Source organism: Cryptomeria japonica, chromosome 3 (assembly GCF_030272615.1).
Source record: "Cryptomeria japonica chromosome 3, Sugi_1.0, whole genome shotgun sequence".
In the NCBI taxonomy this organism is placed as follows: Eukaryota; Viridiplantae; Streptophyta; class Pinopsida; order Cupressales; family Cupressaceae; genus Cryptomeria; species Cryptomeria japonica.
The window spans coordinates 473912528-474056706 of NC_081407.1; the positions used below are offsets into that span (position 1 = coordinate 473912528).

The 144179-nt window shown below is 36.3% G+C and overlaps 1 protein-coding gene across 3 annotated transcripts; it reads right to left on the reverse strand.

Moving 5' to 3' along the window:
* Window positions 1-25170: 25170 nt before the first annotated feature.
* On the reverse strand, window positions 25171-111262 carry LOC131029581 (uncharacterized). Of its 3 annotated transcripts, XM_057960108.2 has the most exons (8): window positions 110837-111262; window positions 84040-84128; window positions 76947-77046; window positions 76739-76859; window positions 41270-41391; window positions 40996-41117; window positions 33138-33297; window positions 25171-25654 (listed from the first exon to the last, which is right to left on the reverse strand). In XM_057960108.2, exons 2-8 carry the CDS (start codon window positions 84050-84052, stop codon window positions 25507-25509), a joined length of 786 nt encoding a protein of 261 aa, XP_057816091.2. In that variant the 5' UTR covers window positions 84053-84128; window positions 110837-111262; the 3' UTR covers window positions 25171-25506. The 3 variants fall into 3 exon arrangements, with proteins under 3 accessions (XP_057816091.2, XP_057816090.1, XP_057816088.2); XM_057960107.2 differs by lacking the exon at window positions 84040-84128 and having other exon boundaries at window positions 25171-25650; XM_057960105.2 differs by lacking the exon at window positions 84040-84128.
* Window positions 111263-144179: the final 32917 nt, after the last annotated feature.

Sequence of the window (144179 nt, forward strand, 5' to 3'; positions counted from 1 at the left end):
TTCTCTCCAATTTCTTGGGGTTAAGCATTATAATATCATAAAATCATGCTCCCGAAATTTCAAGAAAAATGTCGGGGACTGTGTTGCACTTGCACATGGTCCGACCAAATTTTCACCAAATTTCTAGGGTTGTTAGATATGATGATATTTGAGCGAATCCCAAGTTACAGCTGATTTTGAGATGTTTTGATATGTGAAATCAAGCCTTAAAGGTCAAAATAAGACATAATTAGGGTTTATGATTTAATGATTTATTGGAGGAATAAAATAAAAAGGGGCACACTTAGGGTAAAGGACCCAAATTTATAATGTGGGGAGTGATGAAATATGACTTTAGATTTAATTAAATTTATTAATTAAATGCTTAAAGGGAAATTACAATGCAAGATGCAAACACACTAAGGCGGGTGCTAAACTAAGTGTGGAATTGTACCACCTAGCAAGGGTGTACAATTTACGACGTTACAGTTTCAAAAGTAATGTCCTCTCCCAATGAATGCCAAGTAGCTACACAAGTTTTTTTAGTGGCAAAAACCACAAATCAAGCATCAATTTTAAAAATCAAATGCAACAAAATAAAATTAAAAAATAAACTAAATTATTTATTTTCAAAGAAAATCCATGCCAAAAATAAGAAAACCATATTTTTTGACAAAAAGCCACCAACAAAATATATATATACCTTTGGACTGAGCAACTACAACAATATTAAAATTGCAATAAATTTCACAAATCTTAATGAAATTTAAAACCATAAAATATTTCGGGAAGCTCAAACTGAGATCTTCAAAACTTAGAAATCATTTTACAAAATATTTCATATTAAATTTGTTGTTAATGAAAAATAGTATATCTTCTAAAACACCAACAACAATATTAAAAAATATTAGCAAATTTGTTTTTTTGATGTTGTCTGCGATGCCATCTATGGTGTTGCCATCTGCAAATGGTGCATTGTAGTTTGCGGCTATAGATGGGGTTTTGTCGCCTTCTACGGATGATCAGGGTGTGATGGTGACTGCTTCTGCCACTAGGGTTGGATCTAGTGCGAAGGTGAATGCTTCTACCACTAGGGTTGGTTCTGGTCTGACGGTGTTTGTCGTTGCTAGCTCTAGTGGATAGATTAGGGTTTCGAGGGCTCATTTTCAGCAAGGGTTGAAGAGACCGAATGTTGATAAAGGGTTTATACTTGTTTCAAATTCCATCTCCATTAAGCTGAAAGCGAAGACGGAAGAGGAAATTTATTACAATGTTTCTATTTTTTTGCACACAAGGAGTTATCTGTCAGTTTAGGGTTTTTTGGCCTATCCTCCCTCACCTACACTCCTGGATCTCAAAACATTGGTAGCCACTCATTACTGGTAAAGTTCATGTTTACCCCATGGCTAAAGGATTTTTCATTACAAAATTTGGGAATGCTCAGGACAGAAATATAATATTATGTGATCATTATTTTAGTTGGGAGGACAAATTTATGTAATGATTAAACCTTGGCACTCAAATTTCAATCCTTCTTCTAAAACTTTTAACAAGATCCCAATTTGGGTTCGGCTTCCTAATCTTCCCCTTCATTTTTGGGTTGATCCTCTTTTAGAGGAAGTGGGTGAAGCCCTTGGTGTTTTTTTGATGGTGGATGATGAATCTTTTGATATTCTTCACTCCACCTTTGCCCGTATTCTGGTTGAAATGGATGTTTCAAAAGGGCTGCCTGCTAAGAGATATCTCAAATCTTCTAAAGTTTGTTGGGTTCAATCTTTAGACTATGAAGGGATACCTTTTCAGTGTAGAAGATGTTTTAAAACAAGTCATGCAGATGCACAATGTGTATTAGAGAAAAAGATAATGTCAACTTCGTGGTGGAAAGGGGCTTTCGAATAACATTATACGGTTGAGAAAAAATCTAAGCAACAGAGAAGTTTTTCTCAAGTGGTTGCGATGGAATCACATGGATTTTTGGCTTCCCCTCCGAATGCCATAAATGGTGGGAACGTTGATGTGGAATCCTCTCTGGTTTTCACAAATGGAGGGAACGTTGATGTTGTGTTGGTTGTTCATGTTGATTCCCCAATTAAGAGTAGGAATGGACCTTAGGCTGCAAAGTCTTGTGATAACATTCCAACTATCAAATCTGGCAACTCTTCTGACATTGTTATGTCTGTAAAGAGGAATATTGATGATGAAATGGTGGATGCTCTTTCTACTAGAAATCATTCTAAGAATGAAGGTGGATTTTCCCTGGCTTGGCATAGCAAGGCAGCGCAGGTGGAAGAGGGTTGGATTACTGTTAAGGGTAAGAAAGCTAAGCTTTCTAAACCCTCTTTTGACATGACTCTATGTTCCCACAAGAGTAGTGCTAAGTGTAAATCTTGATGGTTTTAGGTTGGGAGAGCCTTGGATGCAGTTTTTTTGGTCTTTCTCTGGTGTTGTTTTAGGTTGTGGGAGCCTACTTTTGAAAAACCCATGTATTTGGTTTTGAGAGTTTCAAATCCCTGGTTGTCTGGTTATTTCATGTTCCTTCTTTATGACAACTATTTGTTTGAGGGTCGATTATGTCTCTACCCCATTGATGTACTATTGAATATGTTTTATATGGGGTTGTTTAGTTGTAGTGATCTATTTTGGCTTAATGTCTTGTTAAGTCCAAACTGATATTTTTTTGTAAAGGGTTTCAGGTCCCTTCGAAACCTATTTTGCTTTAATAAAAAATAACAATATTAAAACTACAATAATGTTCTTGAATCTTAACAACATTTAAAACTGTAAAATGTTTTTGGAAGATTAGATTGAGATCTTCAAATTCCAAAAACCATGTAACAAAATATGTCATGTAGAATTTGTTGTTAATGAAAGAGCAATATGTCTTTTATAAGAAAAATCACAAAAAACCTACAAAATTCACTGTCAAAATAGATCAAATACAACATATTATAATGTAAATGTATTGAAAGTCTCATATGCATTATGAAAATTGTCAAATGAATTGAATTTTGGATCAAATACGTTATTTTGACTTGAAGTATGTTGAAATAAAAGTCTCACAAAAACGTTAAATTCTAGGGACATAAGGCCCATCAGGCATGGATGAATGTGAGACTAGAATTTGAATGTATGTAAACTATAAATGGATCAACCATAAAACCTCAACTCTACCAAATATTCTAATCTAGACAATAAAGCATGTAAAATAAATGCATGAAATCAAATGAATACAAAGCATACCTTCACACATTCATCTTGATTATCTATATTTCTCTTTGTAGCTTTCTCTTACTAGAGTAGTGTTGCTCTTAGATTTGTATGTAGCACTATTCACAATATTTAAGCACGAAAGCTCAAATATTGTGCTAGTAAGCTCAAGGCCTAGCCTTCGAACCTGGCTCTGATACCACATATAAAGACCCACTTAACTTAACCCAAAATTTTCAAGTGATTTATTTATTTATTGTGTTCAATTCAATTGCATACTCAAGTACATCTATCCTAGTGGGATAGGCATCTATCCAACCGGGATAGGCATCTAACCATACGGGTTAGGCATATGTTGATACGAGACTAGGCATCTAACCATATGAGTTAGGCATCTAACCATATGGCTTAGGAATCTAACCATACGGCTTAGGCATCTGTCCATATGGGATAGGGGGTTTCATCTATCCAATTTGAGATAGGCATCTACCCAAATGGAGTAGGCATCTATTCATAAGAATAGAAAATGCTCTAGCTAGAGACTTTAGACTCATCAGGAGCATCTAGGTCTTGAGTCACTCTCTAAAGACTACGCTCCTTTACTAGGAGTGCACAAAGGTCATCGTCCTTAGGAGAATTAAAAAAAAAAAAGCTTGAGTTCAGCCTCAGAATTTGGCCTAAATCCTCAAGAAGTCAAGCGAATCCATACGATATTCCTTCTGAGGATGCATTGAAATACTTTTTAATCTTCCAATTATTGTTTCTATACCCTTTGATTGAGGAACTTAAGGAGATTCCAAAACCATGTCCAACTCACCCTTAACCAAATCCTAATCCCCATCCTCGTTGGCCTAAGTACTAGGGACAACTTCGTCCCTAAACTGCCTACATACTCGTTTCAGCACAAGATCAAGGTGTAAATTATGTAGTTCTCGTTTCTAACTATGGTTTAATGTAAATTGTTTTGTGGGTACGCAACCCTTTCTAGGGTCAATGTCCCAGACAGTTTCTCTGCAGTTGCTACCCATGATGGTAGCTCTATAGCAAAAAGGCTCAAGGTGGCCTTCTGCTTGTGGCCTAAAACAACTAGGTCCTATTTCCTATCATGTGTGTCACCCTTGACCCTTTTATTAGGTCCCGGAGACAACTGAGAGGGGGGGGGGGGGGGGGGTGAATCAGTTGTCAAATACATTCAAACCAAAACAACTTAACCAACTTAATGCTTAATACCGGTAAACCAGTTTAACATGTCGGTAGACAGTTTTAACAGTTAATTGTTATACCGGTAAGGATTAGTGCATGAAACATAAAGACAAATTCATCCACAACACATAACACCAATATTTGTACGTGGAAACCCTGTAATGGGAAAAACCACGGTGGGAAACCTTACCCACAATCAGATGATACTACTGTAGATAGTAAGTGTACATAAATGGGGTATGCACATGCAGAAAGGCCAAGCGCTTAGAGCTCATTGCTCAATCACAAAATGAGAGTCACACTGACTATAGTTGGATGGTTAAATCCAATAAGAATGTACTGCACAAAATAGCATCTTCATATGCTGGATTCAATACTGGTGTAGTTCTGATTGTCTTCACAAAAACCCTTCTTCAATCTTCAAATGATGTCTGCGTGTATAGCTCTGTTTATTCTCGCATATACCTTCACACAATCTTTTTTCGCATTCTACATCTGATCTTACATTTATACCATAACCTAAGACCAATTTTAGTAGGTCGGCTCTACAAGATATTACAATAAAACATTTTACAAACAATACAATATCCGATGCAATAACGGATTGAACATGTCGACTTAATGCATTTACAACAATAATTAATCATCTCCATAGCGTGCCATGCTGATCTGGAAAAGATAAATCTACCGGTGTAACCCTGGACCTATTTGCCAGTAACAAAAAATATGTGAATGCTAATGTACCAATAAACAAAACTCCAAAACAAAGTGTTCACACAATGTCTTCGACATAACCAAGTGTTTTCCCTATCATTCCAAGTGTCGGTGATCATTATATCTTGTCGCTGTACCAGATACCGGTGACTGTGCATGAGTCACTTGCTTGCTGGTGAATGTTGCTGATTCTCCAAAGTGCTAGAGTTTTAGCAGGTGTTGACATCAATGACAAAACCATACCAAAATACCAAAAATCTCCCCCTTTGGCATTGATGGCAACACAAGATGGAAAAACCATCAAAGTGCCAAAACAGAAATGCCAAATACCAAAAACCAACTGTAGCATAGGAATCTGGAAATCATCAAAGCAAATAGATATTAAACTAGCTCAATCACGAAATCTCAAATGCAATGATTAATCCTAAACACACTCAATAAAGACATGAAAGCAAAACATTCAAGATTAAAAGCTAAGCAAACCAAATGCAGATCTGAATATCTCCTTCATGCGGCTCCATTGTTCTTCTTTCTTCTCCAAATAGCCTTTATTTGTGGATCTCACCTTCAAGTGCATAAACCTAATGTGAAAGCAAGATTGACATTGGCACAAGAGTACTCAAAGCGTGATTGATTCGACAAAGTGATTATTAGATCAGGATTGAAGAAATTCATCCAATTTATAGATAAATTGGAGAAAAGACAAGATTAGCATGAAATTGATATTTAGGCAATTGATTTCAAAATTGGCACAATTGAGTGGAAAGAAGAAGGTTATGACACCTTCTATGTCATGAATTATGACATATTGCCAATGCAAAGTTTAGAGGACTAGAGGCTTATGACATCTTGCTATGTCAAAAGTATGACACATGAGAAATTCATGCTTCCACCGAAGCACAAAAATAGGGAGAACTAGAGAGAAATTAATTAGGTGGAAATTGAAATTAGGAAATTGAAAAATGAGGAAATTAGAAAATTAGAAATGAAGAAATTAGGAATTTAGTGAATTAATTAATAATTTCTCATTTATTAATAATTCACAAAGAGGGAATTTTAGGAAATTAGGTAAATCAATTAATAATTTGTCATTTATTAATTAATTCACAAAAAGAGGAATAGTTAACCAATTAAATTAAACATTTAATTGTGACACGAAGACCTAGGATAAATTAATAAATTATTTAACCTAGAGGAAGAAAATGGAGAGAAAATGACAAACAAGGTTAAATGAATAAATCATAAAACCCTAGAAGATAAATTAGAAATGCAAGGACGACAATTAGGTCTTGATATAAAATTGATTTGATGTTGATTCGATCATGATTTTGAATTGATAAATGATTTGATTGATAAATGCACCAATTTACGAGGAATAATGACAAATTGATCCAAATTAACACGATTGAGAAGGACGACGATCGATGACAAATTGATCGCAAAATGACAAGATTGAAAATGATAACGCAAAATGACAACATTGAAAATGATAACGATCGATGACAAATCGATCGCAAAATGACAAGATTGACAAGAGGACAAAACCCTAATTAGGATTGACGATGTCCAAAATGATGACAAATTAGCACGCACATTAATGCGACAGGATAAGATTGACCAAAATCATGACTGAAGATTGTTGTCGACAAGACCAAATTCGAAAGCGAGACAACTGAAGAATGCAGAAGAAGGACTCGATGCTCGGAAATGATAAAGACCAAATGCGTGACATAGGAGAAATGTTAATGCGACGCAAAAACCCTAAAATAAGGCAATGCGTAAATGTTAAAATACGATTCTGCAAGCGTTGACCATTTTTAGGTGTCTACACCAACAATCTCCAAAAAGAGATCATAACCAGAATTCAAAATACAGATACAGAGAGTAATAATCTCTCCCAAACAACAATCTCTCCCCCTGGGAGCAACATGTGTTTTCCTTGTGTTTTTCAAAGTTTTTCCATACTAATCTCTCCCCCTTTGACATAAAATGCCAAAGTTACAATAAAACCAAGCTCATATACAATATACCAATCAATTCAATATACCAATTACTCCCCCTTAGAAGTAGCTTCCCATCAAAGCCGGAAAAAAGATTTCTCTATTAATTATGTCGGTTGATGACAATCATCAACTGTCTAAGTCTCTACCAGTGGTGGTATGACTCCAAGCTGATCTCTGAGATATTCAAAAGTCTCCTTAGGCAAAGGTTTAGTGAAAATATCTGCAATCTGCTCTTTAGTATTCACATAAACTAGTTTTATCTCCTTTGCTTCAACATTTTCCCTTAGAAAATTTAGTTTAATAGAAATATGTTTGGTTTTAGAATGTAATAACGGATTCTTAGATATATCAATTGTTGCAGTGTTATCACAATAGATAGTAATAGGTTCCTTGCATTTTACCTTTATGTCTTTCAACATTTGCTTAAGCCATAGTACCTGTGTACAGTTAGTTGTTGCTGCAACATATTCTGATTTTGCTGTTGATAAAGATGTACAACTTTGTTTCTTACTCAACCAAGAAACTAATCTGTTTCCAAGAAAGAATGCTCAGCCGGTGGTGCTTTTTCTATCATCCACATCTCTTGCCCAATTTGCATCTATGTATGCACATAACTCAAAGTTTTCATCTCTGGGGTACCATAATCCAAGATTTATAGTGCCTTGTAAGTACCGGAAAATCCTTTTTACTGCTGATTCATGATTTTCTCTAGGATTACTTTGAAATCTTGAAACAATACATACTGCATTCATAATATCAGGTCTGATTTGTGTCAAATACAGTAAACCTCCTATCATAGATTTGTATCTAGTTGGATTAACATGTGTAGATTCATCCCTTAGTGATAATTTGTCATTTGTTGTCATAGGTGTGCTTACCGGTTTAGAGTTCTCCATCCCAAATTTCTTTAGTAACTCTTTTAAGTATTTGGATTGACTCAAGAATATACCTTTATCAGTCTATGAAATCTGCAATCCTAAAAAGAATTTTATTTCTCCAATCATAGACATTTCAAATTCTTGTTGCATTTTAATAGAAAATTCTTTACATAATCCATCTTCTCCTCCAAAGATTATATCATCAACAAATACTTCTATAATCAAGATATCATCATTAGTTACTTTATAATATAAATTGATGTCTGCATTTCCTTTAGTAAAACCAATCTTTAAAAGATACTTATCCAATCTTGCATACCAAGCTCTTGGAGCTTGTTTCAATCCATACAAAGCTTTTCTTAACCTGCAAACCATATCATTGTCATCTGTCAAAGAAAATCCATCAGGTTGTTCAATGTACACTTCCTCTTCAAGATCTCCATTTAAAAATGTATATTTAATATCCATTTGATAAACTTTGTAATTCTTGTGTGCTGCAAAAGCCAAAAATAATCTGACTGCCTCAATTCTAGCTACCGGTGCAAAGGTTTTATTGTAATCAACTCCTTCCTTCTGAGAATATCCCTTACACACTAGTCTTGCTTTATTTTTTACAACCTTACCATCTTCATTAAGTTTGTTTCTAAAAACCCATTTGGTTCCAATTACATTTTTATCTTTAGACCGGGGAACTAATGTCCAAGTGTTGTTTTTCTCAATTTGTTCTAATTCTTCTTCCATAGCTTTAATCCAAAATTTATCTTCACATGCCTCATTAACAGATGATGGTTCAATTTGAGAAATAAGACATACCTCTTCATTTTCCAATCTTCCTCTTGTCATAACTCCTTTAAACTTGTTTCCAATTATCTAATCTTCAGAATGATTCAGTCTTACATACTGGGGTGTCTTTATTTGTTGTTGTTCCTCAGTTATTGTGGAATCCTCAGATGATACCGGGGTAACTGGATCTTCATTCTGTATCGGTGGATTTAGAGTAGATTCATTTGTCAAAAATTTTGTTGCCGGTTCAGAGTCTATATACCTTGAAGTTCCTCTGAATTGTTCATCAATCTTTACATTTGTACTTTCAACAATTTTCTGCAATCTTTTGTTAAAATATCTATATGCCTTGCTCTTAGATGAATAACCAAGAAATATTCCTTCATCACTTCTAGGATCAAATTTTCCAATATACTCATCTCTTCTGATATAACATTTACTTCCAAAAATTCTGAAATATTTAAGAGTAGGAGTATTACCAAACCATAGTTCATGAGGGGTCTTACCGGTTTCACCTTTGATGTGAATTTTGTTGAATGTATAGACCGATGTACTGACTGCCTCTCTCCAATATATATGTGGTAGGTTTGCTTCTGATAACATACTTCTTGTTGCATCCAAGATAGTTATGTTTTTCCTTTCAACAACTCCATTATGTTGTGGTGTCCGAGGTGCTGATAGTTGTCTTCTGATTCCATTCACTTCACAGAATGTATTAAATTCCTTAGATGTAAATTCACCTCCTTTATTAGATCTTAAACATTTGATTTTCTTACCGGTTTCATTTTCAACCATTGCTTTGAATAGTTTGAACTTTCCAAGTGCTTCAGATTTTTCTCTGAGAAAAGTAACCCAACACATTCTAGAATAGTCATCAATGATTAGCATGAAATATCTATCACCTTGTAAGCTTTTAGTTCTGGCTGGACCACATAAATCAGTGTGAATCAAATCAAGAGCATTATTGGATTTTTCTGGAATACTTTTGAAACTAGATCTAACTTGTTTTCCAAATTAACATTCCTTACATACTGTATTTTGAGGTTTGACAATTTTAGGTAAATCTCTAACCGTCTTAGTAGTACTAATCTTCACCATGCAATCAAAGTTTACATGACAGAGTCTCTTATGCCATAACCAACTTTCATCAATATGAGCAATCAAGCATGTTTTTTCACTGTTATTCAAATGAAAGATATTACCTCTAGTCTGATTACCAATTGCAATTTCTAAACTAGTTCTATTTATGATTTTGCATTTTCCATTTTTGAATTGTAACTGAAATCCTTTCTCAACTAATTGACCAACACTCAAAATATTATGCTTTAATCCTTCAACATAGTAAACATTGTCAGTGTTATGCTTACCATCAAGAGATATTGTACCCTTACCTTTGATCAAACAAGCTTTGTCATCTCCAAATCTCACTAAGCCTCCATTGTATTCTTGAAAGTTCAAGAATTTACCTTTGTCTCCTGTCATATGATGTGAGCATCTTGAATCAATGATCCATTCATCCTTTACTTCAACTTTAGCTGCCAAAGCTTGTTCTATCGGTTGAGCAGTAGGTGCCAGTTGATCTTCTGTTATAGCAACAAAAACTCATCCATTGTTTGTTGGATCCTCATCAGAATCATCAGTCACACCTTCATCAGCAATGTAACAAGATTTGTCTTTATTCTTCTTAAATCTGTATCTCTGATATTCAGGGTTAGGCTTGTATGTTCTTCTAGCTTCTTCTCTTAGTCTAGCATGTCTATCAGGGCATCTTGAAGCCATATGACCAATCTTATTGCAGTTAAAACATTTAAAGGGTGCTTTACCTTCATACTTACTTCCAACTAGACCTTTAGGCATTTTCCTTGCAAATAGTGCTTCAAGTTCTTCAAGTTCTTCATTTTCTTTCCTGCTTTCTTCAAGTTCTCTTGCATAAAAGGCTTTCCAATCAGATTTGTCAAATGATGGAGCAGATGATGTTGATGTTTTAAAGGCCAAATATGTCTTTATAGTAGCAACAGGACCAAATTCTTCAATTTCAAAAGCTGAAAGTTTCTCAATTAATGTATCCCTAGTCACTGATGTATTAGGCATTGTTCTTAACTCATTTATAGCAGTGACTTTCATTTTATATGCCGGTGGCAATCCTCTTAAAACTTTTGAAACAATTTCATCCTCACTTAAGGTTCCTCCACAACATTTAATACCCAAAACAATCTCATTTACTCTTTCCATAAAAGCAGAAATCCTTTCATCTTCTTCCATTTTCAGATGTTCATACCTGACCTGGAAGCTTTCAAGTTTTGCAATTTTGACTGTGGAATCTCCTTCATTTAGTGTTTCCAAATGATCCCAAATAGCTTTAGCAGTAGACCTATCTGATAGTCCCATGATTTTTTTGATCTGATAATGCGCTCAAAAGTGTTTCTCTTGCTTTGCAATCATTTTCCTCATCTTTAGTCAAGTTGGGTGGAGTGGGCTGACTCTGAGTAGGAGCAGTATAACCATTCCTTGTAACATCCCAGATGTCTTTTCCAATGCAATTTAGATGTGTCTCCATTCTGATCTTCCATATGCCATAGTTGGTTCCATCAAGTTTAGGATTGTCCTTCCTGAAATAGTTAGTAGACATTGGATCTCCTCAAGTTGTTAAACTTCTGCAAAAGAGGACTAAGCTCTGATACCAATTGTTAGGTCCCGGAGACAACTAAGAGGGGGGGGGGGGGGGGGTGAATTAGTTGTCAAATAAATTCAAACCAAAACAACTTAACCAACTTAATGCTTAATACTGGTAAACCAATTTAACATGTCGATAGACAGTTTTAACAGTTAATTGTTATACCGGTAAGGATTAGTGCATGAAACATAAAGACAAAGTCATCCACAACACATAACACCAATATTTGTACATGGAAACCCTGTAAGGGGAAAAACCACGGTGGGAAATCTTACACACAATCAGATGATACTACTGCAGATAGTAAGTGTACATAAATGGGGTCTGCACATGCAGAAAGGCCAAGCGCCTAGAGCTCACTGCTCAATCACAAAATGAGAGTCACACTGACTAGAGTTGGATGGTTAAATCCAATAAGAATGTACTGCACAAAATAGCATCTTCATATGCTGGCTTCAGTATTGGTGTAGTTCTGATTGTCTTCACAAAAACCCTTCTTCAATCTTCAAATGATGTATGCGTGTATAGCTCTGCTTATTCTCGCATATACCTTCACACAATCCTTTTTCGCATTCCACATCTGATCTTACAAATAAGATCTTACATTTATACCATAACCTAAGACCAATTTTAGTAGGTCGGCTCTACAAGATATTACAATAAAATATTTTTCAAACAATACAATATCCGATGCAATAACGGATTGAACATGTCAGCTTAATGTATTTACAACAATAATTAATCATCTCCATAGCGTGCCATGCTGATTTGGAAAAGATAAACCTGTCGGTGTAACCCTGGACCTATTTGCCAGTAACAGCAAATATGTGAATGCTAATGTACCAATAAACAAAACTCCAAAACAAAGTGTTCACACAATTTCTTCGACATAAGCAAGTGTTTTCCATATCATTCCAAGTGTCGGTGATCATTATATCTTGTCGGTGTACCAGATACCGGTGACTATGCATGAGTCACTTGCTTGCCGGTGAATGTTGCTGATTCTCCAAAGTGCTAGAGTTTTAGTAGGTGTTGACATCAATGTCAAAACCATACCAAAATACCAACACCTTTATTATCCGCTAAAATTCACCAAGATAAATAAATTCCAAAACATCACACACAACCAAACCCTAATGGAGTTTTCTAAGGTTTAACTGAGCAAATGTAAATTCATTTAAAATTTATCTTTTTAGATTATCGATCCAAAGGGGATTACTCGCCCATTGGATTTTAACTTCCAAATGACCCTTATTTCTGCCCAGCGGTTTATAGGGAGGATGCCACATATGTCGTTGTTGTAGCTTTATTAGGCATTAAGTGCAGTAGTTCAACATGACAACATTGCCTGTAAGTGTGACCCAGAGGCACCATAGATACCGAACGCTGCTAAGTATTTGGTTTCAATTCCTCTTGTTTAGTTGTTTAACTAGGAATTCAACTATAAATTCATGAATCTTAAGTAAAGCAATATACTAATACAACTATGAAAATGAAATATATTGTTGCTCGAATTTTTAACTAAGAATTTAATTTTACATAATTGAAAGGAACATTTACTTGAGAATGAAAATAAACAAATCAATTCCTTGAAGGAAAACTGTGATATTATTTAGAACTTTAAAACTTGAACTAAATACATGAAAGTAGTAATTGCTTTGAAAAAAGAAACTAATATAATGATAAAGCTTGTAAAAGAAATTAAATATTTAATTGTTCGAAAGGAAGACTATCTAATCATCAGCCTGAAAAGGAATCTAGTCATTTCCAACACTTGATTTTCTTGATAATAACACTAATTATTTGTAAGTACCATTTTCTTAAATGAAAAATAAAACAATAATAGAACTTGAAAATGAATCAAACTATAGTTATACTAAATTGATCGCTTGCAATTAAAAAAATAAAACTTGAAAGTAAAACCCATAGTACTATTTTCTTCAAAAGGGAATTGAGTCTAAGGACACCAATTGCACCAAGAATGAATCTTTAGTAGTAAATCTAATACTTGTAAAATGCTAAATATTTTGAAATAAAAACTATAGTTGTAGAGTACTAGTTCCTTGAAATAAAATCTATTTAATACTAAAATTGAAATGAATCTAATTACCTCTAAAGAACACTACTTATTTGAGACAAGACTTTAAGACAAGCCTAACAAGGAATTATGCTAAGGGAAACCAACTATTAATAATCTACTACCTTTGAAAAATTATTACTAAATACTTGAAGGTTTATTTGAATTTTATAGATACTATTTTCTTTAAATGAATCAACTACTTGAGATTAGTTCAACTAAGCTTGAATTACTCAAGAGATTTAGTTAATTCCAATAATAACTTATTTCTTAGAGAGATAAATATAATTTTTTCTAATAGAATTTTCCAATCCTTTTAAGTAAATTAAACTAGTCTAATAATAACTTAATTACTATTGTGAATAGTATATGACTAAAAGAATTTAACAATAAAAAGCTTATGAAAATAGATGATCTCCTTCCTTTTATTTGTCACACGTCCTTAAAACACTTCCAAATAGAATGAATAGATCAATATTATTTGTTTGAAGAATAAAATTCATTCCCAAAGTAATTGCCTAATAGTTTGAAATATATGAATAGTTTATCTAATTATCTTGGATGGAAAATAATTAAAATTTGATGAATCTAAATACTCAAATACACTTTTGGAAGGACAATAATATTTTTTTTTAGAAATGAATCTAGTGTTAAAATGAAATTATTAATACTAATTGCTTAAAGGGGAAAATTAACTACTATTGAATCAAAAGATCAGGTGTATGAAATTGATGATAAGTGTTTGAAATCAAAATTAAAATAATTAAAATACTTTAGACTAAATAAAACTAATTTTCAAAGCGAAGCTCAATTATGCATGGATATAGTCTAATTTCTTAGATCATTTTAAGAATAAGCATACCGAACAAATAAAATAAACTAATTTTCTTATGGAATAATTAAGCATTTATCTAATCATCATAGTGATAAATTAATTATAAGAAGAGCCTAAGAAGTTAATATCATAAATTCCATTATATTATTTATTTGATTGACTATTTATGTTTAAAATTATTTACTTGGAGTATAACATCTATCCCCAATATTTACTTATTAACATTATTTTAAATATAAATTAATTGGATCAATCTATCTTTTCAAGTTGTTGTATGTAACATAATTAATCCAATAGAATTCGTCTTCCACCTTCAAAGTTTTCAATGAAAATAAAATCAATACTTCATCTTTGATAAATTTTATTTATTTATTTTAAAGATAATCCTTTAAACTTTATAAAATCACTCATGCATAATAGTTTTCTCATTTAACTTTGTTAAATATTAAAATCATAAAATAAATGACAATTTAATATTTACCCAAGTAAATCTAAACAATCCTCCCTTAGTTTTCCAAATGTAATGAATTCAAATAATCCTCTTAAAATGTTAAAAAAAATTAATTAAAATTATATGCTCGCAACTTAGTTGAGACACCTTAATCTCCAACAAAGAATATATAGTATAGCTAAAGGGGTCCATAACAACGTGTTTATGATTAGTATTGATATTTTAAGAAATTCTATGAGTGTGTCGTGAAATTTCTTTGGCCACATTCAGGCTTGGAATTTGACGGTCACCCCTGCCCGTCATATGATTTTTTTATGACGATTTAGTCACTCTAATGCCTTTCGTTTTACGTTTTAAAAAAAATGTTAAGTGTCAATTTTTTTTTAAAAAAATTGAATAGTTTAATATAAATTATTTAAGCTTCACAGAATTGAAGTTCTAGTAAAATTCAATTGTCCTGAAAAGAAATAATTTCATACAAGAAAAATGTAATAATTTAAAAAACAATGATAAATTAGTAATGCACTAAAAAAATCTTAAATTTACTTGTAAGTTTCTAAATTCACACCCAAAAATCTTGTTTATTATAAAAATAGTAACTATTTTAGTTTTTTTATTAAAATATTTAAAAAAATTAGAAATGATTATATCTTATCATTTCAATTATTAGAAGTTTATATATTGATATTTAAGACAATCTTATAAAAAATATTAAAAAACAAAGTTTCTAAATTTATATAAGAAAAAACATACTAAAAATTCATATAAAAATAATATAAAATTAGAAACAATTATATCTTAATCCTGCCATTTTAAAATATTCTAAATAAATTCATAAAATAATATATATCAATATATATTACCTATTATAATTTTTTACGGCTTATTAATAATTTGAAGTGTCATATATACAGTTTTTTGAAAAAATAACATGTCGATACATACGGTCCACTAATTTTATTAGTTGTAATATACGATCTAAAAGTGCAAAAACGGCCATATAGCCTGTCAAATTCCTGCTCTGGCCACATTTATTGGTTTGATTGTATCCTTCATCATAAAAGTCAAATATGTTTGAATTACAATGGATCCTTAAAGTAGATCAAATGTATGTATTGACATAATTGCCCAATGGAGTAGGCACCGTTCTTGGTGATGAGATGTGAAAAAACTTTCAAACATTTAATTTACATGTATATCTCTCTTGGCTATCCATAATAGCATAGGAGCATGCTTTTATGAACTCATAAAGCGAATCATACCAATTGATATATGACAATAAAAATAATATATTATTTTTTCATACCAATGTGTCTATGGCCTACACATGCATATGTAAAGCATAAGTGGTTTTACATACAGGACCAAAAACATTATTATGAATTAAAACTTTTTTTGATAATGCATCTCCTGCTCATCCCTTGTACTGGGACTATGATTTCCCCTATAGATGTTGTTGGGGCCGCCTCCTCAACTGCTCCCACTACAGATGTTATGCTAGTGCTGCGCAGTCTGGTTTTGGTCCCGCTCAGCCCCAACACATATTTTGACCTCTCTCCTGCTCCAAATCCTCTCCCATCATTATTTGTGGTGAGGAAGTTGTTGAAAACAAAGCTTTCTTCTAAAAATGTGGACTAGTTTATCGTTTTCCCTCTCTTTGGCCTACTCTTCCAGACCTTCAGAGGTAGGTTCTATCTTCTTGGAAGCCTTTCATTTCAAGTAAGATTAAAAATTTTCCCTGTCCAAAAAGTTTTTTCATTGTTGAGTTTGTTTCATTCGAGGATCGAAATGTTGTGCTAGGACTTCCTTGGTCTTAGGGAGAGCGTTAGCTTTCCATCAAACCCTGGACTCCTTTTAATCCCCTCGTTGAGCTTCCATGTGTGTTCGTTTTAGGTCAAATTACCTAATCTTCCTCTCTAGTTTTGGGAGGATTCCCATTATGAGCACATCGATAACTCTATTGGTCATTTTTTGAAGGTTTATTGAAGGTTTATGATTCCACTGCTCACTTGGGATACCTCGCATTTTCTCACATTATCGTTGATATTGACATCTCCAAACCTCTTCATGGGGAAGTGGTTTTGATGGTTGGGGATAGGCCTTGGACGCAACCACTGGATTATGGGGGTCTCCCCCTTCATTTTCATTGAACTGCTTCGCTACTGGTCATCTAGCTTTAGACTGCTCTTTGGCATGTCAAAAAGGTACTGCTACTTGGTGGAAGGATGCTAAGGAAGATCACTTAACTATTGAGGGTTCCTTTGCAGTAGATTCTGTGCAAGTTACTATTGAGCACCATGATCTGGCTTTAACCCTTCCATGCGTAGTTGTTCCTTCAGTGATTCTTGATATTTTTTTGGAGCCTCCTTCTATTCCTAGTCCCTCTCTTGTTGCACAAGTTACTTCCTCCACCTATCATCTCCTTCGATGGTTGCTAATTTGCCTTGTACTCTTTTTGCCCCCACTCTAGTTGTTGTTGATCCTCCAATTGCGGAATCACCTATCATTTCCCTTGGTATCGCGGGGTTGGATGATAGTATTGCTTGAACGATTGTTCACTGAAGGAGGAAAGGTCCTTCTCCTTCTTCCCTTCCTTTTTCGAGGTCAATGAAAGAGATTTTTATTGTTAAAGGTTGTGACCATTTTTTCTATTGGTTTCGAACTTCGGATAAAAGCCCCCCACCCCCCCCCCCCCCCCCCCTCTCTCTCTCTCTCTCTTCTTCTTCTTCCTTTCAATCTCACCTCTCATGAGATTCACTCCTTTCAAATCAGCCAATTTGTAGCTCCAATCAAAAGCCTCTCTTTAAAAAAAAGCATATGTGTTGTTTTGGTTTTTAGTCATCTCACTACTTGTGAGATCCCTCTATTATGCTTGGTTGGTTGTTATGTATGTGTTCGGGCTCTATCCCAATTTGCTTCATCAAAACATTATTATGAATTAAAATCCAAAATCCATATAGATCAAGTAAACTAAACATCATTTTCCATTACATTTTACAATGTTCATTAAAGTCAATATAAAGAGAAATTGTACTCTACAAGTTCCTAAACCTTTTTCATCAATGCATAACATTCTCAATTAGAATCTTGTCACTCTTTAAGGTATGTGCATACTTAGGAACCCATGCTTTAGGTTTGGATGCTACATGGATTGATGCGACAGGTCTAGATGCTATAGGTACCATTAAAAGTTTACACTATATGTAGGTACTTACACTAAGGTGAAATAGACTTCTTCGTCTTCATCATCCATTTCCATGTCTGAAGAAAATAGCTAGCTCACAAAGCTATTGAATCCATTTAAATTCTCTTCAATGGAGTCCCCATCACTTATTTTTGTAGAGTGAAGCTTAGTTTGTAGAAAAAATGTATTTACCAAGGATATAACATGGTAATTATTTTTCCAACTACTTCTAAAGGTTCTCCATGGTGGCCTCTCTAGATATTTAGGAGTGCATCAAATATGCTAAACAATTTTCAAGCAAGCATCTAACTAAGTTCAAATCTAGCAAAACCTATAGTTCATCCTTCATAGATGCAAGCTTATCTCTAAACCATAGATTATTATCTATGAGGAGATCCTCCATTTTGAGTTTCTATAGCTAAAAATTTATGTCACTAAATATGTCCATCTCCAACTATAATATTCTCACCATCTTGACTTAAATAAGGTCACTCCTATGCAAAACTCACACTCAAACCAATATTAATATAAAAGGATCATTTTTCCTAACCAAGGTTCAATGAGTATGTAAATGAGTATCCACTCCTTTATTTGATCATCAATTATTAGTGAGAGAGGGTGCATAGATTGAAGATTTGTGTGTATGCTCTCAAATGTGTGGTTTATACTCTAAAGTGGGGATAATAAGAAGGAAAGAACTAGTGTGGTGGATCATAGCGAGGTGTTGTGAAATACTAAGTGCTTAGTTAATATATAAACTCATAAGAATTCATCACATGCATATAATAGCCAAAATAAACCCTCATATGTTCATTTTATAGGTTTGTGGTACATTGATATTTTAGTACACATCCATCTCTTACTTATATCCTTTTTGCATACAATCTACCTAATTTGCTTCTATCTCTCTTATGCATTTTACCTCATATATTTCTCTCTTATTCGTGCACGGCCTTTCCCTCTCTACCTGTATGCTTATTTATTCTCTTCTCTACTCTATATAGATATTGTTACATCTAGGGATGTGTCCCTTTTTTTTATCATGAACCTTGGGTTTGTTCTATTGCAAGTTAGCTACAGTGACACATTTATCTTATGGTGGCTTTATCCTTGGCAGTTTAGTTTTGTTGAAGGTGTGTTCCTTTGTGTGTGCGCAATGTATATATACACACACATATATATACATATATATGTATGTGTGTGTGTATTTATTTGTATGTATGTATGTATGTATGTATGTATGCACACACGCACACATACATATACCTATTATTTTCTAGCGTATTCCACATATCTTTACTGTTATTTTCATTTTTTGCTTTTTTAATTATTTTCAATTATTTAGCTTGCATTGTTATTTATTCTTTTCTTTAATTCTTTATTCTTTTGGGTTTTTCTGTTTTAATTCCCAGTTGCTTGTTTTTATTTATTTTAGTGTAAATGCAATCACATTATTTAATATCATTTTGTTGTATTTTATCATTTATCCTTGTGCCTTTTTTTTCTTGTATTTCTTTGTTAATATTCTTCTTCATATGTTCTTTTGCTTTCTGCCTTTCATTATTATTATTTTTCTATTTGCTATTTGCTTGTGCAATATAATTAATGCATTTTCGTTATTCATTGAAATTTTCGTATTCCTTGTTTTGGACCATAATTTTTAATATCTTTCATCTTTTGTCTTTATTAATTAGCAATTATTCCTCAAGGTTCATTTATATTTCTCCTATTTTGTCTTATCATATTGCATATCTTCTATGCATTATTTGTTTGCACATAATTAGTTTACTCTAGCGGCAAAAAACATTCCTTTTGGTTCTTTACTAATCTATCTTTCCTCTTTTTTGGCCTTATGTTATTATTTTTTGGTTTCTCATCCTTCTTGTTCCATGTGCTTCTTCGCATCTCTTTTCCCCTTCAAATATCACCTTGAGTGAGTCTAAGCTTGCAATTTACTTTTATACATCTATTGACACTCTCTTACAAGCAAAGAGTGTGATCTAAAACGTTGATGCAAAAAAGACACACACAATCAAATCTAGAAGCAGCTAAGTGATTAACTAATGGATTGTGGAAATTTGATAAAATTAATATTATATATACTCTTACACCTCTTACATAAAATTAGATATTTTTATGTGACATCATATTACAAATTACATGTGACAAAGTGATTTCAAATGAAATGCCCTTTTCCATATTAGATAAATAATATAAAATATATAATAAATATAAATATTAATAATTGCAATGTGTATGCAAACAAGCTCCTCATAATGATACCATTACAATTATTATTTCCTATGTTCATTTCCTCCATAAATGAGGATGACAACCTCATTAAGAGTGACAACCAAACAAAAATTAATGCTCAATAATTGAGGGCAAACTATAGTGCTCAGTTGTTTCTTGATGGAGGGTTTCTTCCACCACCACAATGGTCCTTTGCTCATCATTCTTTATATAGTTTCTTTCTTCATGATGCAAATTCAAGAGTGTAGGTCTTCTACCCCAAGTGCTATGGGTACTAACAGTTCCTAAGGACTTGGGAGTTGGGTTGCCATTTTGTCTGTATCTCTCCAAAACCTACTAAACCTTTAATCCTCTTTTTTATCCCCCAAAACATCAAAAGCCTCCATGACCTAGTTAAGAAGGGGTGGTCTTCCAAGCATCTCTCTATCTCTAGTATGTAATTCAAATATTTCTCCTTCAGATCTCTTGTTACATTCCGATGATGGATTACAAAGAGTGAACTGAAATATTGGCACAAAAAAATTGCACATAGTTGAATCCAAAAACTACACTCATTCAATATAGATTGTGAAAAAATAATGTCTTTGATAATCCAAAGTATTCCTATTCTCATTGTTAGATTCCTATTCGCATGGATTCCTTTATTAGCTCCTTAATGTTATGTTGAGCATCAACCTGGATTTTACCGCCACCTTGATTCTAGAACTTTTCTCTACTTGAATAGTCGATTGTGATTTTGAATTCTCACTCGACAACCCTTCTCAATTCTTTCCCGACCACTTCTCCTTTAGAAGTTCCTATGATTTCTACCAAGAAAGCTTCCCTTTACCTTCTTTTAAGACTCCTTTAGCTCTCCTTAGTTGTATGGCCTGCATTTTGTAGTTCTAATTTTTTAGTGACATTTTAGGAGTACTAAAATTATTAACCCTATGCTCAATTTTCCTACACTTATAGCATCTAACTGGTAGACTCGCGTCCTCGATTTCTTGCTTCCATGTACTGGGGCTAAATTAAAGCACACTATGAATGATGTGTTTTACCAAATTAATTCTAATGCATGTATGAGTATGGGAGAGTTATTAGTTCCTAGAAGAATTATCTATATTGATATGCAATCCAAAGATTATACAATTGTTTAAAGATCTCTTTCTCCCCTGGTTATGGAGGTAGATTGTTAAGCAAATCCATGTTGGAACCCCTGATATCACCTCATCTTTTGGATTAAAGCGAAGATCAAGTATGCATGCATAGACCAAAGTTTCAAGAGAAAAGGAAAACCTGTCATGGAAAACTACATCCCTAACTTCTGCCAATTGAAATAAAATCAATATTTAGATTGGAAATAAAGTTAACAGCAAGGACAAACAATGCAATTATCATCCGTCCATTGTTTTAATCTCAATTATCTACTGTCCTACACTAAAAATAGAATGATCTAATGGTCATTGATTCCTCCATCTAGGGTTTGATTCGAGATATGGATGGATACAATTATATTTGTAAATGTAAGTGGCAAATCTCTAATAAAAGCTCTCATGAATTTTATAATATGGGTAAGCTTCAAATTGTGAAAGTTGGTGATTTCATGATCTTTTTAGCAACAAACAATGCTAACCCTATAATTATATAGCTAAATTTAAAAAAATATTGACAAGAATTTAAAAAAACTAGAAGAATGATGTGACAGCAAAATTTAAAAATGCAGTAGGAAACACTTTCAACACCATCCCAAAACACCCCCTTAAATTTAAAATCTTAAAAAACAAGGCCTCTTATTTTCTTACACAAGATTCTAAATTATCTTGGATCACAATTTAATTATTTATTTATTTCTGCAGATCCTAAAAATTCGGTTAGTTTATGGAAGAATTATTTTTTCAAAGTCTGTGGGTAAATCACTAAACGTTGGGTGGCAACTATTAGATGGACCAAACAAATCCCAACAGTTTGCCCAATCATGTTAAAATGTGTATAGATTTTTTTAATGGATGAAAGAGGACAGATTTAAACCTAGCACTTAGACTCATACAGTTATTTGGCTGTTACGTTATGCAACTACTTCCTATCACTTTTACTTTGATGCAGTACTTTAGCCTCCTCACTTTCAATTCTACGCATTCCATCTCCATCTCCTTGCGATTTTGCTTCACAACTACCATCTTCAAACTGAGAACTTGTCTCACTGGTTGTGAGAAACCTTTTTCGCATGTCACTCATAAATTATGAGATTTTCATAATTTATAATTTAGTTTTTTAATTAAAATATATATATATATATATATATATATATATATATATATATATATATTACATTACAAATATAATGTTCACTTTATTAAAAACTATAGATGAAATGGCTCCTATGAACGCTCTCATGACCGTGAACTCTCAAGCTCTGGAGATTTCAAACTTGACCGCTGTTTGCAACGGCTCGACTGCGGGCCTGGGTGTGGACTCTTCCACTCATGCTGCTGGGTTGGAGTGCGATGCTCCCCTAATGGGTGCTGAGGCCCTTAGACGCCCCCCTCTTGCTGTGACTGGCAGTTTGACTGGTGTTGGGGGTTCTGCTGCTATTGTTGTGGACGTCCCCAAGCTTGCTCCTGGACGTAGCACAGCTCGTGTGGCTAGAGCTGCTGCTCATAAGGGTCCCCGTCCTCTTCTCTGTGCCAAGACTTCCCCTGTTGTGGTCTATGGCCTGGAGGTTACGGAAAATGTTGAGTTCTACCAACACTGCGCTTTGGTATATAGATTTACTGGGTTTTGGCCTTCTCTTCCGGAACTTCATCGCTGGGTGAGTGATTCCTAGAAACCTCTTGTTGCTCATGGCATTGAACTTTTTCCTTGTGCTAAAGGCTTTTTCGTTGCCTCCTTTACTTCTACTCTTGATCGTGATTTGATTTTGAGTAAATTGTGGATTTGGGGAGATCACTCTCTTTCTCTTAAGCCCTGGACAACTTCTTTCAACCCCCTTACTGAATCTCTTACTATTCGTCCAATTTGGATCTGCCTTCCTAATCTTCCCCTCCATTTCTGGGAGCCTTCTTGCTTCGAGGCCATTGGTAACTCCATTGGCAGTTTTCTAAAAGTTGATGATGTCACAACTTCTATGGGTCATTCAACCTTTGCCCGTTTGTTAGTTGATATTGACATTTCTCTGCCCCTCCCTAGGGATGTGGTTCTCATGGTTGGGGATAGGCCTTGGACCCAATCGTTGGATTTTGAGGGCCTCCCCTTTCGCTATCGAAGATGCTTCTCAATGGGTCATTTAGCTTCAGACCATTCCCTCTCCCATCGTAGAGGTGCTGCTGCTTGGTGGAAGGATGCTACTGAAGATCACTTGACAATTAATGAATCTGAATCTGCTTTTGTTGACTCCTCTTTAGAGGATGATTTCTCCTCCCGTGACGAGGTGCCCCTTACTGCTGATGATGTCTTTGCTGATATTTGTGCTGTCGTGGAGGCTCCTACTTCTATTGATCCTGCTCCACAACTTCTCTCTTCTCCTGGCGATTCTGCTCTTGTTACTGTTCGTCAACAACAGTCTGCTTACAATTCTGCTCCTGTTGTTGTTCGTCAACAACAATCTGTTGTTGTGTTGCAGCAGCAGTCTGGCAGTGTTGCCTGGACAGTTGTTTGACGCAAGCGGAAGGGAAGATCTGCCTCCCTTTCCCAACCCCCCCTTTGTCAATTTTTGGGTGTTTCCCCCCACTCTTGAATTTGGGTTGGGTTGTTGCAAGTTTGACGAGTTTTTTTGGCCTGTCTAAATCTGTTTGTTTGGGGTTTGTTCCCCTATTTGGTCTGTTTGCCGCCTTTGTGCTGTTATTTTTTCTCATAGCCTCTTGGCTTTGTAAAGGGTTAGCGCCCTAGTTAACACTGTTTAATTTTTTGATAGCCTTTTGGCCATGTAAAGGGTCGGCGCCCTTGTTAACGCTGCTTTTTTGATAAAAAACAGTGATCTTTTATAATAACGATAGAAAACAAAGATCAAATATATATATATTTGCCATCATCCATAGAAATTTTGATATTCTACCCAAACATTTACCTATATAAGAATGTAGTATTTTAACTTTAAAAATCTTATATACCTTTAAAAAAACCATTACAAAGGAAACTGCTGTCTATTCTGAATCAACTGTTGATAGGCAAAGAAACCATTACAGATTTATTATGTATTTGCTATTGTACTTATAAATTTGCATATTCATGCGAATGGTGTTGGGCCCATTTTGAAAGAATTAATTAATTTAACTACATGTTCAACTTATTTTTAATCTTTATCCATTTTCAATTATGTCTTTACATTTCCATACATTTGAACTTAATGTCATTTGTAGTCTACTAATCTTGATCTGATTATCATTCCAGATTTCCATGCATCTATTCCAGATCCTGAGATCAGTGTTTCCTTGTCCTAGGTCAATCACACGGTGCTTAGGTTCGATCCCAATCTGCTCAAAATTGATCCCAAAATTCAATTTCTCAAATTTAAAATTGTCAACTCTCAACCTTCCCTACAAGTTGTTGGAAGCCAACTTAGAATGTGTTTGTGCAACTATTTATAGTTATACAATTAATTCACATACGAAACCATATAAGAATCAAGGAATACATTTAGTAATAACAAGGAACATATGAGTTACAAAGAGCAATAATTTTACAAAGACTTCAATTTAGAGCATAAAAAGAATTGATTGCATCAAAACTGCATACAGGTCACTTTAACAGTAGTATGTTGTTTTCAACATTCACCCAAGACCACGCAGTCAGTCCAACAAAGGTTGACTTTAATTACACAATTGAAATCTTTTTCTTTTTGAAAGAAAAAAAATTTACGTAGTTAGTAATTATAGTGAACATCTCACCAACATTACACTCCACCACCACTCCAGAGTAATACTTCACAAAAAATTAACATTAGCCCATCTATACGTTCAAAAATTATAAATTTACGAGCATGCCCTTTATAGACATTTATATGAAGTTGAACGATACTCTTCTTGTTTTTTATACAGAAAATAAACAAATAAAATTCTGATCATTCTCTGTATCTTGAGGATTATTAATAGAATATCATTAAAATGAAAGAACGGTGTTTATGAAATTGGAGCACAGTAAAATCTGGAAAGAAGGGCTCATATGGAGCAAAAAGGCAACACACTTTGAAAAATGCATTTTAGGAGAGTGCATAACAATGGCCTCCCCATGATTAGCAGAAACTTGTTTACTTGCTGAACCAAACACAATGGAATAGCCAACAAACTTTCATACAGAGATTGCTTCACTACAACTAGAATTAGTATCTGCTTCTGTCGTTAATCTTGAATACTTCCACTTAAACCATCCTTGTCCATCTTCTCCACGAACCAAAACCATCTTCAAAGATACCTTCCATGTCTCAAATAAACTCTGTCTACATGATTAACATAAAGATCAACATAGTGAATCTTATTCACGTAATACTTTGACTTCAAATTAAAAAATAAGCATTAACTAATCTATGCTTCTCTAAACAGTTATATAATCCTCATTAAGATTCACATTAAAAAGCTGAAATTACAACTGTATTTGTGCCAATGGCTTCAAGTGGGTTTCAAAAATGTTTTTCTTTAGTGTTTCAAGAGCTACAAACTATAACCGGAGAGAACGCCTAAACAAACCAGATGTGAAAAATAAATAATAACAATAATGTCTTAAAAGCATCAAGCATAAAACCATACTACCATGAAAATAAACGTCTTCAGAAGAAGGATTCAACTAAATAAAATTATTGCCAATAATTGTATATTTTACAATATTTTCAATTTAGGTAAAATAATTGAGCTCATATTTTCTTTGCAAATTGTACCAATGAGCACATTGGTTTGTTGGGATTAGCAAATTGGCAGAAACGACACTAAAACATTCCCTTGACCTCAGTTTCCTATGGTACAGTATTGTCCAATTTGCACGGCTTTTGGTGAATATTTCTGATACTGGATGTTCAAATGCAGTATAATCTAAATACAAATACTAGAAATAACAGCTGTGCATCAAAATTGATTCCTTCTCATGATTGGGACATTAGGTTGAAAATGATGGCTCTTTCTACCGACTCCTCTGCAAATCCTAAATCTGCTGGTAACATGGTGCAGACTCTAGGGATTTTATTATGGATGATTCAGTCAATCTTGCTGCCACCCACTCTGCTGTGCATGCAGTTGTGGTATTGGAGCCAGCTGCCCCCTATCTGTTTCCAGTGCCTGCTATTCCTTGCAAGCTGGGCCCCAATACAGATATGTGTGGTGCATCAGATGCTGTTTCACCTAGGGGGGTTTACCTAGCGTGTACTAGGGTATGTATTGCTCCATTGGATGCTCCTAAGTCTCTCTCAAAGCTACATACGAAGGTGCACAATTCCTAGATGAAACATTTAAATCTAGGGTGCATCAGATGCTGTTTCACCTAGGGGGGGCTTGCCTAGCGAGCACTAGGGTGTGTATTGCTCCATTGGATGCTCCTAAGTCTCTCTCAATGCTACATACTAAGGTGCAGAAGTCCTCGATGAAACATTTAAATCTAGTTCCATGCTCTAGCAACCATCCAATTCTTATGCTTGGCAACATTATCTTGAAGGAGGAGGTAAAATATTCAAAACTGGGTCTGATATGTAAGTTTAATTACTTTATGGCCAAGCAGACGTTGCATGCTTGAATTTATTAAACCTAGCTATCTAAGCTTAAGGGTTTGATAGAAATTTATCCCAATGCACAAAGACTTTTTTCTTTTATGCAAATTGTGTGAAGATCGATCCTTTATATTGTAAAATGACCCATGGTTCTAGGACAAAGAAAAGTTACTGGTAAAGCCTTGGTTCCCTACCTTAACCCTGTTAAGTTATCATTTCTGTTCTACCTATTTGAATGCAGTCTCCATACCTCCTACTACAGTTCTCAGTTGACGCTTGATTTCGTGGTATTGGAAAGTTGTTAAGCAAATTTTTGACATTATGGTCATTTTTGCATTGCTCATTGTTAATTTTGGACTGCGTGTTCAGCTTGAAATTGTTAAGTTTTGATCAGATTCCGGAGTTCTGGGGTTGAAGAACAAGGAACTTCGGAACCTGAGGGTTCCGGGGTTCCTGGGTAGAGGGACAAGGAACTTGGGAACCTGGAGGTTTCGGAGTTCCGGGGGTACCTTCAGAGACCTGGGTCACTGAAGTTGGGAAGACTTAGGAACTTCGTTCTGACAAGACAACACTTCACACTTCATAATTCCATTGCTTTTCTCCTTGATCAACTGGGCAGTGCTGGTCTATGGAACATATCTCTGATCGGTTCTCATTGATGGACCAAGGGTGTCATAAAAATGACAACAGATACCATAATCCATAATTAATTTTACCTTTTAGATATTTGAAAATTCTTTTGACTGCATTAAGATGAGAAATTTTGGGCACAGAATGAAACAACGCAAACATACATATGGCTTGCATAATATCAGGGCCTCGGGCCTTCATGCTGTAAGGTACAATAGGCTACCTATCATGGACAGATGCTTTTCAACTTTCTCCTTAAAATAATTAATTAACGCACATTAATAAAGTGACTTTTAATATTTTCTTTTTAATTTCACTTAAGTCACTTTATTCAATTGATTAAAATAAAGCTATCCATAAGATTTACTTTATTGGACAACTTTAATTAATTAATTTAATTTCTTCCCTAATATCCCAAAATAGCCTACGAGAACTAAATTGGCTAAACGGACCATCTCCGACTACTCCTTGGAAGGGGACATTACATGGAATAGACCAATTTTTGTTCTCTACTTTTGTCCGCAAGAGGCCAAAGTCATCAGAGGGAAAATTTGAACAAGTTTTCTTCATTCACTGCTAAAAGAAAGTAATAGGTGTGCTGATTTTCTTGCCAATGCTAGAATAGACCAGTTTTTGTTCTCTACTTTGGGGAGTGAGAGGCCAAATTCATGGGAGGGATTTCTCCAAATAGTTAATTTTGTGTGCCCTATGTTAACAGACACCCTACTTCCTATTTTGAATTTCCTTGAGAATTTTTTTACTTCCCATGAGAGAAATATTGAAAGATGATTACAATCTTTCCTAAGGTGGTTTGTTGTAGAGGATACATGGCAACGTTTGAGCTTGTGTGCAGAGACAAAACTAAGGCAAATGCATTTTCACTACTTCAGTTCTATGCATGTTAAAGGTTTTATTTGAGGAAGCAAAAGAGCTCGATGTTTGTTGATACACAAAATTGCTACCACTAAAAGAACTTTGAGATCAATCATATGTTTAGCCAAATGCCAAGTTATTTATATCACATTAATATAAACTATATTAGCTTTCCTATCAAAATAAGGAATTCCTTAGGTGTTGGTCTATCTTGGTCCACTAATGGTATATGCAAGGTGCTCATCACGAATATCATCAAGTTTTGAATCCTAAAGGAAACACCAAGAGAAAACAAAGAGTAAAGTTAAAAGAAATACCTAAGTTGCCAAATCAGGTACGGGAACGGAAACAGGTACGTGTGTATGAAACACTGGTGCAGCAGAAATTTTGTTGGGGGTTGGGTATGTTTTGGGTACATTCATACATATTTTTCTGTGTGTGTGTATGTATGTATATGTGCATATACATACATACGTACATATATAGCTAAAAAATAGAAGTTTAGAATGTCATATACCAATACATACCATTTCAATTTCAAATTTTGAAACACAACATAGTAATTTAAATTCAGTTATCAATATCAAAAAGATCAAACTAGAATCTCATGATAGATAAAATCCGACTTCACTAATCAGCACTGTAGGTCTTAAGAATATCAAAAAGATTAAACTAGAATCATTAAACATTTTGGCATCTAGAAACACAAACCCTGGACGCACCCACAAGAGATTCGTTTTAAAATCTGATTCCATACATTTCATAACCGGAATAACCCAAAAAATCCCACAATTCAGCAACTTAGAGAAATACTATGGTAGCCAATGCGAGGCACAAACAAGAAGGATCAGGCTAAGGAAAATCTTCTTCAACTCACAGAATCAAAATCATATATGGGGATCATCTTCCAAGCATAAAGTGGTTGCTTTATATATGTATGTATGTATGTATATATGGGGATCATATATATATATATATATATATATAAATTCATTATTGCTCCATATAATAGATAATTATATTTATTTATTATTCATCTATTTTTATCACTTAAATTAGTAACTTGTATTTATGAATCATAATGCATACCCCAATTAATGCAGATTGCAATTTATAATAATTCTGATCCTTGATCGATCTGCTCTTCCAGCTCTAATCGATCTCTTCCTTTTTTTTTCAGTTTATTTTCTTAATACCTTTTCATTTTCTTTTTCCCCCTCCAGTTCCATGCTGGGAACGTCTCTTTATAGTATTCTACAATCAATGTAAAGACATGATCCTTCCAAAGGTCACACATATTTAGGGAGACGTGTCTGTTGTTAGCAGTGATTGGTAAAGGAACAGTCAGCAGGGATAGCGATTTGTCTTTATTAATGACTAAGGTCAAACACACCCCTTCCCTTGTCACATTTGTTAATGCTAACCACTTATAATTTCTAACCAATCAGATAATATATATTTTAATTAAATAAATAACAAGTGTCATTGATCAAATGTAATTAAATATTATTAACAACTTGATTAAATAGGTAACTAAATATTATTATTAATCAACACATTATTGCTATCAAAAACATATCAAACTGAAACAGAGACATGACACAGTCCCAAGTATTGTAATCATTTGAGAAAGAATCTAATTAATAAGATCTGTATCAACTTTGTATGACATGTTGGAATCCATGAAACAGCTTTGAATGTTTTGTAATAGTTAAATGTCTTCATGCATTCTTCTTCTAAGCGTTGTTATTTTCGTGTTATGTTTAGTCCAAGGTCAAATTGGTCATTGATATAACCCCAAAGATCTATATTTTAATCTTTGGATTAGTGCTATTATTTACATTTAGCTGTCACAAATGGAGGCACCTTGTTGGCGGGATAAGAGTTATTCAAAGTCTCATGCTCTAGCCTCTGAGATTAAAAATTGATAGGTCAACTTAGTAATTTTATCTTTTTTCAAAACCCAAAGAACAAATTGTACAATGTTTATATTCAGATACTTGTTTTTCTTTTCGATTTAAGAGTAGAACAAATTAGAAAGCCTCCCCTACAAATTTGAAGACAGGTTTTCCCATCCATTGCTATATTTTGTGTTGTCATGCAAGTAATGAATTAAAACACCAATAATACTTTTATTTGGCAATTTCCTGAAGGTGCTATTCTACTCTCTCAGCAAAAGATTATTTCCAACAGAAATCAAGGGAAGGAAGCAGCATTGAGGAAAAGTAAGAGACTCTAAGTATAAGGTGGTGCAGGAGCACCCAAAGACACAAATGGAGACACAAATGAAGCCTAAAAGAGCCTAATATCACCCATGAGGTGAAAATGATCATTTGTAATAGGTTGATAGGTTTGTGAGTCAATAAGACCCAATTGATGCAAGGCATTGTCATGGTTGCATTTTATAAGCCACCATGGATAAATGACCATGTGGTTCAGTAGGAGTCTAGGCATGAGTCAAGCAAATACAAATAAATATTGGTCTTAGAAACATCAGACCAATCCTTGGAATAGGTCGAATACAAAGTGCAAGTTGACAACTTTTGTTGTCATTGCAAAATGTTGTAAAAAGGGATAACTAATCCTCCAACAGTTCCAAAGTTTGAAAAGTGGTTGGAAACCGTTAGGGAGGCTATATTATCCCCACTTGGATCGATTACAAGGTTGTTGTTGGTGTAGTTGTTGAAGTTGTTGAAATTGATGATGTTTTGGAGTTTGGAGCAATACAATATATTTGGAGTTTTCTGAAATTATGCGTTTTTGCTGTTCATTTCTGACCAGTACGGATTGGTGGATGCCTGAAACTAATTGGATGAGTTAGGGAAGTCTCTTACCTTTCATTTGAATCAAGTTTGAGGTTTTGTAACAATCGGGTTGTAGAGATCCATCAAAATCTAACTAGACTGGTCACAAACCCTGCCGACACCTAGGGTTTCACCATAAAGATGCCCTTAATCTGACATTTTCACCAGAGGACCAAACAACCTGTGGGAAAATGTTAGAGGGGCCATTGTAGATTTTGGTGTTGGTTTGCAGGGAGGCTCCAAGCCCGAAGAAATTGAATTGACCCTAGGTGGGCATCTCTATGTGACCGCCTAAACTGAAGAAGTGGAAATCACTTGCAATAGAAAATGGGATCAAGTCCTGAAACCTTGGATTTGGTGGTTTGACACCTTACCCCACCTTGCAGAAGTGTTGGTTTAGTCGGGGGACTAATTACAAGGGGTACTTGCTTTGTAAATTAGGCCTAATTGGTTTAATTAGGTCTGGAAGGACAATAAGGGCATAGACCTTTCAACTTGTGGTTAGAGTCTAAGCCTTTGGGGACTTGTGTAACTTGATAAAGGGTATCTGAATCTACCCTTAGTTTGTCTTGTCCTTTGGAATTTGGTTAAGTTGTGTTTGGAGAACTCAACTGGTAGGGCTACTAAGCTACCGGTAGGGCTACTCGATAAATAGGACACTTGTGAGACAAGTATCCCCTAACACATTTGATAGTCAGATCTTATGGGTGTTTTGTGTTGGTTGGACCACCAATAGACAAAAGCCAATAGGTTTCCATCCCACCGGTACCAGAAGATTGTCTGCCATTCACACAAGGGTAGAGTGTTTTCATCCTACCGGTACCGGAAGATACTAAACCGGTGTGGATCCAGTCACACAAATTGTTGTGTGAGTTGAGTATTTGGTAGGTGTGTTGTTTACACCTTGAGCAAACAAAAGAACTTGTTTTGGACATAGTAGTTGTGGGTGAGAGAAGGTTTTCACCTAGTTTGTTGCCTGGCTCTGCATCATAAGGGAAAGATCTAAGATAGGGACCTGAATAAATTTTTTGTCATTTCTAATCTGGGCATGCTGAAATTTGTTAACAGGATTTTGGGGCAAGAAGGAATTGCAAACACAAAACTCACTAGGTTCCATGCCACTGTTGCAGTCGATTTTCAAGATAAAATAAAGGCAGTGGATGCAAACCCGGATGCTTTGGAAGGAATTTTCCAAACAGAGCTTCCCACAATAGAATGTGTGCAAGTTGATCATAGCTCAAACAAGGAGGGGATACCATGCAGCAAGAAGAGACTCCTGTAACAAGCCTAGAAGAAAAAACCCAGGAGCTACACAAGGGAAATAAAGGCACTTTTGAGAAGAAAGAATAGATGGCAACTTACTCTAAGGACTTGGACTTTGTGAGGACAGGCTGCATGTAATCCACATGGAGGGGTGATTAGGGCTCTCCAACATTTTGCCTTCTCTGTCCTGGGAAGGCTTGGTGGTCCAATTCAGGACTTCAACTGCACAAGGAAAACTGAAGAAAAATGTGAAATCAAAGAGGAAGGCAGTTGTCCTTAAGTAACTCAGTTTGCGGAGGAGGATATGCTCACTTCTGGAAGTAGCAGGCTTGGGAAGGCTCCAACTGGATTGGACTGATCAGGGGCTGGTTGTATTATTTCCTTTTCATCTAGGTGTGAATTGGTGTGGAGTGGCAGTGTATAATGGTTTTGTCTGTTTCTTAGGGTGGATGGGCTTCAAGCTATTGCTCTAGGGTGACAGGGTGTTGTATATTTCTTTTAGTATAGCTAGACGGTGATGACCACCAGCAAATTCTGGCGTTTTTTATCTCTAGCATTGCATTAAAATGATTATATTTTACAAGTGAAGGCCCTAATAGAACCCTTGACAATTAAAAAAAAAAAACTTATGAAAGAGGATTAGCTCAGAAATGTGTTACCTCTCAATTTGAACAGTCCTGCGAGACAACATGATTGTAAGGAAAACAGGAACCATAGCAGCACACAAATGCTTCAATGTATGGCCACTTATGATATAATGAGTCAGCTTGTAAATTGGCTTGTCTTCTGCCTCTTCAATTTTAGCCAAGAGATAAAATCCTATAAAATAACAAACAGATATTTACAAAAACAAAATAAATTATTAGAACTTGTCTGCAAAAGAGGGCATATGAGGAAGTACATATGAAATTCTCAGATAGAAATTATAAAATAGAAACAAAAAAAATTTATCTTTGAAATTAAGCAGACTCTTTATGCATTCTATATGGAAAAGCGAAATCAGTCAGACATATCTTTGGGAAATGTACACATGCAAGAACTTTTAGAGCTTGGCTTACAGACCTAAGTCAATTATTTATTCATCACCTCACTCTCTTGCCAAGGTCCTCTTGTAAGGGACACTAGGATGATCAGAGATACGTGCAAAACTTTTATATCACACTATAGCTTCTACCATTGATTCCCTCTAAGTCAATGCAAGGCAGCTTTTCATGAGGATAGTTCCTAGCTAGGCATATGGGAGGCTGTTCAAGTAGGATTTACTTATTCTTGTAAAAGAAAAACTTATTTTCTTTAGTAAAGATGTTGATTGTTCCACACGGCACAGGCTAAGATATTAAATTTTCTAGTTTTTATTGTAATTCTATTGGTAAGCTGATTGTTCCACACGGAACAGGCTAAGATTGGTAAATTTTCTAGGGTGCATAGTGTGTGAGAAAATCTTCAAAGCTAAATGTGCATTCTGATGAAAGAATGTTACTAGATGCATGCCAAAAACAGGTGAAACTGAATTCCCCTATGCAACTATAACAGTTTCCAAGTAATGAAATGTGCTTTCATTAAGAAGCTGATCACAAACCTCAATCGAAAAATATACGACCTAAAGGCACTTGAAAAAAGCTACTTAAAAAGGGATGAACATGTAATGTCCCCACTCTGAAATAGAATTTAATAATAAATAATAATAATAATAAAAATATAAAAGAATATAGTTAAATATAATTAAAATCTAATTAAGCTAATGAATGGTCAAAAGGCCTGAAAGGAAAAGTTGTGACTCCTTCAAAAATGAGATACAAATGGGACAAGAGAACCTCATTTGAGAAGGGGGATAATTTGGGAATCAGAAGTGCAGATCTGATTGTTAAAAGGGTATGTCCCTTTCAAAGGGCAGAAATAATGAAGAGTTACACTTTTTCAAAGGGTGCTAATGGTGAAAGGGTGTGTCTCTTGCCAAAGGGCATACGTGATGAAGAGGTGTGACCTCTCCCTCACATTGAGAGATATAAAGGAATCAAAAGCATCTAATGACATCACCATCGATCAGATAAGATAGAAGAGCAGTTAATAAGAACTGGCTCTCAAGCATCGATCAAGTTTAAATTGCAATCTGCCATCAGACCACAGCCTGGTACGCTGAATCTATTTTATAATTAGAACAATTAATTATTACAATTTCATAAAGTTAATAATTAAAGATGAAAGGCCAATCTAGAGCAGAATTATGTTTATCTTTATATTCATATGTTATAAGCATTAATAATTAGAATAATATAGAAAACTGCATTTATTAATGAATTCATTCAATATATATATATATATATGCAAATATGCAAATGGACTAAGATAGTAAATTCATATAAATAAATGATTAGAATATGTTCATAACATTTACATTAATAATTGTTATATGGTAGCCCAATCTTTAATCTTTCCTATTGCCCCTAAGAAGGATTGAATGTGAAAATGTTAGAGAGGCAGTGTAATGTCCCCACTTTGAAATAGAATTTAATAATAAATAATAATAATTAGCCTAATCTCAAATCTTTCCTATTGCCCCTAAGAAGGATTGAATGTGGGAATTGTTAGGGAAAGGCGGTATTAATACCTCTCAAGGTAAATAAGACCTGCGGTGGAATGGATATGTGCTACATCATACAAAGACAATGGATAAGGCCTGTGGTTAAATGGGCATGTGCTACATCATACTAAAGTAATGGATAAGGCTTGCGGTGGAATGGGCATATGTTACATCATACAAAGGCACTACTTGTGGAGGATAGTTTTTTGGCGCCCTAACAAAGATACTTCAGAATCTCCACTAAGATTGATCATTAGGATTGATTAGGGATTAGAGCTGGCTATGTTGATTATCCCTTGTATGATGTATGCTAGTTGCTCCCTAGAGCTAACAAATACATAATAGAATATCAAAGAATGATGAGATGTGTTTAATTATTGGAAAATAGGATATCTCCTAATAGCCTATTTTCCAATAATTAAACACACCTCATCAACAAGCAATGGTTCCATAATCGAACCAACAATTTTGTTACCTACTGAGATGATTTCATTAATCCTCCACAATGAAATTTCTGAAATGTCATTTTCATTTTTGCCCCTACAATTACAAAACCACTTCACTATCAAGACAAATGGTTTTGTCACACTTGAATGAATATATAAAATTTGTGACATTCCACCTTCCTAATCAACTTGTAAAGCCAAATCCCACATTCCCCATCTTGTACCACCTCCCTTTCAACCACTAGCATCACAAAAATCCTGCATTTTTTGCAAGTCCCCACATATTCTTGAAGCTAATCTTGAAATTTCAAGATCTTCATCCAACACACCTACCATTAAAGGTAGTCTCCAACTACATCCTTTTCTCCTTATCCACATAGTTTATATTGTACCTAGCTGCTCATCCATGGGACTACTCTGCACTCAACCTAGATTAGCACCAAAGTGGAAGACACAATACAAGGATACTTGGGTACTCATTCAAACAAAATAGATATCAGTTTTGAAACAATCTCAGGTACATCTGCAAGCATTCATCTTGTGAGTTGGATAGTAATGGAATTCTAGTTTATTGTGATTTATCAATTAAGTTTGTTAGATTTTCATTTAAACTATGTTTTAGATTAGAATATTTCTTCAAATCAGCATTTGTCCATGTGCTTAAAATTAGTGAGTTTAGTTAAGTTTTGGGGGAATTTTAAATTAGTTTTCTGTTAGATTTAAATTACATTCTATCTATTTTGTCTCTTTTGGTTTCAGGTCAAGAACCTCCAAGTTTTTCCACAAGCTTGGATTCTCTAGGAGACCAAATTTATTAAGGATGTACCATTGTCCCTCTATTTAAGTCCACAATTGTAAATGCCAGGCTTGATGAGCACACAATTATACTGAGAGGGGGGCCTGAATCAGTATAACAACAATCTTTTACTTTTTCAATGTTATACCATAAGCATATTAATTTCACAATATCATGCAACAATTTCACAAGGATAATACAAGATTTATGTGGAAACCTTACGGGAGAAAACCAAGGCAAAATATTGCTTATATAAACTTGTCTTACAAACTTTGTAGGAACCAACCCACAGGAGACACCAATCTCTCATTTAGGAAATTTCACCCCTTCAAGATGTTGCTTCTTCAACAAATGATGGATATCTTGATCTTTCTTCCTTTTATTCACTCCACAATTTCTCATAAATCATAATATACTTGTACGATCAGACATGCTTGGATGATATTTTTTAATACATAATCTCTCCTTATTTCTTCCATCCATATGTCTTATACTCACAAATTCTTTATCATTTGAATGATCTCTATCTTTATTTACTCCTCACTTGCTCACTTTGAGTGTTTGACTGATTTTCCTTTTTAATCCTCCATACTTCATTCCCTTAAAAATCTGCATTTACCGTTCTTTAAATCTGCATATACATATTCTTACAAATCTGCATTAACTCTTTTGATGATCTTCTTTTTATCTTCTCATTTGCAGATATGCAGGTGTTGAGTATGATATATATTTGTATTCCTTTCACACACCTTCTTATTTATCTTCACACATTACTCGTCACTATTCTTTGTTGTGTATATAAGATATTCCGTTTTTTATTCTCTACTCCCTAATCATTTTTCAATGTATTCTTTATATCCCCATATTTAGATGATGGGACACATCTCTTTGAAAAGAGATATCCTTTTGAAATGGACATGTCCTTTGATTACAATCTTGCCTTAATTTACATACCAGTCGCTGCCATTTAATGCTTGATTACTATCTATCAATCGCTGCCTTTAGAAACATATATGACCGCTGCCTTTTGACTATTATTACTAACTTTTAATCACTGTCTCTTTTAGTCTTATTCCATTTTTGTATCATATGCTTTTGTCTTATAAAATTGCAGCCTTTTTTTTGTCTTATTCTATTTTTGTCTTATATAATTGCAGCCTCACCAAAACATCGCTGCTTACTATAATCATATAAATACTTCTTATTTTATTTCCATAAGACTTAGATCAACCAGCATGATGTGTTCAACACACTTCTTAACAACGCCTTTTCCTGCATCTCATCCTTGATCTCTGTCTTCAGAGATGATGTCATTTGTTTATATCAAGTAAAATCATTCACTACTTGATCAACACTTCCAAAGTTCTGCAGAGCAGCCAGATGAACTCCTTTGACTTCTCAATTTCTTATCTGTGTTCTTTGTCATCTGTCCTCTCCTTTTTCACATTTGTCTTCTCATCAATTTCCTCATATCATCCAATCATTAATTTCCCTTTGACATCAATGACTATATTTCTAACAAGGCTCCATCTGAGAATAATGGACTAACCACAGTGCATAAATCAACCTCAAACTTGCCGCCCCTGCACATTGGGAGCTCTGAAATACTCAGGGATCATCTCATTGCTCTCAAACATGTCATCCACAACACAAATACATATTTTGATTCATCTTGGGTTCATATATGAGCTTCCACACTCTATCTTTGCTGCCCTGTTTTGGACAGCAGTCATTGTAGTATTACCAGTACCTTTGAGTGCTCAAAAATCATCTTCATGCATTTTAAAACATTAAGCATATAAACAAGCATCAAAGCTTTCAAATCAATGGCTTATTATAGCTTGTCAATTTGTTGCCCATGGCATATACAAAATCCAATCAGCACATTTGAATACTATTTAAATGTTTATGACATTAACACTGGCAGATATCACAAACATTGTTACCAAAAACATTTAAAACTTGCTGTCCACAGCCCAAGCAAGTCTATTTATATTGTTCCCAATTTGAAAACTGCTCGTTGATCATTCAAAGTTTCAAACAAACCAAAGAACTAATTAAATCACAATCAGGCATTTAAGTTAATTTTGTTTTGCATGATTCATTGTGTTTTCATTTAGACAGCAGCTTGCACATATTTTCCAATGAAATAAAAAGTACTATTTTGCTTAAACTTCATTGGAAAATCAGAATTCAATGGTTTAGCTGTACAGTAGCTTACATAGCATTAATAAACAAGATTTTGTTTGCATGCCTGCATTTGTTAAACATCCATAAGGGGCACAATCATACTAGGTGAATATTATACTATTGAATTTGCATTCATTTGAGCTGCATTTATATAGGCCACTTACACATCATCAAACCAAAAATACAAAAAAATTAAAAGATTCCAAAAAGAATAAAAACATCCATATAGCATACCCCATCATGATCTCGCACATCAATGTGCTCTGGAGCCTCAATGACCACAATTCAGAACTCCAAGAAGAGGCGATTTTCTGCCTCTTAATTCATCCCAATCTTCTTTAGTTTCTCATTTAAGTTGAGGGATTCCCTGCTAAGAAAATAATAGAGCCAGAACTTACAAACGATTATCTGTCTCCACCCATCTGATGACGATCTCCTCGTGTTCCTAATTGAAGTTGAGGGATTTTCCATCAAACCTCAACCATTAGTTTTTGATGAGCACTTTCCACAAATGCTTCCCATTATTACACACAATTATTCCTCTAGAAGTCTATGAACAAGCTCCCTTTAAAGGAACTTTCCACATTAACATTCTTGTTATCCAAAGAAGAGTCTCGGCATCGGCATCGACATCATTAGTTTATCCTTAGATCCTCTTCTTCCATGGAGGGTTTCCTTTGACTACATAGGCTTGTTGCAGCCATTTAATGTTCCTGCTGAACCTAATAATCCATAAAGCATACCAGATTAGACTTCTCTGCCAAGCTAACTAGTCTTGAGCATACAAGATTCATCCCTAAGATTTTCTTGTGAAATCTTTAGTGGTGATCCTAGAATATCTAATTTTGATCCTTAGTTCTATCTGATATTCAGAGGCTTGTTATGGCACAACCCAAGGAGTCACACGGTTTTTGAAGTTCCCTAAAAGATATTTTGCTTATGCACAGTCACATGATCATATGTCTCTATCCCACTTCATGATATCTGATTGATGTCGTAATAATGCAATTTCCATGGCATTTATAACATTGAGTGCACAAATGAAAATCAAAACTTAATCCTGACATTCGCTAGGGTGAAAAACTGTTGAGTTTCACTCATAGAGGGAACAAGGGATCTTCCATCAAGACATGAAAATGTAAAGAATCAATTTGAATTATTGCAAAGAAGAAACAAGAATAACTCTTCATTAATGCGACCCTCTGAATTAAAAGCAAGTTATATAATTAAATTCTACTTAAGTCTCTTATAACAAAGAAATGTTTGTTTTATTTTGAATTTTTGGGTGTTCACAATCTTTCATTACTCAGTAAGAATCATAAGGTCAATGGAAGATAAACGATTGGTGCCCTAGTGGCCTCTTAGGAGCAGGGTATTGCTGAAATTGCTGAGTTGTCACTGAAGAATCCCTCCTTGGCCTTTCTACTTCTTGTCTAGAGGCTGGATATTGTTGGTGACAAACAGACTTTGATTATTGCTACCAAAAGGCTCTATGAGACAACTTGTGCTAAATTTTAGTCTCCCCACAAATTATTTAACTTTTTCCAGTGTGCTATTGGACTCAAATAATGGTGTCCTGTCTCAAAGTCTTCCTTTGGCAACATAGTCACACCAATGATGGTTGTATAATGCATCTTGTTTTGATGTTGTAGAAAATGGAGTTCTTCTCTCCCATTCCCCTAAAGGTTTGTTGAGACAGACACACTTACCAAGCAATTTTTCCCAGCTTGTGGTTAACCTTCACAAAACAAAGGCTATGATTTTCAATAGTTCTATGGATGCTCAGTCCACGATCTAGTTTCCCTATAGAGGAAACCATATCAATATCATGACAGAAAATACTTGCCTGCAAGTTCAAATTACTGGTCTATCTTAGTAGCACCTATATGAAGGATATGACTTAAGTCTGTCTTGAAGAGCTGTGCTTTCAGATACATTTCTGAAATATCCATTAGGGATGTGCCACGTACATACAATCATTAAATGTAAAACTTTACGGGTTAGCAGCTTGGGACCCTGATTTGCAGTCTGTGAACTGGACACATGATAAGAAGGTTCAATAAAGCATGCTTACCATATTATCAATTAAACAGACAGGTCCATAATGGATTGTCCAAGCCAAGATTGTTTCCCTGCCTGTGTCTGAAATATATTGACTCCAGAATGAAATATCTTACATTGTTCTATAAATTCATTATAGTGATTGGAGTTGATTATGCAAAGATTGAATTGCCTCTTATCTTGAGAAGAAATTAACAAATAAGGATTACACTAGTGAGTGACAAATGAACCACTTGGTATTCCATTTGGTGCAAGACAGGCTACAGATGGATTACCATTAAGGGTATAAATTATCATAAGAAATGCTCTTACACACACATTCTTTCTTCCTCATCAAAGCATTTGCTGAGAGACTACAGTTCAAAGCTATCTCAAAGAGAAACATAGTCTGAAGTATACAATTGCTCAATCTAGAAGAGAAACCTTTAGTCTAGACCATATACCTGCTGCCCATAACCAGTATACAGAGTGAGTATACTTTGGAGGAAGTAAAATAGTCATCGCTGGAATTGCAATACATGGAGCAAATTGGACCAGAGCATAGGGACGGAGATCATCAAAATACCTGCAGCATTAAGAAGTGAGGATTAATTAAAATCTTCAAAATATTCAATAACCAGACATCATTACATTTGATATGAACCATCTAAGGAAAACATTACTGATGAACAGAAAACAATAGAAGAAAATGCATTACATGAAGAAACAAATGCTTACCTCCAATATGCAATGCTGACGATACCAATCATAAGGAGAGGAAATAGGGATATTGTTCCAGCCCTTTCGTCCCACCTCTCAATGATGAAGACAGACATGATTGAAGTGAACGCAATAGTCATCTGAATCAATATACAAAGCAAAAGAAAAATATAGAACCTGTCCAAATTGCATTTGCCTCTTGAAATCTTACATGGAGTTCCATGAACATATGAGAAAAATCTACTTGGTATGCTAGGCAATATAATAAAATTTTCTAACGATGAAGTATGCAAGTGCAAATTGTATGAAGTATCATAACCATGATGAGATTTTCACTTAAAAATTGGCAAAGAAATTAATTGGATGAACAAAGAGCACTGAATTGAACATAATCATATCCATTGCATCAGCATGATGCAGAAGAACACAGAAAGGCATATGCAATTCACTAATTAATAAATTATATTTCTCAACGGGCCATAAAACAAGAATTTTATGACAAGGATCAAAACAGACAACCATTCACAACCTAAGGCCAGCAAGTCACGTAAATGGACCACCCCAGGACATCACATCACTATTGACATATTCCTTTTATAAATTTCAGGTGATTCTGCTGATAACTTTTTAATTTTTTTGTTTTTCCAACTATGCTAATTTTTTTGTTTTCTTTTTTAAGCAATATTTAGATAAATAGTCCCTAATTCAATCTGTTATTGCTATGCATGAATCATTCACAAAATCATACCAGAAACATTGTTTAAATATTAATCAATAAAATTTAGATATCAAAGGAGAAACCTATTTGCAATTCTGATATGTCCAAGACTCCTTCGTTCTGCTGCAGCTGCTTTTGAAGTGGTGGCCAGATAATTTTGAAACTTATACCCTTTCTCCTTGCTGAGTGAGCCTTCCTCTTTCCATGTCACTATTCTGTCAGCAGCATTCAGATCCAACCGTCTTTAGCTTCCATTTACTCCTTTCTACATTCTGTGCTGGCCTTGTGGTGGCAAATGGGCCCACAGGGATGTGGCAGAGAAAACACAAACCAAAAATGTTTTACAAGCTGCAATTTCTTGGAGGATCTCCCTTAGCCCTTTACAGGTGGCAATGGCCACTTAATTCCCAAATAACTTCAAATAGTGAGTGCGGATAAGTTTGAGGTAGTACGCTTGCCTAAAAACACATTAAATAATTTCTAAATCATCTAACATCTCCTGAATCTTCATGCCCTCTTCCTCAAAGACACAAATACCTCTTTTTGTCTTTTTCAGATGTCAAATGGCTACGTTTGGATACAGAAGGGAGCCACATCGTTCTTTGACCTCACAACAATTTTATTTCGACTCCCCAATTTCTTCCTCCCTATTGGTGGCTACCATTCAGTATGAGCATTCACACATTCTTGATTACTGATTTGAATTTGAATGCCCAGCTGTAATAGCCTGTAATTCCCCATAAGCCTAAATTTGACCCCTAAATGAAGCCAACAAAGAACCGAAAGGTTTTTGTCTTCCAGTTCTTGGATAATCCAAGACGGTTTTTGTCCTTCAAGGAAAGAAGCTAAACCAAAGCTCTGCACAAGGAATTCTAGAAATTAAAAATGATAGAATGAATCCTTTTTCCAATTATTCACCTCTCTTTATTCTTTTCCATCCAACCCTAAAAGTATTCACCTTTTCCCTCGAAACTTAAAAAAATTGCCTTTTTAAATAATTAAATATAAGTTGTCTTTTAATTTTCCACTTTTCGGCAACTTACATTTAACCATTAATAATTTAATTATTTTCTGCACGACCACCAAATTTATGGAAAACATTAAAGAGCCCAAACATGAATTCCAACCACACTCACTGACACTTAAAGTGCATAAGAAGTCAATCTGGATGAAGATTGGTGCTCTCCAAAGATGATGGACTTCTCCAAGAACTATAGAGTGCTCTCGGAATGTCAGATCCGTACATGGAAAGTACCATTGTACTTATTTTAGCTCCCGTAACTATCTACAACTACCAGACTACCTTCCCAATAAAGCTAGCATTCTTCAAGAAAATTGGAATTTCCAAAAATGTTGGAATGGACTGGAAAAGGGACATTACAATTATCCAATGCCTCGGGTTTCTTTCCGTACCCATCATGTTATGCTTATAATCTGGACATCATCACTATCCATAGCATAGACAACAGGTCAAGTTTCTATCTCCCAAAAGGGAGAGCATTGGACCAACAAAACAGGGCTTGGCCAACGGAAGAGCACTCAATTGGAAACTCCCATTGTTAATCACAGTAGCTGCATGAATAAAAGCAGATATGCAATCCTATCCATTGCTAGGAAAACTATGTACCAAGTGGTAAAGAAAAGAGGATCATTACACCCAATTTACAAATAATTTCTTGTTGTGGTTCACAGTTTACACAAATCTCCACTCACCAGCAAGTTATGGCACAAGCAGAAAAATATTCATGTGGACAACATTAAAAAAACAATCTTGAAATTGAAACCTTGAAATAATATAACCATCAGTAGATCCTACCATGCAGCACAACCTTGTTAGCAAGGGTCTTTCATTACCTCTCAATTCATGAAAATAATGAAGGGTGTAGCCAATAAATATAGTCTGAATTTTTTAAGGGCATATATCATGTTGCACATCTCCCTCACCTCCCTCTATGTGGTGGTGTAACTATACTCTACCTAGGATAAGTTATATCAGGAAATACAGATTTGTATGGGTGATGTTTCACTTGAGTAGTTGTGCCAGCACACCACCAGTTGTTACTGAAGCGTCTATATGCATATCAAAAATTAAGATTGGCATGCATCATTCATCCATAACATTGAATGACTACCGTTGTGGCCCTCCAAAATGAAAAAGATTTGTTTTCTTCAACAATTACAATGGTGAAACAATCTTGGCATATAGTCGTTCATAAACTTGTGATAGTTCATAAAGTCGTTCATAAACTTGTGATAGTTCCCTGTTAAATTCTTCCTCAGTTTCAAGGCCAACATTGTCAGGGGATGCAAACAGTAAGCAGGTCAGGTGAACTGCAGTCTAACAGTTGCCTAGAGGTATGCAACGAAAGCACGAGAAGAAAGCAAAAACAGTGAAGAATCAGGGAAATGTGTCAATATATTATTGCAGAACAAATGTACATCCTATGTGATCCGTAAAATATCAGTTGACTTCAACGGAGGAATGGAACACAACTTAGACGACACATGAAGTAGGTTTTAGGCCTCAAAAGTTGGAAATTTGGAGAGAAATCAAGTATTTTGAGCTAATCTGTGAAACTGCAAGCTTCGGATAAGTGGGAACTTCATAATTGTTAGGACACTTTCATCCAAGAAGTGGCAATTTTGTATTCTTTAGTCAGATTCATCAAAAAGAAGCAGCTTTGTGACTGTTGAAAAAAAGTGGCATTTTCACATGACAGAAATGCATCTAGTGGTGGGTGTTTTCTTTGGCAGTGTAAACATTGCAACAGAGAGATTATATGAGCTGATATTTTAGAGTGAAAGCTTACTTATGCTCCTTTGTTAGGGGCCAAATAAGAAAGGGTTGCCACATGATCTAATAATGCCTTATTGAGGATGTCAACATGAGGATGCTGACATGAGATGTAACAAATCAAAGAGTATTGCACATCCTCCTGCCAAGAAAAGCTTGAAGAAACCTCCTAGTGGATTCACACAACCAGCTGGCCCACATCCTTTCATGCCAATGCCACCATCTTCTAACAAGAGAATGTTTCAGTTTCACGAAAAAGAGGCCCATTGAACAAGGCCTTCAAAAATGAAATTAGAGAGGTTGCAGATCAGAGCATTGTTACGACAATGGGCTTCCTTTCAACATTGTTAGATTACCTTATTGGTGGTAGATGGTGAATACCCTTTGCAATACACCTCCTAATTAAGTTAGTCCTGATATGAAAAGTTGTGAACCGCATCATTGAGAGTGATCAAGGATACATGGCCCAAAACAAGTTTGTCTATCATTTTTGATGGATGGAAAGATTTCAAAAATAGACCATTAATCAATGTTACAGCACTGTCCCCTAAAGAGGCAATGTTTTTGAAAGCAGTGGACAGTGAGGGGCAAGTAAATGATGCAAGTTTCATTGCTGATATCCTCATAGAATCCATTGACATGGTGAGCCCTGAAAATGTTGTCCAAGTCATAACAAACAACACTAAAAATTGTAGGGCAGCTCAATCCATAGTGGAGGCTACATATAGTCACATTTTTTGGACACCATGTGCAATCCACTCAATTTAATATTGCAAAAGTTTGGTACACAAATTGTATGGGTCAAACAAGTCTACACAAAGGCCAAGGAGATTCAAATGATTGTGACTAATCATCATATGACACAAGCCATATTCAGGACCTTCTCCAACTTGGAGTTGTTGAAGGTGATTCAAGTTTTATTTTTCAATTTTTTTTTTTTTTTTTTTTATTGTTGATATGTGACATGTATTTTTTTACACTGTGTTAGGTTGCCAAAACACGATTTGCATCTCACACAATTGTCTTAAGACGACTTGTGAACATGCATGAGGCCTTGATTTCTATGGTTATCAACAACTTATGGAGGGTATGGAGGCAATCAAGCACAAAAAGAGCGCAAAAAGTAAAAGCATTGATCCTAGATGATGAGTGATGAGCTTGTGTAGAATATGTTTTGAATTTCACTGAACCCATCATGAACATTATTAGGTATGTTGATACTAATCGCCCATGTTTGGGTGAAATTTATGATGGCATGGACTCTATGGTGGAGAAAATAAAACCAATAATAGAGGCCATGGAACATGACCCAATAAAAACATTTTTCAAAACTGTGCAACAAATAATCACTGACCGTTGGAACAAGATAACCACCCCCTTACATCTATTAGCATGTGCTCTGTCACTTAAGTATTATAGCAAAGAGGTACCATATAGAGATGGGGAGGTTGTTGTTGGCTATAAGGTTGCATTTAGAAAGATATATATAGATGATAAAATTCAAAAAATTATCTTGAGCAAATTTGCCTAATTCATATCTTCGAAAAATCATGATGTTTCCGCTTTTCATGACAAATATGGGATAAGTGTTGATGAGTGGTAGTATCTACATGGTCAAGAGATCCATTTTCTTGCAGCCTCTTGCAAATTAAATTCTCTTCCAAGTATGTATCTTTTTATTTTTTATTTTTATCATTTTTCATTCGATGCTATCATGCTATATATTATATTGAAATATTTTTATTTCATAATTTAAGTTTTAAATTTTTATTCTTGAATTATAAAATTAAATACTAAAAGTTGCATGCAAACTCAACAAGTTGCAAGTTCTTTTTCAGCTGGGTAGAATTGGAGTACATACTCCTCCATCCACTCAGTCAAGCGCAACTGTTTGGGTGCAACCAAAGAAGAGAATTTGGTCTATGTAATGTCCCCAAACTGGAATCAGAGTGTCTATACAAGGAAACAACATTTCCAACAGTAATATGATATGATCTCACATTAGCAATAATAGTTTAAGAAATAATCAGCAATTACTTCAGTTAGTGAGCAAACAAATTACAATAAGCATTATGATTAGCCAACTATTCTATAACCAATCATTGCCTCGTTCAGTAGGAAAATCGAAAGGGTGCCAGTAAACTGTTGAACCTAACTAAGCCAAAGAGCGCATCACATCCAAATCATGTTCATTTGCATCACATCCCACAAGAGGTAGGAATGTCCAACTATTACCAATTCCATCCCTTGGGGTAATTAATTCATCACTTGGCCCACAAGAGGCAGGAATGTCCAGCCAAGACCAAATCCATCTCTTGGGGTAATCAATTCATCACTTGGCCCACAAGAGGTAGGAACATCCAACCAAGACCAGATTTATCTCTCGAGGTAATCACTACATCACTTGGCCCACAAGAGGCGAGAACATCCAACTAGAAACAGATCCATCCCTTGGGATAATCAATTCATCGATTGCCCACAAGAGGTAGGAACGTCCAACTAGTTCCAGTCCATCTCTTGGGGTAATCAATTCATCACTTAACCCACAAGAAGCGGGAACGTCCCACCAGGACCTGATACATCTCTAGGGCTGGTACTTAGTTTGGGGGAGCCAATAAACCGGACTCCCTAACTTACTTCCTCCAACTTATATTTGATTATTAAGTGATCATTGAATGCTTGGAATGATCTCTCCTTTATACTTTATTGGTGAAAAAGTCACCCTCTTTCATAGGGTTTGAAGCACCACCTTTCATAAAAATTGAGTCATCACTTTGCATTGATGCCTTTTGAGAATAATATATTATTCTCTAAACTCAATTGAACCTTCTTCCCTTTATATCTTCCAATGTTAAGAAGAAGTCACACCTCTTCATCATGTATGCCCTTTGGCAAGAGACACAACCTTTCACAATTTCTCCCCTTTGAAAAAGACACAACCTTTCACCATTAGCACCCTTTGAAAGAGTCACAACCCCTCATCAATTCTTCTCATTCCTTTCTTCTTCCATTAATCCTTCCTTAGTTCCCAAGCTCCTCCTTTCTTTCTTTTTCCTTCTCCCCTTCCAAATGAAGTTCTCTTCTCCATTTTATAACTCATGTTTGAGGGAGTCACAACTTTTCAAACATAATAATTTACAACCCTTCACTCTAAAAACAGTAGAAACAGGGTACAAATACATGTATAGGACAACCCTTCATAATTTCTGCCCTTTGACAAAGACACAACCTTTCACCATTAGCACCCTTTGAAAGAGTCACAACCCCTCATCAATTCTTCTCATTCCTTTCTTCTTCCATTAATCCTTCCTTAGTTCCCAAGCTCCTCCTTTCTTTCTTTTTCCTTCTCCCCTTCCAAATGAAGTTCTCTTCTCCATTTTATAACTCATGTTTGAGGGAGTCACAACTTTTCATTTCATACCTTTTGACCATTCATTAAACTTAATTAAATTTTTATTATATTTCAAGTTAATTCTTTTATATTTTAGTTTAAGTTTTATTTATATTCTCTTATATTTTAATTTTATTATTATTATATATTATTAAATCATATTTCAAAAAGGGGACACTATAGTCTGCCCTGCCCAAGATTGCTTGTCCTCAAGCAATGATCATGGAATTTTCAAAATGATTCCCAATATGAAATGGCTTTGGAAACACACTTGGAAGAAACATGTTGGAAACACATCAGGTTTAAACCAGACATGGAGCATACACATAAAAACATGAAGCATACACAAATATATGCAAACAAGAAGCATACACACAAATACACGTATCGTCATGTCCACCAATCTCTCATATTGGCTTGCCATTGTAGATTAGTCATTGAAATATTTTTGGACTGAATTAATAGATCCCTTCTCATTAACTAGAATGCATCCATTGATTTATCTTTACCCTACAAGCTGGCAAGATCAAGGCTCTAATACCACTTGTAATGTCCCAAAACTAGAATCAACCTATTTATACAAGGAAACAACATTTCCAACAATAATATGATATAGTGATCTCAAATTAGCATCAATAGTTTACAAAATAATGAACAAGTACTTTAGTTAGTGAGCAGACAGATTACAAGAATCATTATGATTAGCTAACTATTCTATAACCAATCATTGCCTCATTCGGTAAGAAAATTGGAAGGGCGCTAGTAAACTGCCCAACCCAACTAAGCTCGAGAACCATCACATCCAAATTATGTCTATTTACATCACATCCCACAAGAGGTAGGAACATCCAACTATGACTAGTTCAATCCCTTGGGGTAATTAATTCATCACTTGGCCCACAAGAGGCAGGAATGTCCAACCAGGACCAGATCCATCTCTTGGGGTAATCAATTCATCACTTGACCCACAAGAGGCAAGAACGTCCAACCAGGACCAAATCCATCTCTTGGGGTAATCAATTCATCACTTGGCCCACAAGCGGCAAGAACGTCCAACCAAGAACAGATCCATCTCTTGGGGTAATCAATTCATCAATTGGCCCACAAGAGGCAGGAATGTCCAACTAGGACCATATCCATCTCTTTGGGTAATATATTCATCACTTAGCCCACAAGAGGCAAGAACGTCCAATCAGGACCAAATCCATCTCTTGGGATGGTATACTTAGTTCGGGGAAGCCAGTAAACCGCATCTCCCAAACTTACTTCCTCCAACTTATATTTAAATGATAAGTAATCATTGAATGCTTAAAATGATCTCTTCTTTATACATTATTGGTGAAAAAGTCACCATCTTTCATAAGGTTTGGCAAGAGACACAACCTTCAACAATTTCTCCCCTTCTAAATAGTACAACCCTTCATAATTTCTGCCCTTTGAAAGAGACAAATTTTCACCATTAGCACCCTTTGAACGAGTCACAACCTTCATCAATTCTTCTCATTCCTTTCTTCTTCCATTAATCCTTCCTTAGTTCCCATGCTCCCTTCTTTCTTTCTTTCTCCTTCTCCCTTTTATATCTCATGTTTGAGGGAGTCACGACTTTTCATTTCATACCTTTTGACCATTCATTAAACTTAATTATATTTTAATTTAAGTTTTATTTATATTCTCTTATATTGTAATTTTTTTATTATTATTATATATTATTAAATCCTATTTCAAAAAGGGAACATTATAATCTACATAAACTCCAACTTTTGTCTATTGTCACATAAGAAACCTGAAAACAATGAGGGTGTAACAAAGAATTCGGATCTATCTCTTAAGTGTGCTGATTTAGATGCCACATTGGCACAGCTTGCCCAAGGCTCTATAGATGAGACAGCTCTTGCACTTGACACAACTAGTGGGAGAGGTAATCTAATGAATTGTGGTTCAAATGAAGTTGAACCAAATGTTCACCTTGATGGATTTGATGAAGAAGAATATGAATAGTAAATATCGATTGTAATTTGAATTTTCATTGTGTAATGACATTTTGAGACTTGAATATTATCATTTTTGCAAATCATGAATATGATATTATGCAGCATTTAAAATTTTTATTTATTCGCAATTACAGATTTATGAGTATCACTCTTCTTATAATTCATAATTTTGAAGTGTGAACATATATATATACCCATACCCATACTTGTACCCAAGGAAAAAAAATCTATATAGTCATACCCACACCAGTATCCCAACCCCACACTCGTATCCCATTAGAATAGGTAGTGTACGTTTGTTAATTGGCAACTTAGGATGGACATTAGCAAACATACACTACCTATTATAATACGAAAAAAGCAGCCTACTTGTAGAGACTCTCTACAATACAATTTAACCCCTTTTATAGACTCAGCTATGCCTATGAACTACTTTGTTCTGCAGCTCCAACTCTTGGAATTGAACACTCACTTCTTTGGCCATAAAAACTAACTGTGAGTGACTCTTGATCTTCCAATGATGTGTAGGTAATGAGAGAGTCAATCTTGCCCAATGTCCATAATCTAAAGCATTGGCATCTCCAAGAAGTTTGATGTAATAGACAATCCATGGATGAGGGAATTACAAGGTTCCTGCCACACCATCTTTCTATAACCAAAGCTTTCAAAAAAGATGCTTCAGCTTCCAGCAAACCCTATGCTTCACTTTCTCCCAAGTAGTGGTTTTAAATTCGTTGGGGCAGTTTTGTCATGTGACAAAAACACTAGAAAACACTCAAAGAAACATTAAGTTCTTCTTCAAGTCAAATTTCTAAAGACTTTTAGGATTCTTGAAATGACTATTCAAACTTAAATTGTCATGTCACCATGTGTAAAGTCCACATTTTTCGGATGATATGGTTTATGATTGGATTAGCCTAGTATTGGCCCTCGTAGGCTAAGACTGATGGTTAGAGGGTTCCCGTTGGCAGTGCAGGAGGCTTCCTTCCATTCCAGAGGTCAGAAGTGTTCAGGATTGTTTTTCGTTTGGTTCAGTTTGGGTTTCGTTTGACTCTGTTCCACACACTTACTATTTATAGTAAGTTAGTGGTTGATTGAGAGGGACCCTTCTATTTTTAGTAAGGCATTCAAATGAACAGTGGATGCAGTGGGCTACCCTATGGTGTTTGCAAAATTGAGATAGAATGGTTATTATTGGAGTTATGACATTTTTAATTATTATTATACTTTAATAATAATTAGTTATAAGAATAATAATGATTAATATTTGGACTTTATATTATAAGGGACATTTAATGAAATAAAGTCAAATATTAATGCATAAGTTATATCTTAATATTATATTTGCACTTTATAACTCAAGGGTCCATTTATCATTAAAAGGGGGGCATTTAATTAATTGTTTGGACGCCTATACCAAGGAGGATTTTATAAAATATTAAAGTGCAAGCTTATAACATAATAAATGCAATTAAATGATTAAGAAGTCTCTAGAAGGGATCGACCAGCTTTGAGAATTATATAAAGTGCCAAGAGATGATCGAATTCATTATTATTAAGCATTTGTTATTTCTTCATTCATGAACTGTGGAAGAAGACAAGGGTTTTCTGACATATCCAGCATTGGAGAACGTAGCCTCTTCAGTGTTTAGCAATTTTGAGGCTATGAGATACTAGCTGAGAATATTGCCGAAGTGTGGGCTTCATCCAGGAGTTCAATTTGTGCCTAAAGTGAAGGATTTTATCAAGGGTTTGAGGAGCAATAAAGGTTAATAAACTGCAGACCTGAAGATTAATTATTGCAGCCATTATAGATCAGACTGAAGCTTCATTTCCAGATTTTATTGTTGCTGCAATACGTAGAATTCATCACCAAGTTTAGGCGTGTTCTTCAACAAACCTAAACGCCTATGAAAATGTACCTCTCTGTTCATCTTGGTGGACGCCACAACTAGTGCAGCCTTGGTGAATGTTATATGTTGATGAATTCTTTACCAGCACGCGCACCATCAAGTATTTTCAATAGCAAACTGCCATTACATTCCAGATTTCTCATTATATTAACATCATTTAATTTGGCACAATGTACTTGGCTTTGGCGTTCGAAAATAAGGAGTTACAAGGTTGCACAATAACTGTTTGATGAAATGCCTTTGCTGTAGTTATTAATTTCAGTTTATATTGAATCACTAGTACGCATGCCAAGTGTTTGTAGAAATGCTTATTGGCTGTAGGAATCAGTTACAATCATTTTCAATCTTCATAAGCCATTGGAAACCCAAACGAGAAGTTTTGCATTGCATCTCTGTTATTTGTTAAGCTTATTTACATTCTTTTTAAGCATTTGGTCATCATTGGCAATGATCAAAACAAGTGTTTGACAATATTCCTTGGAGCTCAAATCATCACAACAAGGTCAGATTTACCAAGGGATATTACACCATGTGGTCATAAATTTTAATTCCTTTTCTTTTTAAGGCCCACTTGTTGCTCAACTTCACGAATTGATGTCTTCTCTTGAGGCCATCCAAATGGGGTATTTGGGTAAAGTGTCTTTTTTAATTTAATTGTTGGAGGGAAAAACTTTATTTGAGCGCCCAAATTTGTAATTACCTATAAAGACAAAGCTAGCGCTCCTTTTGAAATAGCTCATTTGACATTTGAAAATTTTAAATTTTCAAATTAAACACAAACAACGACAAAATACCTTGGCTGCAATTTCTAGGGGACAAAAACCCTCATAGAATCTTGGAGGATTTAGTGATGAAAACTGTCAAGTCCATTTTGAGCAATTCCACTCCAAGTATCACATTTGTAATATGTATTCAACATTTCAGCTGGAAATAATGAAAATTTGGAAGGAAATCTCAGTTTGGTTCAAAATTGCAATTTTATTTGAAATTTTCCTAGTGCCATATTCAGGAATTGCATATATACTCATCACAATTTATAATTCAGCACATGACTAATTATTAATCAAACAAAGGATAATTTGTTTATGGTTAGATCACTTTCCAACCTAGGGTTTGAATTCTTAATCTAGTTTTATAATCTGTGTATTTTTCAGTTATAGATCAAAAATACAAAAAAATTACAAATATTTTGAACACACAAAAAAATTAGAACAGTTCTCTTGGGATCCCTAATTGGGAGCAGTACAATAGTATCAAAGCCTAGATCTAACTAGCCTATAGGGTGTAATACTAAAAGATTGTTGCAGATCTACATTTTGGACTCACATGCTAGCCAATGAAAAAGAGCTTAGAAATTATCAAAGGGAAAGAAGTTTTAGGCTCCGGATTCAAACATAAAAATCATGGAGGATAGGGAATACTAGGAATCTAATGAAGACATCAATTCATTGCACGATGCCATTATCCAAAGTGAAAGAGAAACAACAAGAGAAATTCAAAGACCTGTGGTCATTATAGCACAAGCAATAAAGGGTTGAATCCGAGCAAAGCACAACAGGTGAAGGCATGTCTTTAAGAAATAACCGGATCTCAATCAACCCTCCATCTAAGATGTTCCAAGCTATTGTTTTACAAAGAAAAAAGGAACTAGTAGAAAAAGAGGAGCCCCACCCTTTTCAAGTAAGGAATGATCTCATAGCACTATGAGAAGTGTAGGGAGAGTTAAGTCACAATTTGTGTTTTCAGGACTTTTGTGATCTACGAATGAGAGACAAACCATAGAGAGGAAGAAGGTTTCTACTAGAGCAACCAAGGAGAGAAATACAAAATCGTTTGGATAAGGTCACCATTCTTATGATGGATCTAACAATGTTCAACTAGAGCTTGGTTGTAGAAATTGGACACCTACTTCTCCTTGAATCCAATGTTTGAAGAAGCAATTGAGTTTACAGCCCTATAACTAAAGAGAGTAGCTCACAAGTGGTGGTATGATGAAATGCTCTCTCAAGGACACAACTTTATTTCTGCCTTAGACAAATTTGGTCAAAGATTAATGGACATATTTGATAAGATGGATCCGGAAATTCATTTTAGGGAGCTGGCACAACTTAAACAATATGGGATAGTGGATAGTTATGCAACAGAATTTCCACAGAGGCTTCACTGTCTAGGCAATATTATATCACGTGCATTCATATTGGGGGGTTTAATATCCCAAAAATGAGGGTGCAATATATTGTCTATCAGTGAAAATAGGGGGGTTTTTAATTTCGGCTATGAAAAAGTACAATATTTGGTCAAAATAGGGGAGCTTTTAATTTGGGATGTGTATTGGGAGGGGGTGACAAAAAAGGAGTTTAGGGCAATATCTTTTGAAAATAAGGGGAATCTTTAGTATGCCATGAACACACGTGCCATCATAGATGGACTACTCACCGAAAACTCAATGAGTAGCAAAAACTCGCCGAGTTTTTGGGCCAGGCAAGTAGTTACGACTTCTACTCGCCGAGTTTTAGGCAACAACTCAGCGAGTCCGAGCCAAAAACTCGGTCGCGTCAGCACATAACAAGAAAACGTCAAAAGTTCATTGCATTTCATTTTTTGAGCTGGGTTTTTTGGTGAAAAGGGGGAAGAGTGACCAGAAAGGAGATTTCAAACTATTCTTGCTCATTTCAAGTGGATTTGAAGGGGATTTGGGGTGATGCATCAACCGCCCCAAATACCACCTTGCAGGAATAGACAGGCATGATGCTAGAGCATGCCTTGGGACCAATGAAGAAATAAAAAAGACAAATGAATGCCCTACTTGCAGCTGGAAAAGAGAAGAAATTGCAAAGGGAGAGGGCAAAGCTAGCCATGAGATTAGCCATAGCTAAATCTCAAGGTGTTTCTGTTGACATTGAAGAGGAACAAGAAGCACTTGAGGGCATAGTGGGCTCTCGGCATGGCCCACGTATCTGCAAACCCACCACCACCTCACCCATCACTTCCACTTCCTCTAGTAGAGTACCTGGCACTGTTCCATCATCACGATCAGGGTCCATGGGTGATTATTTTGTGCTCAGGAACACACCTGGAGCACAACCATCATTAGAGGCCACTAATGGAATAGGGAGGTACATGAGAAAACCGACATTGCAGCAGCTGATTTTTGGGACTTCAACAACATTCCATTCAATGTGGCGGACAATCCTTATTGGCTGAATTTGGTGAGTGCTATGACAATTTCTGGAAAGGAGTACAAGGCCCCTTCTCGCAAGGATTTGAGTGGGAGGTTAGTAAATTACTATATAGTCCACTTGATTTCATTTTTAATTATTTTTTAGATTTCTTGTTTATTAAATCAAAATTGTGTACCAAGACCTAATTTCACTTTGCTATTACAGGTTGCTCACAAATGCAGTTGCTAGGGCAAGAGAAGTGATGGAAGAACAAAAAATTGAATGGGCAAATTATGGCTGCACCATTCTTTCTGATGGGTGGACAGATGGCAACAACCGCACCATCATCAATTTTTTGGTTGCTTGCAAAAACAATGTAGTGTTCTTGAAATAAGTTGATGCTTCCAGCAAGGTGAAAAATGCAATAAAATTGGCTGGAATGTTGGAGCATGTCATCATGGAGGTGGGGGTAAAGAATGTGGTGCAAATCATCACAGATAATGCAGCAGCATATGTGTCAGCAGGTAGAATCTTTTTGAATTATCACCTTTAGGCATTAGCAATATTTTCATTTGTTGTGGCTTTGTTTTACTTGGTTGCATCTTTCTTAAGAATAAATTCTTCTTTTGCAGGAAGAATCCTCCAAGAGAGGCACCCCACTCTTTTTTGGACACCTTGTGCAGCACATGTCCTTGACCTTCTTTTGGAGGACATAGGAAAACTTGAGTGGGTGACTCCAGTTGTGGAAGATGCAAGGAGGATCACCAAATATATTTACAATCACCCTTGGGTCCTAAATTTGATGAGACAACACACCCAAGGGAAAGATTTGGTGAGAGTTGGTGTCACAAGATTTGCAACGATTTTCTTGACATTGCAAAGCCTTCTTGCTGCATTGACTTCTTTGAAACAAATGTTTGTGAGTGGAGAATGGCTTAACTCACCTTATTCAAAGAAGCCTGAAGGAGAGGTTGTCGCATGCATAGTCTTCGATAGCCAATTTGCACAAAGGGCTGCAGAGATTGTGAAGGTAACTCCGAAACTTTAATTTTTAAATTTTAATTATTCTTGATTCAAGTCTCACATTACTAATTTGTAACTTCATTATTTAATCTTTTTGTAATTTGTACTTTTCAATTGTAGGTGTCAAAGCCCTTGGTTCAAGTTCTTCGCTTGGTGGATGGGGATAAAACCCCAATGGGAAATCTTTATGAGGCCATGGATAGGGCCAAGGAGTCTATCAAAAATTACTACCAGGGGGACAGACTCAAATTTGATCCCATTTGGGAAATTGTTGATAGGAGGTGGAACAATCAGCTCCACCAACCCATTCATGCAGTAGGGTACCATTGGTATCACATTACACCATACATGATGTGCATATCCTCTAATGAGGAATGCAACCTTGCACTATTCTATAACAGTTTTTTTGTCCTTTCTATAGCCAAGATACTTTGTTCTCGAGAAGAGCATAACAATCAATAAGATTATAATAGAGTCTAGATGATATAATCCACATTTTTTCGGCTCTAGATTCATTAAACAATTCTTGGAGTTTGAAGCAAAACTTTGTGTAGCCATCAATCTTCTAACAACTAACAATTAATATCCTCTTACAACATCCAATAGTTATGTTATACTCAAGAAACCATTGTAGGTTATTGGATATCTTCTTTCGCTTAACTTTAAGCTATTTTAAATTTTAAATATAATATTTTTAATATTATTTTATTAGTTGTCCACTTGCCACAAGCCAAATTTAGGAAAAATTTTGCCATCACTACAAACACCCTTCCCAAAAACTTGAAGAAACATTGATGACCACATACCTACTGAGAAACAATTCAACTTCGATTATCAACCTCATGAACATGCTTAGGTCATTTCTTGCCCATATAGCATCACCACCACTCGCATAATCCATCCTTTGTCTTAAATGAAATCTTCCACTTGTCTCCCTCTCTAATCCTAATCTAATAACAATTGCTATTGAGGTCAATCTTCAAAAGTATTAGGCTTCACTCAAACAATCCATGACACTATTCATTCGCAATAAAAAAGCCAATACTTAATGGTAATCTTGTTTATTGCTCAAGAGTCTTATGTGCATTAGCCATTCACCTCCCTTTTTTTGCCGCAATGTCTCAAATTTTCTTTGATCATACCTCTTTCCACCAACTATTCTACATGCTCATTGAGGTTCACATTCATATCTAGACTCCTTATCTGTGGTGCCTTATTTGTAAAATTGGATCTTGAGATCAAATCAATGCAATTTGAGATTCTTCACATTGGCAACAATCTCTTTGTCATTTTAATATTGATTATCTCTATGTACTCCTTGATTGCAATTTGTGATTCCTCTAAGTTGTTTAGCAACTTCTCTTACACAAGTTTGAGCACTACTACATAGCAATCTTCTACATTCCTCAACTCCTTTAGAAACTCCTCGCTATTCAATAGCACGGCTTGCCTACCACATCTTCTTCTTCCACCTTCATCAATAGCAACTCAAACTTATTTTAATCCTTTGCAATTATGAAGGTCTTCTTCCACCCATTATAGATTATGCTTCTATCATATTGACATGGCCTCCCTCACAACACATGGCACACATTTGTTGGGATTATTTTGCACCATACCTCAGCCTTGTATCCTGTAATAAGGAATGCAACCTTGCATTGTTCTATCAAAGTTCTATTGTCCCTATTTGTATGGTTAGGGGTGTGCGACAACTTTTAACCCTAATTTCCCTTGTTCCATGGGGACACGTCCCCCCTGAAAAAATAGAAGTTTCCAAGACGGGGACATCCCCAAGACATGGGGGTGCCTACAGAACTTTCGTCCACTGTCCCTCCACTGCCACCAAGTTTCCTTCGCCATCTTCGAGAAGTTTCCTCACCAGGGGGACGTTTCTCAAAAGTTTCTTGCATCAAAAATGCCAAAGGGGACTTTGGGACATCCCTAAGACTCCTAGATGTCCCTTGACACACCAAGGGATGAGATTAAGACTCTCACAGCAAAAAGTAATGTTTGCTAGTTTTTTAAAGAAAAAAGATCACTTCAAAGGCCTAACCCTAACCCTAACTCAAGCCAACACAGATTGATGATGATGCTACACAAACAAGGCCGGTTGGTATTGGTATAGATGAGCTTGAGCATGTGGGGTCCAACAATTCGAGTGATGAGGAGATTGGGGATGATTAGACTCTAGAGTCTAGATTATTAGCCATTGACTCATGAATCATGAGTCATTAATCATTAGTATTACAAATTACTATCTAGAGTCTAGTATTTACTATTTTGTTTTTGAAGTTTGAACTTTGAACATTGTTGATAACTTGATTATAATTATGAATCAAGATTATGAAATCAGAAATTTTGTAAATTCTCGTTCCAATGTCTATATTTTATTATTTTGATTCTCGCTATTAAAATTTATAAACTACCACTAGTTCAATGCAATCATTGTAATGTGTTTAAACTTTAAACTTTACCTATTCCTTAGGCTTATACAGTTATATATTTTTATCTTTTTAAAACCAAGTGTTATATGTATTATGTATTTCACATAATACATCGCGAGTTTTATGTATTATGTATTTCAGCACCACTCCCTCACCGTCGTCCCCTCATCGTTCCCAACTTTAGGCCCCAAGTACCTATTGTGACCTTTTCACACATCGCCCCATTGCAAAGGGGAACCCCTCTTTCTCGCTTTCCGTGTTGGTTAGTTTAGGGTTTTCGCAGCATAGTGGGCAATTTTGAGTTCCCGTGCCCGAGTCTCGAAATTTTGATCATGCCTAATTGTCGTTTAGGGTTTTAAAGTTAAAGGATCAAGTGCATAAAAGTTGAGAGTTTAAATGATCCTAATTTTGTCAAAGTGTAGACCTTTTGAGCATTAACGTGTTTTTGAATGTCCTCGTCGGTGATATCTGAGTGCCCAGGTGTTTTAGGACCTTTAGGAGTTGTTTTCTTACTCCTAGGAAGTTATTCAGGTTGATTTTGCACTTTATCCCGATAGATTTCCTTTTGTTTCGCTCAAATTTTGGTGAATATGTCTAAGTCCGATGCGTTTTATTGAAAATTTCAAGTATCCAGATGATTTTGAGTGGTTAGATTGTTAAATTCCTGATGAAAATCCATGTTCTAAAGGTCAAAATGTCAAAATTCCTAATGGGAGGTACTTTTCCCCCACATTTCCGATGACCCATAATTTTCCCCCACTCAAAATCCTGATGGGAGGTGAATTTCCCCTGGATTCTTGATGGACCTAGTTTTTTCCCCCATTCATATTCCTAATGCATGGCAATTTTCCACTAGGGAGGTAAAATTTTGACTGTGTTGGGAGATCCTCTCGATGACCCACAAATTTCCCCTGGGAATGCGGATGACCTTGATGATGGCTAGAATGATGATTCCTGATGCCAATCGATTTTCCACCAAAGCTTTTCATGACAAGATTTTAAGGATTTTTATGCGGATAGTGATTCCAGACAAGAGGCGAATTTCCACCAATACAAGATTGATTATTTTGAGTCTAGATAACTATCCAAACATGGGTTGATTTTCCCCAGAGTGATTTTTTGAGCTTAAGTGGCGAAGTAAGTTGGATTTTTGACTCCAAACATGGATCGATTTTCCGTTGGAGGCTTTTTCATGCAAATGTGATGAAATTTTGTTGGGATTTTATCCCGATAGGGATCGGTTTTACCCCAAGTGCACAATTTTAAGTATTTTAGCTATTTTTATTTGGATTTTTATTCCAAATATGCGGTGAATTTCCCCCAGAGGTCAATTTTGATCCAAAATTTAAAATCTTTTAAAAAAATTGACCCAAATTTAATTGTTTTTACAAGTGTTGACGATTATTTAAAAATAAAAACAATTATTTAATGACTTGCAAAATTTTAAAAATAAAATATCCCTAGGCAAATCGATTTTCCAACACAAGTGTAAAAGTGCAAATGTTTTATCCCACATTGCTTGTGTAGTGAAAACTCAAGGTAAAAACATGTTTAAGGAGAGGAGGCCAGCATTAAAATATCATTATATTTGCCAAGTGTGATTCTTAAGTTGTTGACTTGGGCGATTTTCTCCAGCTAGACGATTTTGGTGAAGTGTCTACTTGACACATTTGGAGCTGAAAGTTAGTTTTGTTGTTCATTTTCTGCCTATTCCCAGTTGGGCGATTTTATTTGGTGGCCATTGGAGCGAGTTTTGAAGAGATTTTTTCAGACTTGAGTGATTTTGGTAGGTGGCGCCACTTCTCCAAGTGGAGCGATTTTATTTGGGAGATCATTCTTCCCCATTTTTGGTTCCTCCATAGTTGTGGGCTTCCATTGTTGCTCCTTGCTGTTGTAATTTTCAAACCTGAGTTTTCCTCCATTGCTGAAGATTATTTCGACTCCATTGTTGGCTGGGAACACATTTTCAGACTTAACATTTCATTCCTAGCTCATTCTTACCTTGGGCAATTTTGTTGAAGACCATTTTGGAGGACATTTTGATGCATTTTCAGAGGTTTCTATCGCTGTTGCAAGCCTGCGACACCATTGCTAGGGGCTGTCCTCAGAAAATTCTTCATTTCCAGCCACTTGCCAACTTGGGCGATCTCACTTGGAAATCATTTTTGTATCATTTTGTGGCCATTTTGTGGCCATTTTGTCAGCATTGTTAGAAGTGCTAGTAAGTCTGAAACCTTCATTTTCAGACTTGTCTTCAGACTGAAAATTCATTTCCAGCCCTATATTTGTGGTCAGATTTACCCATTTTTGCCTTGGGAAAATTGTTTTATTCCAAATTTGCATTTCATGCAATTGCAACATGATTTAAAGTGAGTGACTAATTTGTAGAGTTGCAGGTTGTCTTTAGACTTACAGGCAGCCATTGTTGACCTGGGAAAGGTGTCTTCAGACATTTTTTGAGTGAAAATCCTACTTTTCACACCTTTCCTAAGTCATTTCCCAAACCGGTATACTCCTTTGCACTCTAATTTTGATGAAATTTCCAGGTATAAGGAGGTGTCTTCAGACTTTGTTGTCTGAAAATTGATGATTTTAATGAGGGTTTCATACCCTAATCTTGTCATATTTTTGTTCTATTTTCAGAATCCGTTTAAAATATGGATAAAATTCTTGATTTCCATCTCTAAAATTGTCTAAATCATTAGAAATCAGAACTTATCTAATTCTAAAAATAGCTATCAAGATAAATTTTCCGAAGTTGCTAACTTCTAGCTTTATACAGGTGCAATGTCGAAGTCCGGAATTAGCATTCGGAGGGAACAACAGAAGATATTTGAGAGTGGAATCTATCCAGAATCCAAGATGTCATCCAAATGGAAGGAGATTACTAATACGAATATGCATTTCCTGAACATGGACCAAATGCGGCAACAAATGTTCGGAATTGGAAACCAGATTCCTTCTCCTACTTATGTAAACATTATTAAGAGTGGTATCTACCAAGCCGTTGGATTTCCACAATCCATACAGTGCAGCAAGCTGAGCCTGGAGTGTGCACGATGTTATGATCCTTGCTCCCAAATGATCAGGACTCCTAAGGATGTCACCATTGCTTTCCTAGCTGAGGATGCGATTGTTGAGGTGTTTGGAATTCCATGTGGTGCAAACATGAAAGATAGCACAAAGGATGAATATGAAGAAAAATACAAGAAGAAGATGGATAAGTGCAAAACCATAGTGAACAGGGAGTGGATGATCGAACCTAGGGCTCATCATTCCAAGGCTCCCAAGACACCCATGTGCACAGATTTGAAAGAGGAATATAGCGATTTGGTATTCCTGCTTAACCGAGTGATGAGAATGTCACAAGGTACATTATATCATGGATGGATGTTCTATTTTATCCAGGATTGTCTGGAGGGAACATTGATCAATTGGTCAAAAATCATAAGTGACAATCTGGATTTTCAGCTGAGGAATGTGGAGAGATCTAAATCATTTGCCATACTTCCTATCTCGTGTATATACTTGCGCAATTTGTTACTTACAAAGGATTGATATGCAGAGGTGAAGTCGGGAATGGACAAGGCCAGTACATAAGTTATGAATGCTATCCACGGTTGAACATGTATAGAATCGAAGACTATAAGAGAGTGAATGATGCATTCCCTACGTATATTACAAGGATATTGCAGGGCAGAATCCACAAGAGGTTGTCCAAGGAGGCAATAGAGTTGATTGAGCAATACGAATCATGGTATATTCAGTTTCCCACTTTCACGTAACTTAGGATTCATGGATTTCAATGCGAACCTTACAGGCTTCCTAGGTATCCTACAAACCAAATGACCTTGTTGGAGGTGGTGAGACAGCTTCTCGAATATGATTCCATCCAGAAGGAGAAACATAGAACGGGGATGACATTTCCTATTTCAGTAGGGAAGACATTGCAGGTTTGTCATTCCGCCACTGCAGCTAACGCAGTGATTCAGGAACTTGCATTTTATTGCCTTGCGACATACAAGAGAAGAGAAAGATTTGATCCACATAAGAAAGTTGGAAGGATCAGGGGAGATAAGTTCGTACACAAAGTGGACATAGAAGATTATTGGGCCAACCTAATGGACGAGCAAGCAGTGAAAAGAAGAATGTGGTCCAAAATGTTCGTGGATTTCATGAGGAAGTGTGAACTTTTCCTCATTCCTGATCACATATTGAATGACAAGGATCATACGCATCCATAATATGAGAATGAAATGAAGAAGGCGATTCTATTGCCTAATTGGTCAGAACAAGAAGTGATAGATTTGAGTGTATTGATGAGAGAAGTCTTGAGTTTCTCTCGAGGATGGGTGGACAGTCAGATGAACAAGTTAGTTGACATGGGTGTTATCTTCACATATGAAAAGATGAAATGGGAGGAATCCTCTTCCGAAGATGATCAAAGAACTATCAGCCACATAAGGATTCATGCGGATGAGGAAAGTCAAGCCCCCAAGCGAAGGAAGAACACACCAGGAGAATTCAAGGCTAGAGGGAAGAAGATTGAGGTTAAGAAGAAGAGCCAAAAATTTATCATTCCTTCAACTCCCCTCAGTGTCTCATCAATCAAAGAGATTGAGGTTCAGAAACAAAACAAGGAGTTTGAACAATGCTCCAACACGGTGATATTACCAGAGAATGTTAAGGACTTGTATGCCACAGCTACATCTGCTCCACCTAATGAAGATGATGATCAATCGGGAACTCCTACTGTCCTTTTGGAAGTTAGTTTGGGGAATAACATATATGATTTGACTAAAGATAATCCTGATGATGATGATGATGTTATCTCGGCATTGAGGGAACTTGATCGAGAGATGTGTCTTGATAATGGTATGGAGATGGCCGCTATTCCTGATTGGCTGATGAAGAGTATGGAGAAAAGTAAGAAGATGGTAGAGGCGTAGCCAATTGACGACATTGATGACTACTTAGCCAGGAGCAACAAGGAAAAAGAACCAAAGAAGGCTGAGATTTTGTCACACATAACTAGAGATGAGACAGGAATGCGGATTCCACAGGTGGTTGTTCCTATTGGAGATGTGACAAAAGATGATGCTACTCCCATGGATTTCCAGATTACTTCAGTTGCCCTTGGTCGTACTACAAAGGAGTAGGAATTCCAGGAAGTTGGTGATACCCTCAAGGCGATCAATGCGAGATTGGATAGGGAGATAGAGAAGAAAGAGAAATATAAGGAAGAAAATATCAGACTTAGAGAATACATTGCAGGGATATGGCATGAGAATCCCACCCTTATTTCCCCTATTGCAGTTGATTGTGGACTACATGCAGATTACAAGGCAACAAGAGATACAGTCTCGGAATTGGAGAAATGGATTGAAGATACGAAGAGAGAGGCGAATGATTTCCTTACTCACTTTGTCCAAGCTTTTGACAGGACAACAATGCTCATATTCAGGATACAATATCTAGAGGGAGTTTGGGAGGAGTTCCGGCCTATTCAGGAGAAGACCATTCCACACCTCAGAGTACTGAAGAGAATTCCTATGTCCACATTGATCAGGGAGAATATTGTGCATAATGGAGACAAATACGATTTCCATGGCTGGTATTGTTCATTAGCCATGAAGAAATTTGCTTATGAGCACGCACAAAGGGATTGTGCAGAGATGGAAGGATCAATTCAAGAGATCCAATCGAAGATCCTTGCCTCAATTGAGTAATTATTGGGAGTGGATGTCAGCGAAGCCAGTGGTTTACACTTACCAAAATTGAGAGACAAGATGAAGTTCATCTACTTCAATCAGTTGGACTCTTTGAAGAAGAGTCAGATAGATGATTTAATTTCTTTGTTGATTCATGTCCACAATTCGCAAAAGCTCATGCCAGATTGGGAGAACACCTAGGATGCTTGCTCGGATGCATTGGACGTGATTGATTTGCAATAGGATGCCTTACCCAACACTTCCATGGAGGAATTAGATTTTGTATTAGCTAGATTCTTGGAGTATGTTGCGAGAGAAAGGGATGCACGAGAGAATCTTCAAAAAGATTCCCTATTTGATGACTAGGTGTCTTTCTATTAGGCCATATGTTGGTGGCTCCATTTTTTATGTAAACCCTAATTAGGGCAACTCTAGGGCTTTGTTGGCATGATCTTGGCCCTTGATTTTGATTGAATCTTGGCCATCCATTTTGTTTGAGACTATATATAAACTCCATTGCCTCTCATTTGTAAGAGAGATTTTTGAGAATTGTTGGTAGATGTTGCAGATTTGAATACAAATCATTGTATCAAAACTCGCCGCGAGTCAGACGAGTTTGCCGAGTTGGCGAGTCGAGCCAAGCTCGGTGAGTTTTGACAACTCGTGACTCAGACTCGGCGAGTTATGGTCGGACTCGGCGAGTTCGAGCTCCAGGACTCGGCGAGTTCGAGCTCCAGGACTCGCGTCGCGGCATCTGAGGCTGTGGCTATGGCAGAGGAGGAGGATAGAGCACAATCCGGCACAGGCACAACTGATGTTGATCATTGTGGCACCTCACAGGCAAAGACTATGGCTACTCAGTCATCCAGAACCTACCTTAGACGCCTTTGTAGGAGGCAGACAAACTACTCTAAGGCTGAGGCTGAGGATGAGCTAGAGCCTGAGCCATAGACTTGTTTTTGTTTACATTTACATATATGTTTGGTAACATTTGATGTCATGGATTTTATATACATTTGACAACATTTATAACTCTATATATCTATGTTTTCTATTTCCTTCAGCTACAATTTACATTTCTACGCATGTGATGGATGTATGTTTATGTATGTGATCAAATTAGCTTCTATTTGATAATGTTATAGTGTCTTTAAGCTTTATTCAATAATGGGTACATGAAACAAGTTTTAAATCGTTAAAAATCTCTAAATTTCAAGGGTTTTTTTATTTTGCTGAGTCATTGCCGAGTGGTTGCCAAGTCATAGCCGAGCCGCGAGTCGAGTCGGCCTTGCCGAGTTCGAGCCAAGTCCGAGTCTGGAAACTTTGGTTTGAATTAATGGTGATTTTTGTTTAAGTGTTGTCTTGCATTCAAGGTTCTCAATTCCTCCAAGTTAGATTAGAATTTTAGATTAGAATTTGTTTTCGAGTGTTGTTAGATCGAATGAAAAAATTTGTTGAATGTATTTGTGTGGAATCCATTTATCCATACCACTAGCCTCTTGCTGATTCTAAGTGTGCCTTGCATGGTCAACTGGAAGTTTATGCAAGCTTAACTTCAATTATTATACGTCCATTGTTATGCATTAACTTGAATGGTATCAATGTTTGATGGTAGTAAATTGAAAATCTACGACATACACCTTAGATGATTGCACTAAGCTTGTGTCAAGCTATTCGACTTGATGGTGAGACCTTGCCTAGTTTGATTCCACTGAATTTGTTCATCACTTCTTGCATTCTAGGCTTTAGAACAGAATTCCCTAACTCTATTCCCTTTTGCCATTTTTCATAAAATCCTTGTTAGAATAGTTTCAAGAGCTTCATTTTTAAATCCTAAGTTATCAACGCACCTATTCCATATTCATGATAAGCAAAGTTGATATGAACAATTGTGTAAGTCCCCAAGTGAAAACAACAATTCACATCGACCATTGAGTTACCCACTCGTCAAAACCTGACAGTAGAAACCTTGGAATCATTTTAAGTTGATCTTACCCTTAGCATCTGAGGTGATTTTTTTCAAGAGAGGGTAAAGTACTTTGGTATTTTATTTTGATGCTTGCATGTGCATAAAACACACATCAACAGTATCCCCATCCCCGAGATGCATCCCCCCATTTCCACATCAAGAAACTCAATGGAACATTGCTAATTTCTAAACCATTTCTATAGACACCAAGTTATTTGTATTGTCTCCATCAATTATCAACTTGCAACACTTATTGACTGACTTGTACTTGTTGCAAAAGATGCTATTCATCAACCTTAGTTCATTATCCTCTTTAGTCAGCTTGAGGAATAACATGTGCATTATCAAGTTTCCACATGCTCTAAAATTGTGCATTTTTTCTCCTCTCCTCTTCTACCCGTGTGACATTCACTCTTTTCTCCAAACAACTCTACTCTCACTAAGCTTTTAGACACTCATATGACCAATGACCTAGTTGTCCACATCTATGGCAAATTCCTTTGAAGTCACCTTCTCTACATTTATGGCCTAAAGTTTACTCTTCTTTAGAACTCTATACAAGACTCGATTTCGTTATTTCCTTCCCCATGTAGGTCTATCTTCTTGCACCTTGTTCAGCCTTTCTGAATCTACCCTTTCTACCTCCTCCATTTCCTTTTGTGCCTTCTTTTTTGTGTGACAACTTCTCTAATCTAAGCACTACTTTGTAAGCCTCTTCTACGTAATCTATATTTAGCAAATATATTTCATCTCGAACTAAAATGCACCACCCATTGACATACCTATAGACTTTTTGCTTATCATCATCAATGTGACCAGCCTAAATGTTGAGTCTATAAATTTCCTCCATATATTGTTTTAGAAGTGTCACACATGAACTTCTCTTTGAGTTTCCTAACCATGCAATCACAATCTACAAATCTTCTTCTTGTCTTTCTTAACGTGCTCACTTTGTATAAAGTCCCACCACAATGTGGCATGTCCCTTCAACTTTGTGCTCACATACTTGACTCTTTAGGGGTCCTCAATTGATTCAAACTTGAAATATTTCTCCATCTCCATTATCTAGTCTATCAATTCTTCTAGATTTGGGCTACCTTTGTAGGTTGAGAGATTGAACCTCAATAACTCAGCCTTTCATGCTCTTGCGAACCTATCTTTCATTGTGACTTCCTCATCAAAGTCAAGTCTCTATGTCTTACAACTGCAAGTATCTTTTCTCTCATCCTCACTAATGTCCTTTGTCATCACTGCTCCTCTTCTTGTGCAATCACCATGACATTGTGCTACACCTAAAAGGCTCTCAACATGTCAACATGCACACTACTTTGCCATCTTGGTTGTTCCCTACTCTTCTTCCTTTAGTCCACTTGCAATGTTAAACATGCACAAATGCATTTAGTTTAGAGCTCAAACAGCTCTCACTTGTAGGATTTGGCACCAACTATAAATACCACTTGACACAAACAAGCAGGCCAAACGAACCAACTAAAACTTGCCAAAATCACACAGCAAAAGCACAAGAAAGGAAGAGCAATAAAGAATAAAGAAAACATGCTCAATATATTATTGCAAAACAATGTACATTCCAAGGGCCACTTGTTGGTGTGTTTTTTTAATGCACGTGCAACTCATAATAAGATACCCCGATATATCCTATTCTCTCTTGATCAAAATCTTCTATGTGCTAAACAAACGGATTGTGTGATAACAAAGACAACTCCAAGGTTCCAGATTCATGCGGATAGTCTCAGTTGGTTTGTTGTGATATGTTGGTAATCTCAGGAATCAATCAAAGGATTCTATTGATTCCTGACACTTTTAACTTTCTTCTTTTTTAAAATAATTTTCAATGAGCTCTTTTCAGCCCTACTTCTATCCAAACTTGGAAAAAAAGGCAAAAGGATGAGGGTTTAGAAAAATAGTTCTAATCCTAATCTAATCCTATGAACTCCAGAGACGAAAATTGCAAACATGGAATCCAAAACCAATCCTTGTTTCGCCAAATTCAACAACTACACAAGAACAGTACAATCTTCTAAGTTAATCAAAAGTTTTTCATATCACTCATATTCACCAACACCTTGAACAATGAATAAAGCGATAGAAGTTAAGTTTTTGTTCCTAGTTCAGACTAACTTTGCACGATAACTGAAAAAATCATTCAATTATCAAAAGTATGAACACATTATTCCACATTGAGCAATTCTATGAAATCCTTCATTCAATCTATCAACTTGAAAATGAAATCTATTCTATTGAAAGCCAAGAAACCATGCTAACTTGCAAAAGTAGACAAAATTCGCCAACAATTGAACAATGAATAATGTCTTAGCATTTAAGAAGTTACAACAATTTCTCACAAATCTCCCCCTTTACAAATGAGAGGAGGAGGGTTTATATAGACACCCCATTACAAAGCAATGGCCTAGATTGATCCAAGATCAACGGCCAAGATTAATAGATAAAACCCTAATTTGGGTTACTTGCAAAAAAAAACTCTTTTTGACCAATGAGAAAATTACAATTGTTTTGGATAGCCAATGAGAAAATATCTTCCACTTGTTGAGTCTAGTTCATTGCACCTAGACATGTCTGACTTGGAACCCTTGGATTGGTTGGTTGATGACTGGGATGCCACCTCATCTTGCCTTGTAGATTTGATTCCTCATCATGAAGAAGTGTTGATACCTTAGGGAATAGCTTTTGATCCTAAAGAAATTCAAGATGATTAGAACATTTTCTTCATTGAACTTATCACTCTTTGGTGTGGAATCTATCCCTTTGATTTTAGATTTCCAAAAGAAATCCAAGGTAGATGTAGAGCCTTTCATCCTCGGATGACTTGATATTCTTGAATGTCTTGATGGAGTGTAAGTCCTTCTTCTTTGTTCTTTTCATCCTTGGATTCCACCTTGAAGCGTGAATGTTGTCCTTCCATCATCTCTCCAACTAGTTCCTTGTCTCATCTTCATTGTTTTGGAAATCTCTTCCTAAGATGACATCAAGTACCTAAAAATAGAGAAAATTCATATATTAGAAGAAACAAGCTTCATGTCATCTTGACAATTTTCGAAAATAACTGATTTTTTATTGAATTGTTGAAATCAGACCTAAAATCAGACTGAGTAAAGTCTGAAAAACGAAAAAATCAGAGTAAAAAAAACTTGGACATTATGGAATTAATGTTTGATTATGAATTTAGAAATAAAAATCAGACTTAGGATCATTCTGGAAATCGAAATCAGACTTGGAAAATCTTCTTGAAATCATGAAATTAAGTCTGATTTAAACTTTAATACTCAAAATCAGACTTGGAAAAGGTTCTGGAAGCTAAAATCAGACTAGGAAAATTCTGGAATTTGTGAAACAAAGTCTGATTTTATGAATTTCTGCCTCCAAGACTGAAAAAAACACAAAAAAAAAAACTTTGTTCTTCTGATGGAATTGAAAAATTTGATACAGTGAACCTAGGCACAAGTATGGTAATCAGAATTTAGAATGAAAGGAGATTTGAAGACCAAAATCTGTAAATTATGCCTTGAAAATGCTTCAGACCTGCAAGAATTGATGAAAAATCTCAAAAACAAACTTCTGATTTGTCTTCGAATGTCTGAATTCTTCCTTAGAATTATTCTGAACCTGCAATTTCACCTTGAAATCCACTTAGAAATTTTGGAAAGGGTGCTTAGAAAAGTTCAAATTCATTGAGCATGATAAGAAAGTTGTTAATAGTAAATTTGCCAAAGCCTAATACTTATGGGGAATTCGAACTTGCTCTTGCCTTGTTTTAATGTTTTAATGACTTTTATTGGCAATGTATGTGGTCATGATCTGCTCTTCAAATCAAACCTCCCATGTTTTTCCTTGTATTTTTTTTTTTTTAAAAACTCAATGCAATTTTGCCTCTTTGCTTCCTTCTAGAAACCTTTTTGCTTTCTTCTAGAAACCTTTTTGCTTTATTTCCTTTCTTTTCATCCGATCCAACACTTACACAAATTGTGCTTTATTTTTTACTTTCATCTTTCCTTGTTTAGCAAGTTGCTTTGTTCAAACTTCATCCTTGTCCACCAAGGGTAGACTTTGTGATGGCTTAGGGAAAAATAAATTATTTATTTATTTTTTTTATTTTTTTTGAAATTTTATTTTTTTCAAAAAAAAATTTAAATCTTTGCCTAGGCGGACTTTGATGCTAGCCAAGAAACTTTTGACAATGGCATGGGCAGACTTTGCAAGTGTGCAAGGAAGATTCACCATGAGGTAGGGCGGACTTGAGGTTGGATTAGGAATTTTTTATACTTTAACCAAAATTTTCAACCTTTCCTCTTCCAAGCACCTATACTTAATCACTTTTATTACCCCTTCTTGGGCGGACTTCATGGTAGGATTGGGAAGTTTTCCACTTGCCTTGGGCAGAATTTGTTTCTACTTTAGAAAGTTTTCCATGGAAACTTGGAATTCTTTTGTGGAAACAAGGAATATTTTTCAAGGAAACAAGGAATTTTTCTCGAACCAAGTTCCAGACTTAGTCAATTTCTTATGATCTTCAATCAGCTTTTTAGAAATTATCCTTTGGATTCGAAAGTTATTTCATACTTGGTTTGTTCTGGATGAATTCTCCTGACTTGACACATCTTCTGAACCTGAAACTGTCCAAAACCTCAAAAAAAGCAAAAAGCAACTTTCCCAAAAAAGCAACTTTCTATTTTTAGAAAAAAGCAAGTCGAAAAGGCAAGTTCTCAGATTGACCCCAAAAAGCCAAAAACAGAACTTACTAAATTTAGAAAAAAAGCAAAAATTCCTAAAAAAAGAAAGTTGTCAAAATTGACCCTAAGAAATTCCGATTCTACTCCTTCGACCTACCTGAGCATATTCGTAGCATTAAAACATTCTTTCGACCATTGCTTCATTTTCCGACTCTGATGACTCCTCCAAATTTCATTAAACTTGACTCATTTCTAAGACTTTGAGACAAAAGCCAAAACCCTAAACTAAAAGCAAAACAAAAAAGAGGGGGGTCCCCATTCGCAATGGGGCGATGTGCGATTACGTCACAACACCACTCCATAATTGATAGAACACAACAAACTAATGCTACCCAGCCCAATGTGAATAATCAACCTACTAACAACGACTCTATATGGTGCAATATAATCCCTTTTACAAGCCTAACTATGCCTATGAACCACTTTGTATGATTCCTCGCTTCTTTGAACATTGCAACTAGCCACACATCATTGTTGATCTTCCAATGATATGCTAGTAACAAAAAAGTGAATCTTGCCCAATGTCTGCAATCTAAAGTGCAACTTCAAGAAGTGTGATGTAAGAGAGAATCAGAAGATTCCTTGCCACATCTTTTTTTACTATACACTTCTCTCTTTCAAACCAACGATAAGCTTCGCAGTTCTTGCTCTCTAGCTGAAAGATGCCAACTGAGAATCTAATCCAGTCTGAAGTTTTTTTGTTTGCTTTCAAATCTTTGACCAGGGAATTGTTTTATTGGTTTGAGGTAAATTTTGATGTTTTTTTAGTTTTTGGGGTTTTGCTTGCTTATGCCAATGGAAATTTGCCAAAAGAATGCAATACATAAAAGAAACAATTGACTGAAATAAAATTTCAGAGCTCAGATTTTATTGCAGCAAATTATAAATTCAAGAGAATGACTATTTAAGACAACTAGCACCAAAACTGGCCTACCAGGTGTCCAACACCTTGCCTGGATGAGCTTATTTTGATGCTGGAGGTGGTGCACAAAGCAATACAGGAGCCTCCAGATGCTGCAAATTGTTCCAATGTGTTTTATTCTCCTTATATATAATTATCAAAAACAATTTAAGGAAGAAATAGCATATCAGGTGCTTATTCCAAATTCTTGCCAGGAGAAACCTCCAGAATTGACCCTTTTTCTCCACTAAAATGCTAATGTAGCCCAAATGTGTTAAAATTTCCCTGAAAGAACCACTGATATGTCTTTATTTGCTGCCAACAATGAATTTACACACAAATTTTTGAATCAAAACCCTCTAATTTATTTTATTGGCTTCACAAGAGAAGCAAAGAGGGTACGGCCAGCCTGGGAATGGTATGGCCAGCATTAAAAGCACAATAACTGTTGGAAATGTTCTCCAATCTGTTCCAATCTACTCAAATGTGTTGTAGATGATTTATTCTTGCTGGAAATATGAATTTTCCTCCAGATATTGGCCCCAAATGACCTGAAAGAGGATTCCTTCAATGCAAAGGTGAATGGGTTTTCGTCCACACACTGAATAAAGGTGAAAATTTTCTTTCTCAACCTGAAACTCCAATCAAGCTTGCTGCTGCAAAGCTCTCCAGGGAAGAAATTGTCAAATATCCAATGAATAATGAATAAAATGATGCCCCCAATGTCTTTTAAACATTCCTCAAACCATAATTCAAATTTGGAGTTAGGTTTGTACTTTTGGCATCAAAAAACATGTTAAAATGTTTCTTTTTATTAAAAAATAACTTCCCCTAAGTGGTTTGACCCATTGAGGTAACAGTGGTCATATTATTAAGTTATAACTTCTAGGGAAATGTGCCAAGGGGCCATTTTATAATTCATCATTAACTTTTATTAATCTCCTTTTTAATAAAGTTACTTTATAATTTTTCTAATTATAGAAAAAGTAACTTTATAATGAATTATTATAAAGTCTGTAATTTAAGCTTACCAAGGCCAAAGTGACCAAGTTTAGACTCCTCTTGGTAAAGCCAATCATCCCCTAGCCTCTGTAATTGCTTGCAGAGATGGCTAACAGGCAAAACTATGCAACCGAGTGATCACAGGAAAAATGGGGACATTACACTAGCAAGCGATATAGTTCACTTCGGTGCCACACACTTCACTCTTCAGTGGTTATGCCAATGTTGTCTCTATACAACCAAGGTCACAACCGATAGCCCTCATGGTAACATTGTAGATTACTTGAACTTCCAAACACACAAAACTCACAACATACACTTCAAACAAATACATAGCACAATGATAGAAAACGCTTTTCAGGTGATGCAAAATTGCTAAACCCTTAAAGTGCTCCTACATCATTTAAGGAGTAAAGTTAGTTAAAGGTGAGAACAACTACAATTGGCAAGAGGAAGCAAGGGATCTATGATTTTTTTTGTTGAGAAAAGGGAAAGAGAACAAACTATTTGTATAACAAGATCCAACTACAAGATATCAAGCAATATGACATGCATCATCACACAATGGAGTGCAAAGAAAGATGAACCATTTGTGAACAAAATATAGTGGGTGAAATTCAAGATGACACAACAAACGATTGTAAAAAAGTCTTTGTGAAAAATTCCAGATGACACCAAAAATATTGTAGCCATGTCTTTGTGAAGAATACTGATGTGAATTGACAGCTATGTTTGCTGATTTGGGGGTCCATGCCATCTTGGAGACAATTGATTCCTACCAATTTCTTACCCACAAAATTTGCTAAGTATAACTTACTTGTATACTTACTTGGGGTTCCAAAACAAATTAAGTTTTGGGAGACTGAATGGAGAGAATCAAGAGTGTTATGGTGGAATTTTTTCAAATGGGATAGGGACACAAGGGGAGTAGGTTGGAAGGGTTCACTCTAAATACCCTCTCTTCTCAAGAAATAAAGTTTCTAATTGCAAGGACATTGTAATGTCCACATTTTTGGGTTCTCTTGCAGTGCAAATTGGCCCTAACCTTCTCGGTGGTTGTTTTTCTTGCCCAAGGGGTTATTTAATGTCGCCAGTGAGCTCAATTACTCTAGTGACTTCCAACTTCTAGTGCATCCTCCAAGAATCTCAGAGAGGTAATCTATTTTTAGTAAGTCACCCAGATGGTTCTGTTTTTCATTATTCTTCATCAACATCTCTCCAACGCAATCAATTTTTGATTCTGATGTGTTCCAGCAATGTTCCCAAATTTGGTGCATTAATCGTTGGGCAACTTTTGATGATTGAAGACTAAGGACATGGGATTAGATTTCTGGTTGACTTTTTTCTTAGAGAGTTGGGGTGTTGAATTCATATGAAAACAAAATTAAAAGAACAGGTTGCAGGTCAAAGTTGATTAGCTGGGAATTGCAAAACATTAGTGCTAATAAGACAAAAAATTAGGGAGGAACCATTATTTTGGAGTTTTTCTAAGCTACGTGGGATTTGTGGAAGAGAGATTTGAAGCCAGAGCCTAAGTTATGGAATCGAATTTAAAAAATAAAAAATAAAAAAATGAACACAAAATGTGGACTTAGTGAATCAAATGTGCAGCCATTATATTACAAAATTGGGAGGTTTTAAAGGCTCTATTTAATCATGTGCTGGAGACAAGACTAAGGTGTTGTGTTGGGGTTATCACTCATTGATAATATTTTGCTTAGCCGCTGAAGTATTGGTGAATTTGTGAGATTCTTAGTGACTTGCTGCTGGCTATCTCTAGAGGCATAAAGGAGTTTTCTGGCGTGGTAACGCTGGATGGGATTCTTGGGTTGATAGGCGCTGATCTGAGGTTGTGTTGGTCCTTTTGAGTTTAAGCATCCAGTTTTGGAGTGACAACTAATATTAATGCTCACCAAAGTTCTGTTTTGCTTGAGTTACTTCCCTGCAGGGATGTGACATTTGAAGCTGTAACAAGGAATCAAAATGTAATGTTGAAATAATAATTCCATTGATGAGTTTGAGTGGGACGCTGGGCAACTTAACTTGCTCTGGTACTAAGCGATAGTGAAAGACTGAAGTTCCAGTTTAAGCCACCACTGGAAATACAAATGAACAGTGGAGGATGTACCTTCATTTCTGAGATAGTTGTAATCTCCAAATCCTACAGACTGGGCAGGGAAATCAGATAGCAGATTGTGGAAATTGAGGCACTGAAATCAGTTATTGGGTGGCTTTTTCTGTTACTCTGGATTGCTCGTCTGTATCCCTGTTTGCTGGGCACTCAAAACTCCAGATGTTTTTCCTGCTGGGCTTTTAGAAGAAAAGCTTTAAAGAGGTTTTGAACATTTCTTCTGCACTGTTATTCATGGTCTTAGGTGAGCATCATTCATTGTATATAAGCTATGGTTCTAAGTGAGATACTTCTGTTATGACAGCAAAAATTGTTTTAAAATCTGATTTCTTTGTCAATTAATTAATTGCATCTATTGTGAATTCCCCTTGTGAATGTTCATTGTTAAAGGTAATGAATGTTATATGAAGTATGAACACTTGCAAAGACCCACAAAACATTAAAGACAAACAAAGAACTAAAACTATCATCATACATGCACTGTTTGACATTATTCCTGAATACTAAACCTTTGAGAAGTGGAAAGGAGAATTGCAAAAAGTTTAGTGCAAAACAGAGGTAGCTTATTACAGACATTCCTCTTCCCCTTCTCTGATTTTGGAAGGCAACTTTTCTACTGCCTGAAAAGAAAATTCAAGGGAACGGCTTATAAGTTCTGATAATGAAATCCCAATGACAATGTTCAAAGAAAATGGCTTGCCAACCAAAGTGGAGGTGGAAATTTTGAAGAAGATGGAGGACACTTGAATTTTGAAAAGCCTGAGAAAGGATTTTTTGGAAGATAAAGCAAAGACCCTGTTAAAGATAAAATGAAGATTGACATTTAGGCTTAGACAGTCCATGACAAATATATTTAATGTCTTCAGAGAAACATTGCATGAAGAGGAGTATATAATGTGGATCGAGAGGAAACTCCATCAAAATATTGCTAATTTCACAGCTCTTGCAATTGGCCATGCACTTCCTGCCTGAGATTTTCCACTCATATTGGGATTGTCAGACCAGACATGAAGAATTGCCATATGAAGTCTGAAATTTGATGTGGGTGCTGGGCAACCAGAATGAGTAGACTTTTGTATTCAAGAAGCAAGTGAAAAATGACAGGGATCTTCTGGAAAGTTAATTTTTTTAATGAGATGAGCTCCACAATGATAGGTTATTTGTGAATGTTTCTTTTCCAGCATCGAAAACAATACTTAGTAAGACTGTTTTGAACATTGAAACCATTGAGGCTATATGATTTCAGAAGTAAAAATCCAGAAACAGGAATAACTACCGTGTTCTTATTTGCAGTTAAGATAATACAATTTTAGTTTGTTGCTCTTAAAAACACAAAGTTCTAGAAGAAAATATTTGTACGTGGAAAGAAAGAAACCACAAGAGGAACAGTCATCAATATAAAATATTTTGGTATGTCTATATATGCTACAAGGAATATATTCACAATTAATTCTAATATTGATATGTTGAATACATTTCTTAGTATCTTACAATACCCAAATGTGATTCTTTTCATACATTTTTAAATATAGTGATGAAAAATAAGATCTTCAAGTCAGTAATAATGCTTACAGGCAAACGATCCCATACAAGCCTAGCATCATCTGGCTTCAGATGATAGTAGGCAGAGCCAAAAGCAGTTGCAGCAACTCCCACGTAAAAAATTGCCCAACTCCACACTTCTCCTTGTAAACTGAAAACATGGAAAAACAAAAACATAAAATTCTAAAGACGTTGAAAATGATCTCGATCTGAAATCAAAGGAAGAAATGAATCCTACCTTAAATCAAAATAATTTCCTCGGAGACAAAGTACAAGTCCAATGACACCAATGATCAAAAAAGGGAAGTTTGATATCACATTCAGAGTATTGGGCACCCCTATAACACAAACATGAATACTTGTCAAAATATTTCCAGAAAATTTGTACATTGTAATAAATTATCAAGACAATTTACGAGAACTATATCCAAATATCACCATTAAAAAGTTCAAAGGACATAAGTATTCATGGAAAAACTTTTCACAGCCATATACATTCATGAACATTTAACCAGATTTAGGAAAACATTATGCCTTGCAATCCCTTGACACAGAAACACTATGGCAAATAAAAACATAATTGACTCATACATCATGTATGACATGAGTAGTTCATGAAAGACAAATATGGGTTATGAAACAGAAACTACTACCCAAATTCTATAATTCATCTCCAAAAAAGATGGCAATCCTCCAAGCATAACAGGTACAAAGAAAAAAGACACAAGGTATATTAGATACATTTGAAAAATTGAAGGTGATTACAAATGCACAAATAGATCGAAGTTCGTATCATCAATTATGCCTCTAAAGTCTAAACCAATAATATCGCCTTTCATAAGTAGTCTACTTGCAGTTACTGTTAGTGTTGTTCTAGTCATTCCTTATTATAGCTAAAGGTATAATGAGAGAAAACAATAAAACTGATTTGTTGTTGATTAGGTTGAGGTTTGATCGCACTGGGATAACTATGAATGGATGTTGTTTCTCTGCCAAGACCCTTGCAAGACATGTTCATGGAGGTCACAGCATGAACTTCATAAGGAAAGTATGCGTAGATTATATTTCATGAATGTTTGTGAAAAAGATCTTAAGAAATCTTTAAAAAATCCAAACCTAGATAGTAGGGAGGCTTCAAAACAAATAATATGTAAAATTATATGAAATGTGTTCATAGAAGACTATTGTAATGCACATTTTTTAGTCCCCAACCAATGGATACTCATTTAAATGTATCTAGAAGCAAAAAAGTAGAGTCAATTTGAGTGCTTCTAGTAGAAAACTGTGTATATATTTTTTGAGCCAACATTTCAGATCACAGTGCATGATCCATCATCACCTATTACACTCAGCGATCCATCATCAAGTGATATCGGATTACGAAATGTGATCTTAAACATTGACACAAAAATGCTTAGACAATTTTCTACCAAAAGCACTCAAATTTCACATACATGGATCATAAATTGTGATCCAAAACGTTGGCACAAAATCACTTACACAGTTTCTACCAGAAGCACTCAAATTTATTTAAATGGATTGTCAAAATATCATGTAGATTGAAAAAATAGAGTGCTTGGATCTTCCAAAGTATACCTTACAAATTCTAAACAAAGAACCATACAAGGACATCATTGCATTTGTATTAGGACATCTTCACTCACAATACTAAATATGCAAAAAAAATTCAATCCTTTTCTATGGTGAATATGCCTCTACAGAAGGAAAATCAATCAACAAATGTAAATTGTGTATATATACATCTCTCTAGATAAGATTAAAAAACTGGGGAAATGAGTAAATAGTCAATAATGAAAACAGCGAGAGAACAGTAAACCATCCCCTTTACGCCACAGACATTGGTAATTCAAAAATTATTAAAAAAAAATAGAAAAACATAGAGAAATACTAACTTGATTAATATACACACCAAAATTAGTAGAGATTATGTCTTTCTATGAAACGTAACAATTTCTTATTGCATTCCATATATATATGCATTATCAAGGATTAATATTCACAAAACAGGCGTACATGTGTACAATCACAAAACAAGATGTAAAATCGAGAAAAAACTTAGTTATCAAATGTATTTAAAATCATTATCATGTGACCATATCAAACCTGAACATGACATTGTTCCAAGAATAGTTATAGATGTCTCAATCTCACAAGGTACATAAAGGGACTTTTTAATGACTATGGCAGAAAAAATATCATTAGTAAGGCCTTTAATGTGTTCTTTGCTCTTATGAGATGCAAGGCAAAGACTAGAATACACATTTCCAACATCTACTTCAAATGTAAGAATCCATTGGTGCTCCACTTCTCCAAAGCCATGATAATTTTTGTTATCTATGAAAGAACACGAATAGCCACTATTTGCAAATTTGGAGACTTGCAAATTTCTCAAGAAAGGCATAAGTTTAAAGTCCTCTATTCCACCAGCAGAGTTTAGTTTAGTTTAGCCCTATTGAATCCCCACTATAGAGGATAGGGACCTGCCAAGATCTCTGGAGGTAGGGCTGCTCTTTATTCAAATGGATGCATAGAGGTCGGGGCAATCAATGTTTCAATAAATCCTTAACTAGTTATTTCAACTAGCAGCGCGATGTCTTCCCGCTCTAAACCCGCGGCCTCTTTGCAGGTGCCTTCTCTGTGTGCCTCCGCTTCGGTGGGGGGTACTGATGTTTCTGGTAGCTCTAATGGAACGGCCCATGCTGGTGAAGATGTGCCCGTTGTGCCTCCTTTGATGTCTTCTTGTTGTGTTGACTCGGCCGCCTATGTTTCGAGTGCGGATTGCTCAGCTTTTGGGGTCTCTAGGGGATCTTATGCGGATCGTCTGGCTTTTGGAAGGGGTAAGGGATTTGCTCATGTTGAGACTAAGCCTTTTCCTGTTTGTCTGTTTATTGCTATTAATCTGGAAGAAAAGACGGTTGAAGAGATTGATCAGGTTGCCTCTGATCTTTCTTCTACTACGGTTATATGCCGGTTTAGGGGTTTTTGGCCCAGTCTCCCGAGACTCCATGAATGGATCTCTAAGCATTGGGAACCCCTCATTTCGGATTCGGTTTAGATTTTTCCTTTGGCAAAGGGTTTTTTTATTGCCAAGTTTGATAAAGTGATGGATAGAAAGATCATTCTATGTGATCACTTTTTTTGGGAGAATCATTTCCCTTTGATGATTAAACCTTGGCATGAGGATTTTAATCCATCATCTGAATCCTTTTGTAAAATGTCGATTTGGGTTAGACTCCCCAACCTCCCACTTCATCTTTGGGTGAACCAACTCCTTGAGGAAGTGGGTGAGGCTTTGGGAGATTTTCTTATGATGGATGTGGAGTCCTCTGATATCCTTCACTCCACCTATGCTCGTATTTTAGTAGATATTGATGCTTCTAAGGGGCTACCTGCAGAGATCAAACTTTCAATGCCCAAGGGTTTCTGGATTCAACCTTTAGATTATGAAGGGATTCCCTTTAGATGTAGAAGATGCTTCAAGACTGGGCATGTCGCGGCTAAATGTGATTTAGAGAAAGTTGAAGTGAAGAAGCCCTCTTCATGGTGGAAAGGTGCCTCTTCTCAACATTATACGGTATTCAAGAGCTCTTCTCAGACAGTTGGGCAGGATCTTCCCATCAATGGTTCTAAAGAGCCTGTGGTGGATTCTGCTGGACTTGTCCCCTTGGTCCCTGGGACGGGATCTAATACTCCTTCAGTGGATGTTGTTGATGGTGTTGTCCCTTCTGTTGACGTTTCAAATGGTGTTCCTACTTTGATTCCTTCTGAGCCATCTGGTGGCCCTGATATTTTACAGATTGCTGGATAGGATTCTGGATGGTACGTTTGTTGGTGCTGCCCCTATACCTGTTCCTGTTTCTATTTATGTTTCGGCTTCTGATGCATCTGTTGGAGCTGTCCCTTTGACTGTTTCTTCTTCCAGGGATGTGCCTGGCTCTGGATCTGCTGGCCCTGCTGGCTCTTCGATGTTTCCTGGCCCCCCCTTGGGCGCTAGGTTTCCTGTGTTGGATTCGCTGGAGTGGCAAGCTGAGGCTGCTAAGGTTGAAGAAGGCTGGATTTCAGTTAAAAGCAAACATTCTAAAAGGTCTTCGCCCTCTTTTGACATGACCCTTAGATCCCAAAAGAAGGGATCCAAAAAGAAATCTTAATGTTAGTTGTTTGCTCCAAGTTGGGGGGGCCTGTTGTTAAAACCCCTTTGGGCAGCTGCTTTTTTACTGCTCGTTTGTTTCTCCTTTTGGTTTTAGGATGGCCTGCAGATTTCCCATGTATATGCTTTTATTTGTCAGGCAGCTTTTCTTTTTGGAGGGGTCAGTCTTTTTCGATTCCCTTTCTTGGCTTTGTTCTGTCTCGTCTTAGCTTTGTTTCGTTTAGTGGTTTTTCTTGAATATCTTTAGATGTGGGTTTCAGGTTCCCCCTTTTTAACCTGCTTTGTATAGGGTTTCGAGTCCCTTCAAAACCTATTTTCCCTTATTCAAAAGCTAGTTATTTCAACTAAATTAAATAGGGAGGGTGGTTGGCAATCAACAACTTATTCGGCCTAGTGGAGTGAAAGTTTATGAAACAAGAGGTTAAGGTTTCTCATTGTCTATTCCACGATTGACATTGATTTTGGAGATCCTTATAGAGCAATTGTTGCATTATCACAAGTAATCTCCTCATTGACATTCTCCATTGAGACAATTGTATGAAAGGCCTAGACTCGATTATGTCATTAGAGAGTGCAAGGCGGCAAGATTAAAAAAGTAATTCATTTTGAGTCATTCTAGAAGTAGCACATCTTGAACATGAAAATGATAGGACGACTCTTCATTGTTCTCAATTCCCATTATTTTAGTCATTGATTATAGTTTAGGGAGAATGTATTGATTATAGTTTAGAGAGAATGTAGAAACATATTTGAGTATTTAGCTATGACTTGCATGACCCCTCTCATTCCTTGTGTGGAGCATTCATCTTCCCATTAATTGATGCAATGCGATTCTCATCATAAAATTTGGCATTGAAAGCGAATTCCAAAGCACAAAAACAAGTATTCACATGATTCCACTTGTCAATGTTTCCTTCAGTGATGTAGCAAAATCCTTAATATGATTTCATTAACAAACCTGCAATTTGTCTTTTCCTTGTCATCTTGAAGAGAGAGAGAGAGTGGTGCTGAGTGTGTGTCAGGCTTTTGTGGCAACCTTGAAAGGTGTTCTACGCTGATTTGGAGGGGGTTTTGATGGTTTTTTCATAGCTGCCATGACTTGCAACTACAGTATAGCAAAACTGCAGCAAACTTTCAGTCAAATTAGACTTGCTACGTCACTTACAATAGCTCATACTATGATTTCCAGACTTGTCATAATCATTCCAGCTCATAATCTGAAGGTATTTCACTAGTGTTTCCAGTTGGGTGTTGGGTATGGGTATTTTGGGCTTGGGAAAGTGACTTATCAGTGCTACTTTGTATCAGTTTTAGTATCAGCACTATTTATTTGTAACAGCACTTTATGACAGCAGTTGAATCTTGCTGATGTGTTTATGTTGAGCTTACATGTGGTTTAAAAAAATAAAAAATGAAGTTGAGTGTGGTTATTACAGTAGTATTAGAACTTGAGATCTTGTCAGCCTGTGCCTTAATCCTGTTGTACACCTGCAGCTATATCTATGAGTGACAAAGAACTCCATTATTACACGAGAGAGCAGAAAACGTTTGTTCATCTAGGTCCACAAAAAACCAAATTGAAGATCAATTTTTACAGGTTCCATAGCACATTAGAGTTCCTCTATTGACAGTGGCAGCTCATCAAACCACAATCCGCTAAAAACAATGGCAAATAAGGATAAGGGAACAGCCCGTTCAGATAATCTGAATTTCAAAGCAGAGAGAAAGTTTGATGCTATGTTGGACATGATGTCCCAAATGTTGGCCAAATTCAATCAAAGTATACCCCAAGTTATTCAAACTCAAATTCGTGAAACCAGTTCTTCTAACACCAACAATCAACAGACCACTAATGGACATATTCTTTGTGCAAATTTTGGATCTATGCCTAGGCCACTCCAACCTAAATTTCCATGTAAAAAGCAGGCCCAAGTTGTTCTAGAGGCCCAGATCCCCTTGGCAGATGAAGTGAGACCTGCCTAAGCAGAGTATGCAACAATGCCAACTAAGATTCGAAATATTTTGTTTCTGGAAATCAGGGAAAAAGAGGGGTGGTGAAAGAATTGAGAACAAAGAACCAGCTGTGCACAGACCACAACTTGATCACCACCTATGATGAGTTTACTAACAAGCTCATCGAAAGATTTGACAAGGACCCTAAGTTGTATTTTAGAGAGCTTGTACAATTCAAGCAATATGGTACCATTGATACCTACATTTCAGAGTTCCAAAGGTTGTCCATTATGGTTCCAAACATTACAGAGAGAAAACTTGTGGTCCTTTTCAATGAAGGACTAATGGAGCTAATTAGAGAATGAATTAAATCCTTTGACCTGCCTACCCTCCAGGAAACAATAAGGAAGGCAAGGAGTATGGATCTTGCTTCTCTAAAAACTAAATTTCCAGAGGTAGCTAAGTGATTGATTTATGGATTGTTGAAATCTGATAAAATTAATAAAATTTGGTAAATTTCCATCCAAGACCTTTCACCACCAGAAGGAAAGGAAGAATAATAACAAAGAGTCAAAATAGGCCAAAGAACTCTCTTCAAAGAAGATGGATTGAGACCTTAAAAAGGAGCTGAGAAAGAATCTTTGTTTTCCATGTAAGGAACCATGGTCGCCAGGACAGAAGTGTTTTGAGAAAGGGAAAAATCGTCAATTGGAAGCATATTCATTTAAAAATTCTGAATCAGAAAATTTAGACCAGCAAGCTGAAAAGGAGAAAAGTGAGCAAGAAGGATCATCAAAATGTTGATTTTATTGTAGCTGTGGTCGGAATCCACAGACCAACATTGATATCACAAAGGTTGTGATTATATTTATATTATTATTATGAGATAATGTAATTATATTATTATGTGATAATATAATTATATTATAATTATAATGTATAATTATTATATTATATGATAATACAATAATTATTAAATTATATTATATTAATAATGTAATAATTGGTGCCACTTGGAAGAGTGGTGACCCTTGGTGTATAGACATCTCTCACATATACATAATGAGATGTGTGATCTCATTCAAAGGAAGATATAACAATATAACAAAATATGCAGATCAATATAAATTAGAGTGCTCTGGGGAGACGAATATATCATCTATGGTTGGGAGGGCAATAAGAGTTATTGCCCATGGTTAATCAAGCATACCAGAAAATAACATAGTATCAGAGCAGATTCTTTCCTGTGCCTGCTCTTTAGTGACAAGATGGGTTCAACTCGAGCATAGAATCAACTCCCTGTTATACATCAAATACGAATTGATTATTACTAAGAAGCAAGTCGAAATACATATATGTAGTCAATGACATGAAATCGCAGTCAAAGGAATAATAAGAGAAGCGACTAAAACCATTACTGTTTCTCACGATACTAGAGAAGGCGACAGATTGTATGGTGGCAGAAGCTAGATCTATGAAATCGTGCTTCATGGAGTTGAAGACCACGTAATTTATATGGTGGCTGGCAATCTTCAGAAGACCACGTATTAATCATATAAGTCGATTAATAGGACAAAAGGTTTCAATTTGATATTATTATTCAAACCATGAATCAAAAATCAAAAAAAAAAAAAGAGGTAAAGAATATCGTCTTCAGACATCACATGGATAGAGTATCGACGGCAAGCTATTTGGTAAAGCGGTGACCATAAATAAATTTCTTGATTAAAGAAGCTGTTAACAAAACTATCGAGAGCTATGACAGGTTAACAAATAGAAGATAACATCCTTTTTGGTATGTTCCAAGACATATATAATTAAATATAAAAGCATCCAAGTTGATATATGAACAGTGATTCTGTGTGTGGAGTGATTAATAAATCAAATTTACAGCGACTTCAAAGAATATGGCAGTGTCAACATAAGTAGCGACTAAGTTAGAAGACAAGACAATGAACTGACTTCCTGATGAATTCAAACAACGTCTAATGAGACTACAGAGATTGATGAAGATGATTATGTCAAAAATGAAAGCATCGATTATATTGAAGCATCACTATTGATAGAAGCAAGCAATTATATACTATGTATTAAAAAATAAGCTGTATCGTCTTAAGACATAATGTGCAGTGATTAATATTATTGTCGCCGACTATACAACTGGTTGTTAAGGCAGCGATTGTTGTTTAACATCTCTTCAGTCAGCAATCATCTATCTTACAGAACACAAGGCAATGATTTGGCAACGATGATGAAGATTAAAGATAGCACTTAAATCATATGCAATTTGTTCTCCTGAAACAAGTGTTTTGTTCATGGATGAAAGAAGAATCGCGAGAATACCATAGACGAGATGTTATGCAACGCAAATATTAATATACGCAGTAATAAAGGGCAAAGAAATGGAAGGGATATTATGAAAGATAAATCGACTTCGTATGTCATGTCTTGATACAAGACAGTCAACTTCCAGTCTGAAGTTGATAAAGGATCTATAGTAATAATACAGCGATTATGATCATCTGAATGCAGTGAATACACAGCAATCCAAGTCAAAACCAAGGAGCGGTAACAAAACACTATATGACAGCAATCAGATCGGTTAAGGAAATGGAAAAATAAAGAAATAATTATTGTGAGGACAGCTATTCATAAATTGGAGGAATCGATTTATTCAGAAGACAAATAAGCAAATCGCTTAAGACAGGCAATCATGACTAGTTGGCAGCGATTTGTTTTGAAGGCAACTTCATTTCATTTGGTTGTGTTATGTGTGGGCTGTTGGTGTTTTGGCATATGGTGACTTTGAGGCCTCGCTGGTAGAGTTCATCGGCACGTGAAACTGCCAACCCATCATCATCCGAGCCTCACCATTATTTTGCTGAAAAATTAAGTTACAGATCTGGTACAGCAGCGAAGCAGACCTGATTCGCCCGCCATTGAAGACAATTCAGACCTGAGTGCATCCTTGGAACGGATTTCCTTTGCATTTTCAGGAAAAGTAAAGTGGCTGCATCAGAATCAATAAAGAGATAAGTATTTCACGGTTGAATAATGTTCATGCAATTACATTAGAGAGTCATGTATGCTTCTAGCATTGGTATTTCCCTTCGGGATAGATTATTTCTATGAACTATTTGTAATCTCTCTCTAAAATGCTTTCAGGACGGACCAAGAAGCATAAGAGATTGCATTCAAGGAAGCAAGAACTTGACAGCTGCTGCCATGAAATTGAGTCGGTGGCTAGAGACATCTCTTCGAAGAGGAAGAATCAACAGTCAGAGGGAGCCTGACATTTCAGTTTCAGAGGGAGCAGCTAAGAGGATGTGCTTCGGTTGACATCCCAAGATCTTGGTCATATTGATTCAGAGGGGGTGGACCATGTCAAGATGGTTTCTCTAGTGATCAGTCAAAGGACTATGATTCATGGGATGGAGTCCCATGGCCTTTATGCTGACTCCTAGGTCATGATATTCCTGGATAGATGAATGCTTGGTGAGCTTGAAATACACCAAGAGTAATGCAGACTCCAACCTTGTATTTCATGAAAGGTCAAAGCATGTGGAGATCAAGTATCACTATGTTAGAGACATGGTGGAAAGGTATGCTATTCACTTAAGATACATTAGTACTAATGAGCAGCCGGCAGACATTCTCACCAAGCCTCTCTTCAGAATAAAGTTTGTGTACTTTCGAGGTAAGCTTGGTATGATGGAGAATGAAGCCCTAGCTGAGATTGAGTCTAAGCATCATTGATTTAGTTATATGTTATACTAATGCATTCTTCTTTTCAAAAGATGTTTAAAGTGTAAACTCTTGATTAATGCATTTCTCTTTGAGGGAGACTTGAGGTGAAAGCCCTTATCTCCACCCTCTGATATGGTTCATGGTGGATGTCATGTGTGTTACGCCATGACAATACCACGTGAGAGTCTGTGGTGATTTTTCCTGTACTAGTGTGTTAACCCTCTAGATGAGCCATGGTGAACACTTGATGAACACAATGATGAACACTTGTGCATCTTACCATCATTGTGAGGTGACGATCTCACAATAATGGTTGATATCTCGTGTGGTGATATCTATGGATATGCCATAATGGTGGATATCATGTGAGGTGATATATATGGATAAGCCATAATGGTGGATATTACATGAGGAGATATCTATGGTGGATATCATGTGAGGTGATATCCGTGGATAGGCCATAATGCTTGATATCACAGTGAGGTGATATCTTTCCTTTCCACATATGGATGTAGCCATTGTGGACAATCATCACAATGAAGTGATGTAGCTTATTAAAGGTTAAGAAGGATTCCTCCCTAACTAAGAGGGAGTGTTGATTTTATTATAGTTGTGGTCGGAATCCACAGGCTGACATTGATATCACAAAGGTTGTGATTATATTTATATTATTATTATGAGATAATATAATTATATTATTATGTGATAATATAATTATATTATAATTATAGTGTATAATTATTATATTATATTAATAATGTAATAATTGGTGACACTTGGAAGAGTGGCGACCCTTGGTATATAAACATCTCTCACATATACATAATGAGATGTGTGATCTCATTCAAAGGAGGATATAAAAATATAACAAAAGATGCAGATCAATATAAATTAGAGTGCTCGGGGGAGACAAATATTTTGTCAATGGTTGGGAGGGCAATAAGAGTTATTGCCCATGGTTAATTGAGCATACCAGAAAAATAACACAAAAGAGTCTGAGGAAAGTGAAGCAACCCTTGCTAGGATCTCAAGTCTCCAAAAGAAGGATTCTTTCAAGGTAGAGGGATGTTGAAAGGGCAGCAAATTGTTGCTCTTAGTGACATAGGTGCTACACAAAATTTCAATGATTGAGGAAGTTGTAGCATGAAAAGAGCTTAAGACTAAAAAATTTGGAGGTTTTAGAGTCATGCTTTCTAATGGTTTCACTATGCCTTGTTCAAGGAGGATTCCACAGTTGAGACTTCTACTAGGCCACTATGAAGTTAATGATAATTTCCATGTTGTGAGTATTGGAGACACCAATGTTGTTCGTGGTATGCAATGGCTTCATTCTCTAGGTGAGATCACCTTGAATTTGAAATCCATAGAGCTGAAATTTCAAGATGATGGAAGAAAGATTGTGTTAGAGGAACGTCCAAAGGTGGATCCCACATGCAAGATGATGCAAAGAATATCCAAACATGGGTGAGAAACAAAGTCAAAACAAGGTGGAAGTAATTTCCAAACATTTGATAATCCCCTTTTTGACATGGACTAAGAGTTAGCATTTCATAAGCCTCTTTTTTAAAAGCATGTTGACAATATGAGGGAAAAACAGTTTTCTCATGACGGTTTGCTTTCTACTAAGAATCACTATGAATTCGATCATCATGGCATGATGGTTGACCTTGTGGGTTCACCACAAGGAGAGGAGTACTATTGTGATTTAGAGATTGATGGGGTGGATGTTATGGTGAATCGATGTATTAAACAAAGGTGACAAAGGCTCCTTAAATAGATTTACAAAGACAATGATTCTAAATGAAACAATCGTGAACAGAAGACTGGAAAAGGAAACTTCTTAAAGCAACTAAGATGATCATTAAAGAAACATTACGATATTTTAATACCTTCCCTTAATGGTCATCGTTCTAACTACCCTACAAAAGACATAGGTCTTTTGGTCACAAATGCATAGAAGGCCGTCCCCTTTGGTAATGAATGCATAGAGAAATCTGCCCCCTTCTCTTCAGAACGCTCTACAAAATGAGCCTGTTGTTGAGATCTTGATTCTGCAAAACTTCTAGAAATGACCAAGACAACCAAAACAAATTGAGATTCATCCAACCTAATGTTGGGAAACAAAACTGTTCCTCCTTGTAGCCAAAGATACCGAGAGTAGCCTCTCAAACTGAAACCATGATTTGGAGGAGAAAATCACCAAACCTGAATTGGCAAACCCTTGTGTAGACTGTTGCCCTAGCAACTCTAGGTGTCGAACAGCTGCAAGAAACCATGATTTCTAAGGAGAAAAATAAATCAAAACCCACAAATGATTTTTAAGGAGAAAATCGCACAAAACCTAGAAACTGAAACAATCAGAGAGTAGCTAGCACAAAATCCAAGACACAGATCAGCATACAAACTCTATTTTTGAGGAAGAAACGGTAAAACCCTTCCAAAACTTTTTAAGGAGAAAAATTATAAAAAACCCACCACTAATTTTTATGGAGAAAAATTAGAAAAACTAACACTAATTTTTTATAGATAAAAATTAGACAACCCATGCAACCAGAGAGCTTCCTGAGTGGGAAAAGGCTATGGAAGCTGAACACCAGAGTCTTCTGAAGAATAACACTTGGGTCCTCTCTGATCTTCCACCAGGGAAGAAGCCCATTAGCTACAACTGGGTGTATAAAATTAAGTACAAAGCTGACGGAACCCTTGACAAGTACAAAGCTCGTCTAGTTGCTTGAGGTTTCTCACAGAAAGAAGGCATTGCCTACAAGGAGACTTTTGCTCCTACAGCCAAAATGAGTACCATACGGCTTGTCCTTGCCTTAGCTGCTCAGTTTGGTTGGAAAGTCCATCAAGATGGATGTTAAGAGTGCATTCCTCAACAATGAGATGCAGGAAGAGGTCTACATGATGTAGCCTCCAGGGTTTCAGATTGCTGGAAAAGAACATCAGGTGTGCAAACTTGTGAAAGCACTCTATGGCCTGAAACAGGCTCCTTAGGCTTGGTACATCAAGATTGACAAGTACCTCACAGATAATGGCTTTCAGAGGAGTCCATCTGATTCTAATATGTATGTCAAACACATTGGTGATGATATTCTTATTCTTGTTGTCTATGTTGATGACCTCATTATCACTAGTAGTTCGGCACTTTTGATCGATCAAATAAACAGAGTTTGTGCCAATCTTTTGACATGACAGATTTGGGACTTCTGCACTATTGCTTAGGTGTTGAAGTTTGGTAGATGAGGGTAGTATCTTCATATCTCAGTCCAAGTATGCTCGTAGTTTGTTGGACAAGTTTCAGATGGAAGACTGCAAACCTACATCCACACCTATGGAGAAAGGGTTGAAGCTAACAGCCAAATCGGACTCACCTGTGGTGAACGAATCAGCATTCAGGCAACTGGTGGGCAGTCTCATCTACCTTACTGCTACTAGGCTTGATCTCAATTTTGCAGTGAGCTACATTTCATGCTTCATGACAGCTCCAAAGGCTGATCATTGGGTAGCAGCAAAGCATGTCCTGCGTTATGTGAAGGGCACTTCTGGTTTTGGACTCCTATACAGCAGAAGTCACAATCCAAAACTCTCTGGTTACACAGACTCAGATTGGGCAGGTTCGGTTGATGACAGAAAATCAACTTTTGGGTATGTTTTCAATTTGGGATCTAGTACAGTCACTTGGACTAGTAAGAAGCAGCAGGCAATGGCTCTTTCCTCGACAAAAGCTGAGTATCGAGGAATAGTTAAGGCAGCTTGTGAGGCAGTTTGGCTTCAACGAATGCTTTCATACATGCAAATGACTCAAGCAGGTCCTACTCCCCTTTACTATGATAATCAAGGGGTGCTCAAACTGGCCAAAAATCCGATCTTCCACGAGAGAACCAAGCATATTGAACTTCATTATCATTTTATTCAAAAGCTGGTTGAAGACGGATCAGTTCAGTTGTTGTATGTTCCAACGGCGGATCAGACAGCAAATATCCTCACCAAGTCTCTGAGCTTGGACAAGTTTGTAAAATTTAGGGGGTAACTTGGTGTAGTTGATAGATTGACCATTAAGGGAGGGTATTAGAATAATATCTTTTATTATTTGTTAATGGTCAATTTTGTAATATATTGTAAATATTTAGTTAGTTTCTATTTACGATTGTTTCTTTTTAGAAACATTGTTTTGTAAATTCTTTATAATGATCTTTCGATCATTCATTTTAATACATTCAATATTTTACCAATTACTTTTTGTAATAGTGGAGAGCCTCAATGTTGAGACTTCAAGCATCACCAAATGCCCTCTATATGAAGTTCATTTGAAGATAAAAGTAGTGCAACATCAGCATGTGGAGCTACTTTTGGGGTGAGTATCTATGCCAAGAATCACCAACATGGATTATTCAAAATTAATGATGACGGGAGAAATGCACCATAGGACATTATGGACCAAAATTGTAGAAATAATTCTGTTGTTACTTTTTCATACAGCAATCTTATGATTCCAATTGTCTTCTTGCAAGTAGATTGAGGGAGATTTTAAGCAAGATTTGGAGTTCTACTAAGTTGGTGAGTTTTTTCAGCTGATGGAATGATCAGATTTTTTTATTTTGTTGAGGATTTCCAGTTTTGTTGAAGTTGTTCTTTTTCAGGGTGCTGATTTTTAAAAAATCATACTCTAGGTTGCCAATTTCAGACTTGACACAGCTGCAATTTCATGCAATTTAAGACCATTCAGACACCTGAAATGGTTACTTTATCGTTAAAGATGAAGGGATGAGGATTTCAGCTAACCAAATGATGTATTGGATGGGATTTCAAGCACCAAACAGTTGTTTCTCACTTTCAGCTTGCATTTGTGTACAAGTGTGACTATCATGCTAGAGTTCAAGAGGTTAAAACAAAGAAGGATGACAATAACTTTTTATAAACTATCCAAATGGTGCAAAGAAATCATGGTAGTAAAATGCCAATTTCCTAGGAGCTTGTTGATTACTTGCAGAGAATTCTTTCTCTATTGGCTGGAGGTGTAAAGGAGGTTTTCATTGCAGATGTGTTGCAACAAAGAACATCAAGCAAAAGGAGTTACTCCTAGGTTGGTTTGGATCTCGGAATCTTGATGACAATTCACGATTGATCGGATGTTTGAGACTGGCAATTGCTTGAGTGCAAGCAATTCTAGGGAGGGGGGATTGTAACGTCCCCATTTTAGGCAGTATCGTTTCATAAGCTTTTTTGGCTAGTTTTTGAGTTTTCCCTTAAGCTTCTAAGTGTGTTGGGGAGAACTCCAAACTTCTTAGGGGATGCAAATTCAATAATTCAAGATTTTTATTTATGACAATAGGCCCACTTAGCAGTATGGATTACAATGACATTTTCAAAAGCATTTTCATACTGTTGAGGTGTTCTCGAAACTTCTTGGAAAGCACATCTACTTTTAGTAAGTCTTTGAATTGGCACCAATCATTATCCCACTACTTCAGTTTCATCATGGCATGATCAGAATTGGTTTTCGAAGCCTCTACAATGCTTTCCGCCACATGGGTGAAGTATTTAAAATATGCTCTTAAGTTTCTAATGTTTAATGATAAAAGATTTGCTTGAATGTTTTATTAAAGTTGCTTATGTATCCCCTCAAAAGTGGATGCCTAGGGAACAAGTGGGGGACTTGCACATGAAAAATCATTTTTATAATTCAAAAATTTCTTCTGGTGGGAAAATGAATTATTTTTATATTTTCAAATTGGCTCGTTTCCCTCCAAAGTTATAAAAGGAGATTGAGGGGGCTCATTTTGGATATGTGGAAGATTTGAAACTAAAAAGCTATCAGATTGAACCTTCGAGTTCTTCCATAATCTTTTGAGGACAAAAACCCTCTTTAGATTTCTAGTTTCGGATTTGACAGATAATCTCTAGCTAGATGGGTTTGGTTTCATTTAAAAATCACTAGTGTGCAAAACGAAGTTTCCAATTTTGGGGTTTCCAGCAATGAAATTTTTGATGTGTTTTAGTTGCAAGATATCAAGTGTTTTTTTCAATTTTTGAGATTGTTTGGCTTTTATGCTTGGGTGACTAGGAAAGTCCTTTTTCTGGTCATACCCTTCATTTCCAGGCCTGACCGTACCATTTTAGCAAGTATAAGGAATTTTAGATTATTACCACCTATTGTCAATGCCATTTCTATTCATTTTGTTGGTTGTACAGATCTTATTGGGCAAATTTATCAGGATTTGGAGCCATACCATTACCATTGCTGGACATACAGACTTCCTAGAGGGCTGGTGTGAGGGTTCTAGTCTGAAACGCCTAGCTTATTTGAATTCGTTCATCCTTTTTGATGGCATCTTGACTTTGGCTGTCATTCCCTAGCCACTTGGTGTTGAGCAAACGAAATTTTTAAGGAGTATTGAACATTTTAATTCTAAACACCCCTATTTTAACATCATAACCAGTGATTGTGCATAGCTGAAAATTATTAACAAACCTGCAACCTGTCTTTTCCTTGTCATCTTGAGGGTGTTTAGTGATGTTGGGTGTGTGTGAGGCTGTGTGGCAACCTTGGAAGGTGTTCTATGCTGATTTGGAGGGGGTTTTGATGGTTTTTTGATGGCTGCTATGACCTGCAACAACACTTTCAGTCATATCAGACTTGCTGCATCACTTACAACAGCTCATACTGTGATTTCCAAACTTGTCATGATCATTCCAGCTCATAATCTCAAAGTAATTCATTGATGTTTCCAGTTGGGTGTTGGGTATATGTATTTTGGGTTTTGGGAAAGTGACTTTATCAATGCTACTTTCTATGAGTTTTAGTATCAGCAGATTCAGCACTGTTTATTTGTAACAGCACTTTAATCTTGTTGATGTGTTTATCTTGAGCTTACATATTGCCAAAAACATTAAAATAAATTGAGATTTATTATAGAAAAAGTGCTGCGGTACACAAATGGCCTCAAAACAAACATCCAAGAAGAATTGAGTTTGGTAATGATGACAATGGTCGAAGAAGCCTATCAATTTCCACTAAAAGTTGAACAAAAGATTTGAACAAAGGCAGAAAGGTAGAGGAGGAAATTCTAGAGAGAGAACACAACGTGGCAAAAGGAGAACCTACAAGGAGCAAAACAAGGGGGGAAGTCCATACTGCAGAGATGAGAGGGATGAAATTTTCCAAGGGAGGAGTAACAAAAATTCCTGCTGCAATAACAAAGGAAGTAACAATACTACAATGATGGATATCAGAGGAATGATAGAGGATTTGACAAGAAGCCTTTCAGAGGAACTTGTTTCAGATGTGGAGGAGGATATCTAGCATTTGAAATTTTGAATGTCATCAAAGAGGGGCTAGCAAAAGAGTAGAGAACAGGGCAACAGCAGCATATGCGGAGGAAAAACATGTTGGCTGATCTGTTGGAAAACCTAAGGGTGAATCATTGGTCATGAGGAGAGCTCTATTGCAAATTGAGATAACTGACGAACCAACACAGAGAAAATTGTTCAGAACATTGTGCAAATCAGAAGGTAAGTGTTGTAAACTTACTATTGATAGTTGTAGTATAGATAATTTGGCTTTTGAAGAGATAGTGAGGAAGTTGAATTTGAAAAGGATGAAACATTCAAACTCATATAGGATGGCATGGATTCAAGATGATCACAAGATGATGGAAATGTTTGGTGAAATTCCACATGGAATCATATAATGATAAAGTCTTGTGTGATATTATGCTGTTGGATGCATGTCATATGTTGTTGGAAAGACCATGGTAGTATGATAGGAAAGAAATTCATGATTGAAGAAAGAACACCTATAGTGCGACCTTGAATGCGAAAAAGATATCTGGATCCCTTTAGAGGAGAAGCGTAAGAGTGAAGTGTGCGGTAATGCCAGAATCTATTTGGTGGATGGAAGGAAATTTTTGGACAGATTGAGACGTAAAAAATATGTGTTTTGCATTAATTATATGAAAGTACAGAAACTAAAATGCAGAGAGTACCACCGCCAAGAAAAAGAAAACACCAAAGAAGAAAGTCTTTGAATTTTTAATAGAATACCAAGACATTGTATTGGAAAATGTGTCAAAAGGATTATCACCAATCTGGGGTGTCAATCGTCACATAAGTCTCATACCTAGAGCAAGTTTGCTAAACAAAGCGGTGCATAGTACGACACCAACAAAAAATGCAAAGCTAAATAGACAAGTACAAGAGTTATGAGGAAAGGATTGATTTGGGAAAGCTTAAGATCATAGGCAGTACCAGCAGTACTAGCACTAAAGAAAGATAGAGAATGGACGATGTGCATAGACTCATGAGTTATCAACAAGATCACTATCAAGTACAGAATCCCCTTGCCAAGGATCAATGACATTATTGCTCGTTTGAATGGCACAAAGTACTTCACTAAGATGGATCTTAAGAGTGGATACCATCAGATCAAAATCAAAGAAGGAGATGAATTTAAGACAGCATTCAAGACTAATGAAGGGTTATGTGAGTGGTTTTTCATGCCTTTTGGATTGACCTACACGCCGAGTACATTCATGTGGTTGATGAACGAGGTTTTGAAAGAATTCTTGGTAAGTTTCTCATTGTTTACTTGGATGATATTAGAATTTTTTGTAAAACAAAAGAGGAACATTTGTGACATATTAAGAAAGCATGTCAAAAGTTAAGAGAAGAAAAATTGTTCATAAAAATCAAGAAGTGTAGCTTTATAAAAACAAATTTGAGATTTGTTGTTTTTGTAGATGGATCTAGAGAATGTAAGGGAAATTGTGGAATGGCCAACACCAATCAGCATTGGAGAGGTGAAATCTTTTCACGGATTGGCAAGTTTCTACAAGAAGTTCATTACAAGTTTTAGTGCTATTTGTACACCAATGACAAAAACAATGAGGGGAGATCATAAGGAATTCAAGTGAACATCAAGAAAAAAAAACAGTTTTGAATTGTTGAACAAAAAGTAACCAAACAACCAATATTATTCTTGTCTAATTTTGATAAAGTATTTCAGGTTGATTGTGATGCTAGTGGAAGTGCAATAGGAGTAGTATTGAATCAAGAAGGTAGACCAATAGCTTATTTCAGTGAGAAGTTGAATGATGCAAGGAAGAGATATTCAATATATGATCAGGTTTTCTATGCCATAATTCAAGCTTTTAAGAAGTAGAGACATTATTTGTTGCTGAAGGAATTTGTGTTGTATACTAATCACCAAGCCTTACAATATTTGAGTGATCAAGTTAATTGAACCGAAGACACATGAAATGGGTAGAGTTCATGCAAATCTATACATTGGTATTGAAAAACTAGAGTGGAAAGTCAAATAAGGTTGCAGATGCATTGATTGGGAGGAGGAATCCATTGAGAAGAATGAAAGTAGTTGTAATGGAATTTGAGGAATTGAAACACCGGTATGAAGATGACCCAGATTTTGCAAAGCCTGGAAAGCGAGTAGAGACCCAGTAGTGGATAACAGAAGCATGTGGCTGGACTATTTCATTCAAGATGATATGTTATTTGAAGGGAACCAATTGTGCATTCTTAGGAGTTCAATGCGGGAGAATTTAATCAAGAAGAAACATTGAGGTGGATTAGCAAGACACTTTGGCATTGACAAGACAGTAGCTCTAGTGAGTGAACATTACTTTTGGCCACAAAATTATAAGGATGTCAGGAAATTTGTTCAAGAATGTAGAACCTATCAAGTTGCAAAAGGAAGCAGTCAAAATATTGGATTGTACCAACCTCTAGCAATACTGGAAAGACCTTGGGAGGATATCAAGATGGATTTTGTATTAGGATTTCCAAGGACACGGAGAGGACATGATTTTTGTATTTCTAATAGTGGACCGATTTTCCAAGATGGTGCATTTCTTTCCTTGTAAGAAGACACATGATGTTGTACATGTTGCTAATCTACTCTTTAGGGAGATTATGCGACTGCATGGTTTACCAAGGAGTATTCTCTCAGGTAGGGACACCAAGTTCACAAGATATTTTTGGAGGACATTATGGAAGAAGATGAAGACAGATTTGAAATTCAATTCAATATTTCATCCACAAATTAATGGACAAACAGAGGTAGTAAAAAGGAGTTTGGGCAACTTGTTGAAATATTTAGTAGGAGATAAAACAAGAATTGGGCCATAGTTCTACTGCAAGCAAAGTTTGCATACAACAATTCAATGAAAGGACACCATTTGACGTAGCGACTAGACTACATCCTAGGGGAGTAGAGGCACTCAAAGACACCATAAAAGTTTCTTTCAAGGAACAACTACTACAACAACAATAGGTACATATTGAGCAAATGTTGGACAGAAAATTCGATGCACAACCAAAAATTGACAAGTACATGGAACACCTAGTGAAGTGGAAAGGACAACTAGTAGAAGACTCATCATGAATTTCAACAAGTTAAGATAGAACACATGGGATTATCTCCGAAAACAACAAGGTGTGAGACTCACTTTTCAAATAACCCTTGGTGTCTGATATAGGAGCATCCCAACAAATCTCACTGCAATTCACCACATTACATCAATTTGGCCCATGGCAACAAACAAGATGTCTACAACAACACACACAAAACATATTCAAGATTTGAGACACTTGGACCAATTTCAAAGAAGATATCACTAACAGAAGATCACAGTGCAAAGAAGCCAATACAAAGTTCATCAGGCAAAGTGTGCAAAACCCTTTCATACCTTGTGACATCAAAATTAACATACCATGAGGCATAATGGGACTAGAGTAACCTTGGAATGGAACCACGGTATATTTCATTGACTCATGGATCTTCATCATCAGAATCAGGCCAACCTACATGTTTCACTGAACATCGGGTGTTGGGGCATCTTCAGCCGACATGGATCAGTCCTAAAGCTTAAATCTGATATATAAACACCTCTTACATTCATTGTAAGTCGGTGAGTTATCTAGGAGAGTAGTAGTGTTAGGCTGTCAACAAAATCATACGTCTAGCTTGTTCCTTAGAATTTTGAATTCCAAATCGAATCTAGCATGTAAGCTTGTAATAAGCCTATGGTGGCCTATGAGCCAATCTATAATTTGCATGAGACAAGCAAATAAGCATGCTATAATCATTCTACTATTTTGAATCAATGGGAATTTCATTTTGTTCATGATAATTTCATTGTGTTAACTCTTAGTTGCACAATTGGACAGTCCTTTTCTTGGACCCTCCATCTATGATTGCATCAAAGTCCCTGAATCCCTAAAAGTAAGATTCTCTTGAGCACCACAAGTGTCAAACTTGGGGAAGAAGACTTCACACAAATGTTAAAGCAGAGCAACTTTAGACCAATTTCCTAAGGTGCATATGACCACCTTTGACTTTTGACTCAATTAATCCATGGGGAGCTTCCCTAAAGTGCTATTTAGATAAAATTATAGGTAATGGATATACATGCATCTTGCCACAAACCATACACAACACATAGTATACCCCTTTTCAAGTTGTCATTTTGTATCTATATGCTAGTTTAAGATGCAAGATCCTACACCATCTTAAAGAATATGAACTACCACATGAAAGTGTCTACGATGAGTTTCCTAATGGTCCCTAATGCTTTTGTGCACATCTAGACATGGAAATGAATAATAATATCAACAACACAATGTAAATTGATGCTTAAATCTAGTTGTTTTGAAAATGTTGATAATAGAAGGTTGAGCAACAAGCAAACAAGTGCCTATTCAATTTGGTGAACAAAGTCTACAAGTTTCAAATGCAAAAAATGCAATGACTAAAATCCACCTACAACACCTTAATCAAGATACTATTGGAGACTACACGTTCAAACCAACTAGCCAACTAATCAAAAATAACACCTTGAAATATACACATTAAACATAGAGACATTCAAATAATGTCAGATCTGCACCTTCAATCCATTCTCCTAGGATAACAATGTTTCATTATACATTTGGGATGAAACCCAAATTGCTGCAATAAAAAAATATCTTAAAACCCTTTGTTGTAGACAAACCTTAGTAGCCTAGAAGTTCCTTCTCTTTTGTAATGGATGGAAAATTAGGGTTTCGCAAGTTGAGCCTTGTAAACTAGGAAATGATCTAACTTTCCAAACAAACATTAAAGGAAGGGAGAACTTAGTTGATCCAAAGCACGAGGATTGAATGTAGATCAAGTTCTTTTTCCTTTGCTTAGTTGAAATTGATTTGAATGTACCTGAATGCTAGATCTAAGGTGAATGATGAAGAATTGACATGAAACAACAGAAACAGCAAGCTACAAATGAGATACAGAGCCACGGAGCAAAGTCTAAACAGGAGAATCAAAGAAGCACCCATGACAGCAAGTTCAGCCCGAAAAATGTGGGACCGTGTGGCAATTTGCATGCCGATCCTTGATGTTGGATGCAAACAGATTGGAATCTTTCAAAATCAGGATGTCGCTCAACATCTATTCCCAGAAGCTCGTCAGAAATTCCCAAGACAGCGGCGGTTTTCATCCTGGTCCTTTCATTTTCGCCTCTACAAAAGTCAAATCTAATCGTCGTCGTCTCCTCTACCAGAATCTTTGTCTATGGCTCTTGGATCTATCACCTACACATAGAAAGAAGGGAAATGATGTTGTTGATAGGGGTTTGCCTAAGTCAAACCCCAAGTTTGGAATTAACCCTTGAATTATAAATGGAAATGCTAAAGTAAATGTTGAATGATATTACCTCAAATCTGCTGCAATTGACAATGGATGATGATGCAATGCTCTTTAGATGTGATCACAAGTATTGATGCAATAACATGACTTGACATAACATGAACATGAATGACCTAATTAAACACACAAGCTTGCATGAAGATTGTTGTAGATTTGTTGCTCCATGATGCTAAAGGATATGGTGGGATGAAATTTTGCCTTGAATACTTGAAGATGCTTCATATGGATGCACGAATGATGGGGTGGATTGTGGATGATGTTAGATGAAAATAAATAAAAAGAATGCTCCTATATAGGGTTCCCATGGTAATTTACCGATTAGCCCAACCTCCAATGGTCAAATTGAGACATCAAGAACTGAAATCACCGAGGGGAAGTGGCATCGACCCATTTAAATTAGGTCTTGTTTGAGGAAGACCAAGACGCCCCAATCACCATGGCCTTGGGACCAAGACGCCCCAGGTGCCATGGTCCTAGAGCCAAGACTCCTTGAGCGCCATGGTCCACAAAAAACAGGGCAAACCAATGGGGGCTCAGGCTGCACAGCCTGAGGCATAGGTTCGGTTCTCCATGCGGACGGATGACACCAGATTCAAGGTGAAAAGGCTGAAAATAGACCTGGGAGAAAGCTAAGATAGGGCACACTAAAGTAGGGGCACAGAAGTTGGTGTAAATTGTGAAGGGTTACAATTTACAATGCTACATCTTCATTCTCATTGTGTCCAAAACTTGTTTTCCATCATCTAAATGATAAAAGGTTGTGAATATGTAGCATTCCATCACCAACGAACCATCTTGAGAGAAGATTCATGGTTAGTTACAACTGCAGAGATCACCCATGCCAAATACTTAGGTACCAAAATCACGCTTTTGTGAGGTTTGCAAGAACCAAGAGGTATGGTGAAGCCATCCTCTATTGAAATCGCAACATTCCTAAGTCATAATGGTATCTCAAGATGTACATGACAAGGAATGCCTTGCAAGTTCAAACCCATGAAATCCACAAGATCAACAATCAAGAATCGATCTAGAAATCCTTGAGAGCTAAGATCACCTACTTCATTAATGGCGGCATGGCCACCTTCATCCTCCACTAATGAAAGTACATATTAAGTAGTTGTGTTTTGGCGATAAAAAGTAATTTGGTAGTTGCAGTGTTGGATTGGGGTGTTAATGGTGGTCTTAGAACAACCTAGAGGTGGTTGTAGCATATAGGAGGTATCTTCAAAGAATTGCAAAAGCCTAAGATGAAACAAGATGCATGAATGGATGATGCAATATTTCAGGTTTGCACCAAAATTGGGATATGAACAAGAGAATGGCCATCCTAAAGTCCATAAGAATTCTACAAAGAGGCAATAAGAGCAATAGGAGCATCAAGGATATAAAAACTTGATGTCTAGATCTAAGGGAGAAGGTCCAAAAGCCATGTTGACCTTTGAAATAGGAAAAATGAGTGAAAAATGTTAAGGGAAGTCCTTGCACAGATATAGTCTGAAAGTGGATGATGGAACAGGATATTTGGGTGGAGGTTCAAATGTTCAAAGGTGAGTAAGAATTCTACGAGGAAGTTGGTGGAACAAGATGAAGAGAGTGGATGCTATATTGAAAGAAGTCCAGATCCACTAGGGAAATCCACAAATAAGGAAAAGGACAGAGGAATAGGAATTTGTGAGGAAATCTTGTGAGACAAGATATGGGATGTAAATGTGAGGCAAATGTTCACATCCACCTTGAAACTCCACAAAGGTGAGTGATGGAAGAACGAGAAGTGGGGGGAGTGGAAGCCAGGACTAGATCTAGGAAATATTTGAATCCACTTTAAATTCCTACAAATGGTTGAAGTGAAAGGAAATGAAAGAAAATATTGGAAAAGAGGAGACGATCAAAGGACACACAAATGTCTAGATCCAAGTTGAAAATTTGCAAACAATGAAATGAAGGCAAAGATAAGAAAGAGTTCAAAAGGACTCTCTGAAACTCTTATGCAAGAAAGAATACTAGATATGGATGTTTGGTTGAGCATTAAAATATCCAAAACATCCAATAAAAGTTTGCAACACCAAAAAATGACCAATAATACCCCAAACTTAGGATTTTTTTCAAATTTCTACGATTTCCAACACATGACATGTTCTTGGGGAATAACAAGGAACAGCACTTAGGTGACTTTTGCCCCGTCACATATGGATAATACAAAAGAATATATATATATATATGTATGTATGTATGTATGTATGTATGTATATGTATACATATATGCATATGTATGTATGAGCATAGAAGCAAAAATCTGGAATTGATCACGACTGATTGCGATTAATCAGGAGCCGTCATGGTTGCCGATGTTTTCCCCAAAAAATCACTAGAAAAACGTTCAACGATTTCAACAATTTCTAGCGTGTTTAAATAGCGGAAAAATCGTCTAATTAGTCGGGAATAAAACGTGTCAATGGAAATTAAAAGAGCTCAAAAACCCAACACTGCGAAACTCAGAAATGTCATGCGAAAAACTTATAAAATCCCACCGCGCGACAAAAGAATGCCATCGACGACGCAGCAAATTGATGTGAAGCAGCAAAGGAAGCAGAAAATCTACAGGAACAAGGTCGCACAAAGGGTCAAGGGAATTTTTAGGGATTTTCTGGGTCGCGCATACAAGGTTTGATGGCATTTTCAAGGTCGTGTAAACTGAACTAGGTCGATAAAACGCCTTTCTAGGGCACCAAAATTTGTTCAAATCATTATTTTGTTTCGTAAATTTTATTTTTTCCATAAAAAAAAAATTATTTTAATAAAAATTATTTTTATCAAAAATTTGTTTTTTAAATGAAATATCTCTATTAAAAATAGAAATGAAATTGTTGTAATTGACTTTTTTTTGTTTTAATCAAGAATATTTTTATTTAAAATTTGTTTTAAAATGAAATTTTTGCATTAAAAATATAAATGAATTTGTTGATATTAATTAAGAATTTATACATTCTTTACTTCATTTAATATTTTTTATTATTATCTTTTATAAATACCCATATAGAGACAATATTTAATATTTAATTTGAGCTTCAATACATTTCATACATAATTTTTACATTACATAATAAATATATACTATTTAATATAATAGTATGAAATGGATTGAAGCTCAAATTAAATATTAAAAACTATTCTCTATTATAAACACAAAAACGGCTATTTAAAAAGGATAATAATAAAAAATATTAAATAAATTTAAGAATGTATAAATTCTTAATTAATTTCAAGAAATTCATTTTTATTTTGAACGCAAAAATTTCATTCAAAAACATGCTTCGTCCTACATAAACAATCTATTTACCTTTGTCTTCTCACAAATGATATCTTTGGACAAGTCTTAACCTTTGTCATGTAATGCCCAAAAGGTGACTAGATACCCCAATGTAGTGTACTTCCTTTGAAATATTTGTGTACAAATGTCACAACCAAACTCTATCCCTTGGTAAAGTTTTCTTTTACCTTTGTATAAAGCTATTACAAATTGGAAAAGAGTTTTAATGGGCTCTTTGCATGAGGCATTCAAATGGGTATGTGGCTGTCTCATTTCACCCACAACACTCCCATACCCTAATGAACCCTTAGTTCTTGTTTGTTCCTTGCTAATATTTTGATTTTTTGGAACATTGTACTTAGTTTATAGATTGACTTTGTATATTGTAATTGACGTTTCCACAATTGTCACCATCTAGTTATTATTTAAGTTGTTGTGGTATGTTTTGTGCAATGTAGTCAGTGATATGAATATAAACAATGAAAATCTATATTCTACAATTCATGTATTTAAGTCTCTATTTTATTTGCTTACAATATCTCTATGCTATGGAAATGCCCTTAAATATTAAAAAAAAAATAGTTTTTGACTTTTTTTCTTCAATTTTTTACGTTTTTTTTAAAATCCGATTTTTTTAAAAAATCTTATACTTTTGATTTGCCAATTAATTCCCCAAACGATTAATGCTTCTACGTGTATAAATATGTGTGTGTGTGTGTGTGTGTGATTGATTTTTTGGAACATTGTACTTAGTTTATAGGTTGACTTTGTACAAAGTCACAAATCATATTGTAATTGGCGTTTCTACAATTGTCACCATCTAGTTATTATTTAAGTTGGTGTGGTATGTTTTGTGCAATGTAATCAGTGATATGAATATAAACAATGAAAATCTATATTCTACAATTCATGTGTTGAAGTCTCTATTTTATTTGCTTACAATATCTCTATGCTATGGAAATGCCCTTAAATATTTGAAAAAAATAGTTTTTGACTTTTTTCTTCATTTTTTTACGTTTTTTTGAAAATCCGATTTTATGTATATGTGTATATATATATATATATGTATATGTATATGCATATATATATATATATATATATATATATATATATATATATATATATATATATATATATATATATATATGTATATCTGTATCTGTATACATATATATATATATATCAGATTATACCATCCTAATTGGCGACTTATCTTAAGGATAGTGTAATATCCATCATGACCTGCCATAGTCTTTCAAAACGCAGTAATTGGTAATTAATTAACTCAGCAAAGGAGATGACACTTAGGAGTTAAACATGAAAAATGATTCTTCAAAGAAAGGGCACGTATCTTTCAAAGTAGTATTATGAAGGCAACGATTGGTATGGTAGCGATTTGTATGAAGGGAAGGGACACGTCACTTGAGGGCAAAGTTCCCAGACTCGGACTCGGCTCTGACTCGGCGAGGCTGACTCGGCTCGTGACTCGGCTCGGACTCGGCAAAATAAGAAAACCCTTAAAATTTAGAGATTTTTAACAATTTAAAACTTGTTTCATACATCCATTATTGAATTAAGCTTAAAGACACTATAACATCATCAAATAGAAGCTAATTTGATCACATACATAAACATACATCCATCACATGCGTAGAAATGTAAATTGTAGCTGAAGGAATTAGAAATTTAGAAAACATAGTGTCAAAATCTGAAAAACGATACAAAACATAACCTGGCCAACCTCCCTTTGCAAGAGAAACAAATGTTTTGAATGCCTACAAATACAAAATCAAAGGAACCATGATACATAATTCAATTCAAAGCAGAAATAAGTCAGAGCAGAGATGAATTCAGGCAGAGAGGTGCGAATTCAAGAGCAGATGGGGTGAATTTGTGTAAATTGCAAGTGTAGGCTTCAACAATGAATGCATAAGTAATGTAAAATCCATGGTAGTGAATGTCCAAATCAGATCATAGCAGAATGCAAAAGCAATCAGATCAGAGTAGAGAAAATGTGCGACTTCAAGCAGAGGGTTTGATTTTGATGCAAAAGGAATTAGCATTCAAACTAAGTATTAATTGAAAATCAGAAGAGAGTTAATATTAACAGCAGAAAAGAAGAAGTAAAGCAAATGAATTCAATCAAGGAACAATTCACACCAAAGAAGGTGAATTCAACAGCAGATAGAGATAAATTTGTTCAAGAAAATCAGAGTCCAACTCAAATGACGCCGGGTCATGACCCTCGAACTCGGCAAGTCAGGGAGTGACTAGCTGACTCGGCGAGTCAGGCGAGTCACACCCCCTGACCCGTCCGAGCCCAGGTCAGGGTCACCGTGACCCAGCAGGGGTCACCCAGCCCACTGACTCGCGTGACTCGTCGCGAGTCGCAGAACTCTGCTTGAGGGAGATGTATCCTTTGTGAAGAATCATGACTCCTCATCCCTTCATGAGGGATATAAAAAAGAGTGGGTTCATTGACAGAGAACATCAGGCAGAGAATGGAAAATAAGCTATGGGTAAACATCAGAAATTGGAATGCATATAACTTGCATATAGGAGGAAAATAGAAATCTAATGAGATCAGATATGCAGAAAATTGTCTTATTGATAAGACTCCACAATTTTCTATGATCAAGCAATCATTTCAAAAAAAAGTCAATCGATCAAGGAGATCTGATTTGAGCACGAGTTATTCATGCCATACAGCCGATTAAGCAATCTACAAGTAATTTGGTATGAGATATAGTATATTGTGCATTAATTATTATATGGATATCTTTATGGCATTTATCCTAATGAGATTAATATGGCATTGTATTCCTTTAAATACATAAATCATGTATATATTTATACCATAATCAATCAGATGTAAAGGTGGAGGAAATAAGCTAGGGAGATACAGTTTACCGGTTCCCTTGAACTAAGTAGACCACTCCAAGTGATGAAACTTGTCATAGTGGAGTGTTCCTGCCGCTTGTGGGTCAGGGGCGAGTTGTAATAGTTGGATGCTACACGCTCTTGGGCTTAGTTGGGCTGAGCAGTTTAGTGGCACCCTTTCAATTTTTCCTACCAAACTAGCCTATGATTCGTTACGGGGTTGTTAGCTAGTAATAATATTTATGATTCCAAATAATATACTTGTTCACAAATCCATGTATATGTTCATTGCTTCTTAAGTTCATTAATGATTAAATGAATTTAATTTAGTATCCTATTGTTAAGAAGAGATTCTATTGTTGGAATTGTCAATTTTGGGCACAAATAGGTTAGTTCCAATTTGGGGAAATTACAGGGAGCCCACTAGTAGTTTCTCAAATCAGTTATCAATAATGGGCTAGACAAGAGAAGATACACAAAAGCGAACTGGAATTGAGCAAATTTGGACACACTGGAATGGGGTGCCACCATTGGCTCTAGTTGGGGGCGTTTCTCTTGTAGGCACAAAGTGAGTCCAACTATAGGATGCAGACCACAAAAGGGGAAAGCAAAGAGGGACAAGGCAAATACACTTCATCTTGACCAACTAACATCAAGATTGCACAAATACACACAACACACAAGGCACAGAAATATATACAAGGTAGAACCATTACTTACAAAAAGTAATGCTAATCCGTAGTCTCATGAACCGATAGCTTCATATGATAATAGGTGAAACCCCTATGACAACATGCAATATTATCATTCTTATTAGCATCTCCATATAGCCATGCCACAAGCCATTCCACAATAATTTAGTATGTATCAACACATATCTTAAGCTCTGTAGCTCAAGTGTTCCTTGATGATTGTAATTCCATCCAGGGGGAACATTTCATGTTCTATTAACAAAATAAATCATCCTTGTATATGGAACATCCTTGAGGTGACAAAAGGCAGATGCATACATGAAGTCTACCTCATTGACTTCCATTGCATCCAGACCTACACCTTGCCTTAAAGGGACTTCAACGTCATGTAGAAGCATTTGCCCTAGAGGCACCAAGCTAATTGGCATATCAACTTGTTCCTAAGAAATTAGCTCAAATGAGCTCCTACAAACAACTTCAAATGTTATCTTATCAGTCCATGGTGCATTCCTCCATTTGTCATTATGTAATGTCTTGCTGATAAGTGCATTAGGCTGCTCATACTCATCTTCGTTCATTTGAAGCACAATAGCAACGACAAATAGGATGAAGCAGAAGGAGGGAAGGGCTGATACAGCTCATGAAAGCCTAGACTCACCAAAACTGATGCATCTTGAAGATCTTCCTTGAGTTGCGTGTATGCATCAACTGGTGCATTGCTCCAAGTGACTGATTTTTCATTTATACCTTCAATAGGAACAGGACAAAAGAGGGGATCAACAGGTCCAAGATCTTAATCACAACATCCACTGAGAAGGGTGTCATGTCCCCTTTTTCAAAATTATGGAAATAATTAAAACAAAGTTGTCAAAAAAGTAACTTCATATTAAAAGACAACTTATATTTAATTATTTAAAAAGGTGCTTTAAGTGATTAAATAAAGTGTCACTAGACCCAAGGTGTAGAAAAGTGAAAAATGACATTTTATTATGTTTTTATAACTTTGAGAGAATAATTTTGAAAAGTTATAAAAGGAGTTTGTGTCTCAAGAAAAGGATTGCTTGATCATTTTATAAATTTCATCTTCAAAGAATGAACATGAGTTCTTCTTTCTCTCCCAACAACAAAAGCCCTCCTAGCCATTCAGTGCTATTCTACACAAGGATCGCCAATGTGCTTTAGAAGAGAAAGATATCTAGTTGTTTTCCAATTTCCATTTTGGTGTGAGGTTTTCAATGATTTTTCAAGATCTTTTATTGTGTTGACTTTCTAGAATATTATCAATTGTTGTGATTATTTCAGAATATATACTTATCTGAGTGTTGGATTTCCAAAATATTTCATTTATTGTGATTTTTTGAAATGAAGTGAAGGAAGAGCTCACAAAACCTAGGACCCAAAGCTAGAAGGAGATAATCCAATTCTTGAAGCAAAGAGACTCTGAAGTTAAAGCCTATTGAAAAAAAGAGGCTCAAAATTTATAGGGAAACTAGTCGAAAGAAAAACCTTCCAAGAGAAAAGAGAGTTTGGGTGTCAGGTCACAATGTTTCCCAGCTCAAGGTTACGCCAATTCTGTAACCTCCTTGCTCACATTCACCATCCAAACAAAACACTAAACCTTTTCAGCAACCAAGGAATAAATAGGAATAACTAAGACCTTACCTTGGAAGGGTTTGCAAATACTACCTCTGCAAGTCATGCAATTGAACTCAAAAATCAAATTCAAATTTGAAGGGAAGTTAAAAACTACAATCAGACCTCAACTACAACCTAACACCTCGCCTTCTGAAACCATTGTATCCTCGCTAATCCAACCCAACTACACCATTTTTTAACTCACTAAACCTAGCCTAGCTTAAACCAAGAAAGCATGAACCATGACCTACCAAGTCAACAATAGCCCATTTTTTCAATCTTTCTTAATCTATGATTCCTCTACATCATCTTCTCCACTTATGCTAACTAAAGAATGAAAATAATTTTCTAGTAATTATCTATTATTTTGCTCTTATATGTATGCTTTATATTTCCAATATAACAACCATGTTTATGCAGCACTTTGCCAAGCCACCTCAACTTCTTCCTATTGACCTTAAGTACTCTTTTCTCTTTAACACATACATGTGTGCCTTCATCTAGAGCCATCTAGGGGTATATAAATTTTGATGGAGCCTCCGAAGGGTAACCCAAGTAATGTTGGGACCTGCAGTAACATTAGATATGATAAAGACAAAATAATTATGGCCTCCTCTATGTTCATCCCACATAGAATGAACATTAAAGCAATTGCATGGCCATTGGTAGATGACTTGAACCATCTTGGAAGTAGCAAATGATTCCCAAATCATGATCTTGGCTAGCAAAAAGTCCACCATGCCTAGCTGGAAGTCAACTGCATTTTTCAAGAGGTGAGGATGTTGGCTGCAAAATTCCAGCATAATAGTTTTGCCCGTTGCTTCCAAGAGGCAAACAAGCCTACAAACCTCCCTGCTAATTTCAGAGTAAGTCAAATTAACTTATCCTCGGTTGCGAATTTTGATTCTATGATTGACAAGTCTGATCAACCTTATTAGCGTAAGTGCTTCTAGCTTCCATACTGTTGGAGGGACCCACTAAATCTATGATCAACGGATTGTGAACTGATGGCATCACCTGACTTTATAACATTTCTAGGAAGGCGACATGGCCTAGGAAATGTATTTGCCTCTCACCATTGACCAGACATGGGAAGGAAATCATGAGGATGTACGGATTAAGTCAGGTGGCCTTGCCCTGTCTTCTTTCATCAGCACCTCTTCCATGCATCCATACTCTGCTCTATGTTTGTCTTTGTCAATTTTTGCACCCTGCCTCATACTAGACCCATGGCCCTGTGTTCGTTCAAGTTTCAAGTGCAAAATGGTGACTTTTGTAGAACAGGTCTTCACATGCAAGTTCAGAACAATTTTCATGGTATCCAAAGGAATCAATTTGGTGTTTATTCAAAATATTTAAGGGTTGGATGACTGAGAAGAACAACCAGGCGTGAAAAGGATTAGTTCCACAGTTGTAGATGCTTTCCTGAGAAATTTGACAACTCGGGTGGAGAATTGGATCATTTCTCGTGGCTGGCTAATTTTCTCAAACAGGTTGTGTTTGTGCCAAAGAGAAAGGAACTCAAACTCCTGTGGGAAGTCCACCATACAACAGCCTCCAGGGAGCAGAGTTTAGTTGAGCCACCTAAAGTGGTGGAGGTGTAGGGAACAGCTCCACAGTCAAACATTGCAGCTGTGACCCCTTCTCTTAAATAGAAGTTGACAGCTCCAGAGATCAAATTTTCAAGTTGCTGAAATCTAACCATGTTAACCTTTTACAATTTGGAAAGGACGAACAAATTGTTGCAGATGGAGGTGGAGCATTGCACGTTATAACTAAATACACTGGACCTGCATTTTCGCAGCTACATGTGGTAGAACCTCCTCCCACCTTCCTGCATCACCCAAGAGGCAAAGGACCAAACAAGAGTGGAGGAGATTCTTATAGTCCCCTTCCCTATTAATAGATGAGCTGAAGTTGATGGACTTGTAGGAGAGCAGGGCATGCAGGGTGGCACATGTACTGGAGTTTCAGAGTGACCTGATTAAATGGAATAAACACAAAATAGTGTCCATGGCAATGCCTGTGGGCCATAATATTTCTTTGGTTATAATGGATGTTCAGGGTGGCAGGGAGTGTGATCGTGGGTATGGGCATAGCCATAGTGGATACTTGAGGTGAGATTATGGATCTGCTGCTTGAGGCTCTAGCTGATACGTATTCCCAGGCGTGTGCTGCTGTAAGGACATTGTTCCCTCTTGCCCAGCTTAGTTTAGATGGTTGCCGGAGCACCAATCTTTTACAATGTAGGCCTTTTTTAAGTTAATTAGTCACCATTAGCATATAGTGTAACAAAAAGTGATAAATTTTGTATTTTGCAACCAATGACTGTGTGTCAAGCTGTGGCCCACAGGGACATAATCCTAACTTTGATGTTCATCGTTGTTTACTATTGAGTGAAGGTCCCTAATAAAACCACTCTTCTAACATAACAAGTGAACCTTTATCTAGAATATGCAGCTTTTGCGATACATTCTGGGTAGAAATATAATACATGCTGCTGTATTTATTTACTGGAAAATAAAGCAGAAATTTGGGAATGGCGAACAAAACAACTTAAAATATAAAAATGATAGAACAATTTCAGGGCACAATGATTAAAACCAAAATATCATGGATTTGTAGGCAGTTAAAACAAAATAAAAAAAATTGGAATGACGAGCAAAACCAATTAAAAAACAAAAAAAGACAGAACAATTTCAAGCCACAATAATTAAAACCAAAATATTGTAAACCTTGTCAGAATTTGAAAGAAGAGAGAGAGAGAGAGAGAGTGACGAATCCAATCAAAAACCAATGATAGAATTTCACAGAACAATAATTAAAAATAAATTATTGTACATTTCGAAGGAAGTTGAAAGAAAAGGAAGAAGACTAAAACAATTATAGAGAAACCCTGGTGGAATATCCACTCTTAAAACGTTTCATAAGATGAACTGAACATATAAGGTTGCCTAATTTTGGTTTTTTCTGCTACTCATTCAGATGTTTGGAGAGAGAGAAGGAACAAAAAGGCAAAAGCGAATAGAGGAGAACAACATACCGAAAAAATTCCGTTGGTCTGCGAAGTCATGGTATTCCTGCGACTGTGGAATGGTAGGCGTTACAATCATTAGAACTATAAAGCATATGAGGCTTACAACCCATACAGTCGCCCTGCTTTCTCTCAATTTCTTCAGTTTCAACATTAACGTCATTCTCACATTATTTTCACACATATTCCCCTCTTATTTAGTATTTATAGATATTTTTGTCTGCAATTCGGATTTCCAGCGCCGCATGTTACTTCCTAAGCAAGAAAAATGCATCAGTTTCAAACTTCGAATTTCACGGTATTCGGCCTTTGATTCTCACTTGAGTATAATTTTATTATGGTGAAATTTGCAGGCGGAAAATTTCAATCTAGATTTGGGCCATTTTGACGGAATGTCTAAAATACAATTCCATTGCGACAAGTCGCACATTGTTTGCGTCAAGTTTCGCTCCGCTTATTTTTTATTTATTCTTATTTATTTACTTTTGCATATTTTATAAATTTTATTTTTCTCTTAATTTTTTTTATATGTTTTCATTGATTCATTATTAATTTATAAGGAAAGAATATTGATGTAATTATTGGATACAATTATTTTTATTTTTATTTAATTTTTTATTTATTTTATCAAATTATTATATAAAATTAAAAAATTTAAACAACGTTTATTAATGGGCTTCTCTCGATTTATTTATTCTCTTGTAAAGAAAGAAATGCGGAATAGATTAAATCGGAGGATGGATGGATCAAAATCAATTTTGATGGGGCATCCAAAGACAATCATGGGCCTTCAAAGGCGGGTTGTGTGCCTTAGGATTGGAGAGAAAATATTCTAGCATTCGGAGCTAAGAAAACTTGAGGATGGAACTTATAATGAAGTGGAGGTCAAAGCAATTTTGCTCGTCATAAACTTGGCAAGCAAATTATCAAATTCAAAACTCCATTTGGAAGAGGACTCTTAAACTATTGTCAATGCCATCATAAATGGTGAGGCTCAAGTATGGAAGATTAATAAAGTCATCAAATTAATTAAAGTTGATCTTTCTCCGTAGACAATAACAATCAACAAGTTATCTCCTTCATTCTTGATGTAGAGATTGGTATCTGCAATTCCTCCTTTCAAGCCCTACTCTTGAAGATACTATTGAACCCAAGGCGTGACTAAAACGAGGGTGAATCAGACCAAAACAAAAATTAAATGCAGCATATAAAAAATTAAACTTCAACACACATCCAACAAATGAACACCAAGATTTTCTATGTGGAAAAACCACGGTGAGCCCCTGCTCACAAAAAATACCAACTATGTATATTAGATTACAAAGAAAAGAGTTCATTGCTCCAGACTTGCACACCAAGGCTAACTTCTCATGGGGCAAGATACAAAGAGGACTTGCAAAACCTAAAGCTAACTGCACTCAAGGCAAGAGACAAAAATGATATGAAAAGAAGGATCTTCTGATCATGAAGTTGTCCTTGAACTCTACATCAAGCGACGAACATCAGCACACACAACTCAACCCTTAGCTACTCACACACTCTATCTCAAATCTTTGTCATAGTCTCAGAGCAGCTTGCATATCATTCAAACACAACTCTTCTTCTCTGCACTTTACTGAATCTCACAGATTATCCTCACATCATGCATGTACATTCATCACCATTTTCCTTCCTTGCCTCTACACAACTCAATCATATGCATCCTTATACACAAGATAGATCATCAAGGCTTGACACAAGTCGGCTTGAATCAAAATACACTTTCTAAACCAAAAATACACACACAGATCCACTCAAGGAGAAAGAGGGGACCAAAACACATCTTCCAAAGATCAATTCATTGATCCACAATCATTGGAACATAACCAATAGCATATCCATAGGCTACGCATCCATATAAGTAATTAATGGTCAAGACATATTCTCCAATGCAAATAACTCAAATCCAAATCTCCACACGTTACAGTGAAACCCATAACATATCAAACATGCTTCTGTAATACCCTAAAATTGGTCATCTAAACCATGGGCCCATAATCTTGACAACATCACCAAGGTCCTAACCAAAGGCAATTAAATCAATCTTGAGCATATTAATTAATTCTTTAATCATCAAATATTGCATGGCAAGTCAATTACTCAATATTTAAATCAAATATTTATTTAATTAATTGAATCATTCCAAGATAACCATTTTTGATCAATTATCCTATTTAATTTATTAAATATCCTAGCATATTTAATTAATTAATAAATTGGTCATTTAATCATGCAAAAAAGGAATTAATTTATTACAAAAGAGGAATTAATCACAAAGCAAGAGTTAAATTGAAATTAAAATAAAAGAATTGAATTGAGAGAGAAATCAAACTTGAGATGTTATTTCTTTTTCTAAATTTAGAACTTGAAATTAGAAAAGCAATTAATTGAATTATTGATTATTCTCTAAAATTGGAACTCAAAACTTTTGAGAAAAAGAAGTTCAGTTGCATTAAAAGACTCTTTTCTTGAATAAATCAAAGAGTTGTCTATTTTTATCATAGATGCATGGAATTAATTAATTCTTATTTCTAATGCAACTTGAACTTCTTATCTGAATGCATTTCAATTAAACTATAATTGGAATCTATCTCGAGGTTAACTGAACCTGATTTCTCAATTATTCAATTAATCCTAAATTGAGCTTTTTCATTCTCTCTTGTGAATTCTCTATAAATTCAGCCTTCATCTCTCATTCAAATCACCCCAGAGATATTTGAGAAACACCTTAGAGATTATTATTATGTTGATTTTGCTCTGGAGTCATTGAATACATTATGTTTTTTTTATTATTTGCATCCATATTTAGTTTATTCCATTATTGCTTGAATCCATATTGCTTGAATTCGTCATTACTTGAATTATTCATCCATCTTGCATCCATATAGTTTAATATCATGCTCATATAGATTAAATCCTTCGTCTTGGTGTAGTCTAGTAACTGGTATTGCTTATAAAAAGCTGAGAGCAATCTTATACTCGCATCTTTTAGAAGGCAATTAGTCGCTTTGTTATGGTTTATTATTTATTGATTATTGATTTACTAACCATACATGTAATGACTTAATTGAAGTGTTGTGCCTACAGCTATCAGACTTCTTTTCACTTTTTCACACACAAAATTCTAGCGCCCACCGTGGGGCAGAAGACTACATTTTTCGGCCTCCAAGACTGACTTTTTATTTTTGTTATTTTTCAGATTTTTGACTTTTCGGATTTTCGTTCATACAGTCTCTGCGTAATATCGTACGACATTTCTCACAGGCCAAAATGACAAACTACAGGTGTCATACGAACTGGAATCATGTATCGTACGATCTGGTAAATATTGTCGTACGATTATGTATTTTTCCTGGTTAAAAAGAGAAAAAAGCAAATTTATGACTCTGGTTTTCTGTTCAAATTGATTATACTGACGACTGACCCTGGTTGTTTATCTGTCTATCTTAAAAAATTTCACAACCTAATCAGTTTTTGCAGAATGCTTGTCGAAGAATATGCTTGTCACACAAAGATAATATGACTACTGATTCGTTGTCTTTGCAGGTTGTCTGAGAAGAATCGACCAAAAATCGTGTATTTCTTTAAATTCATTTTTAGGCACCTAAATTGCTATCTGGTTAAAGAACAAAACTGTATTTTGTGTTTTAAGTAAATTCTGAGAGGTAGGAGAGTATGCTCTTGTCTTTTTAGACAATCAGAAATCCAGACCCTTGAGGCATCTTCCTTGTTTGAGATTTGTACATTTTTAGCAGGCCTGCCCTCTCGAGGAGCTTAAAAACTCTTAAAGTCATTACGGCCGGTGTGAGGGGAACGACCTAAGTGAGAACGGCTAAACACCAAGTACTCCAACCCACTATAAAATAAACATGATTTGATGAAAAGCAAGTCAATGGCAGTGCTCGAGAATAGCTCTCCTCAGTACCTTCAGGTATATTGAACCTTGGTTTTCAAGGTTGGGAGACCTCTTAATTGAGTTTATACCTCGACGTGTCGAACGGACCCCTTACTAGATACAATTAAAAATTAGAAGCTACCTGATTCACCTTCGAAAGGGGGATAATCTTTGTGCAAGAGAGATAGTAACTCTCCCAAGATACTTGTCATTTCGTGCCCCCATTAGCATTTGGAGTCGAATAATACGGCGTTGAGAATCCATTGCGTGAAACTGAGCGGCTGTATTCTGATTAGCTATTGGATGTGTACCTGAGTCTACAAGCAAAGGTTTTCTTCTCTCACCAATTTCTGTAGGGTTTGCATGTTGTGATTGGAGTTATTATTCATACTACGTGTTTTCTATGTTTTCATCCCTGAAACTGAAATTGAAATACCAAAACTAGAGAAAACAAGAAACAACTCAGTGATCAAAAACTTCGTCGGTGTCAAAACTAGTCTATCCTAGTCGAAACTCTGTCCAAAACTAGTCTATCCCAGTCGAAACTCTGTCCAAAAAAATTAGTCTATCCTAGTCAAAACTTTGTCTGTGTCACAAACAAGTATACCTCAGTAATCAAAAACTCAGTACACCTCTAAACAGCTCATTGTCAGTCAACGATCAAAACCGAGTCCATCTCAAATCTGGTTATACTCAGTCATCGAAAACTCAGAATTTTTGCCTCTGTCCAGCAAACAATCGTACAATTCCTTTGATTATCGTCCTGCTTCATATCATGTGTCGTACGAGTCTGATTATTTATCGGCTGAGCCCTAATACTGTGTCGTACGAATCCTAATAGTCTATCGTCTGATGCTAAATCCTGTGTCATACGATAAAAAAATTGCACTGAATATTCTGTCGTCCTAGACATACCCATCTGTCATACAGTACTAGGCAGCAACTCGTACGAAACACTATTGTTGTCATCCTAAAGCTATTGAATTGTCGTCCGACTCATTAAAACCTGTCGTACGAATCTCTGATTTTGTCAGTACAGAATAGTCAAACTTTCCTAAAACAGTTTACAATGAGCATAATACTGGTTATCATCATCTTGAGCATAAACAGATCAAGATAGTGTACCCCTGCCATTTGTGTTGCATGATTTGGTCAATCATCTTTTAGCTAGTTCAATCAACTACTTATCAAAACTTAAGTCACTTAGATAACGTCTTATACAGGATAGATCATTCCTGAGACCAGAATAAATCTTAGTCACTTCTCTCGAAACAACTTAGATAAACGTCTTATACAAGATAGATCTTTCTTGAAACTAGACTAAATCTTAGTTGCTTCTCTCAAACAATACGTTAACCGAACAACTATCTCTGAATTTGATCTTGACCTCTGAATCACGAACAACTTTAGGTCACACTAATCCATAAAAATGCCTACTCAAACTAGGAGTTCTCGTAAGAAAGATGCCGAAGAGGATCCCCTATCTGACAAACCTTCATCATCAGAGGTGCCAGTTTATGATGAGATTGTATCTCCTACTATACCTAGAACAAAACAGAATGATGAAGACAACCTCAGTATTCATGAAACCAATAATGATTCCTCATCAAGTGAAGCTAAAGATTCTAAACCTCCTGAAAAAGATATTCATAAATGTCGAAAGGATAAGGATTTCCGAAAAATGATGAAGGCTATCATGGCTAGAGAAAAATAAGACTATTTTCTAGAGCTAGCAAAACAATGTGCCAAACTTCCTACTAGATATGATGTTTAGACTCTCATCACTAAAAAGGAATAATCACCCATAATAATGGTCCACAGACAATTACTAGCCTTACGGACTGAGATCACAGAACTGAAAAACAACGATAAATCCCCAAAACAATATTCTCTGGAGACAATATGCCAATTTCCATTTGACAAAAATCTATACATGCCTCCATTCCCTTCAAGAGTTGAGATCCCAAAATTTGACAAATATGATGGTACCTCAGATCCTCAAGATCATGTCAGAGAATTTTGTGTTGCCTGCATGGAGTTCATGCATGACCAAACGTATCTCATGCACCTTTTTCCGAGGAGTTTGGGAGGACAAGCTATGGAATCAAGTCTACCTAATGGGATAAAAACTTTTGAAGAACTAATCCAACTATTTTTACAACAATACTCCTACAATATTCGACATCATGTCACTATGATCGAACTTTGCAACACCAAACAGAAAATAGGGGAGCCTTTTCTCACTTTCCTCCAACGTTGGAGAAAGATGTTCTCTAGTTATTCACGACCTATCCTAGATTCTGAGAAAATGGATATATTTGTCAACAATCTGATCCCTGAATTGAAATATAGTATCCAAATGCAAGTACACCCATCATTTAACAAAATGGTAGATAATGCTATCCGAATGGAAGATGTGCTTATAAAGAAAGGAGATATCACGCCTTGCAAGAAAACACAACCAAGATCTAGCTCTAAAGAGAAGAACAAGTGTTAGAAGTATGGCAAAGATAACAATAAGAATGTTGTTAATGATGGAGTAGTAGACACTATTAAAACTAACTCAAAGCCCACAATATTCAACTTGGGTAGTGGCACGCAAGCACTCAAAGCAGCTGAAGCTGCAGCAGAAAATCCTCCAAAGAAAACAAAAGAATGGTTCAAAGAGAAACCTTGGCTTTCCAAACCTAAACGTGACTTTACTCCTCTCAAAGAATCATGTGAATCTGCTTTCAAAACTTTGTTGGCAAACAATCTGATAATGTTACCAGATAATTCCAGGCCATATGATCCGGAAGTCAAACCAAAATGGTGGAGAGAAAATGAATACTCTGATTACCATTAGAATAAAGGTCATAACACAAACAACTGCATGAAGCTCAAGCATGAGATTCAAGATCTCATAGATGCTGGTAAAATTGTTGTCGGGAATCACCCGATCAATGTTGATCACAAAGCATTTAAGGACCCTTTACCTATTTACGAACAAGGTGAATCCTCAAAGACCAAAGGAGGTGCCAAAGTAAATTATACTTATACCAGCAATGACAACATCATCAACATGATTGAGCCTTCCCAATTTGAATATTGCAATTTGATTATAATCCAAGATAAACAAAATGAATCACGATACGCAAGAGCTATGACCTGTTCCCAAAAGAAAGCCACTGTTCAAGGAGCTAGTTCTTCAACTCCGGCTCAAGCAACATCAAACCTACCAGCCTCATCAAACAAACAAAAAGAATCAACCTTTTATAAATTTAAAAGGCTAATTTCAACATCATCCTCTAGATATAGCGTTGTTGAACAGTTGAAAAGGACAAATGCTCAAATCTCAATCTTCGAATTGCTAAAAATATCTTCTTCTCACAAAGAGATCCTGGACAACGCCTTGCTCACCACTAATGTTCCAAAAGATTTAGACATTGATCGATTTCAATCCATGGTGGGTCATCTGACTTCACCTCACTATCTGACCTTCTCTGAAGAAGATGACAACTCGCTAAATCATCCACATAACCAGCCATTGCACATCGAAGCCATGATCCATAAACACAGAGTCAAACATGTTTTGATAGATGGAGGCACGAGATTGAATATTTGTACTTATAGTCTACTTACACAACTAGGATTTTCTAAAAATGTCATTGATCTGGGCAAGAAAATAACAATTAAAGCCTATGATGAATAGGAAAGGACCTCTAAAGGTTTGGCATCATTACCAATCAGGGTGGGACCTGTAGAAAGAGATGACATTTTCCAGGTACTTGATCTTCCTTTGTCATACAATATCTTTCTGGGCAGGTCGTGGATTCATGAAATGAAGGCAGTTCCATCTACATACCATCAATGCTTAAAATTTCCTTATAACGGAGTTGAGGTCAGTATTCCTGCTGATACAAATGTCCCATGTAATGCATTGACAAAAAGGTGTTGATACCTTTGTGCCTCATAATAGAGAAGTCTATACAAATGAAAATTTGGAAGCTTTGATGAAAGATAGAAAAGAAATTGAAGATTACAAATACCAGCATGGATGGCTACAAGATAGAACTGGTACTTTCATTAGTCTCTCTCCCTCCATCACCAAAACAATTGGGCAAACCATCAAAGGCTATGAAAACACAGACTTCAACTCCGAATATCATATATGCTGGTCTTTTTGTACAATCTTCTACTTCCCTGGTAGATGAAATAGAAGAGGATGTTGTTCTTAAGTGGCTTTTCAAGGAAGATAGTCAAAATGAGGAAGTACAACATTGTGAGATTTCCTCAACCCAATATGGTCTTGGCTACAGGATGATTCAACGCATGGGATAGTCAGGTACTGGTCCCCTGAGAAAACATTAAGAGGGTATTATTGAACCGATTCATCTGCAAACAAAATCAACAAATGATAAGGTTGGACTGGGGTACAATCCCAAAAAGACATCAGACCAAAAATATGCTTCTATTTCTAAGTGGCAGAAAAGGATATCGCCTTCAATATTACAGGAAACAAACACTTAACAAACTCAAGCAGAGTGTGCAAAAGAAAAAGAGGAACCAACAATCAAGAAAGAAGAAACAATCAGCACTCAAGCTCCGATGGTGTCAGCTACAACAATACAAGGAGTTGAGGTCCCAGAGGATATAAGAGATGAAGTAGAAAGAATCAGAGAATTTTTTGCACCACTGAAAGTTCCAGTCACATACACTGGTAGGCAACAAGTAGACGATTCAGAGACTAACTCAAACGAGTATGAATGGGGTCCTAACCACCTCTCAGATACATCCAGTACAGAAACTCCAGAAGAGTCTAGCGGTATCACAGATGATACTCAAGAGCTGATGCGCTTAAAGCTAGAAAAAAAGATACAGGAAATCAGATGAAAAAGACAAGCAGACTATGAACAAGGGCTGAAGGAGGGAAGAATTCCAGAAAAAAATTCATCCATTATATACCCCTCTAATAAGACATAATAAATCAGGTATGGGATTACACAAGAAGAATTGGAAGCTCCAGAAGTAGAATCGGTCATCAGTCCAGAGGAAGCTGAATGGAGTAGACGATAGGGAGTCACAGAACCATCAAGATCATGTCAACAGGCGTGTCATATACAAATGCTAAATGAGCCAAATCTTGAAAGAACTTGCAGCATTAAAGATGTTGGTGTTGATACCATGTTGGCATTTCTGATGTTTATGTTGTGATTGTCATTGATGGACACACACTTGCATTAAGATCCCCTTTATATGTATGAGTTTGAGCATAACCGGTATTTGTTCCAACCGGTATGTTGTATTATAGTCTTTAGACTATTGATATTTGGAGAATGTGTTTTCCAGTCTGAAGCGGCATGTTGACCCCAAGCGGTTCGTGGATACCAAGCGGTACAAGGGACTAAAGCGGCATAACACATTTTTACCAGTCTTCATTTTTGTCAAACTGGCAACCGACATTTTGTATGAACCGGTAATATTCTATGATGAGTTACCAACCGAAATTTTGTGATGAGTTACCATCCACCAATTGTTTGATGGTGCCGACACCTAAACGGTGCCTTTTTGTGTCGTGGTACCAAGTATGTCCAGGTTCATTGAACCTAGGAAATTGTTATGTAATCCTATTGGACCGACATGAAATCAGATTCTTTTATAAGGACATCATGTCTAGGGTTTTAGGTTGTTGATGTGGATATAGCGAAAGTTTATGTTGTTGCTAGGGTTCAAGGTGATTGAGGAGTTGGAGAGAATATGAATGTGTAGAAGACTGAAGTAATGCTGGAGTGCATTAGAAACGAACTTCTAACCAAGCAGTCTGTGCTACTAGCTAGATCAAACACTTATTGATTACTCATATCTTTGACAAGTTTGTAGCCCTTAACCAGGTAGGCCCAAAAGCCTTTTGTAAATCCTCTAACAAGGCGGTTCACATCTGTGGATCTAAAATCCTTTAGCAAGGTAGTCTTTAATCAGACTTATCTCCTAACAGAGATTGAGATTCCTAACAGGATTTGTTCTAGTAAAGAACATTGTAAGACCTTAACCGGTCTGGTTCCTATTCTGCAGATAGTTACTTGTGAGTTCCATCTCATCGTGGTTTTTTCCATTTGGGTTTCCATGTCAAAATCTCTTGTGTTATGGTGTTTGTGCTTCCGTGGGTGAATGCATTATTAGCTATTTGGTGTGCATGTTTGTTAACCGGTTTGTCTGCTAAATTGTTTTACCGGTTTACTGTCAGTCTTGCAAAGTGTTTAAGTACAAAGATTTTTGGCATACTAATTTACCCCCCCCCCCCCTCTTAGTATTCATCAATTGGTATCAAAGCCTACCTTTCTATAAGTTTAACCACTTGGAAAGAGATATGGGGGAATACACTTTGAGGGAACTTACCCACCAGCTCACTCAGTCTGAGCAAGCCTATGATGATCTTATGGTCAAATACAAGGCATCTCAAGCAAAAAGAAGAGAACATGCAGAAAAGCTAATGGAGCTATCTGAAAATAATTCTTCAGATGAAGCAGACATGGAAGCCCTAATTGCAGAAGTAAATAAGTTGAATGAATTAAACTCCAACCTGAGAAAGGAGTTGGAAGGACTGACTATCTGGATGTGTCAAGAGCTTGAGAACCAGAGGAAAGCTGAAGATCTAGTGAAAGAAAGAGATCATGAGATCTCCAAGCTGAAACAAGAGATCAGTGCCCTAACTGCTCAACTCCATGCAAGCAAAGTGGAAAAGGAAGACATGCAAGGAGAACTAAACATTGCCATCTCTGAGAATGAAAACCCATTGGAAACAAATGCTGCTATTTCCAAAGAACTCTCTGAGTCAAAGGAAATACTTGCTAAGTTCAACAAGAGCACTGTCAAGCTAAAGAAAAAGCTTGAATCTGTCAAACCGGTCAAGAATACCAATGGACTTGGTTATTCCAGTCATGAGGAAGGTGAGACCTCTGGTACAAATGTTGGAACATCAAAGAAACAACCGACATCAAAGGATAAAGGTAAGCAAAAGTTTAAACCTGTTTGCTTTAACTGTCTTAAAGAAGGACATATTGCAAATGTGTGTAGGAGTAAGGCTTACAACAATTTTCCTTATTTCCTAAATGATAAGCCTAGATCCTATAGATTTGATGGTAACTATTATGCATGCAACAAGTATGGGCATAGAGCATCTGAATGCAGGTTTGTTATGAATAACACTGGAAGATATCCTCAAAGGACCCAAGGAGTTGGTCCTGAACCTTATGTGAACCGAAATCACAACCGGTTTAATGTCTTCAATCATCAACAAAGAAGCGGTGGCTATCAAGTGACAACCGGATGGAAAGCAAACTGTATGATCTGTCATGGTCATGGTCACACTGTTGCAACATGCAGAAGAAAGAATGGAAACATGAACAATGGACCTTGGAGAGCACCTAGATTGGTCTGCTATCACTACAACAAACCGGGTCACATTGCCAGATTCTGTAGATCAAGAAAGGACATATCTGATGATATACCGGTCACTCCGGAAGGAAACATTGATGTTGACACTGTTCAAGTGGACATGAACAAAACTTGGAAGAAGAAACCAACGGTGTTACAAGAGGAACCGGTTTCTGCACGTAGTGTGGAAATCACGGAACCGATAAACTAAGCTTCAGAAAAGCTTAGGGGGAGCAAACGGCGAAATGTTTCGAACCCCCAGTTTACACCGGTGAAAGACCTTAACCGGTATGTGATACCTGTCATCTGGCAGAAGACCAGAAATGGTAAAAAGGCAAATTAGGGTTTACGCCCTAATTGAGGAGCATTAATTGTGGTAAGTGAGAAATATGATTAAAAGGATTTTTCAAATCATTTCTCACTATCAGTTTTCGAGCGAAGAAAAGTTTTTCAAAGAGCAGAGCGACAAAAAGACGATTTGAGCTGAGATTTTGAGAAATTGAGAAACCGTGAAGGAGATTCAAATTCAAACTGCAAATGGTCAAGTGGAGAACACAAAGCGGTGATTCAACAACCGACGGAGTGTGAAGTGAAGGAGAATCGGCAAGCCCTAAATTTACGTGTTTCAAAAGGTATTTCTTGAGTTCTTGAAATTTATATCATGGCTTCCGCATCTCATACCAGTTCTAGTGCATCTGTCAAGTCTGCAAGTTTTATTCAACGAAAGTCTAAATATAATGCCCTATCACAAGTCTCGGCTGGTGTGATAGTAGAAGAGGGAATTTATGACTACATAGATTGCAAGATTGAAGACCTAGGGTCTCTAGCCATCCACTCCTAGTTAGGTTTATATTGTGGCAAGCATAAGAAGATCAAACCAGAGTTTAATATTTTAGAGAAGAAGAAGCTGCACAATGTTGTTTACTTCCTGGAGGATTTCACAGAGGATCATATAAGGATCATTCTGAGTAGAGTCCATGGTGATAAGATGTACCTAGAGAGAACACATGACATTACGCCACAGGCAATTCATGCAGTCACCGGATTCTACAACACAGGGGAAGTGCCAGCCCCAAGGATGATAAGCAAAACTGAAATGTCCAATCTCACCGGTTCAGTGAGCAACTCACGAGGCATGACAGTCAATTCAATCAAGGATGATCTGGTGAAGTATGCATGTATGGTGATTGGATACCGGACATTCTCAGCCAATAGAATTAACTCTGTATCTACTGCAGTGGTAAATGTCGCTTACCGGATGATAAAGGAGGATGCATCATTTGATCTGTGCACCGGTATGCAGAGACAACTCCTGTTGAATCTAAAGTCAATCAAACAGGATAATGCACTAAGGTTCAAGTTTGGGCAACTACTGGTTGGGTTGTTCTTCTATTTCCAAGGTTACTTTCCAAGAGTAGGAGATGTCCAGTGGTCTACTGACCAACCGGTGACCAAGCAAATCAAGGAAAGCATTGAAGCAATTGGAACCAGTTACCCTGATGTTCTGAACAAGTATTTTGATGAGTTCAGAAGGAAAATGAGCCAAAGAATGAGGATATCAGGTGACATTGTCAAGAAATATAAGGATGATATTTGTTTCACCATCAAGGTGGATCAATTCATAATGGAGGTTGTTGAGCCTAGATAGAAAGAAGTGGAGCCAATGGGCTATGAGGTTATGTACGATATGCTGGAAGGGTATGCCTCTACCCTTATTGCCTCACCTCTTGATCCTAAGGCAAAGAGGACCAGAACCTATCTGGAAAGGGTTACACCGATTGAGGAACCCTCTACAAAGAAAGGAAAAGAACCTGTAGTGAAGAAGGCAAAGGCAGTGCATGCAGCATCTGCACCAGTTACTACTGCAACTCCAAAAGTGACCAAGCGGTCACCAACCAAGAAGAAACCAGAAGCAGCACCGGTTAAAGTGTTCGAGAGAAAGAGGAAGACAAGGAATACCTCTCCAGACTCAGAAAAAACTGTGTCTGAGGAAAAGCCAAAGAAAACACGTCAAGCAAAGAGGAAGACAAAGAATGAACCGACATCATCTGCACCAGTAAATATAGATATCTCTTCCTATAAACCTTTGACACATTGTCAAAGAACAATAAAGAATATTAGGAAAAAAGTGCTACATGACTTAATTGAGTGTTTTGATGAATTTAATGATGATGAAAAGGAAGCGGTTGAAAAGGAAATAATTCAGTACTTATGTGTTAATGACCAGTCGCCCCCAAAGATTAAATCTCAGACACCGGATTCTTTATATATGTCATTAGATAATAGATGGCACATTGCCATAGAAAAGGAACAGGAAATTAGGGAGAAATTTTTTGCACAGTACTTTCCCGACCTGTCAAATTCTAAATTATTTGATGTTATTGATCAAAATAAAGGACTCTTCTTCACTAGAAGAAGAAGACTCTGGCTGTTAGAAGGTAGAGTTGATGATGTCGAAAAAGACACTCATCTGTATATGAGAACCACTGTCCAGTCTCACAAAGCGCGTCTAGCCAACCGACAAGCTGAAAAAGAATCGGTTATATCCAAATTGGACGAAGTATTTGATGATGAAGGAAATCCGGTTGTTGAACCGATCGACACCATTGATGTCGATGCTCTGGACGTAGAGGATGTTACTCAGGAAACACCATCTGAGGCAATAAAACAGGAGCAACAAGCTAAACAGGTTGATAAGCAAGCCGAGGACAGTTGGGAAGCGGCAAAGGAAGAGGTCGAGCAGAGGAAAAAGGATGAAGAAGAGAAGAAGAAAAAGGATGAAGAAGAGAAGTGGAAAAAGGAAGAAGAAGAGAAAAAGAAGACAGATGAAGAGGAGAAGAAGAAGAAGGATGAAGAAGAGAAAAAGAAGCAAGAAGAAGAAAAGAAGAAGAAGGAAGAGGAAGATAAGGAATGGGAAAAGAAGAAGGAAGCAGAGAGGAAGAAGAAGGAAGAGGAAGGTAAGGAAGAGGAGAAGAAGAAGGAAGCAGAAAAGAAAAAGGCTGAGGAGGACAAGGAAGCGGAGAAGAGGAGAGAAGCGCAGAAGAAGAAAGCGGAAGAGGACAAGGAAGGAGAAGCAGAGAAGAGCACCCAGATGGAGACTCTGAAGGCAACCAAGAGTCAAGCTAAACCAGCTGATCTCACCAGTCCTATCGATTTCCAGTCTGCAAGCGAAATAGAGCTAATGCAGAGTATCAAGGTAGCTCAAGAGTGCCTTGAAATCATTCGAAGGAAGAAGGAGTAGGATGTAATTCAAGCAGCTGTGGAAACTCTTACCGGTTTGATACCCGGTACAAATCTTCCCAACACCGATTCATCACTAGCTAAACTTAAGATCCTATGCACAGTAGTGGATGATCAGGTGCAGAGCCTATAAGAGGCAGCAGAGGCAAATGTGAAGGAGCATCAAAAAGCTCTTAATATAGCTCTAGTGAAGAAGTTGAATGAGCTCCAATCTGAACTGAAGAAAGAACAAAAGGATATAAGGGACGCTTTGGATGAGGGGAATCTGCTACTCAACAAGATCTGCCAACCCCATCTGTTCTATGATGATGTGCCACCTTAGAAGCAAAAGCTTCAAATGGACTTGTAGTCCTACATGAGCACATTCAAGCCACCTTATGATTCCTTTACAACTTATGGGCAAACCGTTCACCGGTTTCACATCCAGTCAACAAAAATGGAGCAAGAGATCAACACCCAGTCTAGAGATTTGCAGGAGCTACAACTGGTTCTACTCCCACGATTGCAAATTCTTCAGAAGTGCTATCTGAACCTGGATGCCTTAACAGTTACACAGGAGATGAGCACAATTGATGCCATGGAAGAACAGGTCTCCCATATGCAAACAAAAAAGGAAGTAGCCACCTCCCTACTTGAGTCCTGGTCTTTGTCGATGAAACAATTCTTGCAGGATTTTAAATCTGTTTTTGACAAGTACCATTCCTTATTGTCATAAACTTTTATGATTCTAATATCAAATGGAAACAGGGTTGTACTTTGTCATTGTTGGCAAAGGGGGAGAAGAATTCTATTTGGGAGAAGTATTTGGTAATCAAAATTTTGATTATATGCTCTAAATATCTCAATGTTTATGCTCTATATGCAAAATTGTTATACATCGTATTGTTAAAGGGATAGTGTATATGCTTAGGGGGAGCAATTTTGCAAATGGCATGATTTTGTTGTAAAACACTTAGATGTCAAAATTTTATTTTCCTAAGTGTTGCCATCAATGCCAAAGGGGGAGATTGTTGGCATTTCTGATGTTTATGTTGTGATTGTCATTGATGGACACACACTTGCATTAAGATCCCCTTTATATGTATGAGTTTGAGCACAACCAGTATTTGTTCCAACCGGTATGTTGTATTATAGTCTTTAGACTATTGATATTTTGCAGAATGTGTTTTCCAGTCTGAAGCGGCATGTTGACCCCAAGCGGTTCGTGGATACCAAGCGGTACGAGGGACTAAAGCGGCATAACACATTTTTACCAGTCTTCATTTTTGTCAAACCGACAACCGACATTTTGTATGAACCGGTAATACTTCGTGATGAGTTACCAACCGGCATTTTGTGATGAGTTACCATCCACTGATTGTTTGATGGTGCCGACACCTAAACGGTGCCTTTTTGTGTCGTGGTACCAAGTATGTCCAGGTTCATTGAACCTAGGAAATTGTTATGTAATCCTATTGGATTGACATGAAATCAGATTCCTTTATAAGGACATCATGTCTAGGGTTTTAGGTTGTTGATGTAGATATAGTGAAAGTTTATGTTGTTGCTAGGGTTCAAGGTGATTGAGGAGTTGGAGAGAATATGAATGTGTAGAAGAGTGAAGTAATGGTGGAGTGCATTAGGAACAAGCTACCAAGGATCTAACCAAGCAGTCTGTGCTACTAGCTAGATCAAACACTTGTTGATTACTCACATCTTTGACAAGTCTGTAGCCCTTTACCGGGTAGGCCCAAAAGCCTTTTGTAAATCCTCTAACAAGGTGGTTCACATCTGTGAATCTAAAATCCTCTAGTAAGGTAGTCTTTAATTGGACTTAACTCCTAACAGAGATTGAGATTCCTAACAGGATCTGTTCTAGTAAAGAACATTGTAAGACCTTAACCGGTCTGGTTCCTATTTTGCAGATAGTTACTTGTGAGTTCCATCTCACCGTGGTTTTTCCCATTTGGTTTCCACGTCAAAATCTCGTGTTATGGTGTTTGTGCTTCTGTGGGTGAATGCATTATTAGCTATTTAGTTTGCATGTTTGTTAACCGGTTTGTCTGCTAAATTGTTTTACCGGTTTACTATCAATCTTGCAAAGTGTTTAAGTGCGAAGATTTTTGGCATACTAATTCACCCCCCCCTCTTAGTATTCATCATACCATACATACATTCACTCAACCACTTGAAGAAGACTCAGAAACTTCATCGAATGACTCTGAGGACTCTGACAATAGTCTTGTTTATGACAATATCTACTCAGCATCAAAATTTGAATCCTCTGATATAAATGGCAAGAATCTGTCTACTGATCTTGTTACCGTCGAACCTCGATATGAAGTTCAACCTAGCGTAGAGAATGATGCCACAAGTAGGTCTATTGGATTAGGTCGACTAAATAATCATGTTCTGACTTTTCCTGGTCTCAAGACATTTACGCAAGGTATCCTTCTGGAACTCAACTTTTTGATCCGCAGTTGTGATGATAATATTGTGAACTCCCTCAAACCTGTCCACGCTCTATCCTTTGTACATCCTGAATTAATTGACTGTAGTCTACAAGACCAACCCATGAATGTACCTACTTTTGCTAATGACTATACACTAGCTTATTACCTAAACACAGTTGAACCCCTTGTACTCTTCCACTAGTGAACATAGTGAAAACATGACTAAAACAGATATCAAGTATCTTAGTCGCAAAAATCAGAAAAATAAAAATAAAAGATCTGATGGCGAAAACCACATTGTGGCGGTGTCAGAATCTAAAAAAGAGAAAATAAAGGACGTACCTAAGGGTGAAAACCTCTTTGAGGCGCCTAAAGGTGAGATACTTGATATACTGCCAAGTCACTTCCAAGAGAGATCTTCTATATTCTTTGAGCCAACTCAGCCAGTGAACATTAGGAGTCAAGAGACACCACACATCATTCATGTAGCTCAATCATTATCAACAGAAGAATTGAAAGATTTCACTCATCTCTTTTCAAAAAAAGAAGATCAATTTTGCATGGACATACTCTAATATGCCAGGCCTAGATCCTAATCTTATCATGCATCATCTTTCTATAACACCAGGAGTTAAACCAGTCAAGCAAAAAATCTATAAGATGCACCCTCACATGGCACTACTAGTCAAACCTAAGCTAGAAAAACTACTAAGAATTGGATTTATTAGAGCTATAGACTATGCAAAATGGATTTCAAACATAGTACCTGTGTCAAAGGCAGACAAATCTATTAGGGTTTGCATAGACTTCAGAGATCTCAATAAAGCTTGTCTGAAGGATGACTTTCCATTACCAAACATTGATATGATAGTTGATATGACTACTAGGTATGAGATGTACTCACTAATGGACAGATTCTTCGATTATAATCAGATCAAAATAGCTCCTGGAGATCAAGAAAAGACAACTTTCATCTGTGCATGGGGAACCTTTTGCTGGAATGTCATGCCATTTGGGTTGAAGAACGCAGGAGCAACTTATCAAAGAGTAGTAACTACTATATTTCATGACATGATGCATAAAAATATGGAAGACTATGTTGATGACACTTTAGTAAAGACTATGAAGAGATCCACGCATATTCAAGAGCTAGGCCCTATACTAGATAGAATGGAAAAATTCAAACTCTGGCTAAATCCAAAAAAGTGTGCATTCGGAGTGACATCTGGTAAACTACTTGGCTACATTATTTTAAAGAAGGGAATCGAGGTTCATCCTGAGAAGGTCCAAGCCATAATGGAAATGTCGCCTCCGAAGAACATCAGTCAAATGAGAAGTTTACAGGGACGTCTCCAATCAATCAGATGCTTCATTTCTCAGCTGACAGACAAAGCTCAACCTTTCACAAAAGTATTGAGGAAAGGAGTAATATACAACTGGGATCGAGAATGTGAACAACACCTTCAACAGATCAAAGATTACCTATCCAATCCACCATTACTGATGCCACCAATTTAGGGAAAATCATTGATCTTATACATATTAGCCACTGATTCATCATTGGGGGCACTTCTGGCACAACAAGATGAAAATAAAAAAGAGAGAGCTATATATTACATCAGCTGAACATTGGTGTCTTATGAAATGAACTACACTATAATATAAAAAGCATGCTTGGCATTAGTCTTTGCATCACAAAAATTGAGGCACTACATGTTGGCACATTCCATCAAGCTAGTAGCTAAGATTGATTCGCTCAAGTATCTTCTCAACAAAGCAACACTCACTGAAAGATTGGCAAAATGGGTCATAATACTTACAGAGTTTGATATTGAATATGTGGCATGCAAAGCCATCAAAGGATAGGTAATTGCAGACCAACTCGCTGAAGCTCCACTTGAAGACACTCAACCGTTGCATATAGAGTTTCCAAATGAATCAATAATGCACCTTACTCAACAATCATGGAAGATGTTCTTTGATGGATCCTTCACCCAAAATGGTTCTGGCGCTGGAATACTATTTATCACTCCTCAGAAATATTCAATCTTGAAGGCTTACAAGATTCTTTTCCCTTGCACAAACAATATTGCAGAGTATGAAGCTTTGGTAAACGGGATCAAGCTAGCTATTGAATGGAAGGTTGTTGAATTACATATCTATGGAGATTCTCAACTAATTATAAATCAAATCAATGATACATATCAGACTCGAGATGAGAAACCGATGCCTTATAAGAGAATGGTTGATGATCTCAAGAAGTATTTTACTTTTGTATCATTCTAGCAGATTCCTAGATCAACAAACAAAGCAGCAGATGCTATGGCCACCTTGGCATCTATACCTGAGTTACAGGAATCTATTTTTCGCTTTGAATTCCTGGTGGAAGAGTTACATTACCCTGCCTATGATTCTCCTGAGTCCCAGATAGTTTGTTCTATTATTGGACATGACTCATCTCGATATAACCACATTTACTCTTATCTGCATGACCAAATTATTCCAAAAAATCTTACCCGTAATGAGAAAAGGAACTTAACCCGAAATGCTTCATGGTTTGTCATCATTGCTAGCGATTTGTTTAGACAAAGTTTGGATGGTAAATTGCTTAGGTGCTTAGAAACTAAAGAGTATAAACATGCATTATCGGAAGTCCATGAAGGTATTTGTGGATCTCATTCGAATGGTCTCACTTTAGCTTGGAAACTACTAAGGGCTGGCTACTACTGGCCATACATGGAGAAGGACGCTATAAAGTTTTTTAAAACTTGTGAGAAATGTCAGCTACATGGAAATCTCATACAAGCTCCAGCAAGGAATCTCATACTCTTCATCACACATTGGCCTTTCCAGCAATGGGCCTTTGATCTCATTGGTCAGATCTATTATGCATCATCCAACGGCCACAAGTTTATCATAACTACCACTGAGTACTTCACTAAGTGGGTAGAAGCGGTTCCACTCATCAAAACAACCGATAAACAAGTAGCTCTATTCATTCTAAATCATATCATTTGCAAGTATGGGATACCTTTGTCCATCGTGACTGACAATGGAGGACAATTGAAGAATAAAGATCTGGACGAGCTCTTTGAGAAATTCAAAATTAGACAACACTGGTCATCTGTATATTACCCTCAAGGTAATGGACAAGCTGAGACATCTAACAAAAACCTGTTGACTATCTTACACAGAACAGTAAACGAATCTGGGAAGGATTGGCATCTGCAACTCAATAATGCATTATGGGCTTACAGAAAAAGTATCAAAATACCTACTAGGGATACACCTTTTTCTTTGGTGTATGGGTCCAAAGCAGTATTACCTATTGAAGTAGAAATACCATATCTAAGAGTTCTTTGCAAGGTCTTGTTACTGATGAAGACTATAGGATATCTAGATTACAAGAACTCGAATTATTGGATGAGTGTCGACAAGTGGTGTTTGATCATCTCAAAGTGTATCAAAAGAGAATGTCCAGAGGATATAACAAGAAGGTTCGACAAAGAGAATTTCAGGTTGGTGACCTAGTTCTAAGAGAAAATCCTAAAAATCAACAGTTTTGAGACAACAAAGGGAAGTTTGAACCCAACTGGCTGGGTCCTTACATCGTTACTGTAGTATTTGGCTTTGGTGCCTATCAACTCTCAACATCAGAAGGAGAACAACTTCGTGAACCGATTAACACCATCCATTTGAAGAAATTCTTCACTTAGCATTCTCTATTCCAAGCAACCTGTACAGCTGAAAAATGTCTTGAAAAAAAGAAAAAATCATAAAAAGTCCTTAAAAAAAAAGAAAAATAAAAAATACCCTGGTGAAAACTTGGTAAACAAGCACCTTGGTAAAATAAAAATGAATCTCTGCCAAGTGGGTGAAAACCTGGCAAACAAGTGCCTCTTGTACTCAACACTCCATCTATCAACGCAACATTACCATTTCCCGCTTTCATGTATCTTTATTATCGCTTGTACATATATTTTAGTCACTTTTGTGACATCATGGTTCGTTGGAACCCTCATGGCTTGAAACTGATCAATGTCCTAGTCTTAGGTTAATCGACAGAGCAATTTACATGTCCTAAGCAGTATCAACCAAGTCATCTTTCTATCAATGAAACCTGGTCGTCCACTCCGAGTCAATCACCTGTCTCCTGACTACTGAAGAGTTTTATCACTGAGTAAACAAGCAAAACAACATAATGGAAAACAATCCTTAAATAGTTTGAGTTATGCATGAATAATTTTCTTTGTATGTTGTCTTTTATATTGGTTTTTGATTATTATCCCTCAGAGGAACTCGAGGAAGTCTATCTTGACTAAGAGAAGCAAGGATTGGGGGCATAATATTTTCTTTGTTTTCTGCTTGTAGGAGTGATTTTGATGATCTGGAAACATCTAATAAGTTGGGTGCCTGTGATAAGACCCTTCACAACAAGGTGAAATCGCCACACATACCTCGACTCCTCTTATTTGTATGCTACAGGGAGGTTCCCATCATTTCTTTGTCTGTTTTGAGGGAATTTCTTTATCATGCAATTCGGGTCCCTGCAAAATCTTTCCAAGGATATGAACAAAAAAAGGGTCATTGCGGACAAGATAATTAATAGTGCACATGAAAAGAAAGGAACTCTAATCTGCCTGTTATGTTTGTTATGCTCAATGATGAAACTTAAGCATTTTAAATTTAGTGACTAGGTTTAGGTTGCATTTCATTTTGCATCTCATTTTGCATTTCATTCTGTATTTTGTGAATTTAGAGTTATTTTGGTATGGTAATAATCTCTTTATATTTTGAATGAGATTTGGATGCATCATCATTTCTTAGCTAAGCGGTCTCTTTTTCATCATTTCTCTGATCGAGTACTTGTGTATTGAGATGTTAGCTGCATACATAAGCATCTTATATAGATTGATACATTTCATTATCACTCATTCACATTCATCTTATTGCATAGAAAAATAAATTTTTGCATTACTCATTACTCATGTGCATTCATTTATTTGCATATGAAAAGGAACAAAAAAAAACATTCATATTCATCTGCATTACATACATCCATACTAAATAGATATGCATACATATAGAATAAAGCATATAGAAGACATCTCATAATCAATCAACACAAGTACTATGAAGTCCAATCAGATCTCGTATATATATATATATATATATAATCATCAAGTATCATAGTACAAAATGATGTCAACTGACATATACAAACTCCCATCGGAGCAAGAATTGTAAGGGCTACAAAAAATGGGTGTGTCTATAAAAAATCTCAGAGCTACAAAAAAATAGATCTAGCACTCGGCCTCTCCCTCATCGACAGGTGGTGGTGGAGGAGGAGCCTGCTAACCAGGATCCTGATGAGGTGCTCGTGCTCCCTTTGATTGTGCCATGTACTGCGAGTAGGGTACAACCTGCTGCGCTACAGGAACAACTACGTTGTAAGCTACAATGTAATAAGCCGCCCGACTGGTCTGGTGCAAAACCTCCTGCTAAAGAGTGTCTCTCTACCCTCATTACCGCAACCTGACGATCTCTCTCCACTCTAACATCTGCTAGCTATCGGTCTCACTCCGCCAGCTGAGTCTGTGCCACTGTCAACTATGACTACAGATCCGCTAGACGTTCTCTCATCGATCGTGCTACATTGACCCCCTGCTCTCTCAAAGGCTCTCCACCACCATCTCCACCTCCGGCTCCACCCTACTCCTCCCGTCTCTGCCTAACCTGTCTAGGAGCTACTCACTCCTCCTCACCTCCACCCAACCTTACACCAACACTCCCTAGGGATCCACCCTCACTCATCTATTGTTTACCTCTAGCTGGAACCCTGCTGCTACTAGCACCAGGATCACCACCTGTCTGCCTCGGAGCACCGCTCTCTGTCCCTACCTCTGCCCATGTCCTTGTCCCTATGCAGGGGCATCATCCTCTACCTCCTCAATACGAGGTTCCTACTCTGTTGGATTAGTCAATCTAGGGAAAGGGTGTTGCTGGAACCAATCCCTGTACTGGGGCAATACCCATGCATCTGCAATGTCATCCATGTAATCCCACCGGAGTCGTTGTAATCTAGTTAACTCCTGCATACCCAAGGAATAAGATAACCTCGATGCCCATCCCCGCCTCTCCTCATCAGCATATCGCGTGTATGCAGTGAACTCCTACAAGATCCCCTAAGGTCTACCATACTGCCTCATCACACGAGAAACCACGAATCGCTCAACAACAGTCTGTGATCTGCCAATGAGTGGACGAGTAACAAACAGATCTCTCTGAATAATCCTCCAATCATCCCATGGCTCTAAACCCCTGTAAGGTCTCCATATAACGACTATCAAGTCATCTAGTTGTCGTCTCCAAAAATTTGTCTTGCCTAGATGGGGCTGAGTAATATAACCTGAATATCTATATACAATAGGCTGACTAGGATCTCTGTTGTCATCTACAATCGACCTGCATACTGGGAGGTGCTCCCAAGCCCATATCTGTAAAATCAAAACTCTGGCAGCCATGCTCTTCCCCTCCCTATAAACAATCTCATTCATCTCGTGATACATGTGTGCTAATATACAAGAAGCCCAGCCTAATCTTTGAGGGGTCTCATCAAGCCTCTCCAGCATCCTGCCCCATCCACACAAAAATCCTTGTTGTCCCCTATCCGGCATAAGAAAACAACCGATAAACCCTGCCAAGATGCAAGCAAGTGGAAAATCCTCACTGTACTTGCTCATCATCACATCCCAACTAATAAAATGTGTTAAAATATCTGGATCCCTGAAAAACATGTCTCACAGCCTGTAATCCAGGAAGTTGCGTTGCATCATAATCTACCTTACCCCCAACAAAAGGGATACGGAGAATCCTGTAAACATCTTCGGGAGTGATGGTCATCTCCCCAACTAGCAAATGGAACGTGTTATGCTCAGAATGAAATCTCTCAACTAACACCATGAGCATACCGTGATTCACACGAATATTAGGTAAATCAAGAAGGTGGGTGAATCCGCACAAATCAATATGTGCCTGGTCAACATCTGACAACTACCGCATTAAAGTCATCGTCAGTGGATAGACGCATTTGAAAAGAACATGAGGCAATCGAACCTGCAAAAATCAAATAAAGAAGCATCAAAAAACATTTCAAATAAGCCTACAAGAGAAGTAAAACATCACGCAAATTCAACTACATCAATTACATAATCAAAATTTCAAGTTTGCACCTTAAAAAATGCTCACTATTTTCCAAACGATAAAACACAGAAGGACATAAACTCATACAAGTCAGGAATGGGCTTCGTACGACAAAAGACTCCAATACGATACAAGACTACACCTAGGACGACAAAAGGGGCTCTTTTGAATGTTGTCGTACGATACAAGGGTAGCCCTCGAATGACAAAACTAGTAGGCTTAAACAACAAAACAAACTTCATCAGTTTGTCGTACGAGACAAGATCCTATCTCGCATGACAAAACGAGAATGACCGACTTTAAACGTGCTAAAAATTGAAAAATTCAACAAAAAAATTCAAAAATGAAATGAATAAAAGGCTTAAGATCGATCACTTACCGCTGGCTCATAGTCCCGAGGTCGATTATGTCATCTTTGTGGCTCAAATTGATGCTCATGAGTGGGAACCACCATTTTTCTTCGCAGAAGGCTTTTTGAATTTTCAAACTTGGAGGGTTAAAATGAATTGAAAATGACACTTTTACCCCATATATAGCCAAAACCCTAATTTTTCAACTTGCTCCGATGGACATGAAAATTGTATCCTTAACTAATTTGCCCGTACTGATTCCATTTTTGGGAAATACGAGATCATTTTCCTAGTCAATTTCACAATTTGGACCACTTAGCGCTTTTTCATCAAAAGCTCATTCTTTCTTCAAATTGTACCCAATTTCTTAGTAATCAAAGCTAAATCTCAATTTCTTATCAATCAACGTCGAATTTTCAAAAATTCCTCGGAATCAATTTATGCTCAAATAATTATCATCGCCAAAAATTGCCTATAATCATGTACCCTCCGTATCTTTCGATTTCGCTCCCGAGGGGGCATACTCATGACCTCATGATCTCATATCTTCAAAGACAAGAAAATTTTCAAATCTTCATCAAAAGTCGAGCAAAAAAAATCTTTTCAACTAAAGAAAATCAAATTCTTATTGCTAAGGGGCATCTCAGCTTCATCGCTTCATATCAAGTTGAGATCTCTCGATCATCTAAATCGAATCAATCGCTAGGGGCATATCAGTTTCATCGCTTCAAATTAAGCTGATATTTGTCTTCATCTGAATCAGTCTCTTAACGTTAATCAGTTTCATCGCTTTTCATCAAGTTGATTATTCATTTAAACTCAATCAAAAGTTTAAAGAGTATCTTTGATCACACGCTCAATCTAAGCAGGTGTTTAGTTTCATCGCATAAAATCAAGCTGGACAGTTTATCTTCGCTCATCGTGTCTTGATCCATCAAGTTCAAGATCGATTTTATCTTCGCTCACTGTGTCTAGTTCAATCAAGTTCTAGATCAGTAAGATCCGCTTCTTGATCAATCAAGTTCAAGTTTTGTATCTTTACTCTCTATCGTTCCTAGTTCAATCAAGTTCGGGATCGGTTTCACTTTAATCAGATTATGTTCAGCTTCATTGCTTCAAATCAAGCTAAACACCTTGCTCTTCATCTGGTTCATGATCAATCAAGTTCAGATTTGGTATCTCCTAGACATCACATATTCTTTGAACCAACGCGCTGCTCGCACATTAATTCAAAGAGGGGCAAATGTAATACCCTAAAATTGGTCATCTAAACCATGGGCCCCTAATCTCGACAACATCACCAAGGTCCTAACCAAAGGCAATTAAATCAATCTTGAGCATATTAATTAATTCTTTAATCATCAAATATTACATGGCAAGTCAATTACTCAATATTAATTAAATATTTATTTAATTAATTGAATCATTCTAAGAATATCATTTTTTATCAATTATCCTGTTTAATTTATTAAATATCCTAGCATATTTAATTAATTAATAAATTTGCCATTTAATCATGCAAAAAAGGAATTAATTTATTACAAAAGAGGAATTAATCACAAAGAAAGAGTTAAATTGAAAATAAAATAAAAGAATTGAATTGAGAGAGAAATCAAACTTAAGATATTATTTCTTTTTCTAAATTTAGAACTTGAAATTAGAAAAGCAATTAATTGAATTATTGATTATTCTCTAAAATTGGAACTCAAAGCTTTTGAGAAAAAGAAGTTCAGTTGCAATAAAAGACTATTTTCTTGAATAAATCAAAGAATTATCTATTTTTATCACAAATGCATGGAATTAATTAATTCTTATTTCTAATGCAACTTGAACTTCTTATCTCAATGCATTTCAATTAAACTATAATTGGAATCTATCTTGAGGTTAACTGAACCTGATTTCTCAATTATTCAATTAATCCTAAATTGAGCTTTTTCATTCTCTCTTGTGAATTCTCTATAAATTCAGCCTTCAGCTCTCATTCAAATCACCCTAGAGATATTTGAGAAACACCTTAAAGATTATTATTATGTTGATTTTGCTCTGGAGTCATTGAGTACATTGTGCTTTTTTTATTATTTGCATCCATATTTAGTTTATTCCATTATTGCTTGAATCCATATTGCTTGAATTCGTCATTACTTGAATTATTCATCCATCTTGCATCCATATAGTTTAATAGCATGCTCATATAGATTAAATCCTTCATCTTGGTGTAGTCTAGTCACTGGTATTGCTTATAAAAATCTGAGAGCAATCTTATACTCGCATCTTTTAGAAGGTAATTAGTCGCTTTGTTATGGTTTATTATTTATTGATTATTGATTTACTAACCATACATGTAATGACTTAATTGAAGTGTTGTGCCTCCAGCTATCAGACTTCTTTTCACTTTTTCACACACACAGCTTCCACAAATTATAGCTGGACCAAAGGATAGGTCTAACATAGAATCTCACAATGAGCAACGATCAATACCACAACACCTGGAAAATATGCAAAGATATTTTCGTAGCATAGAACCATCATATCCATGATACCAAAACTATATCCAATGAAGATAATGATAACACTCAACATCAGCAACAAATTCCAGACCCAAACACTTTCAGAACAACTACAACATCAACAGCACAACAAGATAACTCTACACCACAAACATTCCAAACTAATCTAGAACAACAAGTTTGACATCAATGATAACCACAACAACGCATACTTCCAATAGATACTTGTCCAACCTTGAATACCAAGCTCTCAAATCTTGCTTTACTCCATAAAGAGCCTTATTTAGTCTACAAACATAATCCTTCTTTTCTGATAAAATGAACCCTTCAGGTTGTTCAATATACACTTTTCTATATTTCCATTTAGAAATGTCGATTTGACGTCCATCAGGTACACTTTGAAATTTTTGCAACTTGCAAAAGATAAGAACATCTTAATAGTCTCTAATCGTGCAACAGGTGCAAATATTTCTTCAAAGTGTATTCCTTCAACTTGTGCATAGACTTTACACACAAGTCTTGCCTTGTTCCTTGTGACTTCCCCATCTTCATTTAACTTGTTTTGAAATGCTCATTTGGTTCCAATGACATTTTTGTCCTTAGACCTTGGGACAAGTTCCCAAGTTTCATTCTTCTCGATTCAATCCAATTCCTCTTTCATAACCCTTATCCACAACATATCTTCACTTGCTTTTGTAAATCCCTTTGGTTCTCTTTTGGAGAACAAGCAAAAATGTGTGTGTTTTGTTGTGCTAGCAAGCATCCTCCTTGTTTGAATATATATATATATATATATGTCCCAAATGAAAAAGTATTTTGGATGGTTCTTTTGGATAAATTTAGATGGAGTCTTAGGTGGTGCTCTTAGTGGTATCTTAGGATTTTCTCACTCAGACTCCTCTTTCTCAACTTCCTCCTTTGCTTCTTCTTCTTTACAAACATACTTTATTTTAGGAACAACATATTGGGTTTCTTTATAATATCTCCCTTCATCAACCTTCACATTAGCACTTTCAACAATCTTGTGTAGCTTCTTGTTGTAGCATTAGTAATCTTTACATTTTGTGGAGTAGCCAAAGAATATTCCCTCGTTAGCTCTAGCATCTAATTCACCTAGATCTTCTTCATCACTCCTTATGTAGCATGTGCTTCCAAAAACTTTAAAATGTTTAACTATTGTAGGTATCCCTTTCCATAACTCATATTGTGTTTTATCATCATTTACTCTGATTTGTGCACGATTCAATATGTAAATTTTTGTGTGAACCTCATCTTTCAAAAAAGTATCAACTATATTTGATTCATTTAACATATCTCTAGCCATTTCTTGGATAGTTCTATTTTTTCTTTCTATAACTCCATTCAATTGTGGATTTCTCGTAGCCGATTATTGTCTTCTTATCCCATGTTTCTCACAAAAATCTTCAAATTCATTTGAAGTGAATTTTTCTCCTTTATCTGATCTAAGACACTTGAACTTTAAGCCTGGTTCATTTTCTACTAATGCTTTGAAAGCTTTAAACTTATCGAGAGCTTTAGATTTTTCCTTTAAAAAGGAAACCCAAGTCATTCTAGAGTAATCATCAATTAGTAGCATAAAGTACCTTGTTCCTTGTATGCTCCTTGTTCTAGTTAGACCACATAGATTTGTATATATGAGCTCTAATGGTTTTCATTATGAGTACTCCTTTCATTTGAAACTTACTCTAGTATACTTCCCAAGTTGGCATTGCTTGCAAGTGAAAATTGTGGGCTTTGAAATCTTTGGCATGTCTCTCACTTCTTTTATACGGTTGATCTTGACAAGATTATCAAAATTTAGATGGTCCAATCTTCTATGCCACAACTAGCTCTCATCTACTTTCCCCATATAATATCTCATACTATTAATTTATTTAAGGATCTAAACATTATTTGATGTTCTATAAGAAACATGTATCAATTTTCCATCCTTTTGTATTTCACATCCTTTAGGAAGAAATGTAACAATGTGTCCTTGATCACATAGCTGACTTACACTTAGGCGATGTTATTTTAACCCTTTATCATAAAGGACATTCTCAGATTTTGATTTTTCATTGTCTAGACTAAGAATCCCTTTTCCTATTAAATCCTTTTTAGTGTTGTCTCCAAATCTCATTGTTCCTTCATCTATTTGTTCAAGAGTAACGAGTTTACTTTTATCACATGTCATATGTCTTGAGCAACTACTATCAACATATTATCTATCCTTTAAAACATAGACTCTTCTTTTCCCTCTCTTCTCCTACTTCATTTTCCAAATTTTAGTTGACGCTTCCTTACTTTTGTTAGGAACATTCTCCTTCTTGTTTTGTCTCATAGGATCAACATAAAAAGTTCTGCAAAAATGTGTTTTTTATCCTCAATTTGGAAAATTGGGGTAACTCTATAAATTTTAACCCATTTGTAGCTTATATGCTCTATGCACTCTATTTGAGGAAATTTGTGTCATCGTGATTTTCTTCCTTAGAACCTTCATTTGAAGTTTCTTGATATTTTTTGTGTCTTGTAAATTCAAAGTCTCTAGCTGCAATTCAAGGTTACAAACCCAAATTACACCATTTAGTCTCCCTAGTGCAAATCAGGTTTGCAAACCCGAATTGCACCTCCTTGCATTTTCCTTACACCACTTCATAACCAAGTCCTATTTTTGGTGCAAGTCAGAGATACAAACCCGACTTACACCAATTTCTCCCTTACTGGTGCAAGGTAGAGTTATAACCCCGACTTGCACCAAGTCTGCCCATTTTAGTGTAGATCGAGGTCGTAACCCCAACCTACACCGAGTCCTGTAAAAATGGTGTATGTCAGGGCCGTATCCCGGATCTACATCGAGTCTCCCTATAATGGTGTATGTAGAGGCTATAACCCCAACACACAACGTTTCCTTTTGTGTTTTTTCCAAGTGCTAAGAGTTGGTGCGAATCAAGGTTATAACCCCGACTTGCACCATGATTCTTTCTTAGGTGTAAATTAGGGTTATAACCCTGATTCACACCAAAGAGTGTTTCTTTCCTATCTTTTGGATAAGTGCATTTCAAACTTGTAAGTCCAATATGCATCTATATGATTATTGGCCCTTCCCAGATGCAAATCGGACTTATAAGTATGAAATGCACTTCATAAACCACATCTTTGGTCTTTATTGTCCAACTTTGGGAAATTTTCAAATCCATTTTTGCAACTCCACTCCATATGCTAGATTCTATTGGAGTATAGAAAACACGGAGAGGGGGGGTGAATCAGTGCTTGAGGCTAAATTAAAATTTTAAACCAATTTTGAACAATCAACTAATAAATGTAATTATATTCAATTTTGAAACTTGCAATCATGAACAAAGCAATTAACATGACACATATTTGCACCATATAACATTAGAGAGCTCACAGAACAATAATATAACCGAGATTTTCATGAGTGGAGAACCCTCTAGGGAATAAAAACCAGTTAAAAATTTGCCTCACTCGCTTATGATAAAAAGTTTTGTTTACAAAGGTCTCACTGGCTGATATCACTAGCAAAAAGTAAGACCAAATCTCACTGATAATAAAAGGTCAAAATGTCTCACTGATGAGACCTTAAAATAAAAAACATCCAACAATCTGAGTGAATAACATACAAATGGTTACTTTATTTCTCCAGAGTACATCTCACAACACTTTACTAACATATTGTATATCTCATAGACTTCACTAACGAAAGCCCATCAGACATAGAACATATTAACTTAGTAACTATTTCAACACAAGTATGTTACAACTTTTGCAATAAGGTTTCCAAACAGAAATATCAGTGTTTCTAACACAAAAGAAGCTTTTTCAAATGTACCTCTCAAGAAATACGCAAAGATGTATTATTGGAGTTGACGAAAAATCAACTCTACATCTCCCAAAGATCACCTACATGCAAACCTATCACAGAAGGAGAGAAGCAAAAAAGCTATGGAGGCCAAAATTCAGAGATCCAGAAAAGAGGAGTCATATTGATTGTCCAACAAGAATGCAATTCAATAATTAGAGTTGTTATAAAAATACAAAGAGAGAATCCTTATAAAAGGATACTTGAAACCCTAAAGGAGAAAACCCTAAAAAATTATAAGATTCCTAAGTTTAGCTTAAGCATGGAGTATAATAGTGTAGCGTCGTAAATTGTACGCACTTGCTAGGGTTGTACAATTTCACACCTAGTTTAGCACCCGCCTTGGCACATTTTGCATTTTGCATTGCATTTCCCCTTAGCACTTAATTAATTAAATTAATTAGGTCTAAGGTCCTATTTTATCATCTCCCACATCATAAAGTTGGGCCCTTTCATTAAAGTGTGCCCCTTTCATTTTATTCTTCCAATACATCATTTAATCAAAAACCCTAATTAGGTCCTATTTTGAACTTGGGGGCTTGATTTCGGGGGTCAAAACATCTCGAAATCAGCTGTAACTTCGGGATTCTCTCTAAAATCATCATATCCGACGGCCCTGAAAATTTGGTGAAAAGTTGTCGGGACCATGGCGCCCGGCGTGCACATGGTCCCGGACATTTTTCCCGAAATTTTAGGAGCACGATCCAATCATAAAATAAAGCTTAACCCCCAGAAATTGGCGGGATATTCAATCTCTAGGTCGGCTAAAAGTCAAAATTACGACCTAGGGTTTCATATATAAGAGTTCTCTTTCTTCATTAGAAGGGATGCAATTTTTGGCTTTAAGGGACCTTCTATGCAGCGAAAGAGCAGATCTTTGAAGACTTCAACAACATTCAACATCCTTCTATCAAGCATTCATCAACTTCATTCATTTAGGGCTTGGAAGACATTGAAGAACAATAGGAGATTACCGACTGAAGATTGGCTTGTACTCCTCCCTTGAGGGTTGGGTATGATTTCATGTTATTTTCATGTCTTTGCATAAGCTTAAATATATCCTTTATTCATGCTTTAGATCACTTTGCATCTTGATTTAGAGCATTTACATTATCATTTACAAGCAATTAGGGTTTACTTTCTAGGTTGCTCTAGTTTGCTTACTTGCATTTAAGGACCTTGCACACACACTAGGTCTGCACACACAATACATTTTACAATACAACTTGGCTATTCGTGGAGGTGGAAATCACCGAAGCGGGGGTTTGACTAAGGCAAAACCCTATATAGCCGCCCAAACACCTTTTCAGATATAAGTGCAGGTTTCGGGACTCGGACGATGCCGCAGGTTGCAGATCCGGGAGAAGCAGACTAAGACCGACCTTCCCACCAAATTTCAGAGAAAAAGACCAGGACAGGGGCGTGGGGCGCCCTGGTCCTGCCAGGACAGGGGCGCTGGGCGCCCTGGTCCTCCTGACAGACAACATTTTCAGCATTTTTTGACAGCTTTTCCAAAGTGCAAAAATAGCAGTTTCAGGTGCAGTTTCAGGTGCAGAATCAGGACAGTGGCGCCCGCGCCCCCGTCCCGAACATTTTCATTCATATTTTAACACCGGGTACGCATTTACATTCTTGTCTTGTCCTTGTGTTTACAACTTTCCATTGTTTAAGTTCAATTCTGCAATCTTGTTATTAGTTCATACTTGCACTTTGGGGTTAGGGATTGAACTTGCATCATTTTATCTTTCAATTACAACAAAGGAATAGAAATCCTAATAGGTAGCCTGTGGCTCTCTCTTCCACAAAAAGAAGTAGCCAATTGTGTGATACCTCTAGGCTCTTTCGTATTCCACAAGTGTGTGGTTGAAAGTGAGATTAGGGTCTGTTTGCTTAGTGTCACTTTTTCTCCCACACAAATAGACTAATAATTAAATAAATAATTATTAGCTAATAAAAGATAACTCCAACACCCCCCCTTAAGATGAACTTAGGGAGTAGCTGAAAAACAACTAAGGACTAAAAAAACATGTAAACAATGTAGGAAAGCAACAATGGGTCCCAACAACTAGCCCTGATGAGGTACCCAAGTACAATAAAAATCTCTATAAAGTGGAGCAAAAGGAGAAAACCTTGTGGGAACAAAACTCCTCTCCAAGAAGAGATGAAAGATCAAGTGAAGGACTAAGAAGCCTCCAAACAAGAGTGTTCCAGAAGATAGGAACAAAAAGAAGAGAATGAAGAACACCACTGAAACATGAAATAGCTGCAAACACTATTGAAGAGTAACTGCTGATGTGAAGAACCTCCACTGAAATAGAACATGACCAGGTAGAGAAGACTGTAATCTACACGAGTGCCCTCAAATGACACTACTTGAATCAGATGGCAAACAA

Excerpts from the sequence above, each read along its gene's own strand:
- LOC131029581 (XM_057960105.2), bottom strand. The coding sequence starts at position 111,011 with ATGTGTGAAAATAATGTGAGAATGACGTTAATGTTGAAACTGAAGAAA. Across the intron at positions 33,298-40,995 it reads ATACTGGTTATGGGCAGCAG|GATTTTATCTCTTGGCTAAA; the intron begins GTATATGGTCTA and ends GTTATTTTATAG. Across the intron at positions 25,655-33,137 it reads AGGACTGTTCAAATTGAGAG|ACAGAGTTTATTTGAGACAT; the intron begins GTAACACATTTC and ends TTAATCATGTAG.